Source organism: Salvia splendens, chromosome 3 (assembly GCF_004379255.2).
Source record: "Salvia splendens isolate huo1 chromosome 3, SspV2, whole genome shotgun sequence".
Classification (NCBI taxonomy): Eukaryota; Viridiplantae; Streptophyta; class Magnoliopsida; order Lamiales; family Lamiaceae; genus Salvia; species Salvia splendens.
This window is the reverse complement of record NC_056034.1, coordinates 8493398-8636283: the sequence shown is the minus strand read 5'-3', so window position 1 is coordinate 8636283 and position 142886 is coordinate 8493398. Positions and strand designations below refer to the sequence as shown.

Genomic DNA, 142886 nt, shown 5'->3' with positions numbered 1-142886 from the left:
TCTTTCAGAAAGCGGAAGCCCGAATCACTTCGGCTCAGCTGCTTTCTATACGTCAAGGTCGCGACGAAAAGATCAGCGACTTTATGACGAGATTCCACAAGGAATGCCTACAAGTAGATGATCTCAATGATCTACTTGTCATTTCGGCATTCCAAAATGGAATCCTGCCCGGAGCTCTCTACAGAAAGCTCGTGGAATGCAGTCCGCAAACAGCTCAACAGATGTGGGACATTGCGGACCAGTTCTCCCGTGCCGATGAGGCAGACCGTCGCAAACGGTCTTTAGACAGCTCATCCCGAGGAGACAGGAGGAAGCCCGATCACAGCGATCAGGGACAAACTCGCCGAACTCCTTTTGGCGATCAGGGACATCCTCGCCGAACTCCTTTTGAAAGGATTCAAAGGACTCCGGTGCAAGACCGATTGGGGCCACGTCTCAATCCTGAGAAGCCGCCCGCTCAGTTCGTACCATTGAACAAGTCAAGAGCGGAAATTTTCGAACTGCATTCCGATATGTTCGAAAAACCAAAGCGGATGACGAAATCAGCCGCGCGTCGACCTCAGGATCAATATTGCTCCTTCCATCAAGACCACGGTCACGATACCGAGGAGTGCCGACATTTGGCTGCAGGTATTGATGCTCTTGTGAAAGCAGGGACATTAAAAAAATACCAAAGCAAGCAGCCGAAAAAGAACAAAAAGCAGAGAGGTGCGAACTGCGCTCCTCAGGATCCGAAAAGGCAACAGGATCCCGAAGACGATGACGAGCAGCAATATGATGGAGTAATCCTGACTATTGATGCTCTCCCTGCCGGGAAGACTAAATCGTCCCTGAAGTCAGAGCGCAGAGGCTACAATCGAGAGGAGCCAACGCATAAAAGGCTGAAGCAGGACGAAGTGATTACATTTTCAGATGCAGATCCCGTCCCGGCCATCTCTCCTCATCAAGACGCTATTGTCATCCAAGCCGGAGTGGCAAACAAACTGATCCACAGAGTGTTTGTGGATACAGGAGCGTCAGTCAGCATTCTTTTTAAAGAATGTTTCGATAAACTAGAAGTGGATCCAGCTCGGCTTAGTCCGGCACCACTTCCTCTGAAAAGTTTCGCCCAGGAGGACACCCGCCCTGAAGGTATTATCAGCCTTCCGATCACGGTGGGAAAAGCGCCTACAAGCTCCAGTACGATGATCGAGTTCTTTGTGGTAAAAGCTCGGTCCCCGTACAACATCATCTTGGGAAGAGACTGGCTCAACGCAGTTCGGGCCGTTTGCTCTACTTATCATCTCACCATCAAGCTCCCCACTAAAGGGGGGATAGCGGTCATCCGAGGTGATCAAAAGAGAGCAAAAGAGTGTCTGCAGATTGCGCTTAAAAGTGCCGAGCAATCAGATCGGCATCATCAAGCATAGCAATCACAACAGCCGGAGTCAGAGGCAAGCGAAATGACCGAAGTCACACCAGAGCCGAACTCAATGACCGTTCAGTTATACGAAGATGATCCATCCAGAACGGTCAAGATCGGTTTCGCGGGAACGCCTCTACTCTGGGAAAAGACCATCCAGCTCCTCAAGGAGTACAAAGATGTCTTTGCATGGTCTCCATTGGACATGACCGGAGTGCCCTCTGAGGTAATCACTCATCGGTTAAATATTGATCCATCAGTCCGGCCTATAAAACAGAAGCAAAGACTCTTTGCGGCAGAAAGAAATCAAGTCATCCATGACGAAGTCCGCCAATTACTGAAAGCGGATGTATTATTCGAGGTGAAATATCCCTCTTGGGTGGCCAATCCTGTGATGATCAAGAAAAAAGAAGGAGGATGGCGGATGTGCATAGATTTTACCGATCTAAACAAGCACTGTCCTAAAGATTGCTATCCCCTTCCGAACATAGACAAAAAAGTAGAAGCTTTGATCGGCTTCAAAATTTTCTGTTTTCTTGATTTATACAAAGGCTACCACCAAGTCTTAATGGATGAGAATGATGCTCCAAAAACGGCTTTCATTACTGACTTCGGCATCTTTGCTTATAAAAAGATGCCGTTCGGTTTAAAGAATGCCGGAGCCACATATCAAAGGATGGTAGATAAGCTTTTTCGGCATTTGATCGGAAAGGAGGTTGAAGTGTATGTTGACGACATAGTCGTTAAAAGCAGAAGCACTTCGGAGTACGAAGACAATCTCAAGTCCACTCTCGACGTGCTCCGAAAAGCCAACCTCAAACTCAATCCCCAAAAATGTACCTTTTTGGTAGATTCGGGAAAGTTTCTAGGTTGTTGGGTTTCAAAGGAAGGACTCAAGGCAAATCCGCTAAAAGTTCAAGTTGTTCAGAACATGGCAATGCCGAAGTCCATACATGATGTGCAAAGGCTAACTGGATGTCTAGCTGCACTGAATAGATTCCTTTCCCAAGCAGCCGAAAAGCAAATGTCATTCTTCAAAGTGTTAAAGAAGGCACCAAAGTTTGAGTGGGGAGTCGAGCAGAAAAAGGCTTTTGACGAGCTCAAAAGTTATTTAGCCGAGCTTCCTATTCTCTCTGCTCCAACAGATGCTGAAGTGATATTCTTATACTTAGCGGCATCGGATCAGACCATTAGCGCGGTGCTTGTACGAGAAGAAGGCCTAAAGCAGCTTCCCATCTACTTTACAAGCCGAGCATTAAGAGGTCCAGAAACAAGGTATCAACCTCTGGAAAAAATTGCTCTGGCATTAGTAAATGCAGCAAGGAGACTGCGGCCATATTTCTATGCTCACAAGGTATGCGTCTTAACCGATCTTCCACTTCGGCAAGTTTTGACCAAGCCAGAAGCATCAGGCAGAATCGCCAAATGGGCCATAGAGTTGGGAGAACACTCAATCGAATACCTACCTCGGAAAGCCATCAAGGGACAAGCCTTGGCAGATTTTCTTGCAGAAGCAAAGTTCGATCAAGCAATCCCTGTCATTGCCGAACAGAAAAATTCTACCAATGCCGAACTAGCACAGCCTCTGGAATCCGAAGTAGAGCCACCGGACTGCTGGAGCGGATTCGTAGATGGAGCTTCGAATAAAACGGGAAGTGGAGCTGGTATTTTACTTATCGCTCCCGACGGACACGAGGTAACTTACTCACTTCGGTTCTTATTCCCAACTACTAATAATGAAGCCGAATACGAAGCTCTCCTTGCCGGACTCAAGCTAGCGCAAAGTCTATTTATCAAGTCTCTCAAAATCCATTGTGATTCACAAGTCGTAGTGAATCACATGTTGGGTACAAGTGAAGCCCGTGATGAGAGGATGAGGAAATATTGGGACAAAGCGCAAAGCATTAGCCGAAGTTTCTCTTATTTTCGGATAATCCGCATTCCCAGAGCGAAAAACAGCCGAGCAGATATTTTAAGTAAGTTAGCCTCATATCCAAGTTCAAAGGTGGAGGAATTGATGCACAGAAGCATTGATGAAGCTGAGGTACTTTCAGTAGCCAGCTCGCCGAACTGGATGACGCCGATCTTACAGTATCTAGATCAAGGACAACTGCCCGAGGATAAGAGAGAAGCTCGGAAAATCACATGCCGAGCCCTTCGGTACGAACTTCATGGAGGAGTCCTATACAGAAAGTCCTACCTTCAGCCGTTATTGCGATGTGTAGGGCCAGAAGAGACGGACTACATCCTTAGAGAAGTTCATGAAGGATCTTGCGGTAGCCACATCGGAGCTAGAGCTTTAGCTAAAAAAGTTCTGAGATGGGGGTATTATTGGCCAACTTTGGTACAAGACGCAGTGCAGCTCGTCAAGACATGAACGAAGTGCCAAATCCATGCAAATATCCCAAAGATGCCGCAGACCGATCTATATGCTATGCAAAGCCCTTGGCCTTTTATGCAATGGGGCATAGACATAGTGGGACCACTACCACAAGCTCCTCGGCAAATGAAATTCCTTATCGTTGCCGTGGATTACTTTACAAAGTGGGTAGAAGTTGAACCATTAGCTACGATAACGAGCTCGAAGGCATTGGATTTCGTCTGGAAGAACATAGTGTGCCGATTTGGCTTACCCCACATCCTCATTTCGGATAACGGGACTCAGTTCACCGACAAGACATTCAAGAATTGGTGCCAAGAGCTGAATATTCAACAGCGGTTCACTTCGGTCTCCCACCCACAAGCAAACGGACAAACGGAGGTAACAAACCGTATCTTGGTGAAAGGGTTGAAAGCTCGGTTAGAACAAGCCAAAGGACAATGGGTAGAAAATCTCCCTCAAGTCCTATGGTCCTACCGAACTACACCCAAAGCTTCCAACGGTGAAACTCCGTACAGTCTGGTGTACGGCGCTGAAGCCGTGATTCCGGTTGAGATCGGCGTACCCAGTCCCCGAACTCTAAATTTCTCCTCAGAAATGAATGATGACGGACTGAGAGCCGAACTAGATCTGGCCGAAGAAAGAAGGGAATTGGCCTGCATAAAAGCAGCCAAGTACAAGGAGCAAGTAGCCCGGTATTATAACCAAAGGGTGAAAAAGCTGCAATTTCAAGTGGGAGATCTTGTCTTGAGAAACAACGAAGTAAGCCGAGCAGAAAAGCTGGGCAAGCTCGAACCCACATGGGAAGGTCCATATCGGGTGTCAGAAGTCCTCGGCAAAGGGTCTTACAAATTGACTCACATGTCAGGAGAACAAGTACCCCGAACATGGCACATTTCCAACCTCAAGAAGTTCCATTTGTAAGAGACAGTCCGGTCAGTCCGTCTTGTGTCTAGTTCGGTCCTAGAGGTATGTGTTTTCTTTGTTTTTTTACTTTGTCTATGTGCTTTTTGTTTGTCTATGTGCGTCTCGTTCGTTTATGTGCGTCTTGCTTGTCTAGGTGTGTTTTGTCTGTCTATGTGCGTGTCGTCTCTTACAAATGTTACTGAGGTATCTTGTTCTTCAAAGGCTGATCCCCTTTTTAGAACATATATAAGCCAACGATTGTGAGTCCAAGCTTCTAAGGAGGATACAAGACCACAATTCAGCTTAAAAAACAAGCAGTTCGTCTGAAACGAACTGCAACAATAAGCCAACGATTGTGAGTCCAAGCTTCTAAGGAGGATACAAGACCACAATTCGGCTTAAGAAACAAGCAGTTCGTCTGAAACGAACTGCAACAAAGGGAAAGTCCGATCCACGCGATAAAACTCGCCGAATTAGGACAAGGGAAAGTCCGATCCACGCGATAAAACTCGCCGAATTAGGACAAGGGAAAGTCCGATCCACGCGATAAAACTCGCCAAATTAGGACAAGGGAAAGTCCGATCCGAGCGATAAAACTCGCCAAATTAGGACACAAGCTTAGTCCGGTCAAAGAAATTTACTTCATAAGACCAAAGACGAGTCCGGTCAAAGAAGTTTACTTCATAAGACCAAAGACGAGTCCGGTCAAAGAAGTTTATTTCATAAGACCGAGGACTAAGTCCGGTCAAAGAAGTTTACTTCATAAGACCAAAGACGAGTCCGGTCGAAGAAGTTTACTTCATAAGACCGAGGACGAGCACGATGAAATTTTTTCGCTGAGCTGTAAATACGCAGTGATAGAAGCGAAATGAAGATTTCATTTATTAAAACTTGTTCGGCATACAATTCTGCTGCCCTACGAGAAGGCGTTACGCCATTACAAAGGACTATTCTACTGTCCCTGGTTGCTAAAGTTGAGCCATCTATTCACAAAATCCTCGTGAAGCCGAGTTCGAGCGTTCTCGGCAGCTGAAGAATAAGCAGGTCGACGAGATGCTCTAATCGACCTACCGCCTCTTCCCTGAGCCCGAGAAGCTCTAGCACCTCGGCGGCGAAGAGTCTCTTCACGAAGCATTTGTTGATCTTGCTCACTCATAATCACAGCTCCTCTACGAACTTCAGTCCGTCCTTGTCTTGACGTTTCCGGTTGCTCCTGAGTCCGTTCTCGTCTTGACGTTTCCGGCTGTTCCTGAGTTCGTTGCTGACTTGGAGTAAGGTTTTGAGCAAGTGAATCAGGGGTTTGAGCTGGAGTGTGACCATCTGTTGACGGGAAATGCCTAAGGAATCTCTCGATTGAGGGACGCCGGGAAAGAATGATGTCGTACCGAGAAGCCCAGCGCCGCAATGATTTCACGACTTGTTGGCAAGCCGAGCTCTCCAGCGCATTGTTCCTCCGGAGTACATGATATTCCTCCCACAGTTCGTCAACTCGTTCCTGAACTTCAGAGATGGTCATTCCCCCGCGCCTGCAGATGAAATCCTCATACGCAGTCCTCTCAGCGACGGCGGTATTCAGCTCGGCCTCCAGATCTTTCTTTTCGGACTCTAAGTCCTTATTGTCGGCCTCCAGCTTCACTGAACGAGCCAAGAGTTCGTCATTCTTCACCTGGTCAGCTATGGCTCTTTTCTCAGCTTCGTCTAAAGCCGAAGAGTACAGCCGCTTCCAGTGAAGTACCTCCAGCTCCTTAAGAGTTCAGAATATAAAGCAGCTATGTCAGTTCGGCATTTCAGATTACTGAGCAGGTAGTAAACCACAACAGGAGTAAAAGAGAGTACGAAAGGCTATACGAAGACACAAGAGCAGAAAGAAGAATTTTTTCATTCATAAGAAAATTTTTTTTCTACACAAGGGCTTCAAGGCCGTTTTACAAGAAGGAAGAAACTAAACTAAGAGAAGGGAGACGAAATCATACTCCGCCAGCTTCGTCTCCGCCTCCTCGGTGAGGTTCAGCTTCCTTCTCCTTGTCTGCTTCAGCTTCAGCCTCGGCCTCCCTGCTCTCCCCAGCCTGCTCGGCGCCACCGTAGCCGATCTGCTGCACCTCCTGCTCGGCCTGCTCATCGCCGGTCTGCCGCTCATGCTGCTCGGTCTCACCCTCTCCATGGAAAATTGGAGCGGGTGAAACTGACCCTATGGAGGCAAAGATAGCCTCCATGTTCTCATCGCGGTCAGGTCGGCAACTACGAACTTGGTCTGCAGAAAGCAGGACCGAGGACGAAGCAAGCTCCTCAAGCACCGGCAGACTCTGAAGCCGAGCTGCTATCTCTCGGCCATACAGCGGCAGGATGACTTCGGGACCCTGCTCGGCTTTATCGGTCATCAGTTTCAGCAGATCACCGACAAAGGCCGAAAATTGGTTGCTCAGAAAGAGTTTCTCCGCGAAAGCACGGAGAGCCTCTCCTTGGGCAACCACGGCAGCAGCATCCCTCCGTTTCGTCTGCTCTCGCTGGATGACGAGCTGGTTTTTGGCAAACTGAGCTTCATCCTGGGCCGAAATCCTAGCAGCTCTGGCTTTCTCAAAGTTTGCCTCAGCCTGCTCGGCCCGGTGACAAGCAGCCGCCAACTTCCTCTGCATCTCAGCATAGTCGTTGGACGCTTTGGAGAGTTCGACGGCGACGAGCTTGGAGAGCATATCGTTCCTCTGAAAATGGAAAAAGCAAAAAGTCAACAGAGGGGCTACAAAAAATACAGAAAAAAGCAAGGCCAGAAAATCAAGAAGAGAATTCACCTCGGCGAAGTCCGTGGGCCATAAAAAGGGCTCACAGATATGTTCCGAAGGAGACGCCAAGACCACGTCTTTCTCTGGCGCTCTTGGGGGCTTCTGGGTCTTCCCCTTCCTGGAGTTCGTCATTCTTCACCTGGTCAGCTATGGCTCTTTTCTCAGCTTCGTCTAAAGCCGAAGAGTACAGCCGCTTCCAGTGAAGTACCTCCAGCTCCTTAAGAGTTCAGAATATAAAGCAGCTATGTCAGTTCGGCATTTCAGATTACTGAGCAGGTAGTAAACCACAACAGGAGTAAAAGAGAGTACGAAAGGCTATACGAAGACACAAGAGCAGAAAGAAGAATTTTTTCATTCATAAGAAAAAATTTTTTCTACACAAGGGCTTCAAGGCCGTTTTACAAGAAGGAAGAAACTAAACTAAGAGAAGGGAGACGAAATCATACTCCGCCAGCTTCGTCTCCGCCTTCTCGGTGAGGTTCAGCTTCCTTCTCCTTGTCTGCTTCAGCTTCAGCCTCGGCCTCCCTGCTCTCCCCAGCCTGCTCGGCGCCACCGTAGCCGATCTGCTGCGCCTCCTGCTCGGCCTGCTCATCGCCGGTCTGCCGCTCATGCTGCTCGGTCTCACCCTCTCCATGGAAAATTGGAGCGGGTGAAACTGACCCTATGGAGGCAAAGATAGCCTCCATGTTCTCATCGCGGTCAGCTCGGCAACTACGAACTTGGTCTGCAGAAAGCAGGACCGAGGACGAAGCAAGCTCCTCAAGCACCGGCAGACTCTGAAGCCGAGCTGCTATCTCTCGGCCGTACAGCGGCAGGATGACTTCGGGACCCTGCTCGGCTTTATCGGTCATCAGTTTCAGCAGATCACCGACAAAGGCTGAAAATTGGTTGCTCAGAAAGAGTTTCTCCGCGAAAGCACGGAGAGCCTCTCCTTGGGCAACCACGGCGGCAGCATCCCTCCGTTTCGTCTGCTCTCGCTGGATGACGAGCTGGTTTTTGGCAAACTGAGCTTCATCCTGGGCCGAAATCCTAGCAGCTCTGGCTTTCTCAAAGTTTGCCTCAGCCTGCTCGGCCCGGTGACAAGCAGCCGCCAACTTCCTCTGCATCTCAGCATAGTCGTTGGACGCTTTGGAGAGTTCAACGGCGACGAGCTTGGAGAGCATATCGTTCCTCTGAAAATGGAAAAAGCAAAAAGTCAACAGAGGGGCCACAAAAAATACAGGAAAAAAGCAAGGCCAGAAAATCAAGAAGAGAATTCACCTCGGCGAAGTCCGTGGGCCATAAAAAGGGCTCACAGATATGTTCCGAAGGAGGCGCCAAGACCACGTCTTTCTCTGGCGCTCTCGGGGGCTTCTGGGTCTTCCCCTTCCTACTTGCCGAAGTCGACTCCGGCTTCTTTGGATCCGAAGAGGTCTTTTGCCTCTTCGGATTCTTCTCGGCATCAGGCGCCGAGCTGGTAGCCTTCTCTTTCTCCGGCTCCTTAAGCTCGGAGGATTTGCGGCTAATCTTATTCAGCATGTACACTGCCAAAAAGCAAGAAAGCAAAGTTAGTTTTCGCCACAAAAGCAGTAAGGCACAAAAAAGAATTCCTCACCCTCGGTCTCTTCATCCGAAGACGAGGAGTCGAACACGAAGTCGCCCTTGACGAGCTCAGACTCCAGGTACTGCTTCCTAATCATAGGAATCTTATTGAGCTCGCCCTCGAGCTCGTCCAACGGTTCTAACCGAGGATGAGGAATCACGGACTTCGGCCCTCTCCAGGGAAAGCCCGGAGCCGCTGTCCTATTATAAAAAAAGAAGCGATGCTGCCACTTTGGCCACTTGGTTTTGCAAAAGGCCCTAAAAGGCTGTAAAGGGATCAAGTAAAACCAAGATCCCTTCCTCTTAAATTGGAAGAAATTAAGGATTGCCCTCAGAGACAGATCCTTATCTAGCCTACGCAGTTCGGCAGCAAAGGCCGATAAGTGCCTCCAAGAGTTCGGAGTCACCTGACCTAAAGGGAGTTGAAAAAAATCTAGCAGCTCTACAAAGGCAGGGGGAAGAGGGAAACGAAGCCCGCATTCCAAGCCGGCTTCATAAACGGTGGCGTAACCCTCCGGCGGCGAGTCAGCCCTATGAAGGTCGTCGGGAATCGCAACCTTCCCCCCAGGAAAAAAGTATTTTTCGTGTAAAGATATCACAGTATCCTTGCTCAAGATGCTGTGAAAATACTCTACGGTCTTCTCCCCGGATTCTTTCCGGCTAGAAGACCCCTTATCCCCTTTCCTACCGCTACCTGACTCAGAAGAAGAAGAAGACATGGTTCTTACTCTTTGAAAGTCTGAAGAAATTCTTGAAAGCGGAAGGAAATTTTTTACGCAAAAGAGAGAGATTGCAGAAGAAGCAATAGCAAAAGTGTTCAACTGATGAGGAAAGGACGTATTTATCAGATTCGGAGAAGATTTCAAAATCATCGCACCGTTTCGAATCCCACCTTTTCAGGATTCAACGGCCGGATTTTACTGTCGCATTTAATGCAGTCACGCGCAAGGCACGTCCCCTGACGTCAGCCTTCCCCGTACCTTTATCCAGAATGCCGAAGTGACTCGCTTCGTCGAAGTGATTCACTTCGCTTTTCGGGGGGGGTAGTGATGGGGTACGTACTAAACAAGCCCAATAGCAGTGACGGCCCATCAGCCCAAAGCCCAAGGAAGAGTATCAGTTCGGCATTACCAAAGAGTTCGGCCCTAGCCTACAGCTCGGTAAAAGCCGACCAATCAGTTCGGCATTACCAAAGAGTTCGGCCCCAGCCTACGGCTCGGTAAAAGCCGACCAATCAAGCTCTACTCTCAGATCGGCAAAAGCTGCTCGGCAATAGTTCAGCAGTTCGGTCTCAGTATTCGACCGAACTGGGAGATAGTGGACCCATGCAGAACCTCCACGACCTCCACTACACGATCTATTTCGTGGTGGACCCATGCAGGATCTCATGACCTCCACGACATCCACGACATACTTAGTGGTGATGTAAGCCACGACCTAGTTAGTGGTGATGTAAGCCACGACCTAGTTAGTGGTGATGCAAGCCACGATCTTAGTTCAATGTATAAATAGAACTTAGATCAGAAGGAAAAGGGAGCTCGCTAGACATAAAAGATCATATAGCAAGTCTGTATTGTAAGCTGTAGAAAACAGATCAAGCAATACAACTCTGCCCTCTTTTCTTCCCGTGGACGTAGATTTACCTCAGTAAATCGAACCACGTAAATCTCTGTGTCGTGATCTGCATTTTCCTGCATTCATCACCATCAAAAATTCGCCAAACCATCACTTATATTCTGATTTATTTCCTTAAATGATTCTTCCTTCAATATTCATAGCTATCTTTTAGAAATTTTTGTAAAATACATTACTAATAAAATTATATATAAGCAATTGTTACCATGTGAGCTTTGGCGAACATATGGTTGTTGGATAGTTAGAAGATTTCTCTAGTATGGTTGTTTTTTCTAAAGTCAGTTGCTTTATTTTAAGTACCATTTCTTTTTTAAAATTATTAGTCATCTTAATATGAATATTCATTTTCCCTGCCAAACTGTCGAGGACTCGCCCACACCAACCTCTGCCGAGGGCTCATCCACACCAATTTATACACGAGGAGTGCAGATTTTTTTACTTAAACGTTCATAAGATTTTTCAAACCAATAGAACTTTTTTATAACAGATAAAATTTAAGATTTAATATTCTTGAGTTCAGAATGAAACTCCAAAATATAGGTCGCTAACTAGTACTCCCCCGTTCCACAAGAGTATTCACTTTTTCCTTTTTAATTCGTCCCACAAGAGCATGCATTTTCTAACTTTGAAAATACTTTTCTCTCTTAAGAGATGAGATTTATTCTCCACTAATGATACTTTAATTTCTTTTTTTCAACTTCTTTCTTAATTTATCAATTATGCATTAAAACTCGTGTCGAATAAAAAAACATATTCTTGTGGAATGAAGGAAGTAAATACACGTCGAGCACAAATGCTCGCATTAATCACAATGCAGTATTTAGTGTATTTATTAGGACAATTAAATGTTAATTTACTTCATAAACTATTAATTAGAAGTGAGTAATGTAGTCTCCGATGTGGCGAGCACACGAGTTATGCTATCAAAATATAATCGTTATGATTTTGACATCACCAATATGAAAACAGTGATGCTATTTATAATGGATATATTACTGAAATACCCATTTATAACCGTTGGCGACATAGATTTGCTGATATGACGATGACAATTGACACCCCACACCAAATAAGATTTCCAATCTCTTTTTTAAATTGCATTCTCACAGGAAATATATTACTACTACTATAATAAGTGAATATATTATCAACGATTTGATGGCAACTTGGTCCAATTCGAAATAAGCTTTCCAAATTATAAAGTTTAATCTTTTAAATTCCGTATAAATGAGAGACGCACAGTCTTATTCATCTCCAATTAGGGGTGTTCAGTTTGCAAGATTGTAACCGAGATTAAATTTGTAATATGTTTGGTTCATGAGATTCAACTCCACAACTCAATCCTAGATGGATAATCATGAGATAATTAGTCATAGCTAACCCCCTATGACTAAAATAGTATCACAACTCAATCCTAGATTGTATCTCGTATTATTTTATCTTGGAAAACCGAACACCACCTTAATGATAATATAATAGTACTACTACTCTATATAGGGGCATTCGGCTTCTCCGGAATTAAATTTATAGTGTGTTTGGTTTATGAGATTCAACCTCACAACTCAATCTTAGATGGATAATCATGGGATAATTAGTCATAGCTAACCCCCTATAACTAAAATAATCTCATAACTCAATCCTATATTGTATCTTGATATTATTTTATCTTGGAAACTGAACACCACCATAGTATATTAAACAAGAACAATATCATATAGTATTAATTATGGCATAAAATAACCATACAATGATACAATATTGAATTAAGGTATGAAAATCCAAAAGACGCAAGAGTTATAATATAAGAAAATGCATTTTCATGGCTTCTTCTCGGCGACGGCCAAGAGCGCGCTGCTAAGCTTCTGCATCTCGTCGTCGAACTGAGTGGCCTCGGGCACGGAGAGGTTGAACTCGCTGAGTCCCTCGGTGCAATCGGAGTAGCTCATCGACGAGAGATGAGAATTGATTGCCGAAGTCGGATCATCCTTCACGAATTCAATGCACTCTTTCACATTGTCCATGACGTTGTCGTACCCCCAATGGCACGTGCTCACGATCGCATCCTTCGTCTGCGGCAGCACGTCCGCCGGGAGCTTCGCTGCCACCACGTCCGCCACCGATTTCCCGCCCTCCGCCCGCTTCTGGACGCCGTTCAGCGCATTTGTCATCGCCTCAGCCCACGTGCCCGCGCTGCCCACCAGTTGCCCGCAGAGAACCTTGTCGTCCGCCGTGTCACAGAAGGATGCTGCGGCCGAGGCCGAGGCCACAAAGGCAGCGGCCACGACGGCAACGCATAGCCAGATGGTGGTTCTCATGGTTGCTACCTCTTGTTATGTTGGACTAGTTTTTTTTTTTTTTAAGGAAAGAATTTTAGAAATTCAAAAGAAAAATATTACGGTTTTGTGTTGTTGGAGAATTTATTATATGAATGCATGCGATGAGAACTATATATATGTATGATGAATTAATTTGATTCTCACGGTTTCGGATTAGATTAATCGACTATTTATACTATTCTATATTTTTATGGGATTTTGAAAATTAGATTCAGTTTCATGTATATGGTTTTTGTAGCATCTTAATCCTTAATTCATGCTTATCCATTATAACCATTTATGGACCGTGATTAATTGTAGTTTGAGAGTAAATAAATAGAAATCCTACCTTTTTCCTTTTCTTTTAGAGGTTAAAACCTCAGCCCTAACTGTTCCATGTCATGTGTAACAAATTAATTAAAGCTTTTATGTGATGATAGAGTTTTAAGATTTCTCAAATAATATGTTAAAATAGTAGATTAGTTTTTTAGTATTGCGTTATCCAATATTCTGAGATCGATCACCCGTACTGTGACGCACAAATAGATCATTGAATACTAGTGCTACCTAGTTATAGATTAATGATAGAAATTCCGAGTTTTGATAGATATAGATGGAAAAAGCATAAACTCCGTTATAGAAGGAAACTAGTATCGTAAGTTTGATCCAGGAGAGGAGACCAATTTAATCGGTAGGTTGGAGGCCTTCGTCTTCTCTCAGCCGTTGTGGTTCATGAAGCCAGGCCGGATCCTGGTCCGCCTTGGAGCCAAAACGGTTGCCAGTTTTGATGTGACGGTAAGGCGGCGCTGCGATATGCATATACCACACGTGTTGGATTGGCAAATGCTCAACTTTGTGGAGGGCATTGTCTCGCCGAATCTCACTTCACACCTAATTGAAGCAAGATGTCATTAGCAACAGCAAATGACAATAACTTTTAACAATCCTAAAATTTCAATCGCACTACTATTTGTCAGATGAGTTTGTCTTAATTGAGTTGGGTGTGAATATCAAAAAATGTGTTTGTATAATTATATTGTGGTGAATTTGTTGGAAACTGAAAACATGGAATGGAAATTGAAATTGTCTTATGTTGATTTTTTTTTAATTGTCTCTTTGTCAATTGGTGTGAATTGTGTCAAAGTTTTGAACATCAGAGTCTAATGTTTTGATTATTTGGTTAGATTAATTGTTTTTTTTGTTAATTAATTTGTTATTTGGTTAGTTAATTATTGAAATTGTGTATTACTCGTATTTTGTTTCAGAAGATAAATTGAAAAATTTATTTGAAAAGAATTATAATTTCGGTTCTTGTAGTATTAGTATTGGAAATGAATAATAAAGTGTGGAAGAAAATATAAGTGAGACACTTGTCGTGTTTCCCAACTACTACTTGTTATGGTGTTAATAATCTAAAAATTTGCACTTAAAAAAAATTCAGCCATTAATAAAAATAGTTTACACCAAAACAAACAAAGTGATATTAGATATTGAAATATAGTCCATCCTCCCACGAATATCCGTCCCAAAAATAATGGAGGGACGGACCAAAAAATAAATATTGAACATGTGTTAGCAGACGGGTATTCAGCTCCTTCTATTTTCGGATCCTGGATCAACCACCGATTTGGATTATGGGTAAACTACACATAATATTTGTTAGTAGGTAATAAGAAGTGAAGACGTCAAGGATGAATGACATATCAATGTAATGACTCAATCCAATCAAGATTAATTCTATAATGTGATATTGGTCCCTAAAACCATAAACTTTGCCTAAAATTTGGTATTTCCCTTTAACTTTAAAATTGGTTTAGAATATCACAAACTTTGCACTTTGTTTGGTATTTCTCACAACATGTCTATCACCATATTTGACTAACTTACGAGGCTTTTCTATCATACTTGACACAATTAAATCAACGCTGTTTTCTATGCGATTTTTTATCCTACTTGTAATAAACCTAAAAAGTTGTTTAACATACCATAAAACGTATCACAGTTGCCCACGTAAATTAATATTTTGATGAAAATATCTTATTTGGATCAGTTTGGGAAATACAAAACAAAGTGCAAAGTTTGTAATATTCTAAACCAATTTTAAAGTTAATCAAAAATACCAAATTTTGGGCAAAATTCATGGTTTTAGAGACCAATATCCCTTCTATATTCAACCACTGAATAAAGCATTTCTTTAAATGCATATAAATATGTTGTGGACTTCAAATGATCTGACCTCAGACCTCAGGTAATAACACAATGTATGAATTTTAGGATTTAAATTGATGTTCATATGTGATGGAATCCTTTTTTTTATATAAATTTCCCCCTGTTATATGTGATGCAAGCTATAAGGGCAAGAGATGCAACTTTGATTAAAAAAGTAGCTTTAATCTCTGTTATTCTTCACACCATTATTAACTGCTAAATAAATCTAAATACAAAGAAGTAGTAGATTTAACACAGTAATTCAGATGAGAAGAAAGTCAAGCGTTTCATGTTCATTGAAAAAAATAGGATGGCTTAATTGTGATTAAACACATGAAATAGAATTAAATTACCATGTAAGAAAGGAATCTCCAACAAAGTCAAAGAATCATATTGCCACATTCTCTTTCAATCTCTTAGATTCCTAGTAAGCAAGCTCCAAAGTCAATGGATGCAGCCAATAGCAAACTCAAGCATGAAGCATCCTTTTCCCACTACATTAGAACGATTTAAACTTCTTCACAACAAGGCATTAAAAATCCAAGCTTGAGCGCCAATCTCTCCACACCTAAATGCAGATTCACATGCCATAACCAAGATTTTGATGCTATATAATCCCAATATCTCATTGATATAACCTCCAAAATATAGAAACTATTTGATAGCAAAGGATCCCACTATCCTAAACCGACCCTACCAAAATGGAGGTGTCCAATGGAGCAGAAGAGACTTATCAAAAGAAGTTTGCACTTCCTGTGGACTCTGAGCACAAATCCACCGAGTTCAGGCTGTTCTCAGTGGCAGCGCCTCACATGCGGGCGTTTCATCTCTCGTGGATATCTTTCTTTGCCTGTTTTGTCTCTAGTTTTGCTGCTCCGCCTCTGCTTCCAGTCATCCGCGACAATCTTGGCCTAACTGCAACCGACATTGGGAATGCAGGCATAGCTGCTGTTTCCGGTGCAGTGTTTGCCAGGATTGCCATGGGGACAGCCTGTGATCTGTTCGGGCCTCGCCTTGCCTCTGCGGCTCTTACCCTTCTTACTGCACCAGCAGTTTACTGCACTGCCATTGCTAATTCTCCAACCTCCTTCCTCCTTGTCCGCTTCTTCACTGGCTTCTCCCTAGCCACCTTCGTGTCAACACAGTTCTGGATGAGCTCGTTGTTCTCATCTAAAGTTGTTGGGACAGCCAATGGCGTGGCCGGAGGGTGGGGGAACCTAGGTGGTGGAGCAACTCAGCTGATCATGCCTCTGGTGTTCAACTTGATTGAGCGTATAGGCGCGACACAATTCACAGCGTGGAGGATTGCCTTCTTTGTCCCTGGTCTGTTTCAGACTCTGTCTGCATATGGAATTTTCTTTCTAGGCCAAGATTTGCCAGATGGGAACTACTCTCAGCTCCACAAATCAGGAGATAAGCACAAGGATAGTTTCAAGAAGGTTTTGTATCACGCGGTCACAAATTACAGGGGATGGATCCTGGCACTGACCTATGGCTACTGCTTTGGTGTTGAGTTGACAATAGACAACATAATCGCGCAGTACTTCTACGACAGATTCAACGTGAGGCTCCACACTGCGGGGATCATAGCAGCCAGTTTCGGAATAGCAAATCTCTTCTCCAGGCCAGGAGGAGGAATCCTATCAGATATTGTGGCAAACAGGTATGGAATGAGGGGCCGGCTCTGGACTCTTTGGATTGTGCAGACATTAGGAGGCGTCTTCTGCATCCTTTTGGGGAAAGTAGGATCTCTTGGGGTATCAGTAGCAGTCATGCTCATATTCTCCGTATTCGTTCAGGCAGCGTGTGGCCTCACCTTCGGGGTTGCACCTTTTGTATCAAGAAGGTATGATCAGTTGCAAAAAAAAAAAAAGAAAAAAGTATGAACTTCAAAAATGATCTCAAGTGACCTCATAAAGTAGAATATGGTTTCTTGGCAGGTCACTCGGGTTTATATCAGGGATGACGGGTGGTGGTGGAAACGTGGGGGCGGTTCTAACTCAGGTGATATTTTTTAGAGGATCACACTATACTACAGAAACAGGTATAACCTTGATGGGGGTGATGATAGTGTGCTGCACCCTAGTGATCATGTTGATACACTTCCCACAATGGGGAGGGATGTTCTGTGGGCCGTCTTCAAAAGGTGCCACGGAGGAAGATTACTACCTGTCTGAATGGACTGCGGCTGAGCAGGACCAAGGTTTCCACACCGCCAGCTTGAAATTCTCGGAGAACAGCAGAAATGAAAGGGGCAAACGAGTACAACCAGCACCTACACCAACTCTTGCCACTCCAAATGCATATGTCTAAAACAAAGCATACCACTTATGCTTGTTTTGGACAACTCAAGAATATATGTCGTTTGCTTTTGTACTATAGGCTAGAGTCTGATTCTGTAAAAACATGTTCTTTCTAAATTCTACTATATGTTGTGTTTGTATTATATTGGAAATAAATCCCAAAATCACGAAGGGAATCAGAGAGAAATCAGAAGAAGATATGGAGATTGATATTTTATGAAAATAGATTAAAATCCCTAGAATTGTGCTTACCATATGTAACATTCTGTATAGCTTATATAGGTAAATCCCTTGTACAATTGAGTCAAATTTCGATGCTGTTAGGAGTTGTACTTTTGTACTCTCTCTGTTTTCCATCAATAAATGTGATAAAACGGGAGAGAAAATTTTGGGGCAAACCATTTTGTCCCAAGATTCTAGTAGCAAACCACAATAGAGACAATTCTATTTTTGTTCTAGAGAATTAATGGAATTCCATTTTAATAAAGGAGATTAGATTTATTCCGAATGGGGGAGTGACGCACAAGGATTATGCATCGTTCAAAGACGCATAAGCATTATGCGTCTTACCCTAATGATTCATAACCCTTATGCGTCACACTGGTAAGCATTCCCGCCTGTCATCCGGGTGACCCGGGTTCGATCCCCGGCAATGGCGCATTTTTACTATTATTATTACTATTATTTATTAGAGTATAGTCACCGCTATTATAATAAGCATTATTTTATTTTCTTATAATAGTGGGTAGAACATTCATTAATCAATATTGCAGCAAGGACTTTTGGAAATTATTTTATTTTATTTTCTTATAACATAAAGACTTGGATTATTTAATTAATAGTATATAATATTATGCCATGTATTTTATATAAGCGTAATCTATAAGTGAATAAAGTTTTGATTTTTATGTTATTATACAATTAACGGCTTAAACAATAGTAATTTTTAAGATATTCGAAAATAAACATAATATATAAAATAAAATAAACAGTGGTCATAGATAATAGTAGTATAAATTAATTTGTCAATGTACATGTATTCGTTTTGGGGGACCAATTAGATTAGGCATTTATTCTTAACTTCTTTAATTAATTCTTTTATAAGAGTAATATCTATTTGCCAAAAATAAATGTTTAGAATAACTCATTTTTATCAAATACTAATCACTTAAAAAAATGCGCCATTGCCAGGGACTGAACTCGGGTCACCCGGGTGACAGGCTGGAATGCTTACCAGTGTGACGCATAAGGGTTATGCATCATTAGGGTAAGACGCATAATGCTTATGCGTCTTTGAACGACGCATAACCCTTGTGCGTCGTTAACCAACGACGCATAATCGTTGTGCGTCGTTCAATAATAACGACACATAACCCTTGTGCGTCACTCCCCCATTCGGAATAAATCTAATTTCCTTCATTAAAATGGAATTCCATTAATTCTATAGAACAAAGAATTGTTCCAACCACAACATCACCTTCCTTGCACGAGAGGGTTTCACGGGATTTAACTCTCCTTTTTCAACGAGTAGCGAAACTCCTCTCTCTACTATTTCACTCTCTAGCTTAAGAATGGAAGAAGAGAGTTATTTATTATACAATTTGGTATTGGCGGAATTATATGCAAATTATTAATAATATGCATTTTCTTTTTACGTGCATACTAAAATGAATGGTATTAGAGCATCCACAGTGGTGCGGATGTCCCGGCGGACATCCGCGCGGACATCCTAAAAACACCTCATGCCATGTCATAAGGACTTCTCACTGCACTATGGTGGACATCCCCAGGACATCCCGACAGACTTCCCACAATAATAAAAATTCACAAATTCACCAAATTAAACAATTTACGGAATTAAACAATTTACGAAATTAAAATTTCAACACAAATACGGAGAAATTGCAACCACTTTATTTTAAAAAAATATACATAGTACAAAAAACATACATAATTATTAAAAAATAATAAAATAATCGTGACGTCCGCTCGGACATCCGTGGAGTCAATGCAATGGCGGACGTCCGCAAGGACGTGGCAACTGACGTCCCGGGAACACCGTGGAACTCCGGTGTCCGCAGCGGACGTCCGTATCCGCGTCACCGCTGCACAATGGCGGACGTCCCGCGCGGAACTCCGGCACGTTGGCCGGCCGTCCGCCGGGACGGGCGCCATTGTGGATGCTCTTAGTATCATATTGCACCACCAATTTATTAGTTTAGACTGATTTTGTTTTATATTGAGATATGTACATAAATTCAATTTATTTATTTAATGGAATTATTTTTGTTTTTTTTATCGATGTATACATGATTTAAAATTTGTTAACATTGCACACAATGGATTTACTATTTTTATGTTCTTTTTTATTTATCACTACACATTATTAACTATATAATGATTATGTGTTCTGTTAATATATTAATTAAGATAGCTAATAATAATAATAAGATGATCTTATGGATTTTATACAGTGGACAAAATATGTAGTATAAAATTCATTATGAATTTCAAGAAATTAAAATACTGGAGTACTATATTACTGTATTCAATTAACGATTACAATCTTACTTTATCCAATTAAAATGAGATTATATTGTTTACCATCAACTATAAAATTAGGAAGATAAAACTTTAATAGACATAATTATGTAGTCTATTGTAATTACTTATAGTAAATATAGTAAAAAACATTCATATTTACTTGACTAAAAGTAAAAAAGATAGAGCTTGCGTATATACATTGTGTGTCTGTGTATGGTTGTATATACTTCATATACGGAAATTGTAAAAATTACCTTAAAACATTATATTATGCCATTATTATCAGTTGGCCATGCATGTCATATATTTTCATTTGGCAAAATAATATTGGTGGGACATACCACATCATATTGCCATGTGGTATGCCTAGACTAGGGAATTTTTTTTCGATGATTAAGTACTTTTTATTTTTGAAATATGCAAAGACTCATTTTTCAGAAACTAAATTGGGAAATAACTCTATTTTCTAAATCCGATAACACTCTAAATTCAATCTAAGCAGATCAATTTGTTCTCGGCAGAGTATACAAAGTGCTTGAGGGGCAGGGCAACGGCGAGAATTTGAACGATGTGCGCGATAAAGCGCTGGCGTCGTATATTTCACTGTACGGCGAGTTTAAGCACTACTCCTCCTGGCTCATCATGAAAGAGAAGTAGAAGTTCTAAGGAGGGATTATGCTCATTTCGTCTGCGAGGAAGAGGACGAAGAACACCGCTACCGGTGATTATACGAGCAGAGACAGCGGCGCAATTCCGATGGACCTCAACCAGCCGATGTACGAGGATGAGAGCTCTGGCACACCGGTGCCCTCTCTGCGTCCCATTGGCAACAAGGCTGCCAGACAAGGGCAAGGCGAAGGCGACGATCTCACATAACCTCGGCCCCAGCCCCGCCTTCGGCTGCGGCACATGCATACGGGGAATTGGTGAGGGCCGCCAACCAGAGGATGTTATTGGACACACACAACTCCCTCAGGCAGACTGATGACCCGGCCGAAGCCGAATACCTCAAGCAGATTATCGAGAATCTCCGGCGCTAGTTGGGAATGCTTTAGACTAGCCTCTTTATCTTCCACTTTTGTAACTTTTTTTAATTAAGTAAATGTAGCATTTGCCTTTAAATTGTGGTGTTTTTTTTATTTATTTTGGTTGACATATTTGCAAACATAAAAATTAAATACAAAATAGAAGAATAAAAACTATATGGCGGACTATAGGACATCCACCGCAGGTGGAAAGGTAGGAGGATAAAATATTGATGTGGCGGAGGATAGGGCGCCCCATTGCTGATGCTCTTAGTGGACCGTGGACCCCACTAGTTTGGAGGCCACGGTAGAAAATCCAAGTCAATGTGATACGAGCATTATTAGTTAGATAAATTAGGATTTGCATATCTTTTCCATATCTTTGTTTTCTTGTTCATTAAGTTATTATTAGCATTATAAATATGAGTTATTGTAATCATTTGAGAAATCAATCAAGAATATCAATATTATCGTTCATTCTCTTCTCCAAGTGAGAAAACCGTCGTGCTCGACGGGCACTCGCCCGCGACAAACATTTATCGATCGCCGATCTACGGACACCGATCAGCCCGATAGGAGGTTTATCCTATCAAATTGGTGCTTTCATTGAGAGCTCACCCTCCAAAACACCGATCGAATCACAACTATGTCGCTGCCCGACGGGAATCCACCGCGCACAGCAACTAGCCACACCGATCGAACCATAGCTACGACGCTGCCCGACGGGAATCCACCCGCGCACAGCAACTAGTTATGCCTTCCCACCATCTCGAACCAAAGTTGCGCCGCTGCCCGACGGAAGACGTTCCGCGCACAGCACCAGATTTGGTTTCTGATGTTTTCGACTCTCTTCATTGTGTCGTAGTTCACACCTTGAGGACAAGGTGGATTTCAACCGTGGGGGAGTTGATACGAGCATTATTAGTTAGATAAATTAAGATTTGCATATCTTTTCCATATCTTTGTTTTCTTGTTCATTAAGTTATTATTAGCATTATAAATAGGAGTTATTGTAATCATTTGAGAAATCAATCAAGAATATCAATATTATCGTTCATTCTCTTCTCCAAGTGAGAAAACGTCGTGCTCGACGGGCACTCGCCCGCGACAAACATTTATCGATCGCCGATCTACGGACGCCGATCAGCCCGATTGGAGGTTTATCCTATCACAATGTCTCTCCTGCTCGCAAATGATCTATGCACAAATAGAAATCCGCAGTTTCAATACATCCCAATCCGATGTAATAAAAAATATGTCATCGTCAACCCTCTTGATGATCCTTGTACTAATCCTATCCAACGCGAAGCAATCACTCAGCCAGCAAAGAGCCACAGAGGCGGCTCAAATATGCACCAACAAAACAGCGCCGGAATCCGACCGGCAACTCTTCGTCCCTAATTTCCTCGCCAGCATGACTTCCATCACGCCGGAGATCGCAAGGCAAGGACACGGCACCATCATAAACGGGACGGGAAACAACACCGTCTACGCCATGGGCGAGTGCATGAAGGATATCTCTCAAAATGCCTGCTACATCTGCTTCGCTCATTGCAAGACCGACATTTCGAGCTGCCTCCCGTTCCAGAGGCTCACCAGAGGTGGCAGGCTCTTCTACAACGGCTGCTTTCTGAGGTACGACGATTACATCTTCTTCAACGAGAGCTTGAGATAGAGCCGTCTGCGCCGCCGCTGATTTTGCCGGGAATCGGTCTCTCTTTAAGGATAATGTTTCCAAGTTGTTGAGGAACGTTACGGCGGTGGGCACCACGAATAATGGCTTTTTTTTACTGGATTTGTGAATGATGGGAATTTGAGTGTCTATGGTTTGGCTCAGTGTTGGGAATCTGTGAGAGGGAGTGGCTGTGTGGATTGTTTAGAGAAAGCAGTTAAAAGAGTTGATTCTTGCCCTCCTAAGGTGGAAGGGAGAGCTCTCAATGCAGGCTGTTATTTGAGATTCTCCACCACCAAATTTTACAATAATTCTATCATCGATTCAGCCAATGGAAATGGAGGTGACTATGATTTTTTTTCATTGTTACTACTCCTAATAGTAAGATTTAGATTCTTGATTAATCTTGTGATGTGTTAGGGGGTACTCGCCGCCGTGCTGCTATTATTGCCTCAACTTGTGGTGCATTTTCTTTCCTGCTATTTGTAGCTATGGTTTCATTTTTTGTAAGGAACAAAATTCTTAAACGAAGGAGAGGTTAGTGTAACAATTAATATGATTGTTAGAATATAACAATGGAATGGGAGATAAATAACATGATTTGGTGTGACAGTGAAGAAGAAGCTAGGTGCTCTGTTGTCCATTGTTACAGAGTCAAAGATCAACTTGTCGTACAAAATGCTGAGAGGGCGACAGATTACTTCCACAGCTCCAACAAACTAGGCCAAGGGGGGTCTGGTTCTGTCTACAAGGGTGTGTTACCAACCGGCCAGACTGTTGCGGTGAAGAGGCTATTCTTCAACACGACGCAATGGGCTGATCATTTCTTTAACGAGGTTAATTTGATCAAAGACATGGATCATACATACTTGGTGAAGCTCTTGGGTTGCAGCATTACTGGCCCCGGGAGCCTCCTTGTGTACGAATACGTGCCAAACCAAAGCCTCCACGACTATCTATTCGGTACTAGTTGAATCGTGGCTAATCCACTTTTTTTCCAAGTTTGGAGGTTATTAATCTAATACTCCTACTTCGTTGTCTCCAGTTAGGAAGGATGTTCCCCCTCTCGAGTGGGAGCAATGGCTGAGGATCATAAAGGGTACTGCTGAGGGTCTGGCTTATCTTCATGATAACTCAAACTTGAAGATAATACACAGGGACATAAAACTGAGCAATGTGCTTCTGGAGGAGGACTTCACTCCCAAAATTGCTGATTTGGGCTTGCTAGGATGTTTCCACAAGACAAGACTCACATCAGCACTGGTCTTGCTGGTACACTGTGAGTCTATCTATTTCCACTTGCTCTCTCTCCATATATGCTTATGTCCAAGTTATATATGATATCACATTATAATACTTTTGGTTATGATTTGACCAGTGGCTACATGGCACCGGAATACATAGTTCGTGGAAAGCTAACAGAGAAAGCAGATGTCTTTAGCTTCGGAGTTGTGGTAATTGAAGTGGTGACCGGGATGAGGAACAATGCTTTCTCTCAGAATTCTCAATCAATATTCCAAAGGGTATGTTTGTTCCTGTGCTCAGTGGCTAGTGGTTTGTAAAGGGCTCAAAACCAAACTGATCATGATTTTTTGGCATTCTTGACTAGGTGTGGAATCTGTATGGGTCAGGTAATCTGACCGAAGCAGTTGATCAGTCGATAAAAGGGAAGTTCCCAGAAGAGGTGGCGGCTAGGTTACTTGAAATCGGCCTACTCTGTGTGCAGGCCAATGCAGAGCTGAGGCCAGCCATGTCAACGGTGGTGATCGAGACATTTATCAGCCAACGCAGCCGCCCTTTCTCAACTCTGCCTCTGCAGAATTTATCAGCCCGTTTAGGAGGCCAGATTCTTACACGCAGTCTTCTGGTAACAATGAAATAACAGAGAGCATTGTGGAGCCAAGATAATTTAATGTCGGTTTCAGTGACAAGGTTAGCTAAGGTAGTAGTACTACATATGTACATGAAATCATCCTCAACATATTATTTTGCACTTGCTGTATTATCACATTACACTTATTCATATTGTCATTGAGTCTACGGTCTACCATTAAGCAACCAAAGTTAGTGGTGTATATATGTATTGTTGAGAGAAGACATATGTTAATTCCTGACTTAAAATTGAGTTTGCCAACAAAATCTTTTCAAAAATACTAGCACAAGTTAAATTCCCTGTTGGCCTACTAGAGTCAAAGTAGTTCTCTTCTCTCCTAGAATGCACAAATATACAGAAGTATTAATTTAATTTAGAGAATTCTCCTAAAACTAAAACAATCAATTTCGTCAACCAACTCCAGTGGGCCGAATCCAAAGCAAATAAGTAATTCACCCAAACAGAGAATCTGCGTATAAATTTGAAGTTAAGACGCAAGTAACATTTGATGACAACTTTGATAGTAATAGAGAATGTCTACATGGATATTCTAACGATGCAAGCAGATGAAAGAAATACACCAAATATAATCATCATCTAATCTACCGCATACTTTCAATATACTTCCAGAGCATTAATTGCAGATTTTAATATCTTGAATAATGAATATGGTCTCACCAGAAAGTAATTCTAATCATTCACGTGAATTATGAATATTACTGCAGTATTAATTTTATAGTTGGAGCGATGTGAAAGGCTGGTGGTGTATGTAATTGTAGGCGTAGTTGAAGTTAAAAGTGGGGCCGGATATCCGGTTCTTGAAATTAATGTGGCCGGCGCTACAATCATTATCGTAGGATTGAAATTCCGGTGTGAATACTTCCAGTTAGATCCCCTAATCATTCTTCTCAAATAGTAGTAGTATCAAACAATCTCTACTGGTGAAATAATGTTTGAGGAAACAATCTTGACGGCGATAGTAGTAGTTTCAGCCATGCTATATCCCGACGCAGCATTGGCGTCGCCGAGATCGGAAACGGTTAAAATGATGTGCGGGAAGCAGGCGGAGCACAACGCGACTCTGTACGTGCCCAACTTCGTGGCCACCATGGAGACCATAAGCGCGCAGATGCGATCCTCAGGCTTCGGCCAAGCCATCACCGGATCCGGTCCCGACGCCAACTACGGCCTCGCCCAATGCTACGGCGATCTCTCCTTAATCGACTGCGTCCTCTGCTACGCCGAAGCCCGCACCCTCCTGCCGCAGTGCTTTCCCTCCAACGGCGGCAGGATCTTCCTCGACGGCTGCTTCATGCGCGCCGAGAACTACCCCTTCTTTCGTGAGCACTCCGGCCCAGGAGACCGCGCACTCTGCGGCAACACGACGCGTGATCCCCCTGCGTTCAAGGCCGCCGCGAGGCAGGCTGTGTCCGAGGCGGTTTCTGACGCTGTCAATGGCGGTGGCTTTGGCCGGGCGGCGCGTGTGGCTGAAGCCAATCAGTCGGCGTATGTTTTGGCAGAATGCTGGAGGACTATCGACGCCGGATCTTGCAGAGCTTGCCTTGAGAATGCTTCTGATTCTGTGTTGCGGTGCTTGCCTTCCTCTGATGGCCGGGCGTTGAACACCGGCTGCTTCCTGAGGTACTCCGACGCCGATTTCATGAATCCTGTTCCTCGTAATCGCAGTGAAAGAGGTATTGATAACACACATTGGTTTCCGACTTCTATTTTTCCTTACTACTATTTTTATTAGGACAGCGGGAGGATATTTTATATATTAATTCGGTTTGAATAACTTGCAGGGGTGGTGATAGTTATTGTAATAGCAACGGTTAGTGTCGGTGCTGTTGTTGCCATTGGAGCTATGTTTGGGGTCTATATTTGTAAGCAGAGAAAGATCCAAAAGAAGAGAAAAGGTTGTGGTGAAGCAGAGAGATATGTGAAGAGCCTTAATGACAGCAGCTTGAACTTCAAATATTCGACTCTGGAGAAAGCCACTGGCTGTTTCGACGAGGCTAACAAGCTTGGCGAAGGCGGTTTTGGCTCTGTATATAAAGGAGTAATGGCAGACGGGAGGGAGATTGCAGTGAAGAGGCTCTACTTCAATAACAAACACAGAGCAGCAGATTTCTACAATGAAGTGAAGATCATCAGCACCGTAGAGCACAAGAATCTAGTGAGGTTGTTGGGGTGCAGCTGCTCAGGACCCGAGAGCCTACTCGTGTACGAGTACTTGCCAAACAAAAGCCTCGACCGCTTCATCTTTGGTAAGTTGTAGGTAGAGTAGAATGTTTGAAGTCATGGTGGTGATTAATGGATGTGGAATGTGGGCAGATTCGAGCAGAGGCAAAGCGTTGAGGTGGGAGACGAGGCTGGAGATCATTCTAGGAACAGCAGAAGGGTTAGTGTACCTTCATGAGAACAGCAACATGAGGATTATTCACAGAGACATCAAGGCTAGTAACATCCTCCTCGACTCCAGACTTGCCGCAAAAATTGCAGATTTTGGATTGGCTAGGTCGTTTCAGGAGGATAAGACTCATATCAGCACTGCCATAGCAGGGACTCTGTAAGTGTTTTACATGTTACATTTAGTTGTGTTAGTATTACATATGTACTCATGAACTTTTACAAGCAGGGGATATATGGCACCGGAGTATTTGGCACACGGGCAGCTGACTGAGAAGGCAGATGTGTACAGCTTCGGTGTGCTGCTGCTGGAAATCGTAACGGGCAGGCAGAACAACAGAAGCAAACACACAGACTACTCTGATAGCTTGATCAATATTGTGAGTTAATGTTTCAATCTACATGACAAACACGCATATTGTAGTATTAGTATAAGATGATGAAATGTTTTGAACAAAACAGGCATGGAAGCATTTCCAAGAAAGGAGAGTTGAAGAACTCTTTGATATTAACCTAATGTTGAGTAGCAGCAGAAAAGATGAGGCAGTGAGGGTGGTTCACATAGGTCTGTTGTGTACTCAAGAAATATCTTCTCTGCGGCCGACGATGTCGAGAGTGATGCAGATGCTGGTGAGTGAAGCAGAACTGGCTGCACCAACCAGCCCCCCATTCTTGGATGACACCACAATGGAACTCAGTGAGATTCCCAGCCATTATGGGAATGGTGCAGCTTCAGTTGCAAACATTTCTCACAGCATATTATATCCCAGGTGACATGGATTGGGGTTTTGCATCATGTTTCATCTGCTCATAATGGTCTATATATATAGCACACACCATGAGATGAGTAAGTTGGTCTAAGAGTTCTTTTTTTTGGTTTATGTACGCAACTGCATACTAATACTAATAATAACCCAAAAAAACACTTTTTGTAATTTGTCGTTATATTTTTTAAGTTACGTGCTGTTCAATAAAAATAAAATGAATTAGCATGTTTCAATTGAAACAATGTTTATGGACCGAATCAAAAGATCAGTTCTCCTTTAGTGTTATAGATAAGGCATGAATATATCCCAAGAATATGATACCATTGTTAATTATAAAAAGAAAAAAAAATAAATGTCCAAACTAAATTTCCATTAATTTATGATAAAAATAATCATATATAGACTAAGTAAAGTCCAGTAGGCTAACTATATAAGAATTCTAAGAAAAAACACTTACATATAAAAATAAAATTAATAAAGAAGGGAGTTTATTTTATTAAAAATGACCATGTTATTAGAAAAAAGACTTATCATAAATAGAAAAATAAAATTATTGATTTGTATGTAGAGATTATTTGAGTATGCCAGGCCCGGGAGGGATCAAAGTTGACAAAATAAGAGCAAAGTAAGTTACTCTCCTCTTTTTACTGAAAACTTACTACTACTACTACTATTAGAGACTAGAGAGAGAAATCTGTATGTATGTATATATAGTCATAGATGGATGATACTCATAAAAATGGCGAAGAAGAAAAGCAAAAAATGATAAAAGTATAGTTTATTTAAAATTAGAGAGTATGCTATGGTATGGGAATAATATACAAGAAAAGATAAATGTTAATGTGGAGTGGTGATCCTATCCGCAACCGCAAGCATGTTGTGGGGCGATTTCCAGTGGCGCTTCCTCTGATTTATGAACCAATTGTTAATCTGCTTCTGATCCAGACCCGTTGTCTCAGCAAGCGCAATCTTATCCGATTCCTACAAAATTGCAAATCAAATCAATCCGATTTTGAATCAAATTACAGAGAGAATTGGAGAGAAAGAAACCGTAGGGTAGGGCCAATTGGAGTGCAAATTCCACCAAGCGAGCAAAGTCTGGCGCCCCTCCTTTGGCAGCTTCCCTTTCTTCTTCTTCTTAGAAAATTCAAGCTTCAAACTGCTGATATGGCTGCCGTACATCCGCAGCAGCTTATCCTTCAACTGCCGATCTTCCCTCTTCGTCTCTGCATCTTGCATTTGTATCAACTCCCCCTCCGACCACACCGATCCTTCTCCATCATCTATACCCAAATAACAACAATTAATTTCATGTTTATGTTTTGGTATTGGGCCCCAAACCGGTCAATACATATGGGGCGACCGATTTTCCTCGATTCAATTCTGACATCACTAGTGATGGGCCCAAAACATATAAATTATCAAACCTTGTTATATACTCGTATTCGTCTATGAAATAAATCATTATTGGTGTTTAATTTAATTTAACTTGGAATTTTGAATGAGAGAGGGAAGGGCCCGTGCGTCAGCGTCAACCCCGGGCGGCCATGTGAATATACGACCACCCGCGCTATCCGGGTTTTTACCCTTTAAAGCTTTTCCTCTCTTCAATTATTTGGCCAAACTCTCCACTAGGTTCCACTTCCTTCCAATTCATGCACATCCTACCCATTCCATCCTCACTACGTTTTTTTTACAGCACTCTCAATTTGAACTACTTAATTTGATCACCTCACTAGTAACTAGTACTAATGTATGTATGATGTAGGCACTAATTAAGTCCACTAAATTACAATAATGCACAATGTGTGTTTTCAATATCAAAATATTGGTCTATATGCGCAACACAATTTGGGCTCACTCCGATAACATGTTTGAAATCAAGGCTCTTTAAAAAAGGATTATCTATTTATTTAAAGAAAAGTCAAGATCGCCAATTTATTGATGAAACTAGGGAAGATGAAAGAGCAAAATGGAAACGAATGAGCGCGACAGTTCTGCAAGGCCAAAATGCACAAAGAAACCATACCACACAAATCACAACACACGCATGTAGAAACTGAGATATGTAAAAACAACACAAGGCGCCACCAAAAACACAATTTTTGATAGACTAATAATGCACATCCACAAATATTGCAGATATTCTCAGTTTTTTGACAGAATCCAAGCCAGGCACGTGAAAAACAGTTTATAATGATGATGATGATGATCAAGAAATTATATTGTCAAGAAAGTGATAAAGCAAGAAAAGCGAATCAAATTAATTCCAAATGCAGACAGCACCATGAGGTTACTGGTGTCGTAAGCACGTGAAAATGTGCTCCGAAATTAACACATCTGGAAAATAAACTTGTACTTCCAACTTAAAAGAATGATTCGTTGTCAACCAAACGAAAACGAGCTTAATCTATCTATCTACGTGTTATCACTAATTAACTAATATTATTGGATTAGCACAACATCTAAAGCTGCACAACATATATAAATAACCACCACGCCCTGCAAAATTCCCAGATTCTTTGTAACTAAAAAATCAATATAATCTGACTGAGATTTGTGCATGCAACAGATCCCAAGTGTAGTTAACTGCAATTTACTATAGCTTAAGCTCGGTAATCTATGTACAAGTGAAAAAAAAGGAAGGAACAAGAAAATCATATCCAATATAGGAGTATAGTAATATTTAAAGATGGCAATTAAACAATGTGATGAGATTCTCATAGTAATTGGAGTCTTATGACAAGGATAGATTTTTCATAAGTTAAGTGATGAATTGTTATATTCTGTGCAAGTACATCATCTTTTTCTTTTAAGAATCATTTAATGGAGGGAGCAACTACAACAAACATAGAAGACAAGGCCTTCAACTGCCAACTAATAAACCACTTGAAGCTTTTCACATGTTATTTATACATCTTGTCTTATTTCATGCACGCTCGTTCAACACATGATTTGTTGGAACTTGGAGCCTCTATCTCATTTTTGCCAGACCTATATATGCAAATTTATAAATTCAATTTCACCTTATCATAATTATGGCAACAACTACTCCTCAATTTCCTGTAACATGTGAAATAAAATTTGTAAGATCTTTATCATGGGACAGTCATTCATGCATAAATAGATTCTTATCTAGCCTTCTGATCACTTTTACTAGTTCTCATGATTTTATCTATGAAATCAAGTACTATCCAACAAGCTACCTAGTGTGTGTGTGTGAGAGAGAGACAAGAGGGTCAACGAGAAGAGTCAATCGTGACTCGGTCTTTAAATTTATGTTCATGTGACACTTTATTTATTATACTAATCAATTCCCGGATTAGTTTAACTCCATTAATTGATTGGATAATAAGTTATGAGGCATAACAATTTTACACATGGAGCCACATTTTATGCCAACATATTATGCACACAAGTGAAATTAGTCCATTTTAACCTAAAGTCCACTTTCTAAATGAATTGCTCATTTAGTAGAAGCACCTAACAACATTGTATGTGAGTAAATAAAAGAAAAATGTTACTGTGGCAAGAAAAATGAAAAAGGGAAGTGAGTAGTACTGTGAATCGCGTCACTGGTCAATGATAGGTCAAATCAGAATCTCTAGCAAATGAATGTGTATATTTTAAAGCTTTAATTTCCCCTGACATGAAACAAAGACGAAGGTAGAAAAAGGAAAAAGGGGTTTATTAGTAAGTTAAACGACAAAAAAAATGGGCACGGTTGGAGTAGTCGGAAACCCAGAAAAAAAAGTGATGAAAAAAAGGGGAAAGTGGTGTGATACTGTTTGCAGAAACGATGTCTTAACGGTTTAAGGTTTGCACTTTCCTAGAATAGTTACGGACATTCGAAACACATAATTTTGGATTCAGATTTAGAATTTCTTTGAATTCTAGGGTTTTCCGCAGGGAATATTCCGTAATCAGCAGCACAGTTGTCCTTAGCTCATAAATGGCTACGACAATTAATCATAACGCTTGTTTGTGCGTGTGGTGTGTGAGAGAGAGAGATTATGAGATGAGTACCATTGCAAAGATTGAGGAGCTGTGTTTGAATCTGGGTGAGGAAAGAGGTTGCTTCGTCGAAAGGCCGCGACAGATCCGACTTGTACTTGACCAGTATGTCGCGGTAGGATTGCTTCATATAAAGAAGAAGAAAATCGATTAATTGAAGGAAATAAATAACTATTATATGTGTGTGTCCGTGTACTTGAAAGGAAAAGAAGTGTGAGGCGTGCGTGTGCAGAGAGAGAGAGACCATGAACTCGTCGAGGTGAGGATCAGTCTGTGTGCAAAGGGAAACAGCGTGTTGTTTGCACAAGTCGTTTTCTCGCTTGATCTCATCCAACACAGACACTATTTCTGGGGGAGCTCCAACCTGACCAGTGACCACACACAAAATAAGTAAATAATCAAACACGTGACTAATAAAAGTGTGATTTGAGTTTAATTGAACCTTGTGGCAATCAATATAGGCATGGAGCAATTTGGGATAGGAAGGATGTGAAGCAATTTTGGCCTTGATCAAACTGGAATCATCCTCATCTATTTGATTCTGGACATTCACAGAAGCGGAATCGTGAGATACGACAGAGCACTGGAACCCCAATTCATCAGAATTAAACAACATCGGAGTCCGAATACAGTGGTCGCCGGCGATAGAGTTGATCGGAGAATGGTAGTGGTAGTGGTAGTGATTGTAGTCCTCCGGCATCATCATATTTTCCGGAAACATCAACGCCTTGTCAACATAGTAATCTCCCGCCGAATGAAACCCATACATTTCATCCATATATATACTCCACCAATTATCTCGATGCAGTATACAGGCTGGATATACAGTATATTGTTATTATGAAGAAAACTTAATATGTACTAGTATTTGTGTGGATGCTGTAGTTTGGTAGGGCAGCAGCGGCGGCGGCGGAAGTGGTGGTGGAGAGTTGAGAGGTGTTTGGAGAAGAAGTGGAGATGGTGAAGGTGAGGTGGAGGAGTGATGGGGGAGGCCCATTCTTTCCATTATTAATTTATCAACATTTTCCAGTTTTTATACTTTCTATAGTAATACTGGAATATATTTCTTTTCCTCTTTCTTTGCACAACTATCTGCCTTTAATTTCTATATATTCTCTACTTGTTCAATTTTGAGTCGTCACTCTCTCATATAGAAAAAAAAATGTACACTTACTGGTACTAAAATGAAGTATTATAACTATTTACCTAGCTATGTAAGAAATTTCATCTAGTGCTATTTAACATGATATAGTACTTGAAAAAAAAATGATATAGTACTTTTTGAGTTACTACTAGCAGTACAATTTAGGCCTTGTTTGATTGACATGTTAGGCCTTGATAGTCTCTTTTATCTATGCTTTTATACTATTTGGTTGCATTGTTATTGCTATCTCTAAGCCCGAAAAAATGGTCAAAGCCAGCTGAGGCGGCCTGGTTGACTAACCATAAATCAGAGATTACACTATACCACCAAAATGCTGTGATAGTGTACTGTTTATCCATGATAGTCATTATTGCCCCTTTCACTCTCTCTCCAACTCCTCTTTCTCTCACCCACTTTCACCCTTTCTTTCTCTCTCTTCTACAACTCGTCTCTCTTCTACAATTCCCTCCTCCATAGTCCCTTCCTCACTCACAATCCGGACGAGGCGCACCTCTTCTTCTTCCCCTTCTGCACCGGCATCTCACGTGCTCCGTGGCTCGTGTTGTCAGAGAGCTCCGCATTGACTCTCCGTACTGGAATCGCCCTAGGTGCCGATCATTTCTTCGTCTCGAGTTTAGTGCGTCCGACGGTAGTGAGGGACCCTTCCCACGGCCTTCGTTGCACCATCTCTGCCGTCAAACCTTCTTCTTCGAGGCAGTGGTGACCTTTTTGTTTTTGCCTCTTCTTGCTCCTAGAACTTGTTCAATTTATTTGGTAGGTCTTGAGTTAGGGATTTGGAACTTGCTCTGGTAACTTGGTCAGATTTCAGGCTGAAATGTTCTCTTTTCTAGGGCTCGTTTGATTGTCATGTTAGAAAATAGCAAGATAGTTATCTTAAGATAGTATTTTCGGGCCGAAAGTAAGATAGTGTCAGGTAGTATTTTTATGATGTTGTTTGATTAACAAGATAGTGTTTTATAGATAAGATGTAAAATGACAAAAATGTCCTTGTTACCAAAGCTCTTCATTGTAAAATTTCCTTGCTTATTATCAGTATCTTCACAGCCATATTCTTGATTTCAATTCTCATGCCTCACCTTCGTCCAATCCCCAAGCAGCAATTGCTTTTCCATGAATCAAAATCCTAATGACTAAATAAAAGATTCAGCAAATGAACCCTAAGGCCTTGTTTGATTGCCATGTTAGGCCTTGATAGTCCCTTTTATCTATGCTTTTATGCTGTTTGGTTGCCTTGTTATTGCTACTCTAAGCCCGAAAAAATGGTCAAAGCCAGCTGAGGCTCGGTTGACTAACCATAAATCAGAGATTACACTATACCACCAAAATGCTGTGATAGTGTACTGTTTATCCATAATAGTCATTATTGCCCCTTTCACTCTCTCTCCAACTCCTCTTTCTCTCACCCACTTTCACCCTTTATTTCTCTCTCTTCTACAACTCGTCTATCTCTTCTACAATTCCCTCCTCCATAGTCCCTTCCTCACTCACAATCCGGACGAGGCGCACTCTTCCTCTTCCCCTTCTGCACCGGCATCTCACGCGCTCCGTGGCTCGTGTTGTTAGAGAGCTCCGCATTGACTCTCCGTACTGGAATCGCCCTAGGTGCCGATCATTTCTTCGTCTAGAGTTTAGTGCGTCTGACGGTAGTGTTGGACCCTCCCCACGGCCTTCGTTGCACCATCTCTGCCGTCAAACCTTCTTTTCGAGGCAGTGATGACCTTTTTGTTTTGGCCTCTTCTTGCTCCTAGAACTTGTTCAATTTATTTGGTAGGTCTTGAGTTAGGGATTTGGAACTTGCTCTGGTAACTTGGTCAGATTTCAGACTGAAATGTTCTCTTTTTTAGGGTTCATTTGCTGAATCTTTTATTTAGTCATTAGGATTTTGATTCATGGAAAAGCAATTGCTGCTTGGGGATTGGACGAAGGCGATGCATGAGAATTGAAATCAAGAATATGGCTATGAAGATACTGATAATAAGCAAGGAAATTTTACAATGAAGAGCTTTGGTAATAAGGACATTTTTGTCATTTTACATCTTATCTATAAAACACTATCTAATTAATCAAACAACATCATAAAAATACTATCTGACACTATCTTACTTTCGGCCAGAAAATACTATCTTAAGATAACTATCTTGCTATTTTCTAACATGGCAATCAAACGAGCCCTTAGAGTTTTATATACACTTACAAGACTCTACAATTACGAGTCATACACATGAATTGATTTGATTTATCGATTAGAAAGTAAGTCGTCGTGATTCGCCCTCATTTGAATAATTGTCCATTTTTCCTAATAAGTGTACATTTCAAAACTTAGAAATATAATCATGACATTTTTCTCATCATTTTGAAATTTTATTTTATAAATATGTCATTTTAACAAAAAATTTTATCCACCATCTATTATTTGTAATCAAATTAGTAATATGCATAGTTAACATTATAAAGCTTTAAAATCCCGTCTTAATATAAATTATTTACACTCTCCCGACCCCTAGCCTCTTTCAAAACTGATCAATATCAATGTGGTTTTAGATAATTAAGATACATACAATCCAAATAACGCATTAATTTATCATCCTTTGGAAAAGAATTACGAATAATTAACACAATAAAAATTTGAACTAGTATTTTTTATTTAGATCGTTAATATTTGCATTGTGCTTAGAGTAACCAAATTTGATTACGGAGTTTAACGCATTAAATTTTACTTGCATTTTTTCTGTGTGAGAGAGAAAGAGAGACGTTAATTCGAGCCCCAATTATTGAGACAATGCGTAAAGATCAAGAAATTAGAAAAATCACCATACTTTTTTCCTTTAGACATGTACATACAACGATAAAAAAATTAGTTAAAGATATTTTTTTTAACATAATTAAGAATGCTAATTTGAATTTTGAATTATATTACTAACGTTTTAAAATCATCTTTATTGTTGTTGTCCCAATTAAAATTAAAGGACACAAATGAAAGTGTTCAAAAAAAAGCAAAAGGTTTATGAGTTAATTTGTCTTTAATTTAAGAATGCTTTTTTGTATTCTAAATTGTTGTTATTTTTTAAAATTTTCTAACACGGATCATTACATCTCGATTTTTGTATCTTAAAAAAAATACTAGTAGTAGTCTAATTTTTTTGTAGTGATATTTCTTTGTTATTATTTTGCCCATGCATATAATATAAAGAAAATTTTGTCGCTGAAGCTAGTGATTATCAACAGGGTATTCCATTCAACATAATTAGGATTTATGTTTTAATAGGAAACTGATCTGATTGGGGCAAACTCTATTTTAGGCTTTAAGCAGGCTCCTCTGAATGACTGAGGCGAAGGAACAAAAATCTTAGTTCACTTTCTTGATTAAATCATTTGTATTTAAATTTTACTACTGTATTTATACATGTCACAACATAATATATCCCAGAGATGATAAAAACAATCATGTTTTTGCTAATGTTGAATATTAGACTCCTTGCTTTGGGCTTCTAATATTAATTGGTTGGGCTGATTATTTGTTGAGCCCATGTGATTATATTATGGCCCAAACACTGGCTGGCCCGGTTACTTACTAGATACTATGGCTGCATGCCACATGGCACCTCTACCCGGATCCCTCTCTTGAGCTGTTGATTTTTTGTGTTTGTTAAGTGAGAATTAGACTCTTCACTTCTCTCATTCTAGAACTCTCTCTCTCTCTCTCATAAAACCCTCTGTGGTCTCTCTACCTTCTCTCTAGATTTCCGGCGGTTTTAGCCAGCGATTTCCTTCAAGCTCTTGTTTCTACCAATGATTCGCAGTTTCAAATAGATCTACCAGTTTAGTTTGAGTGTTAGGCAACTTCTTCAGTTTCCTTCTCAAACCCTAGCTCGGTCTTCTTCTGTGACCGATCCTTTGTGCTTGAAGTTGTTGTGCGAAGGTTTCTTTGGTGTAGGGTTGTGTTCTGTGAGGTATTTGATGGATCTGTGTGTTGAGATGGTTGTGGTGTGCGATGACCGGTGAGATCTAGGGTTTCACAGATCTCTGGTTGAGTGGTTCATATAACGGTGTTCTCCTTTGTGACTTGCAGTGAGGATTGGGGAGGTCTGAGGCCTAGTGCAGTCACTGTTGTGACTTGAGCCATTCGTGGCCCGATTCTCTGACTTAGTCTCTTTTCTTGTTTAGATGCCTCGGGATCATTTTCTTGTGAGACTAATCTTTCTACTAAGTGCGCTGGAATCAGAAGATGCTTGGTGTCACATGTCTGGTGGAAGGCTGACTTAGAGCTAGGGTTTCTGATTGGTTTAGCTTGTACTTAGTTAGTGTGTAATCTAGATATCTCGATTGTACTTGGCTTGTACCTCTGAGATTAGCCATCTCAGTTCAATATCAATAAAGAGGTCCTGGTAATTAGTGAGTCCCGAATGGTCTGATCCCTATAGTGGTATCAGAGCCACGTGGGGATCATTCGGGCACGCCGGGTCGCAAAATTAAATGAGGTGGGCTCTTCAGAGTAAAGCTCAGCCTCTGGTATAGGCTCTGAGGTAAGACGGTTACACCTTAACGAAGGGTAACCGCTCAGGTAAATTGGCGAAACCTCTCCTTAATGCTTTCTTAGCTCCAGGTTTGGTTTTTTTGCTGCTGGTAGACACCGCTGGCCGCGGTTAGGTTTCGGTGCTCTTGTTTTTTCTTGCATGATCTTGGTGCTTACAGTTTTCCTTGCTTCCGTTGCTTGCTTGTTTTACTGCAGTTACTCAAAGTGTGTATCTCAGAGCTTTGTCTCTGTGTCTTGAGTGAATTACCTATCCACCATGTGCCTTAACCGCCTTGAGTGACCCCCTGTGCCCCCATACATTGGGTGATTGTGAACTGGGAAATCCTCTTGCAGGGGTACACGTGGCAGATAGGGAGGAACTCCCCTGGACTTGATAAAAGTGTGTTTGGGATCACTTTGGGTTGTTCTCCTGTGTATGCTTGTTGTTATCTATATCTGTGAGTTTTCTTGCATGAAAAATCTCTGCATATCTATTTCTAGTGGACTCTTTGACTGTTTCTTGTTTAAATCCACTATCTGTGAAAGCAGAGTTGCTTATTATGCCTTCTGTGTGTTGGGTTCTTTAGTGTGTGTAAAAGTTCTTTTCAAATGATTCAACCTGTTGGTATTGTCCCTTTCAATGAGAAAAATGATTTTGTGATTTGGAAACAAAAGATAAAGTGTATTTTAATTCAGCAGTAAGTTTTCAAAGCTATGGAGGGGACTATCCCTGATATTGAATTTGCTAAGAAAGTGGCTGAGATGAATGAATTAGCTAGGTCAACCATAATTCTCAACCTTTCTGATTCTGTGATCAGAAAGGTTGATTCCATAGAATCGGCATCTCAGATGTGGACTAAATTGGATACTCTCTTTACTGAAACTTCTATGCCATCCAGAATGTACCTTCTTGAAAAGCTTTTTAAATTCAAACTGGATTTTTCAAAGGAAATACATGATAATGTTGATAGATTTTCAAAACTTGTCCAGGACATTAAAAGGTATGGAGATAAAACTATTGATGAGTATACCTGCATAGCCCTCATGAATGATATCCCTGATACTTATAGTGATGTCAAGGCAGCTATAAAGTATAGCAGGGATAGTGCCCTTCTAGACCTCATAATAAATTCTTTAAAATCTAAGGAATTGGAAATTAAAGAAAACTATAACTCTAAATCTCTCAAACTAAGTCTTTGAATGTGAGAGGGAGGTCTAAATCAAGAGGGGATGGCAGTAATTCTTCTGGAAATGGTAAGAGAAATAGTAGAGGCAGGTCTAGGTCTAAAAGTGAAGACCCTAAGTTTAAAAGAAAATGTTTTAATTATAGTGAAGTGAGTCATTACAAGGCAGAATGTACCAGACCCAAGAAAGGTAAGAATCACAATAATAACAATCAGTTAGAACCTGTTGCTAATCTGGCGAAAGATGATGGTTCAGATGGTGTATACTTCATGAATCATGATGTGTTCTCTGTGAACTCTGCCTCTGAGTGTTTCTTTACCAAGAATGATTGACTAATTGATTCGAGATGCACCTTTCACATGTCCATTCAAAGATACTTTTATAAGGCTCAAACCTGTTGAAAATGTTTTTGTGTCAATGGCCAATGACAAGAAGTGTAAAATTCTTGGCATTGGTACTGTGATGTTAAAGTTTGAGAATGGTTACTTGCTGACTTTGAACAATGTGAGATATGTGCATGATCTGAGTTACAATCTGCTTTCTTGCTCTTGTCTTGAATCTGAGGGTTTTGAGGGTAAGTGGGGGCAGGGTGTTATGAAGATCTGTAAGGGTGTGTTATACCTGTTTAAAGCTGTGAAAAAGTGAAATCTGTATGTGTGTACTGCTAAGCCTTTAACTAGTTATGATCACAGTGTAAATCTGGTTAAAATGGATAAGACTATATTGTGGTATAATAGACTTGGGCAATGAGTCAAAAGAGGTTAAAACTTTTGAAAAACTCTGAAATTTTAAGTGAGTTGGATTTCAAAAATGAGCTTCCCTTTTGTGAAACTTGTGTGATGGGAAAGCAACACAGGGTTTCTTTCCCTATCCCAGTGACTGAAAACATCAGTCACTCTGTCTTAGAGTACCTTCATATGGATGTTTGGGGCTCTGCCTCTGTTACTACCCACTCTGGGACAGTTTACTTTTTGTCCATTGTGGATGATTTCTCAAGAAAAGTTTGGTGCTTTCTTTTAAAACACAAATCTGATGTCTTTCAAACTTTTTCAAATTAGAGGGTTTTAATTGAAAATCAAACTGGGAAAAGTATCAAGACCATTAGGACAGATAATGGCCTTGAGTTTTGCAATGCTCAAATATATTCTTTGTATCAAAAATCTAGGATTAGGAGACATAAAACCACTCCTTACACCCCTCAACAAAATGGAGTTGCTTAGTGGATGAATAGGACTTTACTTGAAAAGGTTAGGTGTCTCTTGTCCAAAAGGGGTTTGTCTAATTAGTGGATGAATAGGACTGAGGTGGAGCAGGTGTTGAATTCTTCCCCTATAAACTCAGATCCTATCCCTCCTGAGCCCTAGGAGAACCAAGACCCTGATCCTGAAAATGTTTTTGACAATGAGCTAAAATCCAATAATAATCCAGATTTACACAGCTATCAATTGACTAGAGATAGAGATAGAAGGGTGGTCAATCCCCCTGATCGATATGGTCAATTTGTGAATTTACTTGCCTTAGCTTTTAATGTGTATGAATCTGATGGGAATGAGCCTCGGTCTTATAAGCAGGCTCAAAAGTCCAAATTTTGGGATATGTGGTTCAAAGCTATGAAAGATGAGATCCACTCTCTGTTTGTTAATAAGACCTGGATCCTTGTGCCTTTGCCTCCTGGTGCCTCTGTGGTTGATTGCAGGTGGTTGTTTAAATTGAAAGATGAGATTACAAGGCAAGGTTGGTTGCAAAAGGTTTTACTCAGCAAGAGGTGATAGATTATACTGAAATTTTTGCTCATGTGGTTAAGTTTACTACTGTGAGAGTGATGCTTGCCTTATGTGCTCATTTTAATTGGGAATTGAAACAAATGGATGTCAAGACTGATTTTCTTCATGGTGATTTGGATAAACCTATCTATATGAAATAGCCTGAGGGTTTTGTGGATCCAAACTTTCCCAACCATGTTTGTTTGCTAAAAAATGCTTTGTATGGTTTAAAACAATCCCCCAGGCAGTAGAATATTAAGTTTAATACATGCATGCAGAAGTTAGGCTTTGTTAGGTGTACCTTTGATGCTTGTTTGTATGTGAAAAATCTTGATAAAGTGCTTGTGTTCTTGCTGCTTTATGTGGATGATATGCTGATCATGGGTCATTGCATTAAGTCTATTAAACATGTGCAATCTGTTTTATGTGAAAATTTTGACATGAAAGATCTTGGTGATGCAAAAAAGATTTTGGGGATCAATATCCTCAGGGATATGAAGTCCTCTACTCTGGTTCTTCACCAGGAACCTTATGAGCAAAAAATTCTTGAAAAGTTTCATATGCTTGGTGCTAAAATTGCTTCTGTTCCTTTAGCTGCCCATTTCATGTTGAGTAAGGATCTTTGTCCTAAGACTGAGTATGAAAATAAAGCTATGCACAAGGTCCCTTATTCTAATGCTATTGGCTCTATGATGTATCTTATGGTTAGTACTAGGCCTGACATTGTCTATGTTGTTTCTTGTTTAAGTAGATACATGTCAAACCCAGGTCATGTGCATTGGTAAGCTCTCAAATGGTTGCTCAGATATTTAAAAAATACTTCTAAGTATGGTCTCTGTTTTTCTAAGCATGATCAATGTGTTGAGTTGTGTGGTTTTGTGGATTCTAACTATGCTAATGAGTAGGATAAGAGGAACTCAACCACTTCCTATGTGTTTCAAGTTTGCAGGTCTTGTGTTAGTTGGAAATCCCAACTCCAGCATATTGTAGCTCTGTCTACAACAGAGTCAGAATATATAGCTATCACTGAAGCTATGAAGGAGGCAATCTGGTTAAAGGAAGTTCTTTCTGAACTCAAGGTTATTAAATCTGCTCCTGTGTTATATTCTGACAGTCAGTCTATCATACAACTGTGTAAAAACCATGTTTTCTATGATAGAACTAAGCATATAGATGTTAGGTTCCATTTCATTAGAGATGTTGTGGAAAAAGGTGAAGTTCTTTTACAAAAGGTGCACACTGATAATAACCCTGCTGGCATGGGTACTAAATGTCTTTCTGTGGATAAATTGCTCCCATGCATCAAAAAGTTGAATTTTGATTTTGGTTGAGCATGTGCATGTCCCGGGGAAAGACCTGCTGACTCTTTGAAGTCGCAAGGCACCTAAAGTCTTACAAAACTAATTGGTTTACCATTTGGTGTTTTGTTAGACAACCTGGTATTCTTTATATAATGAACTTTGTATTCTTTGGTGATAGGGAATACCTTGTAGGCTATGATGCAGTAGACCAAGGCTCTCCCCTGTTTCTCCTGAAGTAGCCCAAAGGTGGAGAATGTTGAATATTGGACTCCTTGCTTTGGGCTTCTAATATTAATCAGTTGGGCTGATTATTTGTTGAGCCCATGTGATTATATTATGGGCCAAACACTGGCTGGCCCGGTTACTTACTAGATACTCTGAATGCATGCCACAAGGCACCTCCACCCGGATCCCTCTCCTGAGCCGTTGATTTTGTGTTATGCTTGTTAAGTGAGAGTTAGACTATTCACTTCTCTCATTCTAGAACTCTCTCTCTCTCTCTCACAGAAAACCCTCCGTCATCTCTCTACCTTCTCTCTAGATTTCCGGCGGTTTTAGCCGGCGATTTCCTTCAAGCTCTTGTTTCTACTGATGATTCCCAGTTTCTAAGAGATCTACCAGTTTAGTTTTGAGTGTTAGGCAACTTCTTCAGTTTCCTTCTCAAACCGTAGGACTCGGTCTTCTTCTGTGACCGATCATTTGTGCTTGAAGTTGTTGTGCGAAGGTTTCTTTGGTGTAGGGCTGTGTTCCGTGAGGTATTTGATGGATCCTTATGTTGAGATGGTCGTGATGTGCGATGACCGGTGAGATCTAGGGTTTCACAGATCTCTGGTTGAGTGGTTCGTTCAACGGTGTTCTCCTTTGAGACTTGCAGTGAGGATTGGGGAGGTCTGAGGCTTAGTGCAGTCACTGTTGTGACCTGAGTCATTTGTGGCCCGATTCTCTGACTTAGTCTCTTTTCTTGTTTAGATCCCTCGGGATCATTTTCTTGTGAGACTAATCTTTCTACTAAGTGTGCAAGAATCAGAAGATGATTGGTGCCATGTTTGGTGGAAGGCTGACTTAGAGCTAGGGTTTCTGATTGGTTTAGCTTGTACTTAGTTAGTGTGTAATCTTGATATCACGGTTGTACTTGGCTTGTACCTCTGAGATTAGCCATCTCAGATCAATATCAATAAAGAGGTCCCGGTAATTAGTGAATCCTGAATGGTCTAATCCCTATAGCTAATATTAGAAAATGATTGTGTTTGAATCTCATGCAGTGAGTTTGATTATTCAGTTTCGTTCAGTACGAAATCCAAGTCATTCTAAGACGTATAATGTTTTTGGTGTTGTCGACGTCATCTGTTGGAACTGCATTAATCTTATTTAAGGTACATATACTGTACATATTCAAATATAAAGCTGAAAATTTTCAACATAACCCAAACACGCGACATGAACACGTGCAAAATCAATAAGTTAGTGTCAAGTTTTATCGTGTTCGTGTCCTTATCAAGTCGAGGTGAATCTACTAAAGATATTCAGTTGTAGGGTTGACAATTTTTTACATGATATGCACACGCGTGAAATTAATAGGTTAGTGTCAAGCTTTAACATGTTTGTATCCTTTTCGGATCAATCCAATAAGGACATAAGGATTTCGGGTGGATTCAGATCGGATTTGGGTAACCCATTTATAGTTAAATTATAATTTTAATTACTTTTTTATTACTCTATTAGAATTAAAATTAGGTTATCATCTTTCCATTCCTTGCATTCACTGCCACGACCTCCACTACCACATCGACTCTGAGTCATATCTCATTCGCAACACTCTTGAATCATCCATTGTCGGATTTTTGTTGCTATTGTGACATTACCAAGTTGTGTTGTGTCAACACAAATGAAATCGTGTCGGTAATAAGCCAGTGCATTGTGCAATTTGTGTTTGAATTTGAATGTAGCACGTCGTATTTTGATTTGATCTTAATTAACTGGATCGTTATCAGATTGACTCGTAACGATATGATGATCACTATTTATCAGTTATATTCAAATGTGCATGAATTTTTGGTTTGACTGAAAATTCATGTCCTTCGTTTAATAAAAGGCAAAGCAACGAACGACTTTGAATTTTCTTAATATTCAAATGTGCATGAATTTTTGGTTTGACTGAAAATTCATGTCCTTCATTTAATAAAAGGCAAAGCAACGAACGACTTTGGATATTCTTAATAATCCATCATTATCTATCAAAGTAAACAATGCCTATTAAATAACATAATTTTGTTTGAAGCAAAAACAAACAATCCATTACAAAATGAAACATCACGCTTGAAATGGAGTGAATGGCTAAGATAAGTGATCGCTTACAAACAATTCCCTTTTTTAGAAACAAATAAAAAATCCCAACTTATCTTTGGACCAATAATACTCATCAATAATTTTATGTACTGGCTAGCTAGCGTGACACATTTGTCAGCCTGAAGACAATAAAAATTGTCCATACAAAAATTCTTTCTTAGACAACTTAAGAAAATTAATACTGCCCTTTTGCAATTAGTGACATTTTATACAATATATTAGGGTCAATTTCTATGTAAATAGATATACGACTGTGGTTCGGCAATTATATGTACGTATATATTATGAAAACAAAGAAACGAGATGAACAAAAAGAATATCCGAAGTTTATCACACTACTGTATAATATGCGTAAGTAATAATATTATAACTGTAAAGTAAAAATTCTCTTACAAATAAACAAATAAAAAAGGTTCTGCTTTATTATGGACGGTTATAAATTAAGTCCAAGTAATTAGCACTCGTGAATTCATTGTGAATTGTACGAGCAAATAAAACAATTTAAGGTGTCGATCAATTGTTTAGATAATTTTATATTAAGAAATAATATAAAGTAAAAATCTAATCATGATAAAAAAAATACAGTTAATTATATTAAAACCTTTCTTTTCATCAAGAAAATAGTGATCCTGACTCTTATAGAAATGAGTAAAAAATATTCTTAATATAAAGCATTTTGTTGAGGAATTGTGATCACAAAATGGAATGAATCGGATGAGTCAAATTCCGCTCATCTCAAAAGGGGGTCAACGGCCAATTTCAAGTGTTGTTAGGCTATCCACAATGGCGCCTAGCCGAGCGCCGGCGCTAGGCGAACCATTGCAGCTTCCGAAAACCGCCGAGCGGTTTTTCGGAATTAAAAATCGCCTAGCGCTAGGCGGTCGACGGGCTCTGGGCGATCCGCTCGGCGCCATTGCAGCGTCGGGATCGCCCAACGCATCGCCCAGCGGTTTTTTTGTTTTTTTTTTTAAATTTTCGAGACACTATATATACGCGATTTGCACTTCATTTTCATTCGCACCACTTGTATTAACGAGTACTCTCTCTATCTTAATTTCTATACAAGATCAACACCGAGAAATGTACTTTTTTAAAATTTTAGTACTTTTTTAAATTTATTGTACTTTTTTAATTTATTGTACTTTTTTTAAAATTAAAATAGTATTATTAATGTTTCCCGTATATGTCTCGTAAATTAAATTCCGTATATTGTGTTATTAGTGATGTGGCTATTAATGTGGCTGGGCTATTTATGATATGGCTAGGCTATAGCTGGGCTATTTCTGATGTGGCAGGAGGATTTTTAGTATTGATGATGTGGCAGGAGGAGTTTGTGGCTGGGCTATTGCTGGGCTATCACCACTGTGGATACCCTTATAGTCATTGGAGATGAACGGTTCAGATGCGTCGAATGGGGCTTTTTTAATCTGGGCCGTCAATCCTTGGTAAGAGTCTTGAGCTGAATTTGGTTGAGTAAGTTTTTCAGTGTCGATCAAGAGAAGAAAGGGGGGAAAATAGTGAGGAAGATCAAAGGGGGGTTCAGTCCAAGAAGAAATCGAGGGAAAATTGATCGATTCATACTGCGATTTGTGAGCTCGTATTTTCTGCTCTTCATAGTTTGTGATTGCTGCTATTTCCTTCTTGTATCTTCATCGTTGAGAACCGATTACTGTGAGAAGTACTTTCCCATGGATGTACACTTTTTACGTCGAACCTTGTGTCGTGATTCTATATTTGCGTTGCATCGTTGTTTTGGATTTACACTTTTTATGGTGATTCTTGTTTCTATATTTGCGTTGCATCGTTGTTTTGGATTTACACTTTTTATGGAAGGGGTGACTGACTCATTTATCACATATTGGGTAATTTAGTATGATAATTTCTATGTATATATACATATATTTGCTGATTTACTAAAATACGCTCTTTATTAAGGGTGAGGAAAAATACCGAAATATCAAAATACCGCAATTATTGTACCGAAAAATACCGAAGATAACATTTTTTCGGTACACCGCAATCATATTGTACCGAAATCCTTGGTGCATACCGAAAAATCAGTATATGTTGAAATATTATATTATATTTAGATATAAAATAGAATTAAAAAGAAAAAATCTCCGAAAATCCTACTTTTAAATATTTTGGGTATAAAATATCTTTTTTTGTATGACGATATTACGGTATATCGTACAATACTTCGGTATACCGCAATAACGGTAAGGTAACAGTATCAAAAATTAATCATTCCGAATTTTCGGTATACCAGATTGTGGTATACCGAAAATTCGGTATGGTATTGGTATTGTATCGGTATGATATTTTGTCATACCGCAGTTTTCAGTATGATATGTTGTATGACGTTCTCGATACGGTATACCGTATCGACCCACCTCTACTCCTTATTACAAGTTGTGAAATATCTACTGACGCATACAAGCTACGTACCCAAAATAGAAACATTTTTTACACTGATATATTAGTCCTTTTACCGAAATAATCACTCCAAAAATAATCAAACTTATTGAATTGAAGGTGAAAGTAATTAATGCTACGTATAGTCATATATGTTTAGCGTTGAATTTTCCACATGTGAACTAATCTGCGTAGGATATTAGTTGCACAACTTAATGTCTAATGAATGCCCAGTTATACATTTATATTTATAGTAAGTCAGTTACACAATTTAATACTGATATATTCGTCACACTGATTGCTTATTTTTGTGTAACAATGTAATATTTTTTTCCTTGCTGCACGACAATATAAATGTTCCATTGGTCCCAATTCATTTTTTAATCTTTCATTGTCTATGGATTAAGGGATGCTTCAACAAGATAAATGTAGTAGTAGAATTATACTATATTGGAACATTTTATATGGTCCGAACATAATTTTTTGAAGGTGGAGTATCTATTGATTGATCCATTTAAATAATTAGTATAGTATGTTCATATAAATATGAGGCGACCTCATTATATTCCGTCGCTGATCTGCCGGTAATTCATTTTACCCGCGGAATTTTCAACTTTACCAATGGAATATTCCGCCACTAATTCACAATTTTTTTTATAGTGAACCATCTACAATAAGTGTGATATTTATTGCCCAAATACTTAGATAACTTCGATTTTATACGGGGAAATTAAAATTATAATGATATTATGAACTAGTAGTTCTCTAAAGGGTTATGCCACACGAGAATAAAAATTTCTCTATGATTTATACTTTATCGTTTAGAAAACGATCAATCCTACTTACGCTTCTGCTCTCATTCTACTATACTTCACTAATTACATGTAGTATTAATTTGTGATTCCAACAATTTTTTTTTTGTAAAGATAATAAAATGTTCGAGGGTATTTCTTCTTGTCAAAATATACCGAGTGCAAATAACTATTTACTCCATAACTATTTTAAAGTTTTATACTCCTACATACATATATATATATAAAGGTTAAAGCATAGAATGCTTACGTTGTGGGTAGGGATAGTTGCCGTCCACCTGCAGATTTGATTCCCGTGTGCACAATAGAGATGTGAAGGTTCATTAGATTGATGAATATTTTACAAAATTTTCATTGATATGTCTTTCTCCAACTGAGATATACTCAGAGCTTCCTTAATTTTGTCTCGGATTCAGGCTCCAAGTCCCCTCCACGTCATCATTCCCCTAATTTTTTGGTCCAGACCATAACTCCTACTCCTTATAGGTCCCATCCAGGTCTGAACTATTAAATTGCACTATTCACAACTATAAGCTGCTCTTGACATTGAAAACGTTGAATAATTATATTTCAAAAAAAATCATTATTCATTCAGAAATTATAAATTACAAACCCTAGAAATAAAAAAAATTTATAAACCCTATAAATTAAAATTTACAAGTCCTAAAAAATTAAAATTACAATTCCTAAAAATTGAAAACTTTGAACAATTATATTTCAAAAAATTCATAGGAATAATATAGAAGGAATGAAAATGTTGTGGAGTTTAAATAGGAAAATAAATTAAAATAAAAATCAATTTTTAATAAATAAATAAAATTGGGGTTCGGTTCCGGCCCGAGAGCCCGCAACCCCAGGCCGGACCGCAACAGGGCGCGACCCAGGAGCTTGCAACGCCAGGCCAGGCCGCAACCGGGCGTGGCCTTGGGCCTCTCCAGCATCTCCAGGCGCGGCCACGGCCTCTCCACCGCCACCTCCAACGCTGCTGGGCCCAGGCCGAACCCCAGTTGCGGTCCAGCCCCAATTTTTTCTAGCGTTAAGGATGCTTTTATATGGTTGGATGAATTCCACTTTTAAAATCTTTTAGCTTCTTATTTTTACCAAATTAACAAAGTCATTTATGAAATGATACACACTTTCAACTTATAAGTGGATAATGAATATTTATTAACTGGCAATCATTTTACATTTTAGTAGTAATATAGACAACAACTACGTGAGTGATGATCATCATGGTTTTTGCACTGTATATTTAGAGATAAAATATAAAACCAACAAGCATGCATGATGAATGTGTTATCGAAGATGAACAATAGAAATTTCAAATCACCCTTTTTAATAAGATTAAGTCATGAAAATTTGCGGCACGAGTATTATTTAAAGTAGCCTCAAATGAGACATGAATCATATACTTCATCCATCCCAGTTCACTAGGAAATTGATTATATTCTTTATTGGGACCGTAAGATAAATTATACTTCTACATTTCATCTTTTAGCAAAAACGTAACTTTCTAATTCTGCTACTTTATTCTATTTCTTGTTTTATTCTATTTTCTCCCTCGTATTTATTAACTTAACTCACTAAAGACTAATTTCTTAATGATCATGCTAAAATGAAAAGCATTGCATAATCTGGGGTGGAAGAAGTTACTCCCTCCGTCCCACATAATTCGTCCCAGTTTTCCATTTTGGTCCGTCCCACATAATTTGTCCCACTTCAAACTTTCCATTTATGGCAAAAAAATCATACCAATGCTAATTACAATAAGGGAACTCAAATCACACAATTAATGCAATTAAGTGTTTAATTAGCCTTTGATTCTGTATCCCATATTTCGAATGACCCATTCATTTCGTCTTCCTTATTCTTCCCCTTCAATTCTCCTCTGGTAGAATTTACTCCTCCCACCTTCCCCCTTCAATTCGGCTACCCCATTCAATTCTCTCCCATTGAAGACACCTCCCACCGGCTCACTCATTCAATTCGCCTCCCAACCGTCTCCCCCATTCAATTCGGCTCTCATTGCAATTTACTCCTTCCCACCATCTATAAACCCTAGATCTACACTCATTCTCCCCTCAAATCCCACCGTCTCCACATACCTCGCCTCCTCATCCACTCCAAGTACTCGCTGTGAAAACCCTAGATCTACACGGGTTCCTCCACAAATTCGACCGCCTCCACACAAATCGATGGATGCTTATCCCGACTCTCCAACTCGTTTTTTATCGATGGATCTGGACGATCTCGTCGCCCCAGACACCCCAGATCATCTTTGGGGTTCTGAGTTCGCCTTCGACACCGGAGATCAAGTTGACACCGTTGTCCCCGAAACCCCAGCTGATCTCTTCATACCCGTAGACGTGTGGCCTTCTCACTGTGGCATCGTGTACGATGACCGTGGTTGCCCCTACTACGGGCCACCACCACCAGCCACCCCCTACGCCGGGCCACCACCACCAGCCACCCCCTACAATGGGCAACCAACCTCCACCAACGTCCAAGCTACAGCCGCCCCCATCGTGTATTCCGACTTCGAGAGGCAGATTCTTGCTATTTTGCTGCCTGGGTTTTTAGATTGAATCTAAGTATGTTGTCCCTCAATTTGGTTGTGTTGTTGATTGTGTCATTGGGTTGGAGGCAGTTGTGTTTGATGTGTTTGTTTGGGTTGGAGGCTGTGGTTGTGTCATTTGGGTTGGAGGCTGTGGTTGGGTCAGTTTGGGTTGGATGTTGTGTTAATTTGTTTGGGGGATGGGAGTATGGTTGTTGGAGTTATTGTGTGGGTTGGAGGCTGTGGTAATTTGTTTGGGGGAGGGGAGTTTGGTTGTTGGAGTGATTGTGTGGGTTGGAGGTTGGTTGGAGGCTGTGTTAATTTGTTTGGGGGTTCTCTGGTTGTTGGCTTAATTGATGGTTGTATATTGTTCCTTGTGATGTGTTGCATGCTGATACTCTTTGGCCCTGTGATGATTTGTTGTGTGTTGATATTACTGATACTTTATGCATGATAAAGCCACCCCTCTAGTTAGGTATGGAGGCTTATTTGTGAGTTTATATAAACACTAAGATCTGAGGGATTACAAAAGCCATACACTGACATTACAAAAGCCACCCCTTTACAAGGTTTGGAGGCTGCCCTATGATGACAATTTTCTGAGGGATTAGGTTTCAGAATCCACCCCTTTACAAGGTTAGGAGGCTGCCCTATGATGATAATTTTCTGAGGGATTAGGATTTTAGAAGCCACCCCTATACATGTAGGTTTGGAGGCTGTACAAAAGATGTCAAAAAACAGTTGATAGCATAAGCCACACCTAATCTTGAGGCTTACACACCCAACTGCCAAAAAATGCTTCCTAATGACTGAAATTATAAACCTACAGCCCTACATATATGTGAGATGTCATATGCTGTGCCAGCATCATTTTCACTCTGTTGGAGGTATGTCACTGCAGCCTTGACAACATGTTCTTCAACCTCTAGAGTGTGTGGAAGTATGCCCATCCTTCACAACCTATCTTTGTTGATGTGTGGAGTTTTGTAGTCATTTCCCCCTTCCACTTTCAAGATCTCTGTTAAACAAGTTTGAAGAGTTAGAAACACTTTGTTGAGTGTTTGTGCAATAAGTTCTTCAAATGAGCTTTGCACATTGCTCAACAAGTCATCCACTCCCCTAGCCAGCTTGTCATCTTGTATAGACTGTATTGCTCTGAAAAAACCTAAATCCAAGACATTACAATCTGGGGAATTGGGTGGTTGACAAATGATATGGAATGTGAAGCCATCTGTGTTTGCAATTGCCTGAAATTCTGCATCATTATGCATGATGTGGGGTCTTGCATTGTCTTGTTGTATGAATATGTCCTTGCTTATGTTATCTGGCCATTTAGCCTTGATTGTTGGTATGATCTGCATAAGGGGTGCTTATGTGAGTTCTGGATTATGAAAAGGGAACAAAAATAGTGTACCTTTTGAATAAGGCAGTCTCTCATGACTTCCTTGTTCACTGATTGAATTGGCTTTGTCTCTAAGGTGCCCTTTGCTCTGTTCTTGGATTTTCTCTGTGCTGGCTCTTTTGTTGTGAATGGAAAGATGCATATTTTTCCATCAAATATGACATCCCCATCTTCTCCAAAGTATGGTCTGCAAACAGCACACATAAACATCACCTTTGTTATAAACCGCTTTGACTTACATGACCTATATGGTTCGTCCTCATCTGGCAGCAGGTAGTATCTATCCGTAGTCTTTGTCATGAAAAACCATTTTTCATCTATGTGCACTACATTGTGCATTGTGTGGTATTTGAGCATACCATTGTGCACCTGAGGCTGAACATGAATGAGACCCCATTTCATTCTTGCTAACTTGTTTGCGGCAGTAAGTTGGGGTTTCACAGCATTTGTGTGTGGCCTCAGTTCCCCTGCTTTCACTTTTCTGCCCACTGCACTCTTACTTAACTCCAGTTTGGCAGCCAACTTGCGGATGGTTGATCTTTCAAGGAATGAAAGAGCTCTTACTCTGTTTGAATCAAGCTGAATTCTATCTTTGCGCTTGAATCCTTTAACACGATCTTGTATGCTCACAGGTACTCCAAGCTGGATTTGGTGGCTTGCCTCTGCCCAGATTCTGTGCACAGTCTTCGTGCTCACTCCAAAGTCCTTTGCTGTCTTCACAAAACCTCCATATGCTACTTTACCTTCATGGCTCAGTTGTAGCAGCCTTTGAGCTATCAGATTTTTGGTGTCCACTCCTACAATGCGCGAGTTTTTGTCGCCGGTGATATCTCCGTCACTGTCTCCGGCACTGCCTCCAGCAGCATACTCCATTGCCCAATGATGAAAATTTTCTGAGGGCAATACTTCTATTAATCTCATTTTGTTTAGTAGATATGCCTTTGTAGCTAGTGATAGTTGGCCATACCCTACTACATTCCCTCCAAAAAAATTTGTTTTAAGTTTAGTTTGATTTTAGATTTCCCTCCAAGCAGTTGTAATCATCAGTAGACATACATTGAGAAGTTGTAGTGTGTGGAGTTTAATAGAAGAGGCAATTTGGTTTGAAAAAGCAGTGAATGTGTATAATCTGGAGCATTGTCAATTAGGACTTTGAATTTCAATTTATGCACACTAAAACACTAATTACAATTAACAAAACTTAATTTTCCAAATTTAATTATCCTCAATTCATCACTAATGCAAGATATTCATCAAAATACAAGATAAATACACAAGGTGGGACCCACTTTTCACTACCTACATTCATTTAAATCAAAGTCAAACAACATTTCTTAAAACCCGTGCCCGGTCAAACTGACCCGAATTATGTGGGACGGAGGGAGTATTTGTGTTAAAGATGGAATACTATGTCTTTCCAAAGTGTATATTATGCTATATGCCATGCCCAACAACATATGGTCCATGAGAATGGGACTCTTCCATCAATTTTATAGTACGCCATTCTTTCTATAACTTTATATTGGGTATTGAATGCATTTATTTGGATAAAAGAACTTGTAGAAGGGCCATTTCGTAATACATTTTAAACTATCATTTTGCTTCTGCCTTATACTCCTACTTCAAAACATAAATCTCTTACGTTGCTTGTCATTAGTAAAAAAGCCACGTGGATGCCTAGAACAACTTTGGGATTGAAAAGAGTCATTATAAAACAAGGTAAACAATAGTATATATATATATATATATATATATATATATATATTAGTAAGCAAAATCACGAGGTCATTGGTTGGCTACATTTAACTAATTGACTTTTACTTCTATTTGTTATTTTATTTTATTTTGTGGAATACTAGTTGACTTTTACTACTGCACTCACGATTAGGTTCTTAGCCTATCATGATAAAAAAATTATTGATCAAAAATTGTGTGATGGACTAGACAGAACACATCATATATCCATATCCAGAATTGTTAATTAACTTTAGAACATATGTAAAAGTTAAAACCAGTTATTATCTTTGATTAAAAAATCTTTTGGGGTAGGAAATCTAGAGATAAAATATAGCTAAAGCAACATGGATACATGTAGTATTTAATTAGAAGCTGTAATGACTTAAATTAATTCATTCCCCTCGTTACATGCATGTCTCATGTATATATAATGGAGTACAATATATTGACTTATTTTAGTCAGAAATATCCGATTCTTCTTTATATTTTTTTCATGGTTAAATAATAGTAGAAATTTAATTTGAAATCATATAAGTATTATGTAAAATTAGTTTCTTGGGTAGTCATTAATTTCTTTGTTGGACAAGCTTTGCAAAGATCCCAGGTGTTGGCACTTGGCATCATATCCTTTAATAAAATAAAAATTGTTGAGACTAATTAATTAATTTATTACGTGGTTAAATACTAATGTAGTTTATTGCAAGTGGGTTGTAATATAGTCGTGGATTGGAGTTAATAGTAAAAAAGATGCATAGATTCTTTGGGCTTTAACCATTTTTAGGATAAAGTGATGCTATTTTAAATGGTAGTCAATAGGACATAAATAGACGAGCAAATCAAGTTGTTGAATTATTATATTATCATCGTCTCGTAACCCTAATCATGGAGGTGCGCCATTATCTCTCGCCTTTTCCTCACTGCAAAATAGCAAGATATGATATAATATTATTGATATCCATGAAAATTGCATTATTCCATGTTGTTATACGTGAAAGAATTAGTACGGCCGGCACTGAATCCTATACTTTTCTATTAACTAGGATCTTTATCGTTGGATTGGATGTTCGAAATGGAACTGTACTCCCTTTTTCACATTTAATATACTCCACATATGATACCACTAAAATATACAGCTTTAAAATATTAACGCGGATCTAATAATAAAACGACTATATATGTTTGGGCTTATAGCGATCCACTTGATTGACAAATCTCAGTTTAAGTTGTGGATAATGCCCTAATTTCATTTTTTTTCTTTGGGGTGGAATATATAAAGGGCCTATTGTATCTATCCTTTCATGGGCTGCATGCGCTGTTTAATAAATTCTAGTGGACCAAAATAATTGCACAATAGTGGAGCTGATAGTTTACTTTTAAAATAATTTTTGAAATTATTGTGTTACTTTTGTCAATGTACTCTACCTCTCTACATATAAGGTTATAGATATTGTACATATAAATATATATGAAGTGTATTGATAGTGAGATTTATATATTTATTCAATAAACACTATAAAAAAGATGCATGTTTACAAGCACAAATTTGCGAGCACAGGTCGTGCTCGCAAATTGCGAGAGATTTTCTAGCAATATTGCAGCAAAATACTAAATATTTGGTTGCAAATAGTTTGCAAGAAGTTTGGCGAGCAAGCAGTGCTTGCAAACGTATGTTTTGGCCGAGCTTCCTTTTTGTGTGGACAGTTTGCGAGTACATGTATTTGTGCTTGCTATATTGCTTGCTGATTTTGCAAGCACATTTTATGGTGCTGGCAAAATTTAACTCTTTTTTTTGTTTTGCGAGCAAATTTTATGGTGCATGCAAATTTAACTCTTATCCGAACTTGCATTGTGAACACAATTTCAGAGAAATAATCTCCAACTTGTACGCTTTGGCAAGGGGTGAAGTATCATCTCCCTCGCCTAAATCCTAAATTATACTCATTGCCTAATTCTCATTACTCAAAATTTTCACCTAAATTCTCTCTCTCTCTCCCTTGCTCCGCCACCGAATCCCTGCTCTTCAACAATCCGCTCCTGACCACAAATTCAACAGCAGCCAGAAGAAGAAGAAGCTCATTTGTAGGTGCGATTTTGTCACTATACTGTGTTTAGCTTCTTTGCTGACCTCTCATTGTAAATTGTTAGATGGTTGCGCTGTTTAAATTGTCCCACTTCAGTTTTCGTTCGTATCGATTCATAATTGCGACTCATGATTGGAATAGATTAATCAATTCGTTGTGTATGCTTTTTAATTGAGTTTTTTCCTCTACCAAATGATTACTCTGGTTTTCCCATTTTTTGGCGGCATTTGATTTCAATTGACGCTCTATTTGTAGAACCCGCTGGTATGAGTTCATCTAGTTTTACAGACGACTGAATCCGTTGAAATCGTGAAGCTATGAGTTCTGTAGTTGAAGCTCCTATTAATTGGATTTTGATTGACTTGTAGTGGAATTCAACTGTTGTTGGATGCACCGCGAGATTGCTGAAGAAATTGGAAATTAGAAATCATATGAAATGCTGGTGCTAGTTAGGTTTGATTTGTGGTCAAATTGTTTAAGAAAACTGCATTTTGATTGAGCATGTGGAATCCAATTTGATGTATTTTGCAGTTCAGATTTTTGCAGTAGTGAATATTATGGAGTAACAAAGAAAGAAAGCAGAAAAGAAAAAAAACGATGGCAGAATTAGTATGTAATGAATACTTCCAAAATGAAAAAAAGTAGAAAAATAGGCATATCACAGTTACTCAAAACTCCATCTCTTCCCACATTTCTCCATATAGTAAATGTCAATAGTGTTTATGGCACTTCTAACATTATAGTGTATGTTTGTGGGAAAATGCTTGATCTGATTTGGCTAGCAAAGAATGTGTTTATGATGGAAACTAGAGTTAAGTTACTGATCATACAAATTTGAGGAATCCATAAACAACATGTGCAAATTTTGAATGAGCTCACTAATTTTATTTCGACTTGAGCTCATCAGATAACTGCTGCAGATGTCGTTGGCTTGAGCTCGCCGTTCTCTTCTCGGCTTCAACTCACAACACCAAGAATCCTTAATTATATTTGCTCATCAGGTCAACCTCTTCTACAAATCTGCTCGTGTTACTTTAATTGGAATCTGTGGATCTTAAAATTTTGGTTAGTGTGATTTATTAGATGATTAATATTTGATATTTTGATGTCAAATTGTTTGCTACTTTCACTGACTGATGTATGTTTTTGTATTGTGGTGGAAGCTTTATGATGTGTAATAAATGAAAGTGATGATATGTTATTAACTTCCTGATTTTGGATCTCTCTTCTCATGTGGTGAAACTGATATCTAAGATGCTATATGCAACAAGCTTTTGATAGCTGATAAAATGGATCACTGATATCTGATTGATTGTTTTGTGTAGAATCATCTAGTTCTCAGACTTCCTCGCTCTCAGGCTCAGCATGATTTCCTTTCAACTTCAGTTACCTAAGTGAGTTTATGAGGTAATTCAAATCAGCATGCTTCTATATGTTCCATTTATTCGACTACCTACTTTGCATATGATTGAGAATTTGAGATTGTCATGTAGAAAGGAAAAGTCTAGTCTTTGAAATTCTGAATTTGATGTCTGTTGAAACAGTTGATAAATGACATGCAACTTCAGACCCTCACCCTCTTTGTTTCTAGATGATTTTTTTGTTAAGAGTAGCTAGACTTATAGAAATCGACTTGATGGAGTTTTCCTTCTTTACATTTTCAGTTTAGGTGAATTGGTGTAACATACTATCAGTTCATGAGATCTATTTTGTCATTTGTATTGAATGCCATGAAATTTCCCCTATTATCTTTGTTGAAATTAGTATCATCCTGCGCTAAAATGGCCTTGATTTGTTCGAATAGCCGTGTGATCCCTCTTTTTGGATTCGCAACTTAGGATTCATTGGGGTGCAACTTATATTGTTACTAATGGTGCATTCTCTTTTGGTTAGTAAGAAAAAATTACCAGTGAATTTTAGTTTATGAAGTCCTTCATTGCATGTAGAAATGACAACACACTTATTGTAGAGGACTGCACATGAAAGGACTTATATAAACTTTATTGAGCAATACTCTTCTAGGTAGTTCAAGTGGGAGATATAGTTTACTGTTTTATTAAGCTATGGCTTTTTCAATGATTTTTATTGACATTATAAAATCTGTTAGCTTATTATCTCTTGTTAATTGTTTGCTATTGGACGTTTGTTTGTCTGTTTGTTTGAAGGAAAAAGTTTTGGCAAGGGTTGAAGAGTTGCGTGCTAAAGAGAAGAGAACCAGATTACAATGCGATCTTTCTCGAGCTTTTTGGGAGGTGAAGAAAAGGAAACAGGTCCTGGAGCTGTACAGGCGACGAGCTTGTATTTGAACTAAATTGTGGGAGCTAGTAGTATTTGAACTAAATCATGTGATCTAATTGAATTGAAGTGTAAAACAATATTTTGTATCTATGTAACATTTTAATTTCGTTATTCTATTGAATTATTTCATACTACTATGATTTGAAAAAATAAATAGTAATATTAATTTTTTAAAAATAATAAAAATATAATAGAAAAACATTTTGAAAAGATACTGAATTAGTGAGCACGGCGGTGTTTGCAAAATAAGTCATTAAATGGAATTATTTGCAAGCACAAAAGAATGCTAACAAAGTTGAATTTTGCGACCACATTGAGGAAGTTTGCCACCAAAAAGTGCTTGCAAAGTACTAATACCACCACTAGACTTTGCAAGTCATTTTACGAGCACCAGTCAATGTGCTCGCAAAATTTTCATCATGTGCTTGCTAAAGTACACGCAATTTTGCGACACAAGCCAAATGGGTAGCACCTCTCTTGCTCGCAAAGTGCTTGCAAAATGACTGTTTGCGAGCATATATGCCTATTTGCTAGCACTTTGGTGCTTGCAAAACAACCTTTTTTTTGTAGTGAAAGTCTTTTTACTTAGATAGAAGAGGTGGAGTTTGAACCTTATATCACTATTTACAGACATAAGTCTTCATCGCTTGGTTTCTTGAGGACTCATTCAACGTAATTAACTAGTAAACTCGATTAGGTTATGGTTATAAGGTTGGAATCTACCGATGACATATTTTAAGAAAATTTGTGTTTTGATACGTTTAGTCAACATTTTAGCTTCTTGAAGTTATGAACTTCTAAATAGTTTTTGTGTATGAGATCATTGTTACATATTCAAACAAGAAATATAATGTGAATCCCCATTTTTATTAGAGTGATGCTAAATGGCCATAATGTGGCCGGCCATAAAGAGTTAATTTAGTCCATTTACATGTATAAAAAAATTAGAATTACCGATATAAACTTATATGTGTGTGAATAAACTTGTGAGTTGATACTTATCTTTGAATTCCATTACGTAAAACACATTAATATCACGAATTACTGTATACGTTGAACAACAATCAAGAAATGACAGTAGTAATAAGTTGAGCAAAAACTACGAAAGATCAACACTAACATGTTGAGCAACATATAATGAAGATGATATAAAAGTAAAATCAAGTAGTATTAAACCAAAAATTTTAAAAAAAATTAATTTTTTTTATTATTTAATTAATTTATGACTGACCATAATATGGCCGCATAGCTTTATTCTTTTTATTATTCATATTCACGAGTTGTTCTGACTATGAAGGTAGCTGTTGAAACTTGGTGAGTCACGAAAATATAGACCAAATAATAATCTCCAGTAGCATAAAAGTAGACTTCTTTATTGATAGTATTACTTATAATGATTTTTGTGTCGGCCAATCCAATATTGTGTCTCCTTATCTTCGGTTCACACCGCTCAAACTTTCCCACTTTCTATCATTTAAATAGATGTCACTTTATTATTCATATATTAGTATGTGTATTTCTTGTTAGAAACCTACCTAGGAATGATATAGAGTGAATGGTGAGAACTATTCAAAATGGATAGTGGAAATGAAAAGTTATATTATACCATATAGTAATAAATTTTAGATGTACTTATTAAATTTTGGTCAATGTAATGATATTGTCAATTTGTCATATTGATTGTATTTATTCTAAAAACAATCTATTCGAATTTCTGAAAATGGAATAATTTGTAATTTTCACTTTATGTAATGACTACCTTAAATTTAGCCACGATTATATATATGTGATATGATTTAATTAAAATTTCACATTCAAACAAACTACATAATACTATATTGCAATCCTATAACTATATTATATGATGATGGCTAATTTTAATATTGAGTAAGCTAATTACTTTTAGATAATTGTAGCATTAAGTAAGTAAACCTGCAATACCAGTGAAATAAAATTGCTAAATAAAAATAATACTCCAAGAGTCGAGTCACCTCGCATGGACAACTTTTTCTATGTATTAGTATTGATTGGTCACCAAATATATATGGTGACTCAACTCTTGGAATGATTTCTTGAAATTAATTTTATAAAATTTAGAAAAAGATAATAGTAGATGTTATTGTTAATGGGTGACACGTAATGTGATACTAGTGGAAGATTAGTTGATTGTGAAATAGAGAAAGTGGTGAAGTAGCACTAATTAGTGGGTGCAGTGCTACTCATACCACACTAAAGTAGCTCAATTACCAAAAGCAAGCATGTTAATATCAATAGAAGTATATGTTGATAAAGTTATAAAGCCAAATATAATGACGATTTCTATATTCATTTTTAATTAAAATCTTATTGAGCTGCTGATAAATAAATGTTCCATTTCCATTCAAAATCAGGCTTAAATATGTTTTGCACCCTTGACTAAAAAACAGGTTTTAGCGATCATTAAAAATCGAGTATTAAACGAGCATCTCGTCTATATTAGCGAGTATATTACCAGTTACCACCTCTCACACACACACACACAGTCAATGATACAAACATCTTCTATTTAAACGCCCTAAATCCAGATACAAATTCCTCCTCAGCTTTCTATGCGGCTGGTGTAATCAGCGGTCACAGTGAGAGTTCAGAAATGTGGTGGAATGAGGAATTCAACTCATCTTGAAAACCCAGCGGCGCCGATTGGAAGCGACCAATAGCGTTGCTCCATCTCTCCACCTCACCGGCAAGTCACCCTACGGCAAGGACTCACCTTATTTGGCTCTTGTATTTCATAACTTCACTCACTTTGTACTCCATATTATCCTCTATTTCTGTTGCCTCTCTTTTATGTGAAATACTTATAAACACTTCAACAATGGTGTATTGCATCAAACATTCTATTATACATTTATCACCACAGCAAACAAAAAATATAACCACAATGGTGTAAAGAAACAAATCTAAAGGGAACCACTCCAAGATCCCTTTCCACTCTTCAAGAGTGAGACATAAAGCAGCTCGTTCCATGTATCCGGCACTCCAGGCAAGCACCAGTGGCTGCAGTCCTGCGCGTGGACTTCGTTCTGCGACTCCGGCCTGTACACCGACGGGTGCCCATCCTTTCTATAATCCGTAAGCCGGCTTATGTTTAGATACGCCACCACCGGGGTTTTCGTCTCCTTGAGCACGTGTTCTAGAATCCTCATTTTCGCAGGGTACTTTGCTAAATAAGCATCCTTCATTATTGGCTCCGTTTCGTTGCTGCACTGACCTCCCGCGTTCCACGGCCCACCCCTGCACCAAACCAACATTTCAGATCAACCTCGACCATACATAGCTCAATTATTTCAAGTCTTTAATGCCTAAAAGTTAATTATGTAAATACATTATGCAATTTGGTATTATGCACCTATCAATGCAGTTGTATTACTTAGACTTAATGGGAAATGCATCGCTCAAACATTTAATGTAACTCCCTAACAAAAAATCTAATCTTAAACCTGATATAATCAATCCATTCACAATCTAAGAAAATAAAATATCTTAAACATATATTCATACATGATTCGAGGTAAAGATTGTCCTTTTTTTCAGAATAAATGCATTTCCCCCCTTTTTTCAACCAGGTAAATCAAATTAACATCAATTCATAGGTACCTCAATCTTCACAAACGTCATGCAGGTCATAGATAGAAAACAAGTGAAGATTAACATTAATAGCATATAAAGTCAGATTTGAGGCATGGGGAAGCAAAACATACCTAAAATGTGTGACCGAATATCCTCTGAAAATAACTTCAGTTTTGTTACGATCAATGTTCTTATCGACCCATCTGGCCCAAGTGGTGAGCGCCCTCTTGAATGCTTCCAAAACTTTAAGTCTCGGGTGCACGTAATCACCTTCCTGGTAATAGCCTTCTCTATAAAAAGTATAAATATTACAATTAATAGGAATAATCGACATATACTAGTACTAGTACTTGTACTTAAACTACGGTATGTGTTCCAATGAAACCTTGTTTCATGAGAGATATAAGACAAACTCACCCACGGGAAGTTTTCTCGTGAGTCCACCAGTGGCCGGTATTGAAAATGAGCACATCTGCATCATGATACATTGAAGTTGTAGCATCCATCGAATCCAGTCTTAATGTCTCAACAGAGCCATTCTTTCCGGTGAAGGATGATTCTTTTACAAGGAAAGGAGAACTAACAAAGTCTACAGAGCAGTTGTAGTCCTTCAAATTTCAAATATAGTCGAAGTATAAAGAATTAGAAACGTGTGTTTCAATTTTTAGTTTTCAATTTGAAATGTAGAGAACATACCTCAAATCGGAAAGCATAAAATCCTTTCTTTTTGAATTCGTGCTTCCCAGATATCTCATAGACTCGGCTTTTGTCTGCAACTCCATGGCGGAGAATGCAAACAAGAGATTCCCACATGTTCCTATTCAAAGAGTCGCCAACAAATACTAGCTTTTTCCCCCTAAGTCTCTCGAGAAAATCAATCACATTGAACCTAGAAACCATATTAAAAGTAAGCATTACCATATTGTTTGCTAAGCCATAATCATCAGTTCTACAATTAGATATTAAGTTGATGCAAAGCAATCTGAAGCATTCACTACGTCCCTCTTAACAAACTTATGTTAGAGGTTTCATTTTCTTTAACAATAACAAGAAACTGCAGTTCCATAAATTCCGACTGTGAAAAACACGTTGCTAACAACATATCCCTGACAAATTTCCTCAAAGTATCTCAACAATGTACATAGTTTAGCAAGAAAGAAATCAGTAAAAGAAATCATCAGCTATCGAGAAGCCTAGCTCTATAAGAACTTGTTTGTTGACCTGGAATACTAGCAGGATCACTGGTGGAGGCTCTAAAGCTCAAAAGTAACACATATCTGAGAAACTTAGATAATGCAATACACATTAAAATTATTCGAATTACTAGATCATTCATGTAAGCATCTTCTCCACTACATTGCTGTAGTTAGAAACAAGCACGAGAACAGTCATCATTTGCTTCCATAAGTATATATTTCAAACTCAAATTGTCAACATTGTTATACCTACAACAAGCCACACCAATATAGGAAACAATTATTGGACATGCATTCCAAAATTACCCAAATAGAGTAATCCCTAGATCCTCTGATAATCGAAATCAAAATATAAACCATACCTGGGAATGCTACAGTCATATGGCAGCCATCTCCACTTAATATACTCACTATCAGGTCTCCCATTCAGGTGGCAATCGAAGTCCCTATCGATATAAGGACAGGAACCAGGAGGATAATATGGCTCTGCATCATCCCTCACCCATCTACCATTGAAGATGTCACAGTTCTTGTAGGATCTATCACTTCCAGCAGATGCAGGTGCAGTCACTCCTTCATTCTCTAAACCTAAATCTCCATTACTACCCTCACTCGAACAATTACCAACACGGCCTCCTTCCAAAGATTGAATCCCCGGCCCACATTCATCCCCAATAGACTTAGCAGTGGAATCACCAGCACGGGGCACCCCAGATTCCCTTCTTCCCCCTCTATCATCCACCAAGATTGCACCCCCAACAGGCTGAGACCGGTTTCTGGCACCTCTCTCCACTCCAACACTTCCCTCAACAATAAAGCTCACATCTTCGAACTTCACCGACTGATCCCCCGCAGGGGCACTCTCAAAACCCTTCTCCCCTTTTCCAGATTTCAGAGTTACATTTGCATCAAGGGTTTCATTCAAAGGAAATTGCAAATTGGGAGTAACACTTGAACTAAAACTAGAACTAGTACTATTAGTCCAAGAAACAAAAGAAGTATCATTACCGCGTGAGCCATGATTGTACAACCCTTGAAGAAAAGGGCCTTTGGATGTAACACTAAACAGCAATGCGCTCAAGACGATGAAGAACAACGCGATGCCGAAGCTACAGGGCGAAACTATCTTCCTCCTCTGAGATGATAATACCTGATCTGAAAATGCAATCTTTTTCAAATTCATGGACGATAGACTAGAATACAAATTCACCATCTTGGCTCAAAGAAGAAAGAACTGGCAAATTCTTTTTTCCTTTTCCTTTCTCTTCTTGAGATGTAAAAGTGACGGAGTGTATCTATGTGCGGATTAATTATCAAGAAATGTGAAGTCGTTAATAAAGTCGTTAAAGAGTGATTATGATGAGATTCCGAAAAAAACCAAAGAATTTAATAAAGTCGTTAAAGAGTGATTGAACTGAAGAGGGATTGGTGATAGTTCTTCACTGGCAACATACTAGTAACGGAATGACGAAAGTACCCTCGCTGTTAACTAATCAACGAGATTTTTGAATGTAAACGCTAGATGCGCGCCCACTAAATTACTCCACTCTAATCTTATTTCCACAAAAGCATTTCCGTGTAATTTATCTTCAATAATTTTCATTGACACAAGTAGCACTTTATTTTGATATTTTCGAGTTACCTTGCACAAGGGCATCATGAGAAAGATATGATGTTGTAGATTTGTTTTTGTTGATTTTAAGAGATTTTGTTTTTAAAACCTAAAAATTAGTATAGTTTGTAGTGGTAGTATTTTTTAAGCTTGTGTATATCATTTTCAAATAAAATTGATATTTTATACTTACACCAATGAGATAAAATCAATTTTTTTTACTAATGAACAAATACGTCTTGTTACATTTAATTTTTTTTAAGTAAGCATCACCATCCATGGGTGATCTTGTTATATAGTAAATGTAAATTTAAATATTAATTCATCTTTGTCTGTTCAGTTAAACAGTTAGAAGTGTTATCTTCATCCACTGAAAATAAATACTAGTAGTACTTCATTCGATTTATAATAAACTAGGTTAATTTTCTTTGTAGAGTATCCCAATTTTTAGCTAAAAATAGAGCATTTCATTCCTTATTTTATTCTCTAATCTACTTTATTCTCTCTTAAGTCTTAACTCATCTACTTTTCTCTCTTTCTTACTTCACTCTCTTCCCACTTATTTCTTTACATATCAATTTCTTAAATTCAATGTTCAATAGAAGGGCATCGTTTATGATGGACTGAATGGAATACTATTACATTAATTTTAGTAAAAAAAATGATAGAAATCTAGTATGAGTTTTAATAAAAAAAAATTGATTAAAATATAATCAGTAGTGAATTAATCTCACTTTAAAAATAATGTTATCTATCCATCCCGTTATAAGTGATTAATTTCCTTTGAGTAAGGAATTAAAGAAAATACTAATATTTAATGATTTGAGAAGAGAGAATAAAGTAAAAAAATAAAGATATAAAGAGATAGTAAAATAAAAAGAATAAAAAATAATAATAATAGATGAAAGATAATAAAGTAAGCAAACATAAATATATTGTTTTTTACTAACAGTAAAAATCAACCAATGGTATAGCAACTAAAAAAAATTTAATCAATCACTTGAATATATAAAATAATACTACTCCCTAAATATTAGTACAAAAATATATAATGAATGCAGAACGAATGTCTTATTACGTATATAAATGTAAAAGAAGTGCACCAAACTTCGAATTTGTTGTGATTTTATGAAAAAGGGTTCTATAACGGGAACCCTTTTATTTTTGGTGTATTCAAATTTTAAATTTTACTTTATTTTGCTGTTAAATGAAACCCCTTTTGCATAATATAAAAATTCTTATTTGGAATTTATATTTTCTAAAATCTCTCCAAATTCTAATTTTCTACTGAAACGTATTTCAATCAAGGGTAGTGATATTTTCTCTCTAATCTAAATCTGATAGTTCAAATTAGCATAGATATAAATAAGGAACTATGATTGATCGTATTTAAATGATAAAAAAAAATAAAAGTTTATACTCGGTATTTTTTGTGCTTATACTAAAATTGCAAATATAAAAATAAAAATTGAACGGAGTGAATTGTTTCATATTTGCATTAGAAAAAAAGTGATTGAGTGAATTAGAGGTGTAGGATATTTTGGTGAGATGAGTGAAATAATTAACCGTAAAGTTATCGGCGAAGCGAATATTTGTGCCACGCAATACGTTTCCTATTTGTGCGGTCTGCCGGCGAATCTATGTACGCCCACGTGCTGCTGTTTTTTTCCACATCAATTCACCTTTTAAATCACCCTTTTATCTATTTCTAATCTCTCTCCAATTGTATTTGATTTCTTGCCCCAATGCCCCACACAAATCCTCTCGTCTTCAATATAATGTACTCCATATTTTGGGCCACATTTATTTTCAATAGCAAAACCCTTTATTTGCTATGAGTATTATGGTTTTTTTTACTGGTTTTAATTAATAATATAGTTGCATAACGTAGTGGAAGCTCTCAAAAAAATAATATAGTACTCCTACTAACTACACATTAGAGGCAGCATTTCTTGAAAATATAGGATTTGGATTGAGCTTAATGAATCTAATACTTTGAACAAACAAGTAAATGCACATAACTTTTTCTTTCTTTTATACAGCTGATTTCAAATACAGCGGTTCAAACAAACACTATAGACATGATGAGTGAATGCAAATTTTTTAAAGCTTTTAGCTTAATAGTAGTAATAGGAGGCAAACGAACCTCATGAAAAGATGCTACGCTACCTTGGCCCCGAGAGCTCCATAGCCTCGACTACGAGGGAGGACTCCTCAATGAAGTCCGAATATCTCTGAATAGGTTGTTCAATTGTTCGGAATCTAGGTGTGGTCTCGTTGTTCTGTGATTGTTCCCACTTCTCTGCTAGGCCGTCGCCTTCCAGCATTCTCAAGACCTCCGACATTTTAGGGCGATGCAACGGATTGAACTGAGTGCACAGAAGTGCCACCTGAACCATTTCTTCAAGCTCCATTCTGTCATACTCATTCTTTAGATCTTTGTCTGCCATAAGGCTCAGCTTCCCTTCTTGGTGGAGCTTCTTTACCTAAATCAAGACCAAGTAAGCAACGCCATCACATCGTTGACAGTGTGTGAGAGAGAGAGAGTTATAAGGTCGTACCCAATCCAGTATAACTCCTTTCTGGTTTTTTCCCCGACCAAAGTCGACTGCTTTCTGCCCTGTGATCAGCTCAAGGAGTAGGATTCCAAACCCAAACACATCAGTCTTCTCGGATGATTGCCCTGTAGAGAGATATTCAGGCGCTATGTGACCAACAGTGCCGCGGACAGCTGTGGTGACATGAGAATCGCGGTGGTCTAAGAGCTTTGCCAATCCAAAGTCGCCAACCACAGCCTCAAAGTCTTCGTCCAACAGAATGTTGGCTGCTTTGACATCGCGATGGATGACTTTGGGGTCACACTGCTCGTGCAAATACACCAAGCCACGTGCAGTGCCCAGCGCTATCCTCTTCCTCCTCGACCAGTCCAGTACCGGCTTTCCATGGATATGGTCTGCGAAGAAAATCAAATTATATTAATCTCGCTTGATATGACGTGTTTCTTTCCTTTTCAGAATGACCTAAGTAATGATTTAACTGTTGCATACCTTTGAGTCTGGATGCGACGCTGCCATTTGGCATGTAAGGATAGATTAGGAGTCGCTCACTTTCAGTCGAGCAGAACCCCCAAAGCCGGAGGAGATTTCTATGAACAGCCAAGCTGATCAACTCTACTTCCGTCTGGAATTGTATCTCTCCACCAACAGCATTGTAATCCTTTATCCTTTTCACGGCCACCACAGTCCCGTTGTTCAAGCGACCCTTGTATACAACACCAAATCCCCCCTTTCCCAATATATTCTTTGTGTTGAAATGATCCGTTGCGACTCTGAGTTCCTTGAAAGTATACCTTCTTAAATGCCCTAAGCGTACCTCGGGGTCATATTGCTCTGTTAAAAGTCGTAGAAACGGAAATCAGTTTCAAACCAAATAAATGCTGCTTAGAAGAAGAAGACAAGGGATGAGATAATTTTCTGCGATTCACTTAAACATAGTATTTGTATATGATGTAACAAGGAGCAAACAAAGCTTGCATCACTTGATTATCCACAGGTAAAGATGATCGATGAAGAATAACAAGACGAGTAAAGTTTTCGATTTCTATTGGTGATGTTGCAAGGGATGCTGCCATGTCAGGTATTATAACAGAAGTAAACACATCTCATAACTTTTGCTTTACATAAATGAGTGTAACTCTACAACAAAAGGGCAACCAGAAGCATGTTAAAGATCAGTTCAATACGAAGAAACTATCGAACAAAGAAACTTGTCAGGATCAGTGGTTAAATCTTAATTCCATTAACAGAATATTTATAAACTTTCAAGGCCTGCAAAAGTGCACATGCTAATATAAAAGGAGAACACCATTACCAGATGAGAAACATCAACATATCAAAATGAATTAGTATAATGCATTCATTTCTAATTCCAAAATGTAAACTTACCATTAACATCAAAGAATATCTGCTGATTGCGCCTGTAACGCCACCAAAAAATCAAGCCAACAACGGCAATTATAAAAAAAGCACCACCAAAGCTTGCTCCAAAAGTAACTGCAACATGATGTTTCGCTCCAGAGTTTGATTGACCTGGTTAGAAAAAATAGACGTCAGACAATATATCATCTCGATCAAGAGCCACAGGTGATAGATGCTACATCTTGAAGATGAGACGGGGCTTGCCTTTAACAGCGTCTGGTGGGAAGGACAAAGGCTCTGGATAGACAACAGAACAATTGTTTTGATTCTGTCCACAAATTAGAGGATTCCCAACTAATCTGAAAAATGGTTGGAGCAATGAAGCTACTTTAGTTAAAAGATACTCACTTAAACGTTCACGTAGCTAAAATGATAACTCACTTAAACGTTCTAGCAGGTATTTTAGGCAACGAGCCACTGAAATTATTGAAGGAAAGATCCCTGCAACAAATGTAATACAATAAGCCTACATATGTTGAATAAAGGAAGAGACTTCGGCCCCTCAATGACCATAGTAAATGAAGGATTGGCATACACGAGGGTGAGGCTCTCGATTTTGGTCAGCGATTCGGGAATGGGTCCAGTAAGGCTGTTATTGTTAAGCCGCCTGTCTTGCCATAAGAATAGCGGACATGAGAGTCAATCTAAATAAATGTTAAGTGCTGATATTTTGCAATTTTTAAACTGGTAGTTAACTCACAGGTAGTTCAAGTTCTTCAGATCTCCCAAAGAACTGGGAATTTCACCGGTCAGCTCGTTATTAGAGAGGTCGAGTGTTTGAAGCATTTCTAACCTCCCAACAGCAGCTGGAATAGTACCGGTGATTGCATTGTTTTGCAGTAACCTAACCGACACATGAAAGCATTTCCAACTTATCTCATTAGCAAAACCACACTTAATCCACTGGAAATAAGATACAGATAATATACTCACACAGATTGCAAATTACTGAGGTTCGCTATTCCGGGCGACAAAGTTCCGGACAAGCCAAGGCTAGGTAGTCCTCTGGTCAACCACGAAGCATTGGCAAAAAGAAAGATTAGTGATGAGATTAAGAAATTATTACATCATTAAGCAATATTTTGTCCAGCCAAGAAACTTACAGAGCAGAGACATAATTATCTTGGGCACAGGTAACCATTCTCCAACTACAAGGATCAACAGAATTAGCATCCCAATTCTCCAGCACATTGTAAGGATCATGTAAGTCGTTCTTTATCGCCATTAGAGCAACAACTGCAGGGAGATGCAGCAGATACGGAAACAAAACTACTAATATCAGTCTTATACTTTCCTCACAAGAGAGCCAAAAGACACAAGTAAACGCAGTGTAAGGCAGAGCATTAAAGATAGCAAACAAGTAGATGAAAAAACAGGAAACATTTATTAGTGGAGCCACTATAAAAACCGAATCAAATGAAAAATTGAATGGAAAACACAATCTAGAACATTAGGCACAGGGATTGAGTTCCAAACAAAGAACATTCCATCGAATTTCCAAATTACTGAGAAAAAAAAAGAAATTATCTTGTCTTTATATGCAAAGAAAAAGAATTGAGAAAGAAGAAAATCTACCTTCATAATTCACACCAGAAGGAGATAGAGTTGAATGAGAAGCCTCAATTATTGCCAAAACCAGCAATCCCACTTGCCACAGCAGAAACATTCCTCTTTCCATACTCAATCCACTAATTTCACCTTCTCTGCATAATTCTCATTCCCTTCATAGAACAAATGATACCAACTAAAGCAGCCCAAAACCACCATAACCAAAGAAAGTTTCCCACTTTTCACTCGGTTCAAATCCCAATTCACCACAATCTTCTCACTGAATCTCCATGAAATTCGACAACCAAAAAACCCCAAAAAACAAAAGGCCCAGATGATAAAGATGCTATTTTGAACCAAACGGACCCTTAATGCTCACAATTATGAGATGAAGTGAAACCAAGAAATGAGGGGTATATTCTTGAAAACCAAGCCTTGAGATCTGGGAATTGAGTTTGTATGTGAATTCCACGCAACTTGAACTGATCCTAGATATTCCTATCTCTTAGCAAAGAGGTAGTAAAAGAAAAAAAATCTCTACAGCTTATCGCTTCTGATTCCTCACAAAAATGTAAAAAATCCAACTTGTTTTTTGATGAACAGCGTACACTCGCAACCTCTATTCAATCATCCCATAATTCACACATTTCAATAGGAGTAGTGCTCATATATCTAGATAGAAACAACATACTGCAAAAAGGTCCAAAACAAAAGGCCAAGGCATCACAGATACAGATGTGGATTGTAATTTGAAAATTATAAAAATGTATTTTATGTAATGAAAAAAGCTAGTTGTATTTTTGGGGAAGCAAAAAATTTGCTTTATATTCAGTGATTTGGACTGAAGGGATGTGCGTGTGATTGATTCAGAGAGAACAATGGTATGTCTTTTGGTCCAAAAAGCAGATCAAATTACATAAAGCAAAAAAATAAAGAAATTTTTGCAGGAAAATTTCTTTGGCAGGTCACGTGCTTGGTTAGTCCAGTCTTTGTTGGTTTATGAACTGTTTTTATCTTTTTGCAATTTAAATTATTGTGATTTTGGTCTGTTAAAGTTTTTGGGCAGACATGGCTGTTTTACTACCATTACTCTATTTGTTACAAGTAGATTATCACAGAGATTTACTGTTAATTCAGTCACCAATAATTCCTAGTTTTAGTTCTTTAAATTGAAATATTTTAACATAAAAAGTTTTATGATGAAAAAGTGGATGGCGTATTCGGCGAATTTGAACATGAGATTATTGATGTGCTTTTCTTACTTGAGATACAAAAGTTATACTATCACATTTTTTTTATTTATATAGAAATAGACAATTAAATAACTACGTCTTTTATATTTACGCACGTTTGATACCATAGTTAGATTATCTCTTAGCCCGCAAAAAAACCCCTGGCCGACAAAATTTAAGTAAGGAATCTCACACTTATTGGTTACCTTTTCGGATCAAATTTGACGGAAACTATGCATGATTTATGAAGCCAGATAATTCTACCACTTTCCTTGAATGTCATTATGCCAATATCTCTGTCCCTAAATCATTTCTTCGCTACTAGCTAGGGTTCTTTTTGCGAAGACATTTGAACCCTAATTGCACATGCATATCTTCATTTTCTCTCAGTGCAATTAATTTTGCCGCATATGTAATATGTATGCATATATGTATTGGGTTACGATGGTCTCATAGTATGCATCTTGTAGCAATAGGCAGAGAGAGCATCACTCACTAATGTGAGATGTTGTGGCTACTTCACGTTAATATTCAATTCCACCCATATTTTTCGCTTTTGACATGTAATCTGAGCCCGTTGGGGGCTTGAGGGAGCCACTTCCTTTTGTTAAATCCAAGCATATTCGTAACATAAAAAAATCGTTGGAACCAACAAAGACCGCTTTGTGTATGATATCAGATTCCTCTACATATGATTCTGCCACTGAAGACGAACGAAATGTGACGGAGAAGCTACAAAAGAGACCAATTATAATTTAAGGTTAATAGAGGACTAAGAGGGGAAATAATAGAATTAGCTATAGACAGAGATGTCCATTCTGTTGGTGAACTTACTTTGATACAAAGATACATTAACCGAGCGTAATGCAACCCAATGAAAAATATAGAAATTACATGGAAATAAACTAAATTGAAATACAAATCAGAAACTATAAACCGTAGACGTAATTTGTAAGTCGAGCCGAGGAGTCCTTTTTTCGTAAGACGGGATACGCCCTGGTAATGCTCTCGGATTGACGTGTCTTCCCCGAAGGCTTCGTCGAACAAGCTCCGGCGAACTGGATGATGGCGAGGGAAGAACTTCGACGGAAGGACAATGCAGAGAGAGAGAGAGAGAGCTATGCAAATGACAACGCAATGGTGTACTTGTGTGGGGAATGCAAGGGATGCATATGCTTATTTATAAGGGCCAAGTCCAATGCATGTGGAGGTGGTGTCAACATGGGCATTAAGCATGCCATTATGGGTTGACTATAACTGTTGGGGGTTACAACCCGTTACGGGAGCTTGAGGAGATTGATGCATCTAGACACGCTACACGTCGGGGTCCATCGTCGGCCTTGTGAGATTGATGCATCTGCACATACTATGCGTCAGGGTCCATCGTGGATCGTTTGGGACCCGCTATGCGTCGGGGTCCGTCGTAGACCTTTTAGCACTCGTTGTGCATCTGGGTCCATCTTGGACCTTTTGACACAATGCACATGGGGCGCAAGGCACGAGTCACGGGACACGGTGCACTGAGCACGGGTCACGGGACATGGTGCACGGAGCGCGACTCACGGTGAGGCAGCGTGCGCGTGTGGGCTCAACCACCCATCTTAGTCCACGATAATTCTTACACGTAATAATTCATCTTATTAAATAGTACATGTTTAATAAGGTTCTCTCCACCAATATGTGATAATTAACACTTTTAATTAATGCATTGGTTTTATCTCATAGCTCCTTTATAGCTCACAATTATGACAAACTTTAATTCATAATTTCTCACTCATCGGGAATCGGGTTAGAGAAAATGAATATCCATGATCATTTACTCCAAAAGTAGATTGTCGCTATTGCAATAATTTTACAAAATTAAATGTCACGTCATATTTTGGTCAAAGTCTATTGACCAAACAAGATTCAGAGTTTGTAATTTGATTCGCTATCATACAAAACTAAACGTCAAGAAACCTTATTATCTATAGATATCTCACACCTTATCTTGAATATTTAACTACCCTCATTTTTATGAGTACCATATCATGTCAAACACGCCCTTGATGTTCTATCTATTGATGGTGCCTCATTATAGTTTACAGAGTAAAGTATGTATTCAAAGTTTGTTCCATCAATTCTTGAATAAAATATGGTTGGTAAGTGAGATAAGGAATAGTGATGACGTTATTGACAGAGAGAAATATTTGTATTTATTTGATGGGTGTTAGGCAAGAGTTGGTATGGTTTAAATTTTGAAAAGCTACCCAATATAATTACAAGTATTTATTCCATAATATATTATAGGACAATGATTTTAATTTGATAACAACTTAGTATCAACACCTCCTCTTTTCTATAAAGTTCGCTTACAGCGCACATGCTCACATGGGTTCATCAAACAATCTAAACAGTTACTCCCTCCGTCCGCGAATAGAAGTCTCATTTTTCCATTTTAGTCTGTTCGCGAATAGGAGTCTCAGTTCACTTTTACCATAAATGGTAATAGGGTCTCACCTTCCACTAACTCATTTCACTCACATTTCATTTAAAACTAATATATCCGTCCGCGAATAGAAGTCGCGTTTTTCCATTTTAGTCCGTTCGCGAATAGGAGTCTCAGTTCACTTTTACCATAAATGGTAATAGAGTCTCACCTTCTACTAACTCATTCCACTCACATTTCATTTAAAACTAATATATACAAGTGGGACTTCTATTCCACTAACTATTTTCCATCCTCTTTTCTTAACATTTCTTAAAACTCGTGCCGCCAACAAATGAGACTTCTAATGACGGGCGGAGGGAGTAATTTATTACTAATATCAGTACAAAATAATAATCACATTCTTATGGAGGAGTACTTCTTAATTTTATATGGTTTTGCCTCTAATTTAATTTATTATAGTAAAATATAAAATAGAGTGAACTACATGAAAAGTCCATAACTTTTCAGTTTGTGACACTATAGGCCCTAACAAAAAAAATATCGCCAGACGACCATAACCTTAAACATAATCACATATCTTGTTTTTGTAGCCAATTTTCGTACTAAAATACCTAAATGCCTTGAAGGGCATTTCAGTCAAAGTACTTGCAACCTACAGACCTACTCTGCGCACACCTACATTGATTTGCAAACCTTACCCAGACTTTTATCAAATCATATTTGATATTTCCAAGCGCGTATATTTCCCTTGCTATATTTCAAGAGTTTTTTCTTCAATTCATTTCTCTTCTTCATAAATTGGAATATTAGTAATTAAAAGATATTTAGTCTATTCAATAATAATTCTCGTCGCAAATTAAAATTTGAAAACTGTTATGGGCTTAGTATTAATAAAATACTCTCATGATCAAGTTACATGTGATTGTTCATTTGTTTTTGGATTTCAATTAATTACATGTGATTTGTGGATTTTAATTATAGATTTTGCATCAGTGTGATTTGATTGCTTTTGGATTCTTGTTTTTGGAAAAGATTTAAAAAATAAATTTAGATCTAATTCTTTTAAGATCATTATCGTTTTAGTTTCTTTTATACTCCTTCTGTCACAACTAAGTTGAGTCGTATTCTTTTTTTGGACGTACCAACAAAATTGAATCATTTTCCTTATGACAAAAAATAATTATCCAATCGATTTTACTTTATTTTATCATCTACTTTATTCTCTTTTTATCTCTCCTACTTTTTCCTCTTTTCTATTTTATTTTACTTTCATTTAATCTATTCAACACATTTCTTTTATACTCCTTCTGTCACAACACATTTAATCTATCAACTTAGTTGGGACGGAGGGTAGTATATAATTCACAATTTAAAATGTGGCAAAAATGGTGCGTTGGAATTGCAACTTAATTTTATTCCGATCCGGCGCCATAAATATTCATTATATTAAAGTTTTTTGATAAATTTAGTTGACAAAATAATTCCCTTCAAAGAATGAATAATGATTGCACAAATTCAGTAGAATTTGTAATTTTAAAGAAAAAAATTTTATCCTACTTTTTATTGAATAATTACATCCCATTCCCACGGTCGAAGCAAAAAGATAACTATCCAATAAAATGAAGTTTTATAATTTAAAAAAAATCAAGTAAGATCGTGTATGTAATTTAAAAAATGTTAAGCACTGTTTGCTAATGGAGAAAATATTCTCCATTTCATAAATAGCGTTCCGTACGAAATTATTTAAGTTGGACAAAAATATTATCTGCGGGTAAGGTATATTTATAAATTTAATCCATCCAAAATAATAATTATGTCGCAGTTATTTAGGAACAAGTGTGAACAGTAAATGATGTGCAGCATGCAGGCCGCCACTGTCAACATTCTTACTAAGATGACCAGAATGTCCTTTTAGGGCTTAAGGGTATTTTAGTCAGAAAAAATAAGATATGTGATTATGTTTAAGTTAGTGTCGTCTAGCGATATATTTTTTTGTTAGAGACCTGCAGTGTCACAAACTGAAAAGTTTAGAACTTTTGAGGTATTTCATTCTATAAAAATAAGTTTACTTGAATGTTGAATAACAAGTTATACTACACAATCTTAAAATTTACTACTATATGGTAAAAGTTTTGATATATTTTCGCTTCTACCTGATATATAAATAGGTAATATAATTAATTAGACATGAGAATTTTGTAAGAAGATATATTTTCATTTCTACCGCATAAAATATTCCATTATTGAGATTTTGTAAGATGACACTTATTTTTAATGATTATAGAAACTTCACCATCTGATCATTTGCGAAAAAACAATACTATTGTATTTCCTATTTCTGATTAAATTTCATACGGATATATAGAAATATAAAGAAAAAGTTTGTAAATTGAAATATTTTGACGGGCAAACGAAAAAAAAAATTATATGGGGCATAGCGTGAGGGTGTATATCGTATGTAGTATTTTTGTATTCATATTTAGTGGTGTTGTTATAAAAAAAAACTCTAAAATGAAAAGATGAGGGTAACAAGTTAAAGTATGTAGTAGTAGTATTTTTGTATTTATATATAGTGGTGTTGTTACAAAAAAAAAACTCTAAAATGAAAATATGAGGGTCGGGGGACTATATGGTTTTAATTAGATAACAAATTAAAAATAATAGTACTATAAATGTTGCAACAACTCACGGTCGATAACAATAATCAAAGTGGCATTTAATATAAAGGTCATATAAACTTCGCAATTACGCCAAATTTCTTTATATTACTGTACTTTTATTTTATTTAAATTTATATTTAAGAAGATATATCCTACGTACACAATTATAGGTATAGAAGAATCAGATACCTTTATATATATTATATGGATAAAATAAATCACAGCAATAAGATCAAGGATGGTTTTGATTCATTACCCATGCCAAACATGAAACAGCAACTGCTTATAATACTAGTAGTACCATTATTTTTATTAAGAAAGCAAAAACGTGATGTTATTTAATACATGATAGACTAATGTGCATATGACAGATCCAATATTAGTAGGAGTAATACCTTGTAGGATTATTGTCACTTTGGTGTTAATCTAGTTAATTAGAGAGTAAATTAACAATTATATTCTCCAAAATAGTCACATTTTTTGTTTATTGCTTCAGAAAATTAATTTGTTCTTATCCTTATTTTATGTTTTAATTGAAAAGAAATCGTTGAAGTTATCATTTCCCCCAAAATATTCTCTCTTTAATTAATTTTTTTCCATTCTATGCGAGGACCCCACAAAATTAGGATAGATCATATGCATAACATTAACAGCAGCAGTAGAGAGTAAAAGTTTCACCTCAAAAAAAAAGAAAACATAATTAAATATTGAGAAAAGGTTCCTTAATCTTTGTTATTTGTGAAACCCTAGGCCTGAAGGTATTTTTGTCGCATTGGAAAAGCTGAATATTCTCTGGTCTACACTTGCTGAAAACTGATTTATCTCTTGATTATAATATTTCAAACTCGTATTCTTTATTATTTTTTCTAGCTTAGATTAATGAGGAATTTTTCCCTTTTCCCGATTCCAATTTACATTATTAATTAGAGATATTTTCTCTAGCCTCGAGGACCACCAGCATAAGAAAGAACTATGTTTCTCAACCCTTGTAGTTTTTGTAAATTGTAAAAGGAGCCCCGGATGAATCCGATATTATCAAGATTGTACCTTACTTAATTACATACTGTGTCAATACTTTGCCACTAGTTTTGACTGTATTCTTTATTTGTTTGTGTATTTAAACTAAATCCAATATTTTTTATGCATACAGTCTAGACAACTGAATTTCAAAATCATTAGCTATCCATTACGAAAATGATTGAAATAGCCGAATAGGCAAAGCCTTGGCCATCCGCGACGTTGTCTCTTATTCGTCTCTTAACTGTTTCATCTCTTCATTATTCATGGGTCTTACTGTACTTTTCACCACATCTCTTAATTAAGAGACCGCACATGCATCCATCCATCCCTTAACCATCTCATCCCTTAACTATCATTCAATTTCATTTTTATTTTTATTTCCAACAAATTCAATTAATAAAAACAAACTTCATTAAATAAAATAAAATTACAACTTAAAATTCTAAAAAAAAATAAAAAATCACATTAATAAAATCCTAAAAAAATACATAATTTAAAATCTTCCGCTCACTCTCTCTAAATTCAAAATCTCAAAACTCAAAGAAGCAGAAGAAGATATCATTAGCTGCGACGTCTTATTCCGTGGGATCAAAGCTCGAGGCAACAAAAATTTGCAGCGATAGACTTGGGGAGGTGAAGGATTTTATTTCGAATTTGAGAGAGAGCTCCGACGAACTTTTAGTCTGTGGATTTCAACGATACTTGAAAATTCAGGGTGTTTGATTTTTTTATTCGACGCATTTGCTCAAATGGATCCATGAATAGATTAAATTTTGGAGAAGAATAATGTTTTGAGATGAAGAATGTAGAGTGTTTGAGTGATAATAGAGAGTTTTTTTTATGGTGGATTAATTTGTGGGAATGATTTGATATTTATAGAAGTGATTGGGGGGTTAAAAAATATAAAAAAATAAAAAAAATTGCAAAAATTGGCTACAAACGACTAGTATATTTTTTTGGTTTTTTTTTTTTAATTTTCAAAATTTTCCTGAATTTTTTAAAAAATATATAAAAAACATTTTTCGGATAAAAATGACACCCACTCGCCGGCCGGCGAGTGGTCGTCACAGATGAACCGGAGCTCGCCACGTCGCCAACGCGCGTGGCGTGCTGTCTCGCGAGATTTCCGCGAGACAAGGGACGGGATGGGGACGAGACGGAGCCCGCAACGCTATCTCGATGCGGTCTCGTCTCTCCGAGATGAGATAGAGCCCGAAACGAGACGCGTTGCGGGTGCCCTTAGACCATGTTTATCAGCAACCTCCCAACCCAACCCAACCATCCACTTTTTCAATATTTAATTCATTTTTATCTCCTCCACATCATCTTCCACATCATTAATATTCATCCAACCCAACCATACATATTTTCATGGTTTATCAATGACCACCCAACCACACTATTATATTTTTATTTTTATATTATTTTTTAATACTATTATTATTACATGAAATACTTATTATTGTAAATTTATCGAAAAAACGTAATAAATGACAAACTAAAAATTATAAAAACAAACAAATAAAAAACATAAGAATTATAGGAGGAGAAAAGATGATATTTTTTTGTATGCAAAACTATAGCAAATGTGATCTCTATTTATAGAGGAAGAAAAATTATGAATTTTAGTATAATTATTATAATTTTTTAATATAATATATTAAAGATATATAAATTATTAAAAATAATAATATCAGCCAATGAAATTGTGCCATTTGGCACAATCTCATTGGCTGAGTGGTGAGAGTGGGGGAGAGACCTTTCGGTCTGTTTGAAGAGAGAATGCAACTCATGTCAAAGAGAGAGACCCATGATTGAATAAATTTTTTTTTTAATTTGTTTGCTGATATGGCGGTCGACCTCATGCAGCGATAAACATGGTCTTAGAGCATCTAAAATGGCGGACGTCCGGTCGGACGTGCGCGACGGGCGATCGGGACGTCCGCCATTATGGCAGGGGAGGTCGGATACGGACTTTTCGTGAGGACGTCGGGTGTCCTCGGACGTCGGCGCGACGGGCGGGCGGATGTCCGCCATTGTGGCGTGGGTCGGACGTCCGATTTTTAAATTTTTTTTAATTTTTGTTAAACTCTATATATACGGCTCGTTGAATTTTATTTCATTCGCGGAAGGGTTGACGTTGATGTTAGTACTTTTTTTTGTTTTATTACTATGTAATTTTTTTTTCAAATCATGTGAATTTGTAATTTTTAAATGAAGTTGTTAATTTTTCCCGTTCGTATTCGTGTTGAAATTTTATTTCCGTAAACGTAAATTGTTTTATTTTGAATTTGTGATTTTTTTTATTGCGGGAAGTCCTAGTGGGAAGGGCGGATTGTGAAGGGGATGTCCTAGTGACGTGGCAGTGGGATGGGAAGTCCTAGTGACGTGGCGGGAGGTGTTTTCGGAATGTCCTAGTGGATGTCCGAGTGGGACATCCGCCAACTGGAGTTGCTCTTAGAGCATCTCCAGTAAGACTGGACGTCAAATAGCCCTCACATAGCCTTCACACTGCCACATCATCAGCACTACAATTCTCCTGCCACATCAGCTTGCCACATCAACTGGACATCAAATAGCCCTCACATAGCCTTCACACTACTTATCCACATCACTAATAACAATTATATAATTTAATTTACACTAGTATCAACATACGGAATTTAATTTACGAGACAAATACATTTAAATTGAATAATACTATTAAAATTTCAAAAAGTACAATAATTTAAAAAAAATACATTTAAAAAAATTACATTTAAAAAAATTACATAAATTTACATAAAAACTAACGCCTTGCAATCCTCCGCGCCCACAACTCTTCAACTAAATCCTTTTGGAGTCGAATATGAGCCTCCGTCTGACGCATGTCAGCATGTGCTTGGAGGAGGGCTTCTTCATCGTGAGGTACCCTACCTCGTACGTTGGCGGTGGCGACGCCGTGGCTTGGACTGGCCTTATTATCGTCGTTGGCCCAATCAGTCAGTTGTACATCTTCATCTTCGACAATCATGTTGTGCATGATAATACAGGCGTACAGTATATCAGCAATGCAGTCAACATTCCACAAACGCGTTGGTCCCTTAACTGCAGCCCATCGAGCCTGAAGCACACCAAATGCGCGCTCCACGTCCTTTCGCGCCGACTCCTGCCGCGTCGCAAAGTAGGCCTTCTTCGCATCTGATGCGCACCGGATCGTCTTCACCAGAAAGTAAGGTAGAGAGAGTACTCGTTAAAACAAGTGGTGCGAATGAAAATGACATTCAAAGCGCGTATATATAGTGTTTTCAAAAGAAAAAAAAATAAAAAATAAAATCTGACGCCGGTTTGACGCCGATCCGGGACCCACAATGGCGCCGTGAGGATCGGCGTCAGAACCGGCGTCATCGCGCGAATCGGCATGGCCACGCCGATTTCGCCGACGCCGGTTCCAATGGTTCGGCGTCAGAACCGGCGTCGGCGAAAAATCGGCGTCGCGATTTTGACGCCGGCATTGGAGATGCTCTTAGAGAAATGGAAGATCTGTTCTCCACCGTGTCTACGTGTCATGTTTTGTTTGGTCAACTAAATGTTGTGTGACATGACATCTTATCACATGAAAAAGCTTATGCAAGTGCACATGGACTGAGACTACTCATTTATTTTACATACTACTACTTTCTTTGTACCACGTTTCAATTTTGAACATAACTTACTTCGTCCAATTTATGACAATTTATTTTGTTGGGAAAGGAAATTCAGATATAAGGATATAAATTATTTCACGACAATAATTAAGCTTATGGAGTAATATATTACTACTATATTATTTATATTATTCAAACTCTTTCAGCTGTAATAGTACTTTCTTAAGAGGAGCCAATTTGGCAATTTACATTTTAGGGTTCCAGTATTTCTTTTTTCTTTTACAATTTCTTAATCTAATTATTCAAACCTCATTCAACTAATTAGTACAAAGGATTGTCTTTGCCGTAAAGTTCATTTATTCGTTACAAGATGCTATTCTGATGATCATAGTGCGAGACATTGCCATTGTTTTTGAGCCTGTTTAGTTAGGTTTTCTTACATTTATTGTTGCCAAACATATTCTATACAGAAAGTAAAATGCTGGCAAAAAGATTGTACAGTTATTTATATGTACCAACATAATTTTGTGATTATTGTGATATGTATGAAAAATGTGTTGTACAAAGCATTAGATTAAGATAAAGGTCCGTTCAGTTTTCCACTATAGCTGATGATTAGAGGCCATATTTGTTTTTATAGGAAAAAATTGTTTGGTTGCTCTTTCTCTAAAAAATCTTGGCATGTGACTGATGTATTGCAATCTGTCTCTAAAGTGTTAAAATTAGATAGAGAAAATAATAAAAGAGAATTCATTTAGTCTATAAATTGCATACAAATCTGACTTCACTTAATGGCCAACGTCTGTATACCCCCACACTAATTATCTTACATACATAGTGGTGTGAGACATTGAAGTCGATAACAATGGACCTTCTAAAGGGCCAACGTGGATTACAATTGATTTTTTTTACCAAGCTACTATTTTTAATTGTTTTTCAAACGAAGTCATTGGTTTACGATCACATTGGTCCTTTCCCAAACCATAACTTCAAAATCCACGGATCTTTAAAAAAAATACAAATATTACAAACTAAACATGAAAATTCAACTTAAAAACAAATTTATCAAAAGAAAAAGCTCATTTGGCTCATAAACCCCAAACCAATTATCTTACGCTAACTGATATAGAATATTGAATTCATGGTGATGATCACAAATTTATAGTTGTATTAATTTTATACGTACGGCATTATGCGTATACATTCTCAGGTATATAGAAATAGAAAAGCAAAAGCAGAATCTCATTGCAATTTCATACAGCATTTTATTGGGATAAGTAAATTGAGAGGTGCTTCACCATTCATAATAAATCCTTGACCTTCTAACTCACAATATTACTGGATAAGGGCATACAGACCAATTTCTGAGACCCATTTACGAAACAGTGAAGAAACGCAATCCAAAATGATTGGTTAAACTTAAAAGAAAAAGACAGATAAAAGAGTTGAAATTGAGGATTATAGCATCTTCAAGCAGCTGCACTGATGCATTCAATAGCCTGTTTGCAGATTCCAGTCATGGTTGCCTCGGGTCCATAAACCTACATCCCAAACAAATCAATCAGTAAGGACTTTTGCCATGAAAACCTTTGCAGGTTTCAACCACATTATATCAACAATGTATGTATACCTCAATAGGAAGGCCGATTTCTTCAGCAAGAATCCTCATTTTCTCAAGTCCCTTCTGGTAATTAGGCCCTCCTCTTCGGACATACAAGCTCATTCTGGCAGCCTTGAGTTTTGCTTCCTGGTACAACATCAACCACATCAGGAGCCGAGCTTTCTCGATGAGAAGTTATACATATATTAGTCTGCGTGAGGTTTTGGTATATACCTTTTCTCTTAGAGCACGGATGATGCCACTGAATGTGGCAGCAACATCAGTGAAGTTAGCTATTCCACCACCTATCACGAGGGCTCTCTTTCTGCCATCAGGTTCTGCAGTTGCACACTGTAAACAACTCATTAGCATGCGTAAGAAGTGATCCTGAGTTTCTACTCAATGCAAGAAATTGATTCTTACATCAATCACTACTCGGGCATACTGCAAGACTTCCTCCTCGTTGGGAGCACCACTGTATTCCGCATAGTTCCCAAGCTCAGAAGCAAAACCAAGATCTCCAACCTATTACCAGGTTTGAGAAACCGTGTGAAACTTGGATATTTACCAATTGACAAGAAAATGGAGAACAATTTCAGTAAAGTCAAGTGAAATATAATAACATTAAGACGAGGAACATACAGTATCAGCATAGATGACACTTGCACCTCCTCCAGCAACCATGGTCCAGATTCTCCCTTTGGGGTTCAAGACAGTGAACTTCAATGATGCACTTGTCTGCAAATAATGATATATACGAACTTTAATTGTGCATTAAAAAAGCAGGTGCCGGTTTTGTGAGTGAATAATGCAAGGGGGAAAAATGCTTCCACATTTGAGATTAAAATGGTGTGAATACCAATTCGGAGACAAATAGCTTTATAAGAGAATCTACATATCAATGAGTACCTTCTCATCAAGTCCATGAATAAAGCTCTCTGTTGGACTCATAACTCTTCCGAAAGGCAACGGGAATTCAATATTTCCCCATCTGCAAGATCGAGGTTATATAAGCAATTAATATAGTTTGATGATTTTTTACACATATTAAAGCAATACCATGCACACAAAGGTTAATATGTTTATGAACTGCCTGAAAGTTAATCTCATATAACGAACAGAAAAATACGATCATAGTATTACTTTTTGAAGTTCTTGAAAGCAGCAGTATCGTCAAGCTCGCCTCTCATATCCAAAGGATAAGGCTTTCCGTTAACCAAGGTGAAAGGGTTCATCTCAAGGAAAGTGAAGTCCAAATCTAAATAAAGATAAACCAGGTTATTTTCAAAACTCTAGAGAAGATTACAACCTTAACCTTAAGAAGGAGGCTTGCTTTGCAAGATCTTACACCTACCTAAAAATAGAGCATATACAAATGAGATGAACTCCTCAATTACAGGTTTGACCTGCAGCACAAAAAATTATGTATAAGCAATGGCGAAATGGAAGTATATATTCAATACGTGCAGTAAATAAGTGAAACAGCAACAATAATGTTAAGAGGAAGATTGTTTATTGACAATTTACCTCTAAGGGAAGTGTCGCCACGAGTGGAGCACATAGCTCTACTGTAAAGGATGCACCTGTTGGGACAAATATAGTTTTGACCTTGTCCCAGTTCTCTTCAATATCAATTCCTCCGCATTCTGAAAAGCTAATGCTACAACCAAGCCTATCAGAGACAATGTTTAGGTAGAATTCCTCATTGTGAGGAATAAATGGTTCAACAATAAATGTAGTAATGGGTCCTTTGCAGCCTCCCATCTCTACCTGTTCACACAAGATATGTGTCAGGCAGAGTATTGAATTAAGCTAAAATCACTTCTTATCATAGGATATCTGATATTGTGCCAGTATAACACTGAATTAGCACAAGAAATACTAAAAATCAACATGTACCTCTTTGCCAAGTCGCTCTTTCACAAAAGCAGCAACTCCGGCCAAATCTAGGTTCAAAGCAACAAGACCACTTTTACCACGTTTCCCAAACAGCATATCAGGTTTGACAACCAATCTTGTAGATGAAAGCCATGGCTCTTTGTCTACTAGTTGATTAAAATCAGTAGACTCAGTCACCTAAAACATTACAAGCAGATTTTGGTTTATTGAAGCCTGAAGAGGCTTGAAACTGGGTTCTTAATCAAGATGATGCAAGCTAACAGTTTGAATTATAAATGTAAACTCTGCCACATACAAGCCAAGTATCATTGCATGGCTGTTGCATCAATTTTCAACAAAGCTGATAATAGTACAAAGTAAAATCAATGTACAAACCGGTTTGATGCAGGTTTTCCGACATTCGTATTGTCCATTCAGAATGAGTAAACTTTGTTGACATTTCTTCCACATTTTCAGTACATCTTCAAGAAAGTACACTATAAATTTGCTCAATACAGTTGTCCTGATTATTTACCTAACTTTAGGTGATTTAATTTATATTGTCACTGAAAACGAAAAATGAATTTCCAAATTCCAATCAAAAGGCGCATGAGTTAGGTACAGTTCTATATGATTAGCTCAGATGAGAAACCTATTTAAAGTACAGCTACTTTGAGTAACAAGGAAAAAGAGAATCAGGTGAACTGCACCGCCAATCATAGCATATTAGGAGTATCATTATCTTCCTTAGATCGCATTATATTCATTATGCTAGATTTAATTCTACCACATATTCTTCCCCAACAACACGCAGAATGTAAATCTCTAGCCAAATAATACGAAAACAATATAAAAAGGACTAGATCTCAACAAAACCAATCAGTCTAACTAACTACCACAAACATCGAGCTCACCTGAGCAGATTTGATTTCCAAATCGGATCCAGAAATCCTCTTGAAATGCTCCTTCAACAGTCTCTTGGAGTCGTACTCTCTGATCTTCTTCCTCGCCATTTTCCTATTAACCTGATTTCCAAACCAGCTAATTAAAAGAAAAACACTGATCCAATCCCCAGATCAGAAACAAGCATTAATAAATCTAAGATTCAGAGTCCAAAATCAACAAATCAAAACTCAACATTGCATATATCTCATATAGCTGAGATTAGAAGATAGAAAGAGAGCAGAGATATTACTGTTTGAACGAAAGCGGATTGGAGATGAGACTGAGAGAATTTGTTGGCGCAGACTAGAACGACTCACAGCTTGAAATCTGGTAATCCACCTACTTATATTTATAGTTAGGGGGTTCAATTAACATGACAAAAATTAGTATAATTTGTTATATATTTATTAGTTATATTTATATCAAGCGGGAAATGGACCGCCGAATTTGACATATACCCTGGTACACCTACTTGTGCTAAAAAATTAATAATCCTAAAATGCACACTTTGTTTGGTATGTAATTTTACATCACATATATTTATATTCATAATACCAGATATATGAATTGAATCTCACTTCCATTTTCCAAATATACATTATTAAAATATGCCACTTATATATATTGGAAATAATTTTTAAGTCAATATAATCGGTATGCATAAGAATAGGTGAGTGTGTGATTTGTTCTTTAATAGTACTACTACTGTATTTTAGTTTAGTTATCAAGTTTGAAATCAATACGTTTGAGTTGAGTCGATCGATTTTGAAGTTTTGATGCAAGAAGTCAAGTCAATACTGGACTGCTGAATAAGTACTTCATTTTCCATATCAAAAATATGGAAGACTCCCATTCACATGCGAATTTCATTGTAATAGAAAAATAGAGATGGAATGCTATAATGGGAAATGGAATGCCTCAAATTCCCATAGCACTATTCTCGTTTTATGGTTGAGCAGCATTATTTGGATATTATGATTGATCACAAAATATTTTCTCTAATCTATAAAAATCTGTATAAGCTTATGTATGTAAATTGGATTAAATTTATTATTTTATTTATTATAAATACTCTTAAATAAATGTATATTATAATTACCATATATTAGTCAAATAGCTTTTCCAAGTTTTGATTTCAGATGAGAAAGTTTACATAAGATTTAAAGTACGTACTTGGATATGCTATCTCAATCTATCTAAACCAATCTCTATGTTTCGGTGCTTTATTTTCAATTATTAAGTTGATTTAAACTTTTGTCTAATTTTAATTTCTTGTCTTTTTGTCCCTTTACTGTATAAGAGTTTACAATTGTATTGAATTTTAGGTTTGTTGTTAATAACTAATCATGTATATTAACGGTAATACGGTATCTAGTTTTAATTTCAAGTAGTAGTAATAAATTTTAAGTAAAGTTCATTATTTCGTAATTAAAATATATTATTATTAACTAGTATTATACTATAAAATATGAATTTAATAATGGGATGTAGGAAAAATATTGCGACGAAGGACACCCGTGGAATTTAAGTATTATCTCACTCTTTAAGGGATTATAGGTGACAGAAACTTAATAATGCGAAATATAAGATGAAATATCATTTAGCATAGGTATAATATATGGTGATGACCTGGCTAAAATAAATACTCTACAACCATTGCAAGCACTAGTTATTTATGCATTTATTTATTAATTAGTGTTTATTAAATGTACCCACTAGTTGTTAAGGTAGCACTAATTTCAGCCTCCCTAATTTGACCTGTCAAAGTCCATGAACAATGCGAAGCAATCTAGGGATATGGTGATGGTATAATTAGGGGAACACCCAAATTAAAACGAACGGAAAAACTGAACTTTCCTAATAACTAAAAATCGAGCCAAAGGCAGGTTGGTACACTTGTGACAAAAAAAAAAGCCAAATTGAAATTTAAATAATATCTAACCAGAAAAATTGAACCACAAAACCAATCTAAACTGACCGAAATTGTATAACAATATCCAAAAATATAAAATAAAAAAATTCAAAAAATCAATTATTCAAATATTATGTGTGCCACATGCATATATTTCAACGATTCATTAAGTTGACTTTTAGTTTGTAAGTAGTATTCATTCGTTCCATAGTAGTGGAATCATTTCTTTTCTACATGATGATTAATAAAATTGTGTAATGTATTAAATAAAAAGATAATAAAGTATGAGAGAGGAAAAAATAGAGAGAAGAAAGTATGAGAAAGAGAGAGAAGTAACTGAGAAGAAATATGTTGACTTTTACTAAAAAGGAAAATGACTCGACTACTATAGAACGTATCAAAATGGCAAAATAACTCTACTACTATGGAACAGGAAAATATAAATTAGTTAAATATATAAAAATAGAAATATATAGTTCTATAATAATAAAATTAAATTCAATTTTTTATACCTGAACTGGAACAAAACATCAAAATTTTCTAAAAAATAAAATCGCACGTTACGAAATAAAAAAAAAAAACTAAATTTCAAATTTTGAGTTGGATTGGTTCGGAAATTCGATTTGTGAGGTTTTTGCTCATCCCTATCCAACTAATAATGCTACATTTATTTCAATCTTTTATTTTGGTTCCATTTATTTCAATCTTTTCTTAAATGGAAGAGGGTGATTTCTAGTCGTTACAATGTCTTTTAATGATCTAGTCAAGACCAATATTATCTTAGATTCAATCTGAGTAACACAGGTTGTTTAAAGGATAAACCGAAAAAAAACACAAGTTTAGTCGGAATTATGGTTAATACTGCTATTTTGACATTTTTAAAAATAGTTTTATGGTTAAATTTTGGCATACTACATGTCTGAATTTATTGGTGTGACGCTTATATATGTAAAAATTAAAGACTTGACTGATTAAGTATATTGATGTTACGACCCTATTTTGCTAAGGATAGCGAAAATGGGTAATTCGCGACTAATAAGGGGGATTATAGAAGCGGGAAAAAGAAAGGGGTAAAATTCAAGGAACTTGCCGAAAAGCCGATCGAAAGGTACCATAAAATAGGAGCCAAGTATTTAATCACAAGGTCTCAAAAATAGAATAATTGCTCTTATCAACTAAATCAGAGTTCGATGGTGAGACTTTGAAGTTCTCACTTAACAAAAGTACAGCGGAATAGGTCTTTACTAAATGACTTCGTGTATGAAGACATGAATCGTCGAGAAATCCACTTGATTATTTAATAACATCGACTTCGATCCATACTCCTTCCTCTTGACGTTCAACCTGCACATTTATAAATACACGCAGGGCTGAGTACAGGAGTACTCAGTGGACACTTGCCAAAAACAAAGCATACATTATATAGTTGTCATCCACCAACAGTATCACACAGGGTTTTTCTTAAAAGGCCCGAGCATACTAAATTCATTTGTGATCTTAAAAGTCCGGCTGCAGTCTAAGTTCTTTAAACTCATACCTTGTCTGAAAAGTCGTGTACCGAGAAGGTGGCCACCTTCACGGATACCATGGCCGGCCAAGCTCTCTAGGATGGCTCAAGGCTCTTGTGCACGTTATTCCTAACAGGATTTGCGGTCCCATTGGGAACCGAATTCGTTACTTAGTTTTGGCATCGTCAAAACTCTCGGCATATAGCCCCAATAGACAGGCCTCGAAAACAAACATTTTATGGCATGACAACAACTTTAAAATAACCACAGCTCCATTTTGAGAAAAGATGATATTTCATAACTTCAAAAGTATTTGCTTCATATCCACACTAATGTGCTGGATATTTAAAAGAAAGCCCACCTGATACGCTTATCTCCACTTAACAACTCTCGTCTGGCCTCACTTGCCCTTGAACAATTTATCCTTTGAAAATAAATAGCGTAGCACGCTAATTAGTACTTGAATTATTTTTATGAGAAAAGAACGCATGCATCCTAAAGGATAGCACCTATATCTTAGTCTCGGCTTATAGGATTTTTCTTAATCCTATCTCGGGCTTCAATGCTCTACAGAATCTAATTATTCTCTTTACCAATATTGGAGAAATTCTATTTTCTCTAAAATAAATAATTGGGCACTTATTTAATAATATATGGATTCTTGAGAAATCCCTTCTTAAATCCTTTTCCTCCGGATTTTTCTTAAGGCCGTCCATGGCGTCGCGGGGCGACGCCGGTCTGCCCTTCACGCCTTCCCTTAACACCTTTCCATCTTTGGTAATTTAATACCTTATCCGGGAATTAATTTATTAAGCTTCAAGCTCAAATCCTTAAATTAATTCTACTCCAACAATATTTAATTCCAAGTCCATCAAAAATAATTTATGGAGTCCAACCTTAAGTCCTTAAAATCGCTCGGCCCAATTCTAAATTTAATTCCAAATCAACACACTTAAACTTCAAGTCCAACAATTATTTTATGCCTTGGCCCAAATAAATACACCACTTAATTATAGAAATGAAATGGGCCAACTATTAATTTAATCCCCATAGCCCAAGTTCCTTTAAAGATTAAATCATTGGCCTAGTTTAATCAAGTGGCCCAATAGGCTCAAATATACCCCCTCTCCATCATGACTCTCTCTCCCATTCTCATTCTAAATTCTGAAAGGCGGGTTTTCCTCACGGCTTCTCCGGAGAAGTCGCCGCCATCACTCCCCCTCTCCGGCGAACTCACGCCCGGAGTGGCTTCTCTTCCTTCTGACGAAATCAATGGTGGAGAGGAGGCGTCGCTGCCTGGCGAGTTGTCGTCTCTGGCAGCGCGTGCTCTCTCTCCGGGGACACGCGGCTCCTCCGCCGTCGTAGTCGGGGCACTGTGCCAGCTCTCGTGCCGACCTCTACCCCGCGAGCAGCAGCTCCTCCCGCCGTTCGCCCCTCGCCGTTCGCCGCTGCCTCCTTCACCGCTCGCCGTTCACCGCTGCCTCCATCGTGAGGCAGCCACGGCCCACGGCACTCACCGGAGGCTCACGCCCGCTCCCTCCGTCGAACGCCCTCCGGCGAGCGCTCTCCCTCTCGGCGAAGTCACCAATTGAGGGGAAAGGCGTCACCTTTCTCCCTCCGTCCCTCTCTCCCCGTCGCGCGTGGAAAGCCGGTCTTCACGGCGATATTCGGGGCTCCATCGGTGCTCGCTCATCTCCGGACGGCCCGTGGGTCTCTGCCCCAAGCTAAGTCCCGCTCCCCCTTCCCTTTTGAAGCTTGATTCCTTGCTTTGAGTTCTTACCTCAGTAGCTAAGTGGTGATGGGGAAAATTCATTGCGTTGCATTAAAGTTGATTCCTTGCTTTGAGTTCTTACCTCAGTAGCTAAGTGGTGATGGGGAAAATTCATTGCGTTGCATTAAAGTTGATTTTGAGATGAGAATTTAGCTCACTGAAATGAGCATTCGTTGTCTCCCCTTAAATGTTACATTTTGCTATGGTTCGTATCTAGTTACTGAGCATCTATGTTCTAAGTTCCTTGACTATCTATGATGCTCCTAATTGATGCAAGCTGTGGGTTTTGTGGAGGATACCTTGCTTGGTGATTTTCTCGGTTTTGGTCTGTCCCTCTGTGTTGCCGCTGCCTCTCCTCGCCTTTCCCTCCACTCCTCGCTGAACTCGTTGGTGTGTGTAAGCTTATGGTGTCGAAGTGGTGGGGACTGAGGAGAGGGTGATGGCAGCCTATATAGGCCTCGATTTTTTAGCCTTTTGCGTCTGAAATCTTGGGGGGTGATCCTTCCATTTCGAGGCCACATGCTTGGCTTACTTTTGAGCTTTGTGATTATGTTGATTATACTAAATTGGTGAAATTCTTGGGGAAAGAAAAGTCCTCCCTTGGCTGCTCCTTGAGTCTCGATAAAGGGGTCTCTACTCCTCAATTTTTGGCTCGTGGTTGAGTCTTCTTACTTGGTGGCAGCTTGGTTTTGATTCCTAGATGATGCAAGTTGCAATGGGACAAATTGTGGCTGTTCTCACAGCCAGAACCGCAGCCCCTTGGCTGTCCTAGCTTGCCTATTAGAGTATCTCCAATGGAGGCTAGCGGACCGGCTAGCTGATTCCCGGAGCTGGCCGGTCTGCTAGCCGAACCATTGTAGGCGGCGAGCGGAAAAACATCGAGAATTTCGGCGAGCGCACGCCGATTTTTGAGCGCTGGCCGATCGGCTGGCCGCCATTGTAGGCGGGCGATTGGCGAGCGATCGACCAACACTTTTTTTTTCGAAATACTATATATACGCGATTTGCACGTCATTTTCATTCGCACCGCTTGTTTTAACGACTTTTCTCTCTCACTTAATTTCTGTACAAGAGCAATAAAGCAAAATGGAGAACAACAATGAGTCTACTCCAGTGACGAGCGGGTCTCAAACTCCCACGGTACCCGTGGGAGGTGGATGAGGTCCGATGGCCGGGTACTACAACATGTACCCTTGGCAGCAGATGATGCTCGGGATGGCAGCCGGGGGTAGTATGCCGGGATGCCAAGGGATGCAGAGCGGGCAGGGGGTACCAACCCGGGATGCAGATGACTCGGAGTGGCAGCCGGGATGCAGATGTTGCCGGGGTGGCAGCCGTGGATGCAGGGGACGCCCGGGGGGGGACAATGTCTATCGCCCCAGTCTTGATTTTTTGACTGCTTCTTCACACACATCGACCCCATCGGAGATGCAGTTCACTAGGTGTGAGACTGGGGCAATAGACATTATTCCCCCCCCTCGGCGTCCCCTGCATCCGGGCTGCATCTCCGGCTGCCACCCCGGCATTATCTGCATTCCGGCTGCCCACCCTGGCATCATCTGCATCCAGGGTTGCATCCCCGGTACCCACTGCCCGCCCTGCATCCCCTGCCATCCCGGCATACTTCCCCAGGCTGCCATCCCGGACATCATCTGCTGCCAAGGGTACATGTTGTAGTACCCGGCCATCGGACCCCATCCACCTCCCGCGGGTACCATGGGAGTTTGAGACCCGCTCGTCACTGGAAACCCCTCGTTGTTGTTCTCCATTTTGCTTTATTACTCTTGTACATAAATTAAGTGAGAGAGATAAATCGTTAAAACAAGCGGTACGAATGAAAATGACGTGCAAATCGCGTATATATAGTGTTTTGAATTTTTTTTAAAAAAAGTGCTCGCCGATCGCCCGCCTACAATGGCGGCTGGCCGATCGGCCAACGCTAAAAAATCGGTGTGCGCTTGCCGAAATTCTCACCGTTTTTTCGCTCGCCGCCTACAATGGTTCGACTAGCAGACCGGCCAGCGCCGGGAATTGGCTAACCGATCCGCTAGCCTCCATTTGAGATGCTCTTAATTGAGCTTGCGTCTCCTTTCCCCTCAATTATGTGTCAAAATTTGATACACAAGGCGCTAGCCGGTCTGCTAGCCTCCATTGGAGATGCTCTTAATTGAGCTTGTGTCTCCTTTCCCCTCTTTTATGTGTCAAAATTTGATACTCCTTTTTGTGTTAACATTGTAGGTACAATGGCTATCCAAAATTGGAGTTTTATGGGAGCAAGAATCGAGAAGGGAGAAGGTGGGGGAAAGAGGATCTCTTCTTGTAGCTATTTGGTTCCCATACCAAATTAGTTAACTTCTAGATTTGCTTACTAGAGTTGGTAGGATGAATGGAGTAGTGTAGGTGTGTGTTGTCTCTTTCACGTATGTAAACATGTACTATTTGTATCTCCATTATTCATGAAATAATACTCCTCAAAGTATTTATCTAATAAAAGTATATCCTTTACTTTTATCCTTGAAATAATTTTCTTTGCACTTTGTTTCTTTCAACAACAATACTTAATTTATTCCAACGTCGGAAATTACAACGAAAATTCTATGCCTTCTAAACGAGAATTAATTGAGCTAATAAATTCGATTTATCTCGAAAGAAAGGAACGAAATTCCGGAGCATCACAATTGAACCATGCCTTTTAAGTAGTCGAATATTTTATCAATATAACATAATACTTTCTATTCCACATCATACTACATCCCCCGTACACAAGAAATAGACCAATTTTACTATTTTAGACCGTCCACCAAAATTAGACTAATTCTAAAAATGAAAAGTTTTAAACCAATATCAACCTTACAAATCATTCTAAAAGTGGACCTCATAATCTACTAACATTACTTCCACCACACTTTTCTTTCATCTCTCTCTTACTTACCAATTGTGCATTAAAACCCGTGTTATTTATAAATTTGTCTATTTTTCGTGGCCAGAAGTAGTAAGTAATTTCCCTCAAATTTAAAATTATGGGACAACTAAACAAATTTCAAAATTATGATTCGATCTTAGTTTAAAACGTTGGTCTCACGCCATGTGCGTGGAAATGTGAATTTGAAGGCATGTATTTCTTGGTGACTTTATCAAAGTTTATATTATTACAAATAGTAGTCTAGAGATTAACATGTACTAATAAAAGCTATACATGATTCTATGACATGAATATCAATTAATGAATCTTAATATTTTGGGTCAAAATGTTACAAATACTAATGGATATTTGTATTACCACATCAAAATCAAATTTCATCAATTACTTTTATTTATCGAAATTCATAAATGTGAAATATGAAGGAAAAAAAAAGTTATGTACTAGTATCAATAACTCCATTATTTTAGCCATCATTACATATTAGAAATAACTAAAAAATTGTATGCAAAAGATACTAGTAATTCACACCCCTACTACCATAATTAGCTAACTTACCGACAAACAGTTTTCTGGGGAAGAGACTTCCTGAAAAAGACTGGGCAAAATTCCAAGAAAGGACGTCATGGGAGCTCTTATCCGCCATTTGTACCCGCAAAAAAAAAAATTCCAATGAAGGGAAAGACGCGAGCGCGTCTCGCGTGTATAAATATGAAACACGCGTCTCTCTCTCGCGTGTATAAACAAACACGCATCACCGTGTCGCGTCGTTGTTTATACACGCATGAGGCTCATGCGTGTATAAAGAAGCAGAGACCTGAGACAGAGAAGGATTGACAGTTCCTGAGAAAATGCGGAGACGAGTATCACTTTAGGAACCAGGATGCCGTCAACGAACTGATTGGAAGTGGTCAAGAAGCTTGGAAGCGCAGCGACTGCCGACCGTTAGAATCGCGGCCGAGGACCACCGGTCTCCCATTGTCCTTGCACTTGAGTGACTCCGACAAATTGTTACAGTGCTGCAAAGACGAGCATAAACAAAACAATCGAGCACATTAATCATAAACAAGCATGAATTGCAGAGAGCGGAGCTTACAATGAAGGCCGTAAAAGCCATTTTTCTCCGACGAAATTCAGGTGTGAGGCAAACACGCATGAGCCTCATGCGTGTATAAACAACGACGCGACACGGTGATGCGTGTTTGTTTATACACGCGAGAGAGAGACGCGTGTTTCATATTTATACACGCGAGACACGCTCGCGTCTTTCCCTTCATTGGAAATTTTTTTTTTGCGGGTACAAATGGCGGATAAGAGCTCCCATGACGTCCTTTCTTGGAATTTTGCCAAAAAGACTGCCACTCTAAGCTGAGAAAATCCATCACCATTAACTTCCCTTGTGCTAAATTCATCTCAAATTTCAAATTAGAATCTCGGTTCTAACTGTACTCGATTTTGTGAACAGAGACGATGGAAAAAGAGAAATTAGATGAATTGAAGATCCAATGGCAGCAATTATTGAGCAAAGCGCAAGAATTTATTCAAGAGATCCCGCCGGGGCAGCTATACACCGCGATTGGGATCGTTCTATTCACCGCTTTTCTATTTACAGTCAGTAAGTTTTGATATCGACAAAGTCTCAACTCTGTTTCAGTTCAATTAAACTTGTGATCTTGTTTCACCAACATTGCCTACAAATTGGCTGACATTAACAATTAAACAACTCTTTCTTTGCAGTATATCGTTTAAAGCATAGATCAGCAAACACCATTCTATTCACTGGCCTTAGTGGGAGTGGGATAACTGTTCTCTTTTACCATGTAAGTAAGATTATGTGGATGCTGTCAATGAAAAATTTTGGCCCTTTATCTGCTTTGGTATACATGTATGCTGTCTCTCCTCTAGCTTCGTGATGGCTTCTCTCACCGGGACTCTGTAACATCAATGAAACCAAATGAAGGGCGTTTTTTACTGCACTCCGAGGCTAATAAGGTAATACTCCCTTATATCTTTGCACAACTATTCATGCCGAGGTAAGGGGTGGTGCTAATAGTTGCAGAAGGGCAAAATGAAGCCCGTTCACGTAGTTGATGTTCCTGGTCATTCGCAGCTTGTAGCTAAACTGGATGAGTTCTTGTCTCAAGCAGCTGGGTGGATTCTGTGGAGTTTCTACCACATCTTCGTGTTGCTTCTGAGTATGTCCATAAATGCAATGCACACGTTTACACTTTGAGAGCCATCGCTTGCTCATATTGTATCGTCTTTCCTGGTGAAGGTACCTGTACGATATTCTGACCAATGCAAGCGTAGTGAAAGGAAAGACTCCATTACTACTCCTGTGCAACAAGATGTCAACGGATTTCATCCGACGACAGCTGGAGAAGGAAATGTGAGATCATTTCATCCATCATCTCTGATCTGTCCATTATTATTCTTCACTTAGTAGTGAATTTTGAGTAGTATGTTTCTCACAAAGGTTCATAACTAACCTACTCTACTTCGTCTTCACCTCAGCAACAAACTTCGTGCTTCAAGGACAGCGCTGTCTTCAGCAAATACGAGTAAATGAGTATACGTTGGGTGTAGTCGGAGAAGCTTTTGCATTTTCTCAGTTCCATAACAAAGTTACAACTGCAGAAGCATCTGCCTTAACAGGTGATATCTATCATCTAGAGCAGTTTATCAGAGAATGTGTAAAGCCTTAACATGATTTGTGGGAGCCGTGAATACAACTTCAAAGAGGCCGATTGATGATATCTTGTATTTTCGAAACTGTAGAATTACCAACAGCAAATGTTTCCTGGTTGTTTGAAACCTTTGTGGCCTACCATGCATGTGTTGATAATAATTTTATTGATGTCTCATTTTTTGATTACTGCAAGATTATGGATTCGTTGGTTGTCTCTATTCCTTGTATTTCATAATGAAATACTCCATAAAATGGGAGTCTATGGTATAATCAAGCTCTATTTACAAAATTGTAGATGAAAATCAGAGCTTATATAAGTTGGTAAAAGTTACACATATCTCATATCACTCAACAATGTTATGAGAAATGTGGACAAATGCGGAGGACCTGTATGCAGCCACATCGCTCAAGCTCTCAAGCACTCCGATGGCATCTGAGTATTTTATCTTGATGAATAACTCTGTTTTGCTCTGAATATGAAAAACATATTCCATAACAGAGAAGGGCCAGAAGGCCAATGCCTAAACACCTGCAAAATTTTGTTTAACAGGATTACCTAACGACAACTAAACTATGGTAGAAATGGCAACGAGAGCAAAAATCAGAGAAGGGGGAGAAGACGAGGGTTAAAGAATCCGCTGTTCTTGGATAAACGGAAAAACATGTATAAGTTGCACCGTTGCAAAGAATGGTAGTACATACCACAGAGGAGCATATGGAGACGACAAGTCCATGAAAGGATAGGGCCACCTGTTCAGCAAGAAGGTTTCACACATTGTTTGTCAAAAATTGCAAGAATTATCATAAAATGTCAGGCAGCAATGAATGGGGAAACTGTACCAGATTGATACACAGGCATGTATGATCCACTGGAAAATGACGAAGATACACGTCCATAAAACAAAATATGCCATACGGAAGAAGGGAAATCTCTGTAAGTAATTAGAGATCCGTTAATCAAAAATTCATTAGAAACGATAGTAACTTGGTCATTGAGATACTACCAGGCGATTCAAAATTGCGTCACCAAGGAGAAGGATGGCGTTGACAGAATGCTTAGAGACAATTAGCTGCAGAAAATAATAAAGTGTTGACTCAATGACCGGAATAAGGCAGATATGGTGAAGTAAGACATCTCAATAAAGAAAAAAATTGATATTGGCCTTCATGTTGGAACTACTACGCTAGAAACAACACAATGGTGGAAAGATAATCATAAAAAAATAACTGGGAAATATTATACTCACAAAACTTAATCTGTAACCTCTGGCAATGAGAGATGGATAGAGTACCAACCAAAAGACAGAATCAGTGAGCATCACAGCCCCAGCAGACATCTACACCAGAATGAAATGAAAGTATGAGAACCTTGCATATGTTTCTTAGGTTACACAAATTTTAGTAACACATTACTTTCTGCAGATGACAAATAAAATATGATGCAGATTTCCTAAGTTACACTAACAAGGAAAAATTCACATATAAGCATGTAGATACACATTGCTATTGAACAGCAACTTGAGAGCAGGACTGCGTATAAGCCTATAATGTAAGTTCTCTGTCCACAGCAATTGAGATGCTCAAAATAAGACAAAATGAATCTCTGCCTAATTATAAGGGAAAAGAGATGCATTTTTATCCATAATACCATTCGAGCAATCTTTGCTAAGATAATCTGTAGGACTGAAGGTGAATTCTTACTTGAAATACCACTTGCATGATATAGCCCCATATGGATGCAGCAGTTCTGCAATTAGATTCACCACAACAATTTGAGCTTCTAGTTTGGCTGGGAAGATCTCCATGCTCCACAAGTTGGGGTGGTTCATAAGAGCCAATGCAGAGCTGCAATTAGATTCACCACAACAATTTGAGCTTCTAGTTTGGCTGGGCAGATCTCCATGCTCCACAAGTTGGGGTGGTTCATAAGAGCCACGCTCTGCATTGGGTGATATATAACTATTCCTATCCGGTTCAACTTCATGGTGGCAACGCAGAGAGCCCTGAACTGATAGTGAAGAACCAAGCTACAACCAAATGTATGCCATAATCAAATTTGGTATACACCGCAAAATTAAGAGAAATTTGAATTGCAATAGAGACAGATCCAGAAAATATTAACATACCCCAAAATAAATAGTGACCAAAGTAAACGTCCACCTGTTCGACAAAGGAAAGTGTAACGCCCGTACTTTTTAAGTACTAATTAAAAGGTGTCATGAAGAAATGACGTCTCTTTTAGTTAAATAATGGAGTTTTCTAGGAGACGTGTTTGAAGGACTCGTTGAAAGAATGACGATGAAGTTGCTATTTTTGGCAAGACGGATGAAATACGTGGAGATGGATATTTTTTTTTTTTGGAAGACGACGCGCGTAAATCGATTAATGGTTGAAGGAATTATATTTGGAACAACACCAAATATAAGTCGTGCCGTTAAGCGTTCTTTAATTTTTGTTTGTGAAGAACGAGATAACAAAATTTAATAAAGTCCCGTGAGTTTTAATTATCGAAGGAAAATATGAAAACATAAAGTATGAATTTATTTGGGCTTTTCAAAATAAATTAGAGTCCAATTACCTACAAAATAGCTTGGATCCTAATTATGATAAATCCACCAAATAATAATAGTATTTCTAACTTGGGCTTCCAAATTAAATTGAGCCCAAGACCTTTTAATTTATTTGGAGCCCAATATCTCTCCAAGAAAATGGGGTAAGCCCAAGAACTCTTCTTCTTTTTCCTTCCCTCTCGGCCGGTTCCTTTGTTCATGAAGACCCTCCGCCTTTCAAACCTTCCATCTTCCTCATTAATCCTACAGGCCAAGGGTCACACAATTTAATTATATCAACCCCTTCACTCTTCACAATCTTTAGCCATTCCAATCAAAACAGAAGGAAGAGTTAAGGTGAAAGCATATGGCCTATTGTAAGAAGAGATTGGCGCTGATCGGGATGACGGCAACGACTTCTGCTCCGATCAGCTACCACACGAACGACAGACAGCAGCAGCACGGGCTGCACTGTAACAGCGACGAACAGTGGCTGACGCGGCGCTGGACAGAGGCGGCGATGGAGGACTGGACGGCGACGACTCCTACTCCGAACAGCAGCCTCGCAACCAACGGACAGCAGCAACAACGGGCAGCAAGGGCTGATCGTGACGGCGATGGACTCACGGATGGAACGTGGTGACAAAGAGCCACCGCAGTAGCGGCTGCTCGGCGATGACGGCCAACCGAGACAGCAACAGCGCCGCGAAGCAAAGGCAGCGGCGAGTTAGAATGAGAAGTGACGAGGTTGAAAGAGAGGCCGAGAACGGAGGGATAGAGAGGGAGAGTTGCTGTCAAAATTGAGAGATAATTAGATGGAGAGAAAGAGTTGCAGCAATGTAAGTCACGTGAGAAAGAGGAGATGATTTGGGGAAGATTCCAATTGATGAGGAAATTGGAAATTATGCAAGGAATTCATTGTGCCTTTGCAAACTGATGCGGCGCAGACTTTGGGAAATTCTTTTTTTTTTTTTTTTGGGAAGAATTTAAAATGGAGGAAGAGGCGAAATACCGATGGTGAAGAGGAAATGATGTTGGGCCACTTTTGTTTGGGCCTCAGAAGAAAATTAATTTGGTGGAGAATTAAGGTGGCCAAGAAGAAAATTAATTTGGGCCAGATTACAAATTAAAAGAGATAGGCTAAGGGAAACACTCATGATGACGAAGGCTTTTCACGCACGCTTTTCAAAGATGGAATGAAGCACAAGTTAAAGCTTTAAACGATCGAGGTGGGCTTTCGAACTAAAGTATTTTTAAGAGCTTTCGATTTGATATATTGGTTTGAGCATCATTTTATGTGACGAAATGCCTGTGATTGCGATTATTACATGATTATGTGATTTATGTGCTTAAAGTGAAAGTGATTGTCAAGTGTTGCGCTGTGTAGCTTTTTAAGTGGTAGTGAAATGCTCGACTTGTTGATGTGATGTGAATTGATGCTCGACCTTAACAGAAAAGTGATTTATATTTCAAATACGTTTTTGAGGAAAATAAAGTTTGTAAAAGGATATCATGCCATGTTTTGTTTTGAGAAATGCCTATCTGTTTGTTTAGCAAGGGAGTTGTCCCTACTAGACCTATTGAAATCGAATTCGGGTCTGACTAGGGAGTGAGTCCCTACTCAGGCTAGTGTACACCAATAGGGATCGTGAGCCGTCTTTTGGGTCGGCCGGTCCAGTGATCGAGTTTGCGGCCACATTCTCGTTCACAGGATGTTGATGTTGATGAGATTGATGTTGATGAGATTGATGATGATGTTGATGATTGCTTAGTGGGGAGTGAGTCCCTACTATGCGTTTAATCGAATTCGGGTCCTAGCAAGGGTACGTCCCTACTCGGACTAGTGTACACGATGAGGACCGTGAGTCATCGAATGGGTTGGCCGGTTTTCGTGCTCGTGGAAAGTGGCCCCTTACACGGCACCCTAAAGAACAGATATGGCAGTTTCTTAAATAAATCAAGAAGAAATGGTTGTGTTTTGAAATGATGAGGAAAAATGATTTGAGGATGAGTTGAAAGGTTGTGATTGAGATATTTTTAGTGTCTCGGGCCTTTTCAAGTTAAAACCCCGAGGTCACTCAATGGTGGCATGATATAACTGTTTTGGCATTTGTCCACTGAGCGCATCAAGTACTCAGCCCCTGCATATGTTTTCCCTATGTGCAGGTTGAGCGTGGACGGAGGACGGAGGATGTTGAGCATTGGACAGAGACAGTATTCAATAAATGATCTGGTTACTATTGTGTCTTCATACATAGTAGTAGCTAACTCTCAAATGCTTCCGCTATGCCAAGTTATAAGAATTTCCTTGATTTCCTTTGAATTGTCAAACTATGTCATTCACGTTGTGTACCTTCGAGTTTTGAAACCTTGTTGATAAATGAAATTTCATCTTTTGATCGATATGTCGTACTCCTTTTGATTGTTCCCCCTTCTTCCCCGCCTCTTAAATCCCCCACGAGTCACGATTCCCCGTGCTTCCTATCCTTAGGAAGTGCGGTCGTGACAGAATGGTATCAGAGCAATTTTTCCTTCCGCTCTGGACCGAGAGTCTTTTATTCAATCTAGTCTAGACTCGTTTCACTAGACTAAAAGAGTATTCATTGAAGGCTCAACATTCCGTCTCGCCGCGCTCAACAAGAGAGAAGGTAAATGTTTTGAAATGAGGAATGTTTATGCAATTGATGTTGGACGTGATAATGAAAGAGAAGTACCCGGAGTTGTTCGTAAGAGATGAGCAAATTTCGGGACGAAATTTCTGTTAAGGTGGATAGAATGTAACGCCCGTACTTTTTAAGTACTAATTAAAAGGTGTCATGAAGAAATGACGTCTCTTTTAGTTAAATAATGGAGTTTTCTAGGAGACGTGTTTGAAGGACTCGTTGAAAGAATGACGATGACATTGCTATTTTTGGCAAGACGGATGAAATACGTGGAGATGGATATATATTTTTTTTTTGGAAGACGACGCGCGTAAATCGATTAATGGTTGAAGGAATTATATTTGGAACAACACCAAATATAAGTCGTGCCGTTAAGCGTTCTTTAATTTTTGTTTGTGAAGAACGAGATAACAAAATTTAATAAAGTCCCGTGAGTTTTAATTATCGAGGGAAAATATGAAAACATAAAGTATGAATTTATTTGGGCTTTTCAAAATAAATTAGAGTCCAATTACCTACAAAATAGCTTGGATCCTAATTATGATAAATCCACCAAATAATAATAGTATTTCTAACTTGGGCTTCCAAATTAAATTGAGCCCAAGACCTTTTAATTTATTTGGAGCCCAATATCTCTCCAAGAAAATGGGGTAAGCCCAAGAACTCTTCTTCTTTCTTCTTTTTCCTTCCCTCTCGGCCGGTTCCTTTGTTCATGAAGACCCTCCGCCTTTCAAACCTTCCATCTTCCTCATTAATCCTACAGGCCACAATTTAATTATATCAACCCATTCACTCTTCACAATCTTTAGCCATTCCAATCAAAACAGAAGGAAGAGTTAAGGTGAAAGCATATGGCCTATTGTAAGAAGAGATTGGCGCTGATCGGGATGACGGCAACGACTTCTGCTCCGATCAGCTGCCACACGAACGGCAGACAGCAGCAGCACGGGCTGCACTGTAACAGCGACGAACAGTGGCTGTAGGCATGCACAATCCGGCCCGGCCCGCCGGTTAACCGCCGGTTCGGGCCCGCCGGTTCATGAACCGGAACCGGGCCCGGAACCGGCGGGTTGAACCGGCTGAAGGGTCGGAGGGTCATAAGGGCCGGTTCAGGTTCGGGCATAACTTGAACCGTGAACCGGCGGTTCAAAACCGGCGGTTCGGCGGTTCGAACCGCCGGTTCAAAGGGTCGAACGGCTAGGGTTCGTAGGGGTTCGTAGGGGTTCAAAGTAGGGATAGGTATGAACCGGCGGTTCGCCGGTTTTGGGCGAAAACCGCCGGTTTTGGAGGAAAACCGCCGGTTTGAACCGGCGGTTCCGACCGGTTTCCGCCGGTTCCGGAAGCTTTTCAGGCGTAGGGGGCTAGGTGAGGTCAGAAACCGGCGGTTTGTGTCGGAAAACCGTGGACCAACCCGCCGGTTTCGTGGAAAAACCGCCGGTTTTGAGGTTGAACCGCCGGTTCAGGCGGTAAACCGGCGGTTCGGCCGAAAATTTGAAAGTTTGAAATTTGAATTTTTTTTTTTATTTCTTCCAATTTTACTCCTATAAATACCTCACTTCTCCTTCATATTTCCTTACCCCATTCTTGTGTTAACAAGGATTTCATTCTCAATCTCCATTTCTCTATTCTCTCATCATTCTCTCTAATTGCGCAAGTTTAATTCTACACTTTCTACTCACTACTATATTTGTTGTGCTCATAATTTACCACTTCTTTTATACTTCATACATATTTTATTCCAAGTCCATATTACTTTTCATTTATCAATATATTCAATATGTCTTCTTCTCGTGGTGGATCGGGACGTGGTGATCGGGGCAAGGGAATAGCCCAAGATCAAAGCACTACGCGTCCCTCAAAATCTCGACGACCTAGTCGTCGAGATGTTATGGACGAGGTTTCCTGATTGGCAGCCGAACGCATGCAAGTAAGTAATGAAAAATTTGTTTTCCAATTCACATGCACAAAATTTCATTAATTTTTTTTTGCGTTCATACTTTTAACTTCTACGTACATAATATTTGTAGATGGAAGAAGATCATAGGACCGCCATGCTACTTGCTGAAATGCAACAAGGCGGGGGTAGGGGAGATGAGGAGTTCGACGTTACTATATCGTCGGACTCGGACAACAACGAGGATAGATCGCATTCTCGTATTCCTTCTAGCACCGGCGGAAATGAGGAGATGCCTCCCCCTGCACCCACTAACACGGCAAAACCTTTGAAATCGGACATTTTTATCAAACACTACAAGAAGGTGGCGGTGGTGATTCCAAGTCCTCACGATCCGAACTCTCAAGAAGAGACTTCGGACTTTCATGTTTATTGCAACTATTGCGATAAAGTGTACAAATGGTCCGCCGGTGGTGGATATGGCACCCTCCGTCGCCATTTAGTGGCAAAGCATCCGGTAGAATGCGGCACTGCCTCTACCCAAAGCCAACTAAACTTCCAACCCGCCGGCGCCGGCTCGGGTTCGTCAGGTGCGCCTCTATTTAAATATGATAAAAAGAATTTTGATGATACAATGACTAGATGGGCGGCTATGAAGCATATGCCCTTTAATGTTTTTGATGACAAAAGTTTTGAGGTTACTATGCAAAGTGGGTTGAATGTAGCAATCAAAAGAATAGGTCGAATGACCGTGCAACGATCTACCGTTCGACAGTGCTTGGAGAAAAAGGTAGAATTATCACATTATTTAGTTAACATGGGCCACAGGGTGAACATTTGCTCAGATGTTTGGACGGATTGTTTTAACCGTCATTCATACATGGGTATTACGGTTCACTTTGTGGACAACAGTTGGACTTTGAACAAGCGTTTAATTGGTTTTAGAGAATTTGAAAGTCCACACACTGCACCAGAAATTGCTTCTTTGATTATACAAGTGTTGAATGAGTTTCAGCTATGCAACAAGATATTTTCTATTGGTTTTGATAATGCAACTGCCAACACCGCAAGTATTGCCGATTTGATTGCGGCTTGTACACCGGTAATTGGAGGTAAGTATTTTCATCAAAGATGCATTTGCCATATTTTAAATTTATGTGTACAGGATGCGCTTGAATTATGGCAAAAGCATGTCTCTCCTATTAGAAATGCAGTTAGATTAATCCATCAAAAGCCAGCTATTGGCAAAGCATGGAAGAAATATTGCCATCAAAAGAATGTCAGGTACACGAATTTTACTATGGATGTGTCTCATAGATGGAATTCGACATATGATTGTCTGAATTCTACCTTGACACATAAAGATGCTTTATGTGATTTTTATAGAACTAACCCCTACCGTGATTTATATCTTTCGCATAGTTGTTGGGATAACAGTTTGGCTTTATTTAAATTGTTCAAATATTTCAAAAATGCTACTGTTGAATTGTCGGGTGTTTATTATTGCACTGTTGTTCGTGTTTTGGAGCATTGCATGTACATATCCCTTGGTTTTAAAACTTCAATGAAAAATGCTTCCTCTTCTCCCGAGTTAATGTGTGTTTTGTATTATATGATTGAAAAATGGCTCAAGTATTTCAGTGAGATTCCTAACGTGTTTTTGATTGCAAAGGTATTGGATCCAAAATGGAAATTAGCAGGTACCTCTAGAATTTTAGATTTTTATTATAACAATTTGAGTTCAATTGATCTTGGTCCCCTTCAAGCAATCCAATCCGATACCAGTGACGAATTTGGAGTCGACCTCTCAGAAACCTTTCAAATAAACCTCCCGGACCGGTCAGTTGTGCAACAAAACCTCGAGTATAACTTGCGCTCTCTCTACACCGAATATGAAACCAAGTATAACACCACTCACCAAGTCAGAAGACCCCCTCCTCCACAACATAACTATGGCTTTGCATTTCAAGCCGATTATGATGACCCCGACGCGCAATCCCAACTAGCCGACCTATACAACTACAGCACCGGCGGAAGGTCCTCAGGTATGGTCAGTGAATTAGATTTATATTTTGAATCACTCTTTTCCTTTGGTGATGAAGGTCCTACTCCTCCCGCCCAAATCGACGTCCTCGATTGGTGGGGAACCCACGAGAAAGATTTTCCCATCCTTGCTTCAATGGCCAAGGAGATTTTTTCTGTTCCGGCTTCCACCGTCGCCGTCGAGTCCGCTTTTAGTGTTGGCTCGCGCGTTTTGGATGAATCAAGAAGTAAGCTCTCAGCGAAAAATATGGAAGCCGTGATGTTACTTGATGATTGGGCCAAAGCTGACGTCCGAGAACAAGAAAATGATTGGAATGATCGTCAAGAGGGATCACAAGATGAATTCACCGGGGATGAAGATTAGGCCAACCGTCAACCGCCGCCGGCCAAGCCAAATAGGTATGTAAGGTAAGAGAACTACGTGGACTTTGATTCCCTAATGCAAATGAGCAATTGGGATACGTAGGCACCTCAACTTAAATTTTTAATTTAAGTTGAGCTCAAGTCCTTTTTCTTTTATTTCTTTTTTTTTCCCATTAATTCCTACTTTAAAAATATGCAAATACAATTGCATAATTGTATTTGTATATACTCTAGTCGATGAAGTATATTTCTCTATACGGCTTAATGAGGGAAACTTTTGATAATTCTACTATAATTGTTGATTGTTAGACGAAACTCAACATTTAAAGTTGAATTGCTAAAGGTGTCCTTAATTTAGTTATGTAGAAAGATCTTCTTCGCCGGTTAAGAGTATATATATAATACACTTATACGTTTAAGAACTTCAACGTCGTTTCTTGTCATTTGTAATTAGTTCTTCACTAGTAGTCTCATTTGTATTTAAATTTTGTTTAAGACTTCAATAGTGACCAAAGTAAACGTCCACCTGTTCGACAAAGGAAAGTGTAACGCCCGTACTTTTTAAGTACTAATTAAAAGGTGTCATGAAGAAATGACGTCTCTTTTAGTTAAATAATGGAGTTTTCTAGGAGACGTGTTTGAAGGACTCGTTGAAAGAATGACGATGAAGTTGCTATTTTTGGCAAGACGGATGAAATACGTGGAGATGGATATTTTTTTTTTTTTTGGAAGACGACGCGCGTAAATCGATTAATGGTTGAAGGAATTATATTTGGAACAACACCAAATATAAGTCGTGCCGTTAAGCGTTCTTTAATTTTTGTTTGTGAAGAACGAGATAACAAAATTTAATAAAGTCCCGTGAGTTTTAATTATCGAAGGAAAATATGAAAACATAAAGTATGAATTTATTTGGGCTTTTCAAAATAAATTAGAGTCCAATTACCTACAAAATAGCTTGGATCCTAATTATGATAAATCCACCAAATAATAATAGTATTTCTAACTTGGGCTTCCAAATTAAATTGAGCCCAAGACCTTTTAATTTATTTGGAGCCCAATATCTCTCCAAGAAAATGGGGTAAGCCCAAGAACTCTTCTTCTTTTTCCTTCCCTCTCGGCCGGTTCCTTTGTTCATGAAGACCCTCCGCCTTTCAAACCTTCCATCTTCCTCATTAATCCTACAGGCCAAGGGTCACACAATTTAATTATATCAACCCCTTCACTCTTCACAATCTTTAGCCATTCCAATCAAAACAGAAGGAAGAGTTAAGGTGAAAGCATATGGCCTATTGTAAGAAGAGATTGGCGCTGATCGGGATGACGGCAACGACTTCTGCTCCGATCAGCTACCACACGAACGGCAGACAGCAGCAGCACGGGCTGCACTGTAACAGCGACGAACAGTGGCTGACGCGGCGCTGGACAGAGGCGGCGATGGAGGACTGGACGGCGACGACTCCTACTCCGAACAGCAGCCTCGCAACCAACGGACAGCAGCAACAACGGGCAGCAAGGGCTGATCGTGACGGCGATGGACTCACGGATGGAACGTGGTGACAAAGAGCCACCGCAGCAGCGGCTGCTCGGCGATGACGGCCAACCGAGACAGCAACAGCGCCGCGAAGCAAAGGCAGCGGCGAGTTAGAATGAGAAGTGACGAGGTTGAAAGAGAGGCCGAGAACGGAGGGATAGAGAGGGAGAGTTGCTGTCAAAATTGAGAGATAATTAGATGGAGAGAAAGAGTTGCAGCAATGTAAGTCACGTGAGAAAGAGGAGATGATTTGGGGAAGATTCCAATTGATGAGGAAATTGGAAATTATGCAAGGAATTCATTGTGCCTTTGCAAACTGATGCGGCGCAGACTTTGGGAAATTCTTTTTTTTTTTTTTTGGGAAGAATTTAAAATGGAGGAAGAGGCGAAATACCGATGGTGAAGAGGAAATGATGTTGGGCCACTTTTGTTTGGGCCTCAGAAGAAAATTAATTTGGTGGAGAATTAAGGTGGCCAAGAAGAAAATTAATTTGGGCCAGATTACAAATTAAAAGAGATAGGCTAAGGGAAACACTCATGATGACGAAGGCTTTTCACGCACGCTTTTCAAAGATGGAATGAAGCACAAGTTAAAGCTTTAAACGATCGAGGTGGGCTTTCGAACTAAAGTATTTTTAAGAGCTTTCGATTTGATATATTGGTTTGAGCATCATTTTATGTGACGAAATGCCTGTGATTGCGATTATTACATGATTATGTGATTTATGTGCTTAAAGTGAAAGTGATTGTCAAGTGTTGCGCTGTGTAGCTTTTTAAGTGGTAGTGAAATGCTCGACTTGTTGATGTGATGTGAATTGATGCTCGACCTTAACAGAAAAGTGATTTATGTTTCAAATACGTTTTTGAGGAAAATAAAGTTTGTAAAAGGAATATCATGCCATGTTTTGTTTTGAGAAATGCCTATCTGTTTGTTTAGCAAGGGAGTTGTCCCTACTAGACCTATTGAAATCGAATTCGGGTCTGACTAGGGAGTGAGTCCCTACTCAGGCTAGTGTACACCAATAGGGATCGTGAGCCGTCTTTTGGGTCGGCCGGTCCAGTGATCGAGTTTGCGGCCACATTCTCGTTCACAGGATGTTGATGTTGATGAGATTGATGTTGATGAGATTGATGTTGATGAGATTGATGATGATGTTGATGATTGCTTAGTGGGGAGTGAGTCCCTACTATGCGTTTAATCGAATTCGGGTCCTAGCAAGGGTACGTCCCTACTCGGACTAGTGTACACGATGAGGACCGTGAGTCATCGAATGGGTTGGCCGGTTTTCGTGCTCGTGGAAAGTGGCCCCTTACACGGCACCCTAAAGAACAGATATGGCAGTTTCTTAAATAAATCAAGAAGAAATGGTTGTGTTTTGAAATGATGAGGAAAAATGATTTGAGGATGAGTTGAAAGGTTGTGATTGAGATATTTTTAGTGTCTCGGGCCTTTTCAAGTTAAAACCCCGAGGTCACTCAATGGTGGCATGATATAACTGTTTTGGCATTTGTCCACTGAGTGCATCAAGTACTCAGCCCCTGCATATGTTTTCCCTATGTGCAGGTTGAGCGTGGACAGAGGACGGAGGATGTTGAGCATTGGACAGAGACAGTATTCAATAAATGATCTGGTTACTATTGTGTCTTCATACATAGTAGTAGCTAACTCTCAAATGCTTCCGCTATGCCAAGTTATAAGAATTTCCTTGATTTCCTTTGAATTGTCAAACTATGTCATTCACGTTGTGTATCTTCGAGTTTTGAAACCTTGTTGATAAATGAAATTTCATCTTTTGATCGATATGTCGTACTCCTTTTGATTGTTCCCCCTTCTTCCCCGCCTCTTAAATCCCCCACGAGTCATGATTCCCCGTGCTTCCTATCCTTAGGAAGTGCGGTCGTGACAGAAAGAGCGAACGGAAAAGTTAGAACAACCACAATATCAGTTCAATCTGTCTACCTTCCCACTATTACCCCCCAAAATATCACAATTGATGCCATAGAGTTACTCAAATATATAGTGGAACCTCTCAGTTGCAACTGAAATTAATAAATGGAAGAATCCAAGCAACAGTTAAAAAACTATACAGAAAATTCATAACCATATAATCCATCCTTTCCAACTATGACTACAAACACGAACCAATCAGGAAAACAGCAAATTCTCAAATAATTAAACTTACTCAGTATAAAAATAATATTTCCCAACACCACTGATGATTAGATCAGCTAGAAGCACAGCAAACAGCAGAGAGAAAGCAAGTAGTCTATAAGCAAGCAACCAAATAGGATGGATTGATTTTCAGCAAGTCCCCCAAACTTCATCCCAATACAAGCCCCCTGCTGCCTCCAGCTGATCCCCACCGGATTCCCTATGCCCTTCGTGTCTCCATATTAGGAATGCAGAAACCAACATGGCTAACAGAATCAATAGTGCACAGAGCAAGAATCTCCAGTTCAACCAATAACTTGGAGCCGTTGTATCATCCACCATAACTGGCCAAGCATGATCAAGCAGTCTTGTTAAGAATCTCATTCTTATTTCAAACACTTCCATTCATCAATCTATTCTATTTTCTAAATAACGGAGCTATGCACATATGCAGGTAAATATACCAACTCGCCGAAGCGTAATCGAAGCAATTAAAAACAATAAATAATGAATTAGGTGATTGCAGAAACTAACAGCTCTGATTTACCAATATCTAAGCGAATAAGCTGGAAAATGAAAATCGAAGTAACAACTCCACGACAAACACATGCGAGTGATTCAGCAGCTGTGATTGGGAAAAATGAAACAAGCGTGTCCTGTTTTCTCCGCAATTGAAGGAATTAAAGATTCCTCATAACTATTGTACGTTTCAGAAAAGAGAAATACTAACTGAATTGGCAGTCAAATTTGTACGGTGAGAATGAGGGTTTTATTTTTCCTTTCATTTTTTCAGAATGGGATAGAAGTAGATATTGATTGAGTGTTGAGCACTGATGGTTGGGCGAATTTTTTATGGTAACAAATGCAGGTAAAAAATATATAGATCACGACACAAGGAATTACGTGGTTCGATTTACTGAGGTAAATCTACGTCCACGGGAAGAAAGGAGGGCAAGATTGTATTGCTTGATCTGGTTTACAGCTTACAAATACAGACTTGCTATATGATATTTGATGTCTAGAGAGCTTTTTTCCCCTCCCCTCTAGTCTATCTGATCTAAGTTCTATTTATACATTGAACTAAGATCGTGGCTTGCATCACCACTAACTAGATCGTGGATGTCGTGGAGGTCATGAGATCCTGCATGGGTCCACTATCTCTTTGTTTGGTCCGCTATCCTGCATGAGATCCTGCATGAGTTGACACCACTAACTAGATCGTGTAGTGGAGGTCGTGGAGGTTCTGCATGAGTCCACTATCTCCCAGTTCGGTCGAATACTGAGACCGAACTGCTGAACTATTGCCGAGCAGCTTTTGCCGATCTGAGAGTAGAGCTTGATTGGTCAGCTTTTACCGAGCTGTAGGCTGGGGCCGAACTCTTTGGTAATGCCGAACTGATACTCTTCCTTGGGCTTTGGGCTGATGGGCCGTCACTGCTATTGGGCTTGTTTAGTACGTACCCCATCACTAGATTTACCTCAGTAAATCGAACCACGTAATTCCTTGTGTCGTGATCTATATATTTTTTACCCGCATTTGTTACCATCAAAAATTCGCCCAACCATCACTGGCGCCGTCTGTGGGAAGCAGAGAACCAAATTTGTGATAAAGCGAATTTTTGACCCTTTTTCCACCCCAAAAAAAAAAAAAAAAAAAATGCATACCAGATCACGTAACACCCATAATACCGTTCGTGATAACCATGAGGAAGCTAGTCCAGCCCGCAGGTCTGGAAAACAGCCTCGGGAGAAATCTACTTCCAGTTCTCACGGAGAAGGAACAAGCCGCTCAAAGACTCATCGCACCGAGTCTTCCCAGCAGCCCGATTTGAACGAGGCTGTCAAGTTGTTTTTGGCCGAGAAGCAGGAAGAGTTCTTAATTTTCCTGCAAAAGGGCCAAAAGCCGGAGACGAAAACGGTGGATTCTCCCTCCTCATCCAGACATGAAAGTCACTACCGCAGTAGTGCCGTGTCTTCCAGGAAGAAGAATCCTCAACCCCGACATGTTCCTGTTCCTCCTCGGTACCGGAATCACAGGAGAACTCCATCTCCTCCATACCGAAGAGATGTCGGGTTCGCCATGTACGGAGCATTGAAGACTCCGTTCTCGGACGATATCACCCGAACTCCCTTGCCACAGAACTACCGAACTCCGTCGATGACTTATGACGGGTTAGTGAATCCTCATGACTTCCTGGGACGCTATCAGTATAACATGGCGAACCAGGGTCTCAATGAGGTCCATATGTGCAAGCTGTTTCCCGAGCTGCTTATCGGGAACGCAAGAAGGTGGTTCGATAGTCTCCCCCAAGGCAGCATTAGATCTTACCGAGATCTAATGGATGCTTTCCACAGGAGGTTCTTTCAGAAAGCGGAAGCCCGAATCACTTCGGCTCAGCTGCTTTCTATACGTCAAGGTCGCGACGAAAAGATCAGCGACTTTATGACGAGATTCCACAAGGAATGCCTACAAGTAGATGATCTCAATGATCTACTTGTCATTTCGGCATTCCAAAATGGAATCCTGCCCGGAGCTCTCTACAGAAAGCTCGTGGAATGCAGTCCGCAAACAGCTCAAGAGATGTGGGACATTGCGGACCAGTTCTCCCGTGCCGATGAGGCAGACCGTCGCAAACGGTCTTTAGACAGCTCATCCCGAGGAGACAGGAGGAAGCCCGATCATAGCGATCAGGGACATCCTCGCCGAACTCCTTTTGGCGATCAGGGACATCCTTGCCGAACTCCTTTTGAAAGGATTCAAAGGACTCCGGTGCAAGACCGATTGGGGCCACGTCTCAATCCTGAGAAGCCGCCCGCTCAGTTCGTACCATTGAACAAGTCGAGAGCGGAAATTTTTGAACTGCATTCCGATATGTTCGAAAAACCAAAGCGGATGACGAAATCGGCCGCGCGTCGACCTCAGGATCAATATTGCTCCTTCCATCAAGACCACGGTCACGATACCGAGGAGTGCCGACATTTGGCTGCAGGTATTGATGCTCTTGTGAAAGCAGGGACGTTAAAAAAATACCAAAGCAAGCAGCCGAAAAAGAACAAAAAGCAGAGAGGTGCGAACTGCGCTCCTCAGGATCCGAAAAAGCAACAGGACCCCGAAGACGATGACGAGCTGCAATATGATGGAGTAATCCTGACTATTGATGCTCTCCCTGCCGGGAAGACTAAATCGTCCCTGAAGTCAGAGCGCAGAGGCTTCAATCGAGAGGAGCCAACGCATAAAAGGCTGAAGCAGGACGAAGTGATTACATTTTCAGATGCAGATCCCGTCCCGGCCATCTCTCCTCATCAAGACGCTATTGTCATCCAAGCCGGAGTGGCAAACAAACTGATCCACAGAGTGTTTGTGGATACCGGAGCGTCAGTCAGCATTCTTTTTAAAGAATGTTTCGATAAACTAGAAGTGGATCCAGCTCGGCTCAGTCCGGCTCCGCTTCCTCTGAAAAGTTTCGCCCAGGAGGACACCCGCCCTGAAGGTATTATCAGCCTTCCGATTACGGTGGGAAGAGCGCCTACAAGCTCCAGTACGATGATCGAGTTCTTTGTGGTAAAAGCTCGGTCCCCGTACAACATCATCTTGGGAAGAGACTGGCTCAACGCAGTTCGGGCAGTTTGCTCTACTTATCACCTCACCATCAAGATCCCCACTAAAGGTGGGATAGCGGTCATCCGAGGTGATCAAAAGAGAGCAAAAGAGTGTTTGCAGATTGCGCTTAAAAGTGCCGAGCAATTAGATCGGCACCATCAAGCATAGCAATCACATCAGCCGGAGTCAGAGGCAGGCGAAATGACCGAAGTCACACCGGAGCCGAACTCGATGGTGTACGGCACTGAAGCCGTGATTCCGGTTGAGATCGGCATACCCAGTCCCCGAACTCTTAATTTCTCAACAGAACTGAATGAGGACGGACTGAGAGCCGAACTAGATCTTGCCGAAGAAAGAAGAGAATTGGCCTGCATAAAAGCAGCCAAGTACAAGGAGCAAGTAGCCCGGTATTATAACCAAAGGGTGAAAAAGCTGCAATTTCAAGTGGGAGATCTCGTCTTGAGAAACAATGAAGTAAGCCGAGCAGAAAAGCTGGGCAAACTCGAACCCACATGGGAAGGTCCATATCGGGTGTCAGAAGTCCTCGGCAAAGGGTCTTATAAATTGACCCACATGTCAGGAGAACAAGTACCCCGAACATGGCACATTTCCAACCTCAAGAAGTTCCATTTGTAAGAGACAGTCCGGTCAGTCAGTCTTGTGTCTAGTTCGGTCCTAGGGGTATGTGCTTTCTTTGTTTTTTACTTCTTGTTCGTCCTTTTTATTTGTCTATGTGCGTTTTGTCTGTCTATGTGCATGTCGTCTCTTACAAATGTTACTGAGGTATCTTGTTCTTCGAAGGCTGATCCCCTTTTTAGAACATATATAAGCCAACGATTGTGAGTCCAAGCTTCTAAGGAGGATACAAGACCACAATTCAGCTTAAGAAACAAGCAGTTCGTCTGAAACGAACTGCAACAAAGGGAAAGTCCGATCCACGCGATAAAACTCGCCGAATTAGGACAAGGGAAAGTCCGATCCCCAAATTAGGACAAGGGAAAGTCCGATCCGAGCGATAAAACTCGCCAAATTAGGACACAAGCTTAGTCCGGTCAAAGAAATTTACTTCATAAGACCAAAGACGAGTCCGGTCAAAGAAGTTTACTTCATAAGACCAAAGACGAGTCCGGTCAAAGAAGTTTATTTCATAAGACCAAAGACGAGTCCGGTCAAAGAAGTTTATTTCATAAGACCGAGGACGAGTCCGGTCAAAGAAGTTTACTTCATAAGACCGAGGACGAGCACGATGAAATTTTTTCGCTGAGCTGTAAATACGCAGTGATAGAAGCGAAATGAAAATTTCATTTATTAAATCTTGTTCGGCATATAATTCTGCTGCCCTACGAGAAGGCGTTACGCCATTACAAAGGACTATTCTACTGTCCATGGTTGCTAAAGTTGAGCCATCTATTCACAAAATCCTCGTGAAGCCGAGTTCGGCCATTCCGGGCAGCTGAAGAATAAGCAGGTCGACGAGATGCTCTAATCGACCTACCGCCTCTTCCCTGAGCCCGGGAAGCTCTAGCACCTCGGCGGCGAAGAGTCTCTTCACGAATCATTTGCCGATCTTGCTCACTCATAGTCACCGCTCCTCTGCGAACTTCAGTCCGTCCTCGTCTTGACGTCTCCGGTTGTTCCTGAGTTCGTTGCTGACTTGAAGTAGGGTTTTGAGCAAGTGAATCAGAGGTTTGAGCTGGAGTGCGAGCATCTGTTGGCGGGAAATGCCTAAGGAATCTCTCGATTGAGGGACGCCGGGAAAGAATGATGTCGTACCGAGAAGCCCAGCGCCGCAATGATTTCACGACTTGTTGGCAAGCCGAGCTCTCCAGCGCATTGTTCCTCCGGAGTACATGATATTCCTCCCACAGTTCGTCAACTCGTTCCTGAACTTCAGAGATGGTCATTCCCCCGCGCCTGCAGATGAAATCCTCATACGCAGTCCTCTCAGCGACGGCAGTATTCAGCTCGGCCTCCAGATCTTTCTTTTCGGACTCTAAGTCCTTATTGTCGGCCTCCAGCTTCACTAAACAAGCCAAGAGTTCGTCATTCTTCATCTGGTCAGCTATGGCTTTTTTCTCAGCTTCGTCTAAAGCGGAAGAGTACAGCCGCTTCCAGTGAAGTACCTCCAGCTCCTTAAGAGTTAAGAATACAAAGCAGCTATGTCAGTTCGGCATTTCAGTTTACTGAGCAGGTAGTAAACCACAACAGGAGTAAAAGAGAGTACGAAAAGCTATACGAAGACACAAGTGTAGAAAGAAGAATTTTTTCATTCATAAGAAAAAAATTTTTTACACAAGGAGGGCTTCAAGGCCATTTTACAACAAGGAAGAAACTAAACTAAGAGAAGGGAGACGAAATCATACTCCGCCAGCTTCGTCTCCGGCTCCTCGGTGAGGTTCAGCTTCCTTCTCCTTGTCTGCCTCAGCTTCAGCCTCGGCCTCCCTGCTCCTCCCAGCCTGCTCGGTGCCCCCATCACCGATCAGCAGCACCTCTTGCTCGGCCTGCCCGTCTCCGGGCTGCTGATCAAGCTGCTCGGTCTCACCCTCTCCGTGGAAAATTGGAGCGGGTGGCTTGCATCACCACTAACTAGGTCGTGGATGTCGTGGAGGTCATGAGATCCTGCATGGGTCCACTATCTCTTTGTTTGGTCCGCTATCCTGCATGAGATCCTGCATGAGTTGACACCACTAAATAGATCGTGGGTGTAGTGGAGGTCGTGGAGGTCCTGCATGGGTCCACTATCTCCTTGTTCGGTCGAATACTGAGACCGAACTGCTGAACTTTGCCGATCAGCTTTTGCCGATCTGAGAGTAGAGCTTGATTGGTTGGCTTTTACCGAGCTGTAGGCTGCGACCGAACTCTTTGGTTGTGCCGAACCGAACTGAACTCTTTGGTCGTGCCGAACTGATACTCTTTCTTGGGTTTTGGGCTAATGGGCCGTCACTGCTATTGGGCTCGCCATTAGGGTTTAGTTGTTTAGTTCGTACCCCATCACTACCCCCCCGAAAAGCGAAGTGAATCACTTCGGCATTTTGGATGAGTGTAAGGGGGAGGCTGACGTCAGGGGTGCCAGAACTTCCCGGACTCAGGGAAGAGGCGGTAGGTCGATCAGAGCATCTCGTCGACCTGCTTATTCTTCAGCTGCCCGGAACGCCCGAACGCCCGAAAGCACGGAGAACCTCCCCTTGGGCAACCACGGCGGCAGCATCCCTCCGTTTCGTCTGCTCTCGCTGGATGATGAGCTGGTTTTTGGCAAACTGGGCTTCATCCTGGCCGAGATCCTAGCAGCTCTGGCCTTCTCAAAGTCTGCCTTAGCCTGTTCGGCCTGGTGACGAGCAGCCGCCAACTTCCTCTGCATCTCAGCGTAGTCGCTGGACGCTTTAGAGAGTTCGATTGTGACGAGCTTGCTGAGCATGCTATTCCTCTGAAAATGGAAAAAGGAAAGAGTCAACAGAGGGGCCACCAAAAAAACATAGGAAAGAAGCAAAGCCAAAGAATCAAGAAGAGAAGTTACCTCGGCAAAGTCCGTTGGCCATGCAAAAGGCTCACAGACATGCTCCGAAGGGGGCACCAAGACGATGTCTCTCTCCGGCGCTCTTGGGGGCTTCTGGGTCTTCCCCTTCCCCTTTGCCGAAGTGGACTCCGGCTTTTTTGGATCCGAAGAAGAGGTCTTCTGCCTCTTCGGATTCTTCTCGGCATCAGGCGCCGAGCTGGTAGCCTTCTGTTTCTCCGGCTCCTTAAGCTCGGAGGATTTGCGGCTAATCTTATTTAGCAAGTTCACTGCCAAAAAGCAAGAAAGCAAGGTTAGTTTTCGCCACAAAAGCAGTAAGGCACAAAAAAGAATTCCTCACCCTCAGTCTCTTCGTCCGAAGACGAGGAGTCGAACACGAAGTCGCCCTTGACGAGCTCAGACTCCAGGTACTGCTTCCTAATCATAGGAATCTTATTGAGCTCGCCCTCGAGCTCGTCCAACGGTTCTAACCGAGGATGAGGAATCACGGACTTCGGCCCTCTCCAGGGAAAGCCCGGAGCCGCTGTCCTATTATAAAAAAAGAAGCGATGTTGCCACTTTGGCCACTTGGTTTTGCAGAAGGCCCTAAAAGGCTGTAAAGGGATCAAGTAAAACCAAGATCCTTTTCTCTTAAACTGGAAAAAATTAAGGATTGCCCTCAGAGACAGATCCTTATCTAGCCTACGCAGTTCGGTAGCAAAGGCCGATAAGTGCCTCCAAGAGTTCGGAGTCACCTGACCTAAAGGGAGTTGAAAAAAATCAAGCAGCTCTACAAAGGCAGGGGGAAGAGGGAAACGAAGCCCGCATTCCAAGCCGGCTTCATAAACGGTGGCGTAACCCTCCGGCGGCGAGTCAGCCCTATGAAGGTCGTCGGGAATCGCAACCTTCCCCCCAGGAAAAAAATATTTTTCGTGTAGGGATATCACAGTATCCTTACTCAAGATGCTGTGAAAATACTCTACGGTCTTCTCCCCGGATTCTTTCCGGCTAGAAGACCCCTTACCCCCTTTCCTACCGCTACCTGACTCAGAAGAAGAAGAAGAAGACATGGTTCTTACTCTTTGAAAGTCTGAAGAAATTCTGAAGAAATTCTTGAAAGCGGAAGGAAATTTTTACGCAAAAGAGAGAGAATGCAGAAGAAGCAATAGCAAAAGTGTTCAAATGATGAAGAAAGGACGTATTTATCAGATTCGGAGAAGATTTCAAAATCATCGCACCGTTTCGAATCCCACCTTTTCAGGATTCAACGGCCGGATTTTACTGTCGCATTTAATACAGTCACGCGCAAGGCACGTCCCCTGACGTCAGCCTCCCCCGTACCTTTATCCAGAATGCCGAAGTGACTCGCTTCGCCGAAGTGATTCACTTCGCTTTTCGGGGGGGTAGTGATGGGGTACGTACTAAACAAGCCCAATAGCAGTGACGGCCCATCAGCCCAAAGCCCAAGGAAGAGTATCAGTTCGGCATTACCAAAGAGTTCGGCCCCAGCCTACAGCTCGGTAAAAGCTGACCAATCAAGCTCTACTCTCAGATCGGCAAAAGCTGCTCGGCAATAGTTCAGCAGTTCGGTCTCAGTATTCGACCGAACTGGGAGATAGTGGACTCATGCAGAACCTCCACGACCTCCACTACACGATCTAGTTAGTGGTGTCAACTCATGCAGGATCTCATGCAGGATAGCGGACCAAACAAAGAGATAGTGGACCCATGCAGGATCTCATGACCTCCACGACATCCACGATCTAGTTAGTGGTGATGCAAGCCACGATCTTAGTTCAATGTATAAATAGAACTTAGATCAGATAGACTAGAGGGGAGGGGAAAAAAGCTCTCTAGACATCAAATATCATATAGCAAGTCTGTATTTGTAAGCTGTAAACCAGATCAAGCAATACAATCTTGCCCTCCTTTCTTCCCGTGGACGTAGATTTACCTCAGTAAATCGAACCACGTAATTCCTTGTGTCGTGATCTATATATTTTTTACCCGCATTTGTTACCATCAAAAATTCGCCCAACCATCAAGCACTAACTTTGTCTTCTTGATATCAAATACTTCGGCGCTTGCTTTCCATTATCTGAGCCAGAAGCAGGACTCCATGGCACACAAAATAAAAACAGAATCGCGTCGTCCAACAGAATTTGTAATTAAATTATATCCGAAAAATTAGTTTAGTAGTAATATGAAGTCATGTTTTTAAGAACATCCAGAGTGTTAGTCATGCTTTTAAGAACATCCACCGTGTTTTTGGACAAGCAATAGCACAACCATAGCCAAGCCACAAACTCCTCCGACCACATCATCAGCCCTAAAAACTCTTCCTGCCACATCATTATGACAAGTAACTGGACAAGCAATAGCCCAGCTATAGCCTAGCCGCAATAAACAAAATTATAAAAACAAATAATTAACCATCACATAAAATACGGAATTAAATTTTCGACACAGATACGGGAATACTCAATAATAATATTAAAATTTTAAAAAGTACATTAATTAAAAAAAATACATTAATTTTTTTAAAAAATTACATAAATAAAAAAAATCCTCCTCCACACACAAGCCCCCCCCCCCCCCCCCCCCCCGCCCCCGCCCCACTCCTCGGCGTCGTCGCCGTTGTCGCTGCTATTCAGGACCCCCAAATCTGCGGCATCTGAGCCTGCGTCTGAGGCCCCCACCTCTGCCGTCCAACAGAATTTGTAATTAAATTATATCCGAAAAATTAGTTTAGTAGTAATATGAAGTCATGTTTTTAAGGTGTGGCAAATACTCCCTCCCTCCGTTCCATATTAATAGAGTCATTTTATCATTTAGTACGTTCCATAATAATAGAGTCATTTGCCTTTTTAGTAAAAGTCAACACATTTTTCCACACAAACTTTACTATCTCTTACTTTATTTTCTCTTCATCTCTCTACCTTTTTTCATTTTCCACTTTACTCTCCCTTTACTTAACTTACCTAACACAATTTTTCTTAATCTCGTGGCGAAAAGAAACTCTTCCATTACCATGGAACGGAGGGAGTATTAAAATTCTTAATCATCGAAAATTCGATTAATTAACTTCACAAGAAAATTTGTATTGATCTATTTCATGCATTCAAGGGAGCTTAATTTTCTAAAGTTATAAGAACATCAAATCAATTTGCTCAAAACCTATTCTACAAAATAGTAGGAGTAGTAACTATACTAACTGAAAATTCACAAATTAACATACTTCCTCTAAGGACTATGTAAGAAATGGAAGAAACAATTTTATGTACAAGATAATATTTCTAATATTATACTAATAAAGGAAGATATTTTATCACAAGATAATTTTTATTATATTGTTTATAGTTTATATATTAGATAATTAATAATAGTCACACCAAACGATTTTTTTGTTTGAAGAAAGACAAAACTGGTTAGATCTTAGATGGCAGATTTCCTAGTTAGCATCAGTTTCATTTTTCAAGAGAAAAATAAATAGTCTGATCACATGGGAAAGAATTGGCATTTATAGTTCATTATAGGATGCACTGGACTTGTAATAAGACTTCTCTCCTCATTTTCCTAGTTCAGGCTGAAATTTTAATGTATGTATCAGACATAAATGTGTCACTGTATATAGAAACTTATGCACATGAAAACATGAGTTTGATACAACTGGAAACACAGTTGATACTTTCTTCTACATTCTCATCTATCTTCAAACTGCTTTTAATATTTTCCCTTGTTTCTCTCTGTGAGAAATGTCAGCATTAGAGAGCTTGCTGGAGCAAATTTGCTATGTGGAATGCTGCATTTGCAATACCATCCTACTTGTAGTTAATTAACCCACCATTTTAATATTAGTGGCGTGATTAGTTGGCTAATTGCATAGCTTAATTTGGTATATTTTGTGCAGGTTATCGTTCCTTACAACAGCTTAGCAATGGTGGTGACAATCAATTGCGGCCACTGCGATAACATCTTCCCTCTCAACATGCTACACCTCTTTCCATCATTCAACCAGCAACGTAAAATGGTAAAAATGCCGTAATACTGTTTTAACTGCAAAGAACTCAATTCAAGTGTGTATGTGTCGAGAAGGTTGCGGACGAAGAAGAAGATGATGATGATGAAGACAGGGATTATGTATGGTGCAACCATGTTATCCAGAAACGTAAAGCTGTTTCTCAATCTTAATGAATTGTTGTGTTATTGTTAGTTATCATAAATGATCTGGTGGAAATTTGTTGTGGTGCAGCACCGGAAAAGAAGAAACGCGGTCCGACTGCATACAACCGTTTCATCAAGTATGAAATCAAGAGGCTCAAGGCTGAGCATCCCAACATCACTCACAAGGAAGCTTTTAGTGCTGCTGCCAAAAATGTAAGTTTTTTTTTGTTAGGAAATTTTGAACTGTGGCTTAATTATTAGTAGTAATTTCTTTACACATGTTGAAACTGTGTAGTGGGCACATTGCCCACAAAGAGAGTATAGAGATGGACAAGTCAGTGCTTGTGATGAAGGAGACACAAATTACCATGGTCATGCAATCCATTGCCCATCATGAGGTAATCACTGTTATACTAGAACAAGATGTTGTATAATTTTGATGTTCTAGCTGCAAGTGTAGTTCTATTAGTATGAAAAAGAAACAGCTAATTAGTATCAACCAGAAACATCCACATAATGAAAGTAGAACTCATTCAAATGTAGCATGTTAAGAGGTCAATTTTATGCTGCTGGAAATTGCTAAACTGCTATCTGCTGCTACAAAAATTTCAGGTGCATTTTCTTGGCAATGCTTTACATGAAACAAAGGCATTGAGACAATGTGGTTGAACCACAACACCTTTCTATTGAAGGGGTGTCAATTTCTCGGGCAACGCACCATTCAAAAAGAGAGAATTGCAAGTGGTGATTAAGGTGCTTAATGAAAATTGAGTTTTATTTTCTCTCTTTCTTTTTATAGATCATGAATTGACTTCATTGATTACAGTTGGTTGTGCTTTGTTAATAATTAAGTATGCTTTTTTTCTGCTTTTGTCCAAATTGAAGCTATGCAAGGACAATATCTTTGCAGCACCATGAACCTTCAAATTTGTAGTGAAAAGTAAACATTTACTAATTGCTTTCATATAAGATTTTTTTTCACATACACTCTTCTTGATACAACAATATCAAACAAAATAATAACTATAGTGCAAGTTTGATTCATCCAGAAAAAAACAATACTATAAAATTATTGGGGATAAGATAATTATGGATTTAGGAGTTTCTAACTAATGCAGCACTTCAATACTGCTACATGCATGTATTTCCTTATAGAATCCTTTCATCTTAGTCATGTATTTGCACTGGTTTCTTCTTCCAAATCTTGGTGTCCTTTGAACATATCTATATCTGAAACCAAATATCCAAAGTGAGACTTAATGAATAAAAAGTAGTTTTATAATGAGGTGAAATGAGAATAAAGAGTTTTTACTTGAGTATGGCCTAAGAGATAGAGATTGGAAGTATGCTTGGAAAAAGTCCTTGTTCTCTTTCAGCAGCTCTTTCCACACTGAACACACACAAAAAAGATCAACACACAACATGCAAAAACTGTTTGCACCTATCTCCAAATTAACCACACACTACAAACTCCACAAATTAAGCAAGGCTTATGATATGAAGTGAAGATAAACCTGTGAGAGTTACAAGAGGTCGAATACGAGCATGCTCAGCCAACGCCTTCACACATTCATCTCTGTCCATACGGAATAGCAAGCACCTCTCTATCATATTCTGAACCTGTAACTCCAAAATGAACTCATGATAGATTTGCATAAATTATCGAATAGATGTTGCATGAATTTAATAAGTAGTACCATTCTAATGTAGGTGTGAGGTTGGCAATCCAAACAAGGGAAAGAGTGAAGATGGTGATGGTTATCCATGATTCTCTAGAAAAAACAAGAACAAGGTTGTTCAAGAAAAGCAAATTTAAGAGTAAGAATTTAGGAAGCAAACAAATGCAATAAAAGTAGGGAAGATATTTGGGAGGTCTTATCGTGGTCATAAGGCATGATAAAAGTGTTATCCAGAAGATCCAATCCAAGGGCCAAAAAAGCAGGAGCAATCCAAACAAAACCTTTCACCTCATCTCATATCAGATAAGAGCATTAATATTCTTTTGCATTAGGGTTGGAAAAGATTAGTTGTTGATGATGATGACACTGTCTTCAATCTTAGCCAATCCTTTCAATTCAATGTCACTCTAATTGTTGCAGTTTTTGGTCCCGCATTATTCAATTTGGCGTTTTTGTTTGAATTCTTGATTTGGATCTTTGATGCATCCAAAATATATTATGAAATAAGTACTACATAATTAAAAATAAATTACTAAGAAATCCTATGAATAAAATGACTCGATAAACATTGTTGTTAAGAATATGGAAAAAGGACAGTGTTCATATTGATTTATCTATTGATGATTGGGCGAATTTTTGATGGTAACAAATGCGGGTAAAAGAAAATATAGATCACGACACAAGGAATTACGTGGTTCGATTTACTGAGGTAAATCTACGTCCACGGGAAGAACGGAGGGCAAGATTGTATTGCTTGATCTGGTTTACAGCTTACAAATACAGACTTGCTATATGATCTTTGATGTCTAGAGAGCTTTCTCTTTTTAGTCTATCTGATCTAAGTTCTATTTATACATTGAACTAAGATCGTGGCTTGCATCACCACTAACTAGGTCGTGGCTTACATCATCACTAATTAGGTCGTGGCTTACATCATCACTAATTAGGTCGTGGATGTCGTGATGTCGTGGAGGTCATGAGATCCTGCATGGGTCCACTATCTCTTTGTTTGGTCCGCTATTCTGCATGAGATCCTGCATGAGTTGACACCACTAAATAGATCGTGTAGTGGAGGTCGTGGAGGTTCTGCATGAGTCTACTATCTCCCAGTTCGGTTGAATACTGAGACCGAACTGCTGAACTATTGCCGAGCAGCTTTTGCCGATCTGAGAGTAGAGCTTGATTGGTCGGCTTTTACCGAACTGTAGGCTGGGGCCGAACTCTTTGGTAATGCCGAACTGATACTCTTCCTTGGGCTGATGGGCCGTCACTGCTATTGGGCTTGTTTAGTACGTACCCCATCATCTATGTTTTTCGCGGTTCTGGACTTGACTTAAATCTTAATCATGCTAATTGATATACGACCCAATTCATTTTCACCTTATATTAGGCACGTCTGAGGGCCGGAATTTTTAAAGGTAAAAGAAATTTAATTGGAAGTGATTAAGCTTGGATTAAAGATGACGAAAGAGCACACATCAATATTTGGTTGAAAAAAAACTCCTAAAAAAGAGGTGACTGACGAATAGTTATGAGGCCCACATGCAAATTCCAAATAATACAAGGAGTCGAGGATGTATCAGCTTAATCCCTGGATTTACATTTATTTAACGTCTTTTACTTTTAAATAAAAAGGATCGATTCTATGCTGAATAAATTAAGCATTGTGTTTTTTAATTACGCATTTGTTAGTTTTATTTATTCAGTTTGGTATTCCGCCTAATGCTAGTTTCACAAGTTTCATTTTAGGAAGACATAAGTTTTACTCCATCCGTCCCAATTTAAGAGTCTTATTTAAGTTTGACACGAGCTTTAAAAAATATAAAAGAAAGTTAAAAAAAAATACTCTCTCCGTCCGACACTAAGAGACACATTCCCACAATAAGAGTCACATTTCATTTTTTTCATAAATGGTATAAGTAAGTCTCACAATCCACTAACTCACTTAACTCACATTCTAGTATAAAAAAGTGGACCTCATATTCCACTAACTTTTCCAATCCACAATTCTTTACATTTCTTAAAATTCGTGGGTCCTATTTTTATATATTTTTATACATTACTTTTATATATTAGTTTTATAGTAATAAAATGTGAGAGGAATGTGAAGCCTGTTACCATTTATGGAATATTTCAACCGGGGGCACTCCTAAAGTGGGACACCTAAAAATTAAATTGGGACTACTAAAGTGGGACGGAGGGAGTAATACACAATCGATAAAATTTGAATGAAAACGGAAAAAAATGTAATAAAGTGAGAGAAGCTAGGTTGAGAAAAAAATAACGAGAAAGATTCTATAAATAGAAATGAGATTAATTTTAGTTAAAAATGTAATAAATTGAGAGAAGCTAGGTTGAGAAAAAAATAACGAGAAAAATTCTATAAATAGAAATGAGACTAATTTTAGTTGATGGGATAAGAGATAATGGAAATATGGAATTACTGTTTTTTATGGATAAATAAAGTACATAAAAAGTAATATATTCATATTATCAATTGATGCCTTTTGACTCAAATAATTTTTTTCAAATGAGACATCCAACTCAGAGAAAATAATATGACACCTTTGAGTAATTATTTATAAGTAATGTTGGAATCTTGCCCGATTAATACAGTTAAACCGTATTATACCAGTGATAAAAAAATAAATTTGTGAAATAAAATTGAATAATTTAGAATCAATCTACATTGTGAATAGATATTCTGAATAGATGATCATTATTTATTTGTTAAAGTTTGTGACGAAATTATGAGATCTCAAATTGCACCTTGATCTTATGAAATGAGGCTTTTGTGCATTGGGCCTGACCAAATGTAACAGCGGGGCAGAGTAAAATCCATCAATAGGATGGTCACATATTGAGTCGGCGGCCCATTATTATCTAGGCAATTTTATAATTAGAGTTAAATATATATTAGAAATATAAATACTTGAAAGTCGTTCCTACAAACACGTGATGAAAAATGATAGAAGTATAAGAGTGGAGTATTTTATTTTAATTACTTGGTTTAACTATCAGGCCTTTTATATGTATATTTACAGTTTAATGCTTTTCAGCTTAGCCTATTTAGTTAGGGCATCTCCAGTGGCTTTCGCCCAGCAATAGCTTAGACACAAACTCCTCCTGCCACATGATCAGCACTAAAAATCCTCCTGCCACATCATCAGGACAAGCAAATAGCCCAGCAATAGCCTAGCCACATCACACCTAATCAGTGGCGGATCCATGACCCGAAAATGGCGGGGGCGGAACTTATATTTAAATATTAAATATTAAATTTAATATTATTTTTAATAATAAAATAAATAAATATTATATTAATATTTAAGTAGCACTAGCTTCATTAATAAAATATAAACATGCTTTAGCTTGCAAATATGTATTATTCATTTTAAAATAAAAAAATATATAAATATAAACATGCTTTAGCTTGCAAATATGTATTATTCATTTTAAAATATAAAATTATTGTAAATATATGTACATTTTAAATCACTGTAAATATTATATACAAAAGTGATATAAGTAGAGCACTAAATATTTATATTTCAAAAATATTTAAAATGTTTATTTTGTTACATAGAGAATAATTAAGATGCATGGATCAAATTATAAGTACTATAGGATAAAAAAGACTTTAACACAAGATTAAAAATGATTTTAACTAAAGAATAAATATAACAACATAATATATGCAACTTAGTAAAAGTTTAGATTACATAAAGTATTTAAAGGTATTATTTTGATAATAAGAAGAAATATGAATGGATAAAATAAAAAATGAAAAATGAAAAAAAATATGTTTTTGTTGAGGATAGAAACCTTGACATCTTAGTTAAAAATCTAACAACCAAACCATTGAACTACTACATTTTATATGACATTTATTGAAAACAAAAATATTTCTACACTCTACGGAGGGGGCGGATATGCTATTTTCGGCTAGATTCAATGAAAAATTTAGGCTCTCCGGACGGTCGGGTAGGGGCGACCGCCCCCTCCTACCCCCCCGGATCCGCCACTGCACCTAATTATATAAAACAAATAATTAACAATCACACAAAATACGGAATTAAATTTACGACACAGATACGGGAAAATCCAATTATTTTATTTAAATTTTAAAAAAAGTACATTTGAAAAAATTACATAATAAAAAAAACTAACGCCGTGCAATCCTCCACGCCCACAACTCTTCAATTAAATCCTTTTGGAGTCGAATATGAGCATCCGTTTGGCGCATGTCGGCATGTGCTTGGAGGAGGCCGGCTTCATCGTGCGGGACCCCATTTCGTAGGTTGGGGGCGGCTATGCCGTGGCTTGGACCGGCTTCATTATCGTCGTTGGCCCAACTAGTTAGTCGTACACCTTCATCTTCGACAATAATGTTGTGCATGATAATACAGGCGTACATTATATCAGCAATGCAGTCGATATGCCACAAACGCGTTGGACCCCTAATTGCCGCCCATCGAGACTGGAGCACACCAAATGAGCGCTCCACGTCCTTGCGCGCCGACTCCTGGCGTTCCGCAAAGTAGGCCTTCCTCTCATCCGATGCACATCTGATCGTCTTCACAAAGACGGGCCACCTAGGGTATATCCCATCCGCCAAGTAGTAGCCCATATCATGCTGGGTCTCGTTGGCGACAAAACTGATGGCCGGACCAACGCCCTGGCATTGCTCGTTGAAAAGGGGCGACGAGTTGAGGACGTTGAGGTCGTTGTTCGACCCGGCTATCCCAAAATACGCATGCCAAATCCATAGCCGGTAGTCAGCAACGGCCTCCAGGATCATCGTGGGATTCTTTCCCTTGTAGCCGGTCATGTAGAACCCCTTCCAGGCAGCGAGACAGTTCTTCCACTCCCAATGCATACAATCTATGCTGCCAAACATACCCGGGAACCCATACTTCTCCCCGTGCATCTGCATAAGATACTGGCAGTCTTCGCATGTAGGGCTTCGAAGGTACTGATCACGGAAAATTTCAATCACGCCCTGACAGAAATACTTCACACAAGGGCAGTCGACTCACCGATGTGGAGGTACTCGTCCCACATGTCTCCCGCGCCTCTGTAGGCCAACTGCCTGATTGTCGCAGTGCACTTTTGAATAGGTGTGTGGCCGGGTATGCCAGCCGCATCGTGCCTGAAGCGGAAATACAGATATCGCTGCTCCAAGGCGTTAACAATACGCATAAACAGGGCTCTGCTCATCCTAAAACGGCACCTGAAATGGTTGTCGTTGAACCGCGGCTCCTGTGCGAAGTAGTCTGCGTATAGGCGCTGATATGCAGCTACGTGATCACGTTCAGTCACTGTTCGGCGGTGGACAACTGGTCGTGGTCGAGGTCGAGGTACCGCCGGCTGCAAGGCCCTCTGCAGCAGCCGATCAATCTCACGGTTCGTATAGGCCTGTAACGCTTCGTTCATTCGACGATCGTACTCCTCATCATCCCCACCACTACCACCACTACTACCACCAACGTGCCTCATTTCCCGTTGTTGATCTTGTACAGAAATTAAGATAGAGAGAGTACTCGTTAAAACAAGTGGTGCGAATGAAAATGACGTGCAAATCGCGTATATATGGTGTTTCGAAAATCTAAAAAAAAAACATTAAATTCGCTCGCCGATTGCTCGCCGGTCCTAAGCCTGCAATGGCTGCGAGCAGATCGGCGAGCGCTCGTGAATTGGCCAGAGCTCGCCGATTTTTTCGCCGAAATGACGCTCGCCGGTTCCAATGGTTCGGCGAGCGGTCCGGCGAGCGCCGGAAATCGGCTAGCCGGCCCGCTCGCCGCCATTGGAGATGCTCTTCGTGGATTAGTTTGTAAATAGCTGAATTATTTATATACACCTAGTTTGTAACAGAAATTTGATAATTAAAAGAGGTTTTATTGTCACTTATTATGCGTTCTTTTGGAACCTAATAAAAAAAAAATTCACTCTTACATATATACATTCTAATGCAGGAGTTTATGAAACACACAATAAGTGTAGTGTGAATATGAGAAAGCATAAAAAACAACCAAAATATATTTTTCTTATGATTACAATAACCCACTTGGCATATAGATATAATAGGTGGCAAAGGAAAGCTATGACAACCATATGCACTCACAATTATTGCACTGAAATTCCTCTATCTATATTTACATATTTGTCGTCTAGCTTATAACTTCATGACTTGCCAGATAATAGATTGAGATGCATGGAGAACTTCTGGCTTATCAATTTATATACATATAAAAAATGCTAGTAGGAACTAGTTCAACAATATCACACTATAAAATACTACTACTACTACATTACATAAGATTTATTCACTATTTCATTCGCGTATAAAATGTATGTGTATGCATCCATATTTCCAATTTTCATAAAATAAAAATGTCTGAAACCGAGATGCATATATTTTCTTACCCATAAACTGATGAGGTGATGAGAATAAGATTATGTTGTCTTAACTAGAACATATATACCATATACCCATATACCATAAATAGGATACCTACCAGCAAATTAAGCATGTGATCAATAATGCCCTCACAAATTTGTGGACGTAGCAGAGCTCCCTCTGTGTGTGTGTGTTTTGGCTATGTCAGAATTGGTGAATTACGACTTACGCACACATCGCTCTCAATCTGTGTGTGTGTGTTAGTAAGTGAGTGAGAGGAGAGAGGGACACGCCCTTAAAATTAGACCAATTAGCCCAACCGATACATCGAACCCTTTCTTATTAGACGTGGGAGAAACATATTAACAACTAAGTTACGCTTCATTTGTTACAATTCCAAGCCAACTTAAAGAGAAGGGAATCCGCCAAAACTGTAATTGGACACGTGAAGATGTTGCTAGAGTCAAACAATAGACCAATTAAACTAGCTTTTCGAATTACAAGACACATTTCCGTGTATAAAATAACAAAAAAATAACCATATACTATAAATTTTAAAGATAGGAAGATAAATATGAGTGGTTGTTATGTTTTCAAATGAGGCTGGGTTTGTGTTTGATGGGGTACGAACTAAACAAGCCCAACAGCAGTGACGGCCCATCAGCCCAAAGCCCAAGGAAGAGTATGAGTTCGGCATTACCAAAGAGTTCGGAGGAGTTCGGCATTACCAAAGAGTTCGGCCTCAGCCTACAGCTCGGTAAAAGCCAACCAATCAAGCTCTGCTCTCAGGTCGGCATCAAGCTCTACTCTCAGATCGGCAACCAAAGCAGTTCGGTCTCAGTATTCGACCGAACAAGGAGTTAGTGGACCCATGCAGGATTTCCACAACTTCCAACACACCCACTACCACGTGGCGTCAACTCAGGCCACGATCTTAGGCCATGACCTACACGACCTCCACGACCTAGAGTGATGATGTAAGCCACGATCTTAGTTCAATGTATAAATAGAACTTAGATCTGATAGAAAAGGGTTAGAATCTCTCTAGAGAAATAATCATATAGCAAGTCTGTGTTGTAAGCTGTAATTCGCAGATCAAGCAATACAAACCTGCCCCCATTTCTCCCCGTGGACGTAGATTTACCTCAGTAAATCGAACCACGTAAAATTCTCTGTGTCGTAATTTATTTTTACGAGCATTTATCATTATCAAAAATTCGCGGAACCATCACTGGCGCCGTCTGTGGGAAACAGAGAACCAAATTTGTGATAAAGCGAATTTTTGACCATTTTTTCAACCCAAAAAATGCATACCAGATCGCAGAGTACCCGTATTCCTGCCCGTGAGAACCAGGAGGAAGCCAATCCATCCCATAGGTAGGGAAAACAGCCTAGGGATAAATCCACCACCAGTTCTCATGGTGGAGGAACAAGCCGCTCCAAAAGCCGTCACACCGAGTCTTCCCAGCAGCCCGATTTGAACGAGGCTGTCAAGCTGTTTTTGGCGGAAAAGCAGGAGGAATTCTTAACCTTCCTGCAAAAAAGCCAAAAGCAGCCGGGGACAAAAACGGCGGATTCTCCCTCTCCCTCCATACGAGACAGTCACTACCGCAGTAGTGTCATGTCTTCCAGAAGAAAGAATCCTCGGTACCGGAATCACAGGAGAACTCCATCTCCTCCATACCGAAGAAATGTCGGGTTCGCCATGTACGGAGCATTGAGGACTCCGTTCTCGGACGATATTACCCGAACTCCCCTTCCACAGAACTACCGAACTCCGTCGATAACCTATGACGGACTCGTGGATCCTCATGACTTCCTGGGACGCTATCAGTATAATATGGCGAACCAAGGTCTCAATGAGGTCCATATGTGCAAGCTGTTCCCCGAGCTGCTCATCGGGAACGCCAGAAGGTGGTTCGACAGCCTTCCTCAAGGCAGCATTAGATCCTACCGAGATCTGATGGATGCTTTCCACAGGAGGTTCTTTCAGAAAGCGGAAGCCCGAAATACTTCGGCTCAGCTGCTTTCTATACGTCAAGGTCGCGACGAAAAGATCAGCGACTTCCTGACGAGATTCCATAAGGAATGCCTACAGGTAGATAATCTCAATGATCTACTTGTCATTTCGGCATTCCAAAATGGAATCCTGCCCGGAGCTCTCTACAGAAAGCTCGTGGAGTGCGGTCCGCAAACAGCTCAAGAGATGTGGGACATTGCGGACAAGTTTTCTCGTGCCGATGAGGCAGACCGTCGAAAACGGTCTTTAGACAGCTCATCTAGAGAAGACAAAAAGAAGCCCGGTCATAGCGATCAGAGGCATCCTCGCCGAACACCTTCTCCACTAAAGGAGAGATAGCGGTCATCCGAGGTGATCGAAAAAGAGCAAGTGTGTTCGCAGATTGCGCTTAAAAGTGCCGAGCAATCAGTTCGGCACCATCAAGCATAGCAATCACAGCAGCCGGAATCAGAGGCCGGCGAAATGACCGAAGTCACACCGGAGCCGAACTCGATGGTGTACGGCACTGAAGCCGTGATTCCGGTTGAGATCGGCATATCCAGTCCCCGAACTCAATTTCTCCTCAGAAATGAATGGTGACGGACTAAGAGCCGAACTACATCTGGCCGAAGAAAGAAGAGAATTGGCCTGCATAAAAGCAGCCAAGTACAAGGAGCAAGTAGCCCGGTATTATAACCAAAGGGTGAAAAAGCTGCAATTTCAAGTGGGAGATCTCATCTTGAGAAACAACGAAGTAAGCCGAGCAGAAAAGCTGGGCGAACTCGAACCCACATGGGAAGTTCCATATCGGGTGTCAGAAGTCCTCGGCAAAGGGTCTTACAAATTGACTCACGTGTCAAGAGCACAAGTACCCCGAACATGGTACGTTTCCAACCTCAAAAAGTTCCATTTGTAAGAGACAGTCCGGTCAATGTGCTTTCTTTGGTTTGCTTGGTTTTTGTTCGTCTCTATGTGCTTTTTATTTGTCTATATGCGTCTTGTCTGTCTATGTGCGTGTCGTCTCTTACAAATGTTACTGAGGTATCTTGTTCTTCGAAGGCTGATCCCCTTCTTAGAACATATACAAGCTAAACGATTGTGAGTCAAAGCTTCTACAGAAGATACAAGACCACAATTCAGCTTAAACAAGCGGTTCGTCCGAAACGAGCTGCAACAAGCCCACGATTGTGCGTCAAAGCTTCTAAAGAGGATACAAGACCACAATTCAGCTTAAACAAGCAGTTCGTCCGAAACGAGCTGCAACAAGCCAACGATTGTGCGTCAAAGCTTCTAAAGAGGATACAAGACCACAATTCAGCTTAAACAAGCAGTTCGTCTGAAACGAGCTGCAACAAGCCCACGATTGTGTGTCAAAGCTTCTAAAGAGGATACAAGACCACAATTCTGCTTAAGAATCAAGCACTTCGTCTGAAACGAACTGCAACAAAAGTCCGATTCTCGCGATAAAACTTGCCTGAATTAGGACAAGGGAAAGTCCAATCCACGCGATAAAACTCGCCGAATTAGGACGACCAAGTTCGGTCAAAGCAGTTTACCTCATAAGACCGAGGACGACCATGTCTAGTCAAAGAGGTTTACTGCATAAGACCACTTCGGTTAACTGGGAAAGTCCGATCCACGCGATAAAACTCGCCGAATTAGGACAAGGGAAAGTTCGATCCCGGCGACAAAAATCGCCAAATTAGAACACAGACCAAAGACGAGTCCGGTCAAAGATGTTTATTTCATCAGACCAAAGACGAGTCCGGTCAAAGATGTTTATTTCATCAGACCAAAGACGAGTCCGGTCAAAGATGTTTATTTCATCAGACCAAAGACGAGTCCGGTCAAAGATGTTTATTTCATCAGACCAAAGACGAGTCCGGTCAAAGATGTTTATTTCATCAGACCAAAGACAAGTCCGGTCAAAGAAGTTTACTTCATAAGACCGAGGACAAGTACGATGAAATTTTTTCGCTAAGCTGTAAATACACAGTGTTAGAAGCGAAAACAAAAACAAAATTTCATTTTCAAATCTTGTTCGGCACACAACTCCGCTACCCTACAAAATGGCGTTACGCTATTACAAAGGACTATTCTACTGTCCAGGGTTGCTGAAGTTAAGCCACCTATCTGCAAAATCCTCTGGAAGCCGAGTTCGGTTGTTCCGAGCAGATGAAGAATAAGCAGGTCGACGAGATGCTATCCTCGACCCAACGCCTCTTCCCCGAGCTCGAGAAGTCCTAACACCTCGGCGATGAAGAGTCTCTGCAATAAGCATCTGCTGATCTTGCTCGCTCATAGTCACAACTCCTCGGCGAATTTCAGTCCGTCCCTGTCTTGACGATTCCGGTTGCTCCTGAGCCCGTTCTCGTCTTGACGTTTCCGGCTGTTCCGGAGTTCGTTGTTGGCTGGGAGTAGGATTTTGAACAAGGGAACCAGAGGTTTGATCTGGAGTGCGAGCATCTGTTGGCGCGATATGCCGAAGGAATCTTTCTATGGAGGGGCGCCGAGAAAGAACAATGTTGTACCGAGAAGCCCAGCGCCGCAATGATGTCACGACTTGTTGGCAAGCCGAGCTCTCCAGCGCATTGTTCCTCCGGAGTACATTATATTCCTCCCACAGTTCGTCAACTCGACTCTGAACATCTGATATGGTCATTCCCCCGCGCACACGGATGTAATCCTCGTACGCAGTCCTCTCAGCAATGGTCGTATTCAGCTCGGCCTCCAGATCATTCTTATCGGACTCTAAGTCCTTATTATCGGCCTCCAGCTTCACTAAACGAGCCAGAAGCTCGTCATTCTTCGTCTGATCGGCTATAGCTCTTTTCTCAGCTTCGTCTAAAGCCGAAGAGTACAGCCGTTTCCAGTGAAGTATCTCCAGCTCCTTGAGAGTTAAGAATACAAAGCAGCTACGTCAGTTCGGCATTTCAGCTTACCGAGCAGGTAGTAAACCACAACAGGAGTAAGAGAGTACGAAAGGCTAAACGAAGACACGAGCAGAAAGAAGAATTTTTTCATTCATAAGAAAAAAAAAAAAAATTTTCTATACAAGGAGGGCTTCAAGGCCATTTTACATAAAGGAAGAAACTAAACTAAGAGAAGGGAGACGAAATCATACTTCGCTAGCTTCGTCTCCACCTTCTCGGTGAGGTTCAGCTTCCTTCTCTGCTTCAGCTTCAGCCTCTGCCTCCTTGCTCTCCCCAGCCTGCTCGGCGCCACCGTAGCCGATCTGCTGCGTCTCCTGATCGGCTTCCTTCTCCGGATGCCCGGCTCGCTCGACTTCGGCCTCCCGCTCCAGCGGCTCGGCCTCACCCTCTCCGTTGTAAGTCGAAGCGGGTGAAACGGGTCCCACGGAGGCAAAGATAGCCTCCAGGTTCTCGTCCCGATCAGCTCGACAACTCCGGACTCGGTCTGCAGAAAGCAGGACCGAGGATGAAGCGAGCTCCTCAAGGAGCGGCAGATTCTGAAGCCGAGCTGCTATCTCTCGGCTGTACAGAGGCAGCACGACGTCGGCCCCCTGCTCGCCCTTATCGGCAATTAGCCTTACCAGACTACCGACAAAAGCCGAGAACTGGCTACTCAAAAAGAGTTTCTCCGTGTAAACACGGAGAGCCTCCCCCTGGGCAACCACGGCGGCAGCATCACTCCGTTTCGTCTGCTCTCGCTGGATGACGAGCTGGTTTTTGGCAAACTGAGCTTCATCCTGGGCCGAAATCCTAGCAGCTCTGGCTTTCTCAAAGTTTGCCTCGGCCTGCTCGGCCCGGTGACAAGCAGCCGCCAATTTCCTCTGCATCTCAGCATAGTCGTTGGACGCTTTGGAGAGTTCGACGGCGACGAGCTTGGAGAGCATATCGTTCCTCTGAAAATGGATAAGGAAAAAAGTCAACAGAGGGCACCAAAAATACAGGACAGAAGCCAAGCCAAAGAATCAAGAAGACAATTCACCTCGGCGAAGTCCGTGGGCCATAAAAATGGCTCACAGATATGCTCCGAAGGAGGCGCCAAGACCACGTCTTTCTCTGGCGCTCTCGGGGGCTTCTGGGTCCTCCCCTTCCTACTTGCCGAAGTCGACTCCGGCTTCTTTGGACCCGAAGAGGTCTTTTGCCTCTTCGGATTCTTCTCGGCATCAGGCGCCGAGCTGGTAGCCTTCTCTTTCTCCGGCTCCTCAAGCTCGGAGGACTTTCGGATAGCCTTATTCAGCATGAACACTGCCAAAAAGCAAGAAAACAAGGTTAGTTTTCTTCGTTAAAGCAGTAGAGCATAAAGATAAAGAGAAATCCTCACCCTCGGCCTCTTCGTCCGAAGACGAGATATTGAACACGAGGTCGCCCTTGACGAGCTCAGTTTCCGAATACTGTTTCCTAATCATAGGAATCTTATTGAGCTCGCCCTCGAGCTCGGCCAACGGTTCTAACCGAGGATGGGGAATCACGGACTTCGGCCTTCTCCAAGGAAAGCCCGGAGCCGAAGTCCTATTATAAAAAAAGAAACGGTTTTGCCATTTCGGCCACTTGGTTTTGCAGAAGGCCCTAAAAGGCTGTAAGGGGATCAAGTAAAACCAAGATCCCTTCCTTTTAAACTGGAAAAAATTAAGGATTGCCCTCAGAGACAGATCCTTATCTAGCCTACGCAGTTCGGCAGCAAAAGCCGATAAGTGCCTCCAAGAGTTCGGAGTCACCTGACCTAAAGGGAGTTGAAAAAAATCAAGAAGCTCTACAAAAGGTGGGGGAAGAGGAAAACGAAGCCCGCATTCTAAGCAGGCTTCGTAAACGGTGGCATAACCCTCCGGCGGGTCGTTAGCCCTATGATCATCGTCGGGAACCACCGCCTTCCCCCCAGGTAAAAAATATTTCTCGTGAAGGGATATCACAGTATCCTTACTCAAGATACTGTGAAAATACTCTACGGTCTTCTCCCCGGATTCTTTCCGGCTAGAAGACCCCTTATCCCCTTTCCTACCGCTACCCGACACCGAAGAAGAAGAAGAAGACATTTTTCTTACTTTTTGAAAGTGAAGAAAGTCTGAAGAAGCTCTTGAAAGCGGAAGAAAATTTCTCGAGAAAGAGAGAGGATAGAAGACGCAACAGCAAAGGTGTTCAAATGAGGAAGAAAGAGCATATTTATCAGATTCGGCGAAGATTTCAAAATCGTCGCACCGTTTCGAATCCCACCTTTTCAGGATTCAACGGCCGGATTTTACTGTCGCATTTAATGCAGTCACATGCAAGGCACGTCCCCTGACGTCAGCCTCCCCCGTACCTTTATCCAGAATGCCGAAGTGACTCGCTTCGCCGAAGTGATTCACTTCGTCTTTCGGGGGGGGGGGGTAGTGATGGGGTACGAACTAAACAAGCCCAACAGCAGTGACGGCCCATCAGCCCAAAGCCCAAGGAAGAGTATGAGTTCGGCATTACCAAAGAGTTCGGAGGAGTTCGGCATTACCAAAGAGTTCGGCCTCAGCCTACAGCTCGGTAAAAGCCAACCAATCAAGCTCTGCTCTCAGGTCGGCATCAAGCTCTACTCTCAGATCGGCAACCAAAGCAGTTCGGTCTCAGTATTCGACCGAACAAGGAGTTAGTGGACCCATGCAGGATTTCCACAACTTCCAACACACCCACTACCACGTGGCGTCAACTCAGGCCACGGTCTTAGGCCATGACCTACACGACCTCCACGACCTAGAGTGATGATGTAAGCCACGATCTTAGTTCAATGTATAAATAGAACTTAGATCTGATAGAAAAGGGTTAGAATCTCTCTAGAGAAATAATCATATAGCAAGTCTGTGTTGTAAGCTGTAATTCGCAGATCAAGCAATACAAACCTGCCCCCATTTCTCCCCGTGGACGTAGATTTACCTCAGTAAATCGAACCACGTAAAATTCTCTGTGTCGTAATTTATTTTTACGAGCATTTATCATTATCAAAAATTCGCGGAACCATCAGTGTTCATATGTTATGTCCACCTTATCTATTTAATAATCTGTGCACAAAATGTAAATCTGGATTGTCAGTATCATATATGTATATGGATCAGGTGATTATTGAACATGGCAATTCGTAATTATATTATTGGTATATATCTAGTCACGACATTAACATGGTCATGAGATAATATAATCTAAAGTCAATATATCTAAAATTTAAAAGAATTAATTGGTTATAAGTCAATTCTGAGTTATTTCATTAAGGTGTCTAATTATATTTTGAAAATTTCCATGAATTCAAATAACTATTTAAATTTCAATTTTCTATTATTAATTTTTAATAACCAAAGTAAAAAAGTTGTCAATTTTCAATGCACATGTCTATTTATGTATTTAGACATTAATTTAAAATTTATGGGGAAAATCTTAATTTACCTAATACTTAGTGAATTAAACTTAACTTTAAAAGTAGGACATAAATGGTGTCTAATTGGTGATTCAATTGAGTGAAAAAGAATAACGTTTATCAATTGAGAAACTTATTGAAATTGATTGTTGTGATTTTGTTTTAAACATTTTCCTGCAATTATAAGTTAATTGATGACACCAATACAAAATTTACCCATAATAGGTCAGATTAATATGATCGACCCAATTAATCTCAATCCAAACCCAAAATTCAAGGCCAAATCGACGGCATCTAATTCTAATCAATCAGTGGTATCTGGTGTGGAATGAAATCTTTGTGTGACTATTCTCTCTAAATTAATTTTGTTGTAATTGCATTTTTGTAAAGTACATTCTTTCATTTTTTTTTCGGTTTCAAAACATGTTGTTGAGTACAAAATCATCCCACGTCGAGAGTATGAGAGAAGTTGGAAGGTGTATATAATTTCTGTCCTACCCCAATTAGTTTGAGGCCTTTCGAGAGCGACCCAAAAATAAATCCGTGCGGGCTTGACCAGAAGCGGACAATATCAAACGTTTGTTGCAGTCGACAATCCGAACAAGTGGTATCAGAGCCAGGTCGAGTGGGGCCCAGGATGACTCAAGTTCGAGTCTGTCTGTTCCCGATGTGATCTGGTTTGAGGGGGAGGTTTGTTGAGTACAAACCCATCCCACATCGTGAGTCTGATGGAAATTGGAAGGTGTATATAATTCTTGTCCAACCCCAATTAGTTTGAGACATTTTTGGAGCGACCCAAAAACAAATCCATACAGGCTTTGGAAGGTGTATATAATTCCCAATTAGTTTGAAGCTTGATCCAAAACGGACAATATCAAACATCTGTTGCAGTCGACAATCCGAACACATGTCAAGTAAACTGGGAAATAAGACACCTAATTTGACAAAGAAGGGTGGTTGTTTACTTTAGAGTCAACTATTTGCACAAATAATTACCAATAATATTTGAGTAGAACATACGATATTCTTCTCCATAAAATTAAAGAAGTTTGAAGATGAGAGAATAAAAAGTGAAAGCAAAAAAGCAGAGGCATTTAGGGAAAGAATGCTGAATGAAGCAGAACAAAATGTGTGATGGAGCTAAAGTTAAAAGTAGGAGAAGCCTAATCCATATATCCCAAGTTCACGAGATAAGCATAAGTTCACGAGTATGTCTACCCTAAATCAAAAGACGGCTAACTCCCTCCATCATTCATTTCATTTTCATTAATGTGGTCCATATTTATTCATTTTTTATTATTACTATTTATTTTTCCCAGTAACATTGTTCTCACTTTAATCCTCATGTGTCCTCGACTATGGGAGAATTAACTAATTAATTCAGTTGTTAATATGCCTTCTTGGTAAGCTGGTTATAGCTCAATTTAGATAGAGTATCTTACCAAATGCCTCATAGAACTTTCCTAAACTAAAAGTTATCATAATTAACATTTTATATGCCCTGATTATGGAATAATCAACTCTAATCATCGGTTAAAAAATGTGGTGCTAGTATCACCATCATGTATAGACAAACCTACCACATTCACCAAACAGAAGAAGAAGATGAAGAAATGAATGTTTTGGAATTATTTGTTATATAATATAGTATTTGCAAATTGGTGTACATTTTATTTAATTTTTTGGACCAATAAGACTGGTATTTAATTGGTTTAAATTGACTGTGTCGTTTGTTGATGAATAAATGTGGAGTCCACACATAAATTATTGGTAGTTGGACACTTGTTTGAAATTACTAAAATCTGTTTAGTACGTAGTGTGAGGAACAGGATCCTAATAAGCATGAAGATTTGTGAAAACCAGGGGCGTCTGTACTTTAGTTGTTTCCTTCTGAGACCTATGTATATTAAAATTCCACAAATATTGTAATCTTTTAATCAAGTAGGATCGCTATAGCATTACATTGTGAGGATTCATTGATGCACACCAGAACTTAATAGTATAAGTATGTTGTGGGAAGTAGTGTCGAGAATAAATACATTCTATGTTCTACACTACAAGCTTTTATTTTTCTTGTTTTTAATAGAGAGAAAAAAGAGAAATGGAGTAGGGTAGGTAGGTTTGAGGGTGTGGGGCATATCTTTCAGATAATTCCTGGTGGTTTAAGAAGACAAAGTACAAAAACGAAGCCCGTGAAGGTTGCATGTGAAGCTTAAAAACTGAGCTGTTTTAATCACTCAACATATTATTGTAGACCCACACCCACTCACGTGTATTTTTGGCCTTTTACATCACATTTCTTTATTATTTCACTAATTATTCCTCCAACCAGCATATTATTCACTTCTCTTCTTCTTCTCAAAACATTAGTAGATGATTTTATATATTAGTCCCACTTTTGTCTCTTGTATGCCGTCCGTGTTACCCTGTACTTGGGCATCATTTGATTAATTAGAGTGGTTAATTAAGACACCGTTAGCATAAACTAACCTGTTCAAATCAATGTGTTTGCATGAACAAGTGCTACAAACAAACTATGTACTAGTAATATACAAAATTCGGACCATTTATTGAGCTCAAATTAAATTCACAAAAAAGGGATGCCAAACATTCAATACAAGAATACAGTAGCAATAGCAACAAACACAGGTCCATTGTGAATCGATCTTTTGTTCATGTCCACAACACTTTGAATTTTTTTACTACTACCTTTTAAACCTCATCTCTCTCTGCTATATAAACCATCACCTCATCTCCTCTGTTTCCCCTGCCTAACTCTCAAACTCTTCCTCATTTCATCTCCCTCCTCCTCTCCGGAGTTGCTCAAAATGAGAGGCTTTAGCTTCAAAAACATGTCATTCCTACTCTTGATGGTTCTTCTCATGTGGTGTTTCCACATAGAAACTTGCAATGCGAGAAGAGTAGGCTCGCATTGGAGGAAAAATCAAGCCATCGCGTCTTCTCTTTCAAAGAAGAAAGCAAAAGCTCATGGCTCCAGTCACCATAACAGCCACGGTAGCAACCCAAAACAGAAAGCACCATCTCCAAAACCAGCAATGCCCACGCCCACGCCCTCGCCCTTGCCCTCGCCACCATTGCCGCCGCCAGCCGCCACTCCAATTGAAACTCCGCCACCAGACCAGAATGCACCTGATTCCACTGTCTTTAATGTGCTGGGTTTTGGAGCCAAAGGTGATGGAAGCACTGATGACACTAAGGTAAAAAAATGAACTAACATGAATGCTCTGTTTTCAAATTTTAATTTTTCTCAAACTTTGCAAAATTTAATACACATAAATTTGAAATTCGATTATAGTTGATGACTACATTTATTACTCTCTCTCTTAACTACTTTAGTATAACTGCTTACAACAAAAAAGTTTCCCTATCATATCAGCAACTTGTGACAGTTTTCATTCCCACTGGTATTATAGTATACCATTAGATGCAATAACTTTTGCTTTAGTCATAAATTAGTAGTATTAGTATACCATTATTTTATCATGTGCCAGCTAGTTAAAATTACGAGGAAGATCCATCAAATATATAATTTCGGGAATCAATGACAAAAGTTAAGCACCTGTGACTAATAACACATTTCCTAGACTATATGGTCAAAAAAATTACTCCCCAAAACGATTAATTTATCCCAAATAGTAGCTGGTGAGAATACAAAATGACAAAGGAAATAGACATGAGAATAAGGAGAGGGACCATTGAAAGTTATTCTTGTTACGGCGGTTTATTATTGACTCCAACATTTTATCCTCATAAACCAACAAATATTTAAAAAAAAAAAGTATGATTAGCAAACATTTTGATGAAGAAATCATGTGGTGAAAATGCAGGCATTCGAAGCAGCATGGGCTGCTGCATGTAAGGTCGAAGCCTCCGTCGTTAACGTGCCACCAGATTACGTATTCCACGTCGGCCCCATTTCATTTTCCGGCCCATACTGTCAACACAACATTGTTTTCCAGGTGAAAAAATCAAAGCCAAAATCACAACTCCCCAATTTCAGTAATAAAATTGTGTTAATCTGTTTTCTAATTTAATTTGTGTAGTTAGACGGCACGATCATTGCTCCGACGAGCTCGGGTCCTTGGGGTTCAGGCCTGCTGCAGTGGCTCCAATTCACCAAATTGGTGGGGCTGACGATCAAGGGAAGCGGCACCATTGATGGAAACGGCGCCGTATGGTGGCAGAGCGCCTCAGACGAAGACGATCCCCTTGACGACCAATCAAAATACATCATCCCCATAAACGCCACCGCACTGCCAAAGTCTCCCTTCCCTGTAATCAAAATTTACCACTCAATTGTGTTAAACCACTGCATTTTTTATGTAACTAACACATCTTTGTCTGTTTTCAGGTAAGTAGCTCACTTGCAAAAATGCCAAGCGTTAAACCAACTGTAAGTAGTTTGGAAACTTTTCTAGTAGATAATGTAGCACAGTCGACGACGATCCTAACATATAGTATAATGCAGGCGCTTAGATTCTACGGAAGTTTCAACGTAACGGTGACAGGGATCACAATAAAAAATAGCCCACAATGCCATCTGAAGTTCGACAACTGCATTGGAGTATCGGTGTACAATTTGACGGTGTCATCGCCCGGCAACAGCCCCAACACCGACGGAATCCATCTCCAGAACTCTAAAGATGTGCTCATTCGCAGCTCAAATCTCGCCTGCGGTAAATAAATTACTCTTAATCTTAATTCCATTTTTAATTCGTGATCAAAATCTTATCCGTGAAAACGGAAAACAAACCACTGAGAAATGGACACATATCAACCGCACAATGCTTCAGACTTGAAACAGATGTGTCGCTTTCCGACCAATAAAAGAGGAAATGCGAGAACATGTGTTGAGGCCCCTACATTAGAAAAGACAAAAATGAAAAAAAAAAAAAACTACATTGCGATTGAGACTAGCTCGTGAATTAGTTATCGTAACATATTGCAGGGGACGATTGCGTGTCGATACAAACAGGGTGCACTAACGTGTACATACACAACGTGAACTGTGGGCCGGGGCATGGGATCAGCATCGGGGGGCTAGGAAAGGACAACACCAAGGCGTGCGTTTCCAACATCACGGTGCGGGACATCGTGATGCACAACACGATGAACGGGGTGAGGATCAAGACGTGGCAGGGGGGGTCGGGGTCGGTGAAGAATGTTCAGTTTTCGAATATTCAGGTGTCGGAGGTGCAGGTGCCGATCGTGATCGACCAGTACTACTGCGACAAGAGGAGCTGCAGGAACCAGACGGAGGCGGTGGCGCTGTCTGGGATCAACTACGCCAACATAAGGGGGACGTACACGGTGAAGCCGGTGCACTTCTCGTGCAGCGACAACGCGCCGTGCACGGAGGTGACGCTGATGAACATACAGCTGAAGCCGCAGCAGGAAGGATACCATATGTATGATCCCTTTTGCTGGCAGACGTTTGGGCAGCTATACACGCCCACCGTTCCGCCGCTCGATTGTCTGCAGATTGGAAAGCCGGCCAACAACCACATTCAGGGGGACGACGACGTTTGCTAATTGCTCTACAATTTTAGATTCAATTGGTGCCAACGTTGGAGTGGACGGCCAGGATTTGGCTGGCCCCTGAATTCGCACCCACTAGATTTTTATATTACTATATAAATATATATGTTAGTAGTGTTAGATTTACACGATTTATTTGTTGTTTACGCTTTGTGTGGTGTGGAGAAGAATCATGTGTAAAGGGGATTTTATGTGCGGAATATGAGCTTGATAACATACAATTTTCTGTATGTATTAAGATTACGTCCAGTTCAATTGAATGTGAGATATGAGCGGAATTAAATTGCAAACTGGTGCCGCATCATATTTTCTATAGAAATCATAAACATATATTTAACCATACATGCTTTGAACACGGATTGCTGCTGTCAAGAAATGATTGTTTTACCACTATGCTACATCCATATTTTGGGGTACAATGGTACCCTGTTATTAATTGGATCCGCCAGTGCCCAGAAAGAGTTTATAGTATAAACTTATGTTTGAGTTAGACAGTACAATGATAAAATGCAAACTCTATATATTGTACAAACCTTAAACTTTTCAACGTGGTGTAAACACAATGTCAACACAATGTAAAATTTTAAGATTTTGATGTCAACACAATGTCACTACAATGTCAACACAACATTAACTGTTGACACTATATTGATATTTCTGTTGCTATTATTTTATTATCTGTTGATATTTTCTAATTGTTCAAATCATAGTTTAAAGTCTATACAATATATAGAGTTTGCATTTGACCACATCCCAAGTTAGCTGATTGTAAAAGCTGCCTAAATATAATTTATTCAGACCGTATAATATACTCCCTCCGTCCCACAAAAAATGTCACACTTGTGGGACGGCACGGAATTTTAGGAGGTTTTGTTTTATTAGTTAAGTGGAGAGAGAAATATAATATTTATATTAATATGAGAAAGAATTTTTTTCAAAA

The 142886-nt window shown here is 39.7% G+C and overlaps 11 protein-coding genes, 2 long non-coding RNA genes and 2 pseudogenes across 14 annotated transcripts; 8 read left to right on the top strand and 7 right to left on the bottom strand.

The window, feature by feature from the left end:
• Window positions 1–15616: 15616 nt before the first annotated feature.
• On the top strand, window positions 15617–17517 carry LOC121793912 (high affinity nitrate transporter 2.5-like). Its single transcript, XM_042191936.1, has 2 exons — window positions 15617–17050; window positions 17145–17517. The coding sequence occupies exons 1-2, from the start codon at window positions 15906–15908 to the stop codon at window positions 17515–17517; spliced, it is 1518 nt and encodes a 505-aa protein (XP_042047870.1). The 5' UTR covers window positions 15617–15905.
• Window positions 17518–22331: 4814 nt separating this feature from the next.
• On the top strand, window positions 22332–24656 carry LOC121796520 (annotated as a pseudogene).
• A 758-nt stretch (window positions 24657–25414) lies between these two features.
• LOC121793405 (cysteine-rich receptor-like protein kinase 2) lies at window positions 25415–28030 on the top strand. The gene is made up of 5 exons (XM_042191409.1): window positions 25415–26315; window positions 26424–26888; window positions 26956–27190; window positions 27260–27410; window positions 27493–28030. The coding sequence occupies exons 1-5, from the start codon at window positions 25571–25573 to the stop codon at window positions 27802–27804; spliced, it is 1908 nt and encodes a 635-aa protein (XP_042047343.1). The 5' UTR covers window positions 25415–25570; the 3' UTR covers window positions 27805–28030.
• A 521-nt stretch (window positions 28031–28551) lies between these two features.
• LOC121794965 (homeobox protein knotted-1-like 6) lies at window positions 28552–32837 on the bottom strand. Its single transcript, XM_042193381.1, has 5 exons — window positions 32254–32837; window positions 32056–32175; window positions 31824–31935; window positions 28848–29080; window positions 28552–28778 (listed from the first exon to the last, which is right to left on the bottom strand). The coding sequence occupies exons 1-5, from the start codon at window positions 32587–32589 to the stop codon at window positions 28635–28637; spliced, it is 945 nt and encodes a 314-aa protein (XP_042049315.1). The 5' UTR covers window positions 32590–32837; the 3' UTR covers window positions 28552–28634.
• A 5366-nt stretch (window positions 32838–38203) lies between these two features.
• LOC121796519 lies at window positions 38204–38689 on the top strand. The gene has a single exon (XM_042195352.1). The coding sequence runs from the start codon at window positions 38204–38206 to the stop codon at window positions 38687–38689; it is 486 nt and encodes a 161-aa protein (XP_042051286.1).
• An 11532-nt stretch (window positions 38690–50221) lies between these two features.
• LOC121793889 lies at window positions 50222–52394 on the bottom strand. The gene is made up of 2 exons (XM_042191912.1): window positions 51658–52394; window positions 50222–50711 (listed from the first exon to the last, which is right to left on the bottom strand). The coding sequence occupies exons 1-2, from the start codon at window positions 52186–52188 to the stop codon at window positions 50697–50699; spliced, it is 546 nt and encodes a 181-aa protein (XP_042047846.1). The 5' UTR covers window positions 52189–52394; the 3' UTR covers window positions 50222–50696.
• A 2422-nt stretch (window positions 52395–54816) lies between these two features.
• On the top strand, window positions 54817–57494 carry LOC121797325. The gene is made up of 4 exons (XR_006049820.1): window positions 54817–55087; window positions 56006–56086; window positions 56411–56492; window positions 57251–57494. It is a non-coding gene; the product is annotated as an uncharacterized LOC121797325 (long non-coding RNA).
• Window positions 57495–60223: 2729 nt separating this feature from the next.
• On the bottom strand, window positions 60224–63553 carry LOC121794730 (protein trichome birefringence-like 2). The gene is made up of 5 exons (XM_042193034.1): window positions 62551–63553; window positions 61689–61881; window positions 61410–61600; window positions 61124–61282; window positions 60224–60656 (listed from the first exon to the last, which is right to left on the bottom strand). The coding sequence occupies exons 1-5, from the start codon at window positions 63399–63401 to the stop codon at window positions 60323–60325; spliced, it is 1728 nt and encodes a 575-aa protein (XP_042048968.1). The 5' UTR covers window positions 63402–63553; the 3' UTR covers window positions 60224–60322.
• Window positions 63554–65812: 2259 nt separating this feature from the next.
• On the bottom strand, window positions 65813–70211 carry LOC121794729 (protein NSP-INTERACTING KINASE 3-like). The gene is made up of 11 exons (XM_042193033.1): window positions 69353–70211; window positions 68881–69013; window positions 68711–68782; window positions 68478–68621; window positions 68313–68384; window positions 68159–68218; window positions 67982–68076; window positions 67745–67888; window positions 66848–67189; window positions 66362–66753; window positions 65813–66286 (listed from the first exon to the last, which is right to left on the bottom strand). Exons 1-11 carry the CDS (start codon window positions 69453–69455, stop codon window positions 65966–65968), a joined length of 1878 nt encoding a protein of 625 aa, XP_042048967.1. The 5' UTR covers window positions 69456–70211; the 3' UTR covers window positions 65813–65965.
• An 11325-nt stretch (window positions 70212–81536) lies between these two features.
• Window positions 81537–85107, bottom strand: LOC121794728 (ATP-citrate synthase alpha chain protein 1). Of its 2 annotated transcripts, none has more exons than XM_042193032.1 (12): window positions 84968–85107; window positions 84687–84797; window positions 83794–83970; window positions 83422–83664; window positions 83249–83300; window positions 83038–83152; window positions 82804–82885; window positions 82537–82632; window positions 82318–82419; window positions 82129–82245; window positions 81925–82041; window positions 81537–81835 (listed from the first exon to the last, which is right to left on the bottom strand). In XM_042193032.1, the coding sequence occupies exons 2-12, from the start codon at window positions 84783–84785 to the stop codon at window positions 81764–81766; spliced, it is 1272 nt and encodes a 423-aa protein (XP_042048966.1). In that variant the 5' UTR covers window positions 84786–84797; window positions 84968–85107; the 3' UTR covers window positions 81537–81763. The 2 variants fall into 2 exon arrangements, with proteins under 2 accessions (XP_042048966.1, XP_042048965.1); XM_042193031.1 differs by having other exon boundaries at window positions 84687–84831; window positions 84968–85061.
• A 9112-nt stretch (window positions 85108–94219) lies between these two features.
• On the top strand, window positions 94220–95652 carry LOC121794026 (annotated as a pseudogene).
• Window positions 95653–105534: 9882 nt separating this feature from the next.
• LOC121794049 lies at window positions 105535–109475 on the bottom strand. Its single transcript, XR_006049222.1, has 3 exons — window positions 109263–109475; window positions 108747–109059; window positions 105535–105555 (listed from the first exon to the last, which is right to left on the bottom strand). It is a non-coding gene; the product is annotated as an uncharacterized LOC121794049 (long non-coding RNA).
• Window positions 109476–119561: 10086 nt separating this feature from the next.
• On the top strand, window positions 119562–120625 carry LOC121796428 (protein YABBY 3-like). Its single transcript, XM_042195293.1, has 6 exons — window positions 119562–119633; window positions 119717–119836; window positions 119902–119974; window positions 120059–120183; window positions 120266–120368; window positions 120583–120625. Exons 1-5 carry the CDS (start codon window positions 119562–119564, stop codon window positions 120365–120367), a joined length of 492 nt encoding a protein of 163 aa, XP_042051227.1. The 3' UTR covers window position 120368; window positions 120583–120625.
• Window positions 120626–120897: 272 nt separating this feature from the next.
• On the bottom strand, window positions 120898–121840 carry LOC121793920. The gene is made up of 4 exons (XM_042191944.1): window positions 121668–121840; window positions 121485–121590; window positions 121283–121360; window positions 120898–121200 (listed from the first exon to the last, which is right to left on the bottom strand). The coding sequence occupies exons 1-4, from the start codon at window positions 121734–121736 to the stop codon at window positions 121142–121144; spliced, it is 312 nt and encodes a 103-aa protein (XP_042047878.1). The 5' UTR covers window positions 121737–121840; the 3' UTR covers window positions 120898–121141.
• Window positions 121841–139009: 17169 nt separating this feature from the next.
• Window positions 139010–142189, top strand: LOC121795087 (polygalacturonase At1g48100-like). Its single transcript, XM_042193522.1, has 6 exons — window positions 139010–139605; window positions 140236–140367; window positions 140452–140682; window positions 140760–140801; window positions 140877–141084; window positions 141357–142189. Exons 1-6 carry the CDS (start codon window positions 139216–139218, stop codon window positions 141938–141940), a joined length of 1587 nt encoding a protein of 528 aa, XP_042049456.1. The 5' UTR covers window positions 139010–139215; the 3' UTR covers window positions 141941–142189.
• Window positions 142190–142886: the final 697 nt, after the last annotated feature.

Excerpts from the sequence above, each read along its gene's own strand:
- LOC121793912 (XM_042191936.1), top strand. The coding sequence starts at position 15,906 with ATGGAGGTGTCCAATGGAGCAGAAGAGACTTATCAAAAGAAGTTTGCA. Across the intron at positions 17,051-17,144 it reads GCACCTTTTGTATCAAGAAG|GTCACTCGGGTTTATATCAG; the intron begins GTATGATCAGTT and ends GTTTCTTGGCAG.
- LOC121794965 (XM_042193381.1), bottom strand. The coding sequence starts at position 32,589 with ATGGATGAAATGTATGGGTTTCATTCGGCGGGAGATTACTATGTTGAC. Across the intron at positions 32,176-32,253 it reads CCTATATTGATTGCCACAAG|GTTGGAGCTCCCCCAGAAAT; the intron begins GTTCAATTAAAC and ends GTCACTGGTCAG. Across the intron at positions 29,081-31,823 it reads GCTCCTCAATCTTTGCAATG|ATGATGGAGAAGGATCGGTG; the intron begins GTACTCATCTCA and ends ATTTGGGTATAG.
- LOC121795087 (XM_042193522.1), top strand. The coding sequence starts at position 139,216 with ATGAGAGGCTTTAGCTTCAAAAACATGTCATTCCTACTCTTGATGGTT. Across the intron at positions 140,368-140,451 it reads AACACAACATTGTTTTCCAG|TTAGACGGCACGATCATTGC; the intron begins GTGAAAAAATCA and ends TAATTTGTGTAG. Across the intron at positions 141,085-141,356 it reads CAGCTCAAATCTCGCCTGCG|GGGACGATTGCGTGTCGATA; the intron begins GTAAATAAATTA and ends AACATATTGCAG.
- LOC121794728 (XM_042193032.1), bottom strand. The coding sequence starts at position 84,785 with ATGGCGAGGAAGAAGATCAGAGAGTACGACTCCAAGAGACTGTTGAAG. Across the intron at positions 83,153-83,248 it reads TGTATATGCTCTATTTTTAG|ATTTGGACTTCACTTTCCTT; the intron begins GTAGGTGTAAGA and ends ATCTTTATTTAG. Across the intron at positions 82,246-82,317 it reads ATGCCCGAGTAGTGATTGAT|TGTGCAACTGCAGAACCTGA; the intron begins GTAAGAATCAAT and ends AGTTGTTTACAG.
- LOC121793920 (XM_042191944.1), bottom strand. The coding sequence starts at position 121,736 with ATGGATAACCATCACCATCTTCACTCTTTCCCTTGTTTGGATTGCCAA. Across the intron at positions 121,591-121,667 it reads CTCACACCTACATTAGAATG|GTTCAGAATATGATAGAGAG; the intron begins GTACTACTTATT and ends TTGGAGTTACAG. Across the intron at positions 121,361-121,484 it reads ACCTCTTGTAACTCTCACAG|TGTGGAAAGAGCTGCTGAAA; the intron begins GTTTATCTTCAC and ends GTGTGTGTTCAG.
- LOC121793405 (XM_042191409.1), top strand. The coding sequence starts at position 25,571 with ATGTTTGAGGAAACAATCTTGACGGCGATAGTAGTAGTTTCAGCCATG. Across the intron at positions 26,316-26,423 it reads TCGTAATCGCAGTGAAAGAG|GGGTGGTGATAGTTATTGTA; the intron begins GTATTGATAACA and ends AATAACTTGCAG. Across the intron at positions 27,191-27,259 it reads ACTGCCATAGCAGGGACTCT|GGGATATATGGCACCGGAGT; the intron begins GTAAGTGTTTTA and ends TTTTACAAGCAG.
- LOC121794729 (XM_042193033.1), bottom strand. The coding sequence starts at position 69,455 with ATGGAAAGAGGAATGTTTCTGCTGTGGCAAGTGGGATTGCTGGTTTTG. Across the intron at positions 68,622-68,710 it reads CTCAGTAATTTGCAATCTGT|GTTACTGCAAAACAATGCAA; the intron begins GTGAGTATATTA and ends TGTGTCGGTTAG. Across the intron at positions 68,077-68,158 it reads ATACCTGCTAGAACGTTTAA|ATTAGTTGGGAATCCTCTAA; the intron begins GTGAGTTATCAT and ends ACCATTTTTCAG.
- LOC121794730 (XM_042193034.1), bottom strand. The coding sequence starts at position 63,401 with ATGGTGAATTTGTATTCTAGTCTATCGTCCATGAATTTGAAAAAGATT. Across the intron at positions 61,882-62,550 it reads TATGACTGTAGCATTCCCAG|GTTCAATGTGATTGATTTTC; the intron begins GTATGGTTTATA and ends TATGGTTTCTAG. Across the intron at positions 61,283-61,409 it reads CACGAGAAAACTTCCCGTGG|AGAAGGCTATTACCAGGAAG; the intron begins GTGAGTTTGTCT and ends TACTTTTTATAG.
- LOC121793889 (XM_042191912.1), bottom strand. The coding sequence starts at position 52,188 with ATGAGATTAATAGAAGTATTGCCCTCAGAAAATTTTCATCATTGGGCA.
- LOC121796428 (XM_042195293.1), top strand. The coding sequence starts at position 119,562 with ATGTCAGCATTAGAGAGCTTGCTGGAGCAAATTTGCTATGTGGAATGC. Across the intron at positions 119,634-119,716 it reads TTTGCAATACCATCCTACTT|GTTATCGTTCCTTACAACAG; the intron begins GTAGTTAATTAA and ends TATTTTGTGCAG. Across the intron at positions 119,837-119,901 it reads TCAACCAGCAACGTAAAATG|GTTGCGGACGAAGAAGAAGA; the intron begins GTAAAAATGCCG and ends TGTGTCGAGAAG.
- LOC121796519 (XM_042195352.1), top strand. The coding sequence starts at position 38,204 with ATGGAGGGGACTATCCCTGATATTGAATTTGCTAAGAAAGTGGCTGAG.